Genomic DNA, 136,079 nt, shown 5'->3' on the forward strand with positions numbered 1-136,079 from the left:
AGATTATAATTGAAGATGTTAGATATATTTGCATGGCTTTTGATTATGTAGTAAAAGATATATTCTCTTATTACTTTGTCATCGAGTTATTGAAATTGAACTAAATCAATTTTACCTACCTCTGTTCAATAACAAAACGTCAGAACAAACCTCACTGTACAGGCATTCAGCATGTCTTTCACTTTCCATGTTTACACTATAATTATGGATGCCTTAATCATCACTTGACTTTATGATTTCTCCATTATACTTAAGCAGCGCTCGGAAGTTTATTCAAAGCAATGTATCAAACTTTCAGAAAAATAAGAAAGTGAACATATTTTTCGTTCATATCTTTCACAGAAGAATTTGATAAGAAGAATGAATGAATTATATACTATGTAAGAGGGAATTATTTAGCAAGCTATCAACGAGGAAGGTCAATACCAGCGGCCAATTTAAGCATGAGGGAGCACATTCGTTTTTGTCAGCCAAGTCACAAAAGTAAAAATTGACATATTGTCATTCATTTGCAAATGGCCTTCAAGAAAACAGTGATAACAAACGACGAATTTAATGAATGAAATAACAAAAATGTGATATGTTTTCATTCTCTTATTTCTCTTGAAAGCCTCAAACAAAAACAAAGGGGGAAACTAAAGTGGGAAATACAAATTTTTCTCTCAACTGCAACTTGAAATGACATAGGGAGTAAAGCCCAAGAGGTGATTAAATAGACAAAATGTCTTTATTTCATTCTGTTAATTCAAAAATTTCAGAATTTATGAAAAAAAAAATCAAGAGCAAAATACTGATTCCAATTTTCATAAACAGTTCAAGGTCCTACCATTTTAGTTAGTAGTGCTCCTTCCGTAACATTATTTTGAATTTGGATTCTTCATTCTCCTCCATTATATTAAGTCTTTATAAATCAATGGGGCTATATAAAGACATTATAGAGATCATAGGTTCATTTTTTGCAAGTTAATTCATGTTTCTTATTGGGTTAAATTTGTCTTTTGTTCTCATTGCTATAATGGAAGAGCACTTACGTATGAAGGACAACTTGTTCATTTTTGCAATTTTTATTTTTGCGCCTTGGAAGAGAAAAACGAAGTTGTTCACTATGCTTAAAACGACTTTTTTTTTTTCTTTTTGAACTAGAAGGTAACCAATGATGTTACCTTTGAAATGGTATATAATACATTAAATTCTAGCTAAATATTCTATGAGAAATATGAACCTCAAGCAAAAAATGTACACTTTCTTTTTTAACAGCCATAGGATATTATGCTAATATATATAGTATATTATCAATCATAATAAATATTTGCAAATCTCTTCAGATGAATAAAATGAGATTAGACACATGTATATTGTGTGTCTTTGTCTGTAGATATATGCGTTAAAAATGACGTGCGCGTCATGTTATACTTACTTCACAGAGTTAACGCGAACTCCTTTTGAAGCCATTTCTGTAAAGTAGAAGACCCCCAAAACAAAAACAAAATTCACAAAGAAAAAAATAATAATTCGGAATATCAAAGACAACGAGAATGATGCTTATTAACATGATGAATGGAGAAGTTATTGGGCCGGATGCATAAACGCTAGCAATTGCTTGTGCTAGCCTTTTACTCGAATCCGTATGCATAAAAACAAGTAATTGCTTGCGAGCAGAAGCTCTTGCTAGCAAGTACAAGCAATTGCTTGCAATTGCTTGCTGTCCGCAAGCAATTGCTTAGAGACCAAGCATTTGCTTAAAAACGTATGCATGAAACATACCTTCTGCTAGTTCTTGCTAGCAATCGCTTACGATTTTCCAAGCTCTGTAAATGAGCTTGAGCTTTTGCTTATCTGGGACGTTCCCTTTTAAGTATCATTTTCATATTCATGGAAGAAAGACAATTGTGAAGGAGTGGTATAAATCTACAAGAAATTACTCTTAAGTAGAGTAAGAAATTTTTCATTTCAACAACGGGAATGTCCAGTGGTTAGCACGCAAAATTTGATGAAAAACAGGTAGGATGTCTCACTTCGGTGGAGAGCAAGGAGACGTCTCTCCACGTGCGATCTGGCAGATGCGGGCTATTGTAAGCAGTGATGGGAATCAGCCAGTAATACGAGTGTGTGTATAGTTGTGTGTGTGTGTGTGCGTCTGTGTGTGCATTTATAAGTGTCATTTCATAGCTCTTCTGCTATGTCAGGAAATGTTTCTGCACACACATGCCCTTTCAAATGCATGCTGCCACACTCGCCTTTGTTCTTGTGTTCGCACAGGCGTGACGTCGCTTTTGTTGAAAACGCAAGCAATTGCTTGTGCGGGACAAGCAAAAGGTATAAGCACTAGCAAAAGACTTTTGCTAGACAAGCTTGTGCTTTTGCTTGAAGCAATTGCTTACAAGCAATTGCTTGCTTTATGTATTCGGCCCATTGTTAGTATCATTGCTATTTTTCTCAACCTATGTTATCATCTGCTCAAGGTTAATGCACATGGTAAGTTTAAAAAAATACAAACAAACAACCAAATCAAGCAACCAACCAACAAACCAGCAAATAATTATCGTGAACCAGACTGATGTTTCGTTGTATTTCCAAGTGCACAGGACAATACAAGGTTTTGTTTGTTTGTTGGTTGGTTGCTTGGTTTGGTTGTTTGTTTGTATTTTTTTTATATTTTTAAATCTGTGCATGCAGGAATGACTGTAAATTACGCATATTGGTAGTGCATCTATTGGTAGGGCATTATCATCATGATGTATACGATTTTCCTCTTCTACGTCTATTTTTTAACGTTATAATTACTGTATAGGCCTACACACCATATGATTATTTAAACACAAGAAGATAATTATTTTTATATGTCAGCTGTATTTGCCAGTTGACTTACCAACGGCAGTCACTCTGGTAAAGTGGTCAAGAGCGCTCTTGCTTAGGTTGTACGCCAGCAGATATGGTACCTGTTTTATCAGACAGATTTATGATAAAAACCTAAAATAGCATAAAAACGCTTCATCCTGGCGGGGAATGGTATATTGTAGAATCAAGACACCAAACAGGTTAGTCATCGCATTCTTCATCAGCAACCAGGATGCGATGTGATGTCAGATTAAAATCCGTTTCTAAAGCAGACATAAACACAAGGTTATACGTCTGCTCCTGGTCATATATACATGTAGAGCTTGCTTTCAAAAGGCGCTGTGAAATCCGTTGAAAAAAAAAAAGATGGATTTAGAGCTTTTTGGAAGCAAACTCTTCATATTATTAAAGATATCTTAGATTATTATGATAATGGATTCCTACCATTAGATTTATGCAATAAATTCTTATACAGCTGTAATTTTCTGAAATATAAGAAACACACACAGGCACACACAAACCAACTTTACGAAACGCTATATATTTGCCTTGGTGATGATACAATGTCCTTCACAATGTCAGTGGAGCGTCACTCAGGTAGGAACGCGGTTTATTTCCACTTGGTCTAATATCAGATTGTCTACTTCCCAGTTCGTCTAACATCACTACGGCTAAACTCTTGGTCTACTATAAATTTCATCTTATGCGGCATAAGTTAAGCCCGTTTGGTCTAAATAAAAAGTGCTTCTTTTTTTAAGTATATAGCAAAAGGTTAAAAACTGAATTCTTGCCTCAACCAATTCTATATCATCCCGTTAAAAGCGGGAAGCATTTAAAACAAGTACGAGATTGTAGTTGCTCACCGATCGTTTGCCACATACGCTCGAGTTATTTACAATGGAGCCTGCAAGGTTATGAAGAGAAATCAAGTCAGAGATGGGTTAAACATGGCGGATTTTCTATATCGGTCAGGATCATGCAGAATTCGATTGAATTCTCCGGATTGAATCGTTCACCACGGGACAAATGGGTCGCATTATGGATATGCATCTTTTAAATAATTTAGACAGTCAAACCGATGTGATGTGTCAAACGAACTACAAGAACGTCAAGCGAAAGAATTACTTACGCAAACACAGATACACACACACACACACACACGCACACACACACACACACCAAACCGCATGGTTCTTGTCTCAAACTGAAAGGAGGACATGAAGATGGTGCGCCGTATTCAATAAGCCGTGATGTTTGCCTTTGTCAGGCCTAAAAATTCAATCAAAAAACTGATGCTAGCCTTGTAGAGACTAAATAAATCGAGAATAAAACGTTGCAATTGCAACAATCGGAAATACAAAGAAACAAATATTAAAGACACACCTGACAATACAATCATTTTCTCCCATCGTTTAATCAATCCCACGGGTTTTCCCCAACTGAGACATTCTATTGACTGATAGATGGAACATGTGTGTGTGTATGTGTGTTCGGGCGTGTGTGTGGGTATGTGTGTGTCTGTGTGCGTGAGGTAGCAATTTTTGTTTTTGTGTGGGGTTATAAAGTATTTCATTCTCGAATATTTTTTTTTAATTGACAGTTATTCTGCATCACATTTTATACTTGAATTTTGCACATCTGTTCATCTGAACATAGAAAAGTGTACTCCTTGGCAGGGGATGCGTTTCGTTTATCTATTTGTTGTTGTTGTTGATTTTTGGTACATTTGAACATTCAAGTGGAATGCATAGAAACGAGTGAAATCAAAATGAAATTAAAAGATATCCAGAAAAAAAGGGTATGTGTGAATTATGTACAACGTACCTCTGGTAGCTATGAGGTGTGGCACCGCCAACTTTGAGAGATGAAGAACCGATCGCACGTTGACGTTCATCGTCCAGTCATATCTTTCCATCAAATTTTCACCGAGAATCGGGGTGACATAGGCGACGCCAGCATTATTCACCTGGACGCAAGCAGTCGGGTCACGTGATTGAAGTGAATTTCCACGTGAGTTTGCAAATTGGTTTATACATGAAATCAGTACAGTGGGTCTCACTGTTGAACAGAATGGAAGCAGCTTCGTCACAATCGGACGTGAATTACAGTCAATCTGTCGAATTTGATGGGGGCGCTGTGGCATTGTGGATATCAAAGACTCTCGACTTCCAATCGGAGGACCCGAGTTCGATTCCCTTCCAGTGCTTGCGTCCTTGGACAAGAAGTTTTTACCCATGATGTCCCTCTCGACTTAGGTGTATAAATTGGTACCTGGCAACGTTTTATAGGGTAATAATGCAGGGCCCTCTGGTAGTGCAGTGGCAACACTGAAGAGGCTACCCTGGCTAAAAAAGGCCTTTATCATCATCATCATTATTATTGTTGTTATTATTATTCTTACTACGTCAAAATATTGGCCAAGTCGAACACAAATTCTACCCGGGATGAATACAAACATGTTCTGATTCCATTGTGTATTAAAGTGGAAAGTTATGCAAAGTGGAGGAATTTTCTTCAGTCCCTTTGGATTGATTCGATTCTTTTGTTCCGTCTTACAATCATTCGGTGATTTCAAAGGTGTTCGTTTGGTTTGGTTGTATAGTTTCTTTAGATTACGCGTTACAATGGGGTCGCAATGTAGCTACTTCCGACCGTACTGATACTCACCAGAACATCCAGTCTCCCAAAGTGTTCGATGGTGGTATCCATGATACGCTGAACGTCTTCTTCCTTGGCCATGTCGGCCTTGATCGTCAGAACCTACAGGGTACAGTTTACCAGGTGAAAGTTTTTTATGGAATGGCACTCCAGAGCTTCATGAACATGAACATTTCTGAACGAGAAGGAGATGCACATGTGGGACCAAGGGCATGATTCATTTGTCATGTAGCTCCGTTAACATTTCTCATGATTACAGCAGGACTCCATTTATACCCCCTCTATATCGCTCTCAGAAAGTATTGTTGCTGTTTCATTCTAAAAATAATTTTACGGCATTTTTATCACATGTGACTGCTACCAAGGAGCTTCAAGCTCCTTGCTGCTCCTGTAAGCAAGCCTGGATGTCTTGTGTGAGGCTAATTAATTCACTGCTGTGTTGTGAGAGGCCATAATTCAGACCTTGTTTTATCAGACCTTACCCCGACAACATCGGGACAACGTCCGGAGGACAGAATTCCTCTCCTCGGGCAATACAAGCGCAGGAGAGAGCGAGGTGTACCGTTTTAACATACAGGAAAAATCTTCTCCGGGTGGGTTTCCATATAGCAACCTGTTCACGCACGACGAAGGGAGTGTGGTTTATAATTCATAAACGTGATCAGCAAGCGGTGTGTCATTCTGTTTGGACTATTGCGCATGCTTGTTGAGTGTATCAAAGGAATGTCATCCTGATAGACTTTTAACAAAAGTATTGCCCCAATATAACGCCCAATAATTATTAAGCAACACTTTGCTGAGACCGTACGTTTGAACAGACATGCAGGGTCCTTAAAACATTGACAAGACAGACATCAAAATTTTTTCCGTCTATACTGAACTTTGTCCTTCGACAGGCCTTTGCTCAAGCACTCCTGGGCAGTCTTGCCCAGCCGCTCTTCGTTCCTCCCGACGAGGACCAGGCTCGCCCCATCCTCGGCAAACTGGACGGCGGTCACAGCCCCGATTCCCGAACTGGCACCTGCAAATGAAATTGATTACTTACAGTATTCGATTATTAAAAGCAAGTGTTGAAAGTGTTGAATGTACTTTGATTGAATCTGTAGCCCGCACTGTCGAGACTTCACTTTGAGTGTGTGCGATGGCACTCAATATCCATGTTCAATGAAACAAAACGCAGAATCAAACCAAGAATATGACGGAAGTTTAATTTAAACTGAACATTCATAAAGCGATGGAACGAGTGATTGCGGCAATAATTATATTAAAATACATCAGTGAAGTGTGACGAAAACTTACAAGTTATTCATTTTGAAGTTCTGCTTCCGACATTGCTGAATTAGAAGAATACAACAGTTATTGACGTCACGTGTGGGCAATGATATAAAGAAAATAGCAAGAGAATTTCACAAAATTTCATTTAAACAAAAACACACATTTTCTCCTGTTGAAACAGACATCTAGTCCCGAATTCACGAAGGTGGTACAATGTTTGTCCATGGTTTAAACCATGGACAAAGACCGTAGTTTTGTATGGGACACCAAAAGTCGCATGGCCTATACGAAATCAGTCATTTCGTGGACGAAAATGATTGGACAAAGATTGTACCACCTTCGTGAATTCGGGCCCTAGGGCCTATAGCTGAAATATGATTTCCCTGTTTTCTGAAAGAGGCATGTAAAGCGCCTTTTCATAATGCTAAAAAGTGAATATAATAATGTTGAGTTATCTTTATACTTTCTTTATATCGTTGTCCATGCGCGCATGGCGTTATATGTTGTAGTCATGGCGGCACTCTAAAATGCATACCTTTCATGACTCTTGAACGGACTGTCTGAGTTTCCTAAAACTTCATCAAAGTATTCTACCTTGCCGTTATCGCTGCATGTACTCAAACTACGTTATAATGTTATATTGGGGCTACATTCTATTAAATTGAAAGGCAAGAAAGTTATGCGATTATTAAATTTTCGAATATTTTCATTGTTGAAGCAGGTCGCAGCCATGCCATTTATGTGAATAGTATACGAAGAGACAATGCCGCTACCTCCCACTATTCCTCCTAATTTGTTCTGGGTCCTGTTTCATAAAGCTGTTCGTAAAGTTACGCATGACTCTACGAACGACTGGAATATGAAGTGTCAATATACGTGCCCATTTTTGCTTTTCCTTTCGCTTTAACAAAGTGCGATTGTATGTCAATATTTTATCTTCATTGGGACAAAATACACTTTAAACTTAAAGCATGTGTTAACATGTAAGAATAATCATTATCATCTGCAAATTTCAACTTTAGCTATTGAAATTAACAATGATTAGGAAACCCACTTGGTTTGTCATATCTAAGTCGTTCGTAAAGTCGTGTGTAACTTTACGAACAGCTTTATGAAACAGGGCCCAGGTTTGATTGAGATGGGGATGCAGGTGTCATATTTGGGAAATAAGCCGTAATTAGAAACCACTCACAATTAAGAGCTGCTAAGAGAAATTCAAAGTCAATATTTAATGAAAGTCGATTTTGAAATGGCCGAGATATCCCAGTACGAAGGGAAACACAGTGGTCCTAATGAAAGGTTGGATCCACCTTTGGGTTAACCAAAACTATATCATCTGTTTTAAAAAGGGATGTATATTGGTTGAAATGAAAATTGAGCTTTTAACTTTTTGCGAGGTACCAAGAAACCACTCATGAAATGCTGCAGTGGCATACAATTCTTAGATGAATTCAAAGTTCATTTGATGAAAATTGATTTTGAAATGGCCGAGATGTCCAAAAAAAAAAAAAAGAGGAAAACAAAGACATCCTGATAAAAGGCAGGTGCCACCTTTTATTAAGATCCCTTTGTTTTGGATATCTCAGCCATTTCAAAACCAATTTTCATCAGATAGAATTTGAATCCTTCGATTTACATGCTCTTTCATATTTCATGAGCGGTTTCTCATTATCTCACAAGAAAAAAAAAAGAGTTGGAAACCTGTAGCCCCATCTTAACCAAAAATATACCATCCCTCTAAGGTTCAAGGTTTGAGTTCACCGAGAGTTTGGATTCCAATGTTTCATGATCATAACAGTGCTTGCACGTATTGCTCCATTCTCGTGGGTTTACCAAGGGATTCCACCTCCCTCGGCGTACAGACGGTGCTGAAGCAAAAACAGGCTAATGGCGTCGTCAGTCTACATTCTCGGTGGCCACAGATAAAACATTAGCAAAAAAAGATCGCGCAGACGGCCTGCACATGATGTGAACAGATCTGAATTTCGTCACATTGATTACAATAATTTATTCGGAAATGCCCACAGGCAAGACATACGCCAATGCAGAAAACCACTGATTTTCACACGGTTTGATATCTCCTAATAATCCTTAAGCCGAAGTCTATTTATGATGCGACTTTTAAACAGAGCAATCGGCTCCCTTACGTCCATCTGTTGCATTCAAACAAACTTTCTGCGGGTTATAGTTGCCTCGGGTAGACCCTAATAGAGGGAGATATGGGACATCATGTTGCACTAAGTTGCCTATTTGCAGTGTGTTTGATACCTCGGCTCCTTACTTATACCTGTTTCGTGTGAGGATGGACATTCTTTCTCGAAGACCAAGCACGCAAGACAAGGAAGTGTAGGAAGAATTGTGAAGGTATCACAATGGACATCAATTCAATCTTACAAATTTCTACAACATTCGCAACACAAGGGCAGAAGTGATACACCGGAATTTACCTGTAATCAGCACGACCTTGCCATCGAAAGACCCCATATCACTTCCCTATCTGGTCTCCTGTACGCTCGAATGAGACTACATGTGTATCTGTAGCCACTGCGAACGCTAGTTAACAAACCTTTGAACACAGTACAGCAAATGTACGGACGGTCCGTGCAATGTTAGCAGGAGTCACTGACAGGGACCCTGTTGACATTACGTTGCATTATGAATATGCATGAATGACGCCACCGAACGCACGTTGACCGAGTTCTGACCTCGCATCATTCATTCAAAAACGTAGTTCCCTTGCCTTCGATCATATCTCTAGCTCTATATCGATACCTTTTTCTCTATTTCTCCTCCTATACCCTTGTGACCACCTCTCTCCTCTCTCCCTCGTTTTTTTTTTCTCTCTCTCTGTTGGGAGATAGGTATAGGTAGATAGACAGATAGGAAGATAGATAGGTAGGTAGGTAGGTAGGTGTATATATAGATACACATACATACCTATCTATCTCCCTATCTGTCTATCTATATGTTTGTTTTTCCTATCTATCTCTCTATCTATCTATCTATCTATCTATCTATCTATCTATCTATCTATCTATCTATCTATCTATCTATCTATCTATCTATCTACCTATCCAACTATGTATCATATTATGTTATCTACCTACCTGTCTATACAATAGTACTATCAATCGTTCTTTTTAATACAACTTCATGAAGGTTATTACTCTTGGAAGCCTTCAGTCGCTTTTCTCGTGAATTCTCTGTTCTGCATCTTTAAATTCATGTCCTTTCTTTGTCATGTCGATATTCTCTGATTTCGCTTTTCCCATCATCTTGCTCTAAGATTCTTGTCATTTTTCGGCTTCTTTTTGTTTTACTTCTTCCCCTGTCTGTCTTCGAGGATGTGTTTCATTTTTTTTTTTTTTTTTTTTTTTTTAGATCGGGGAGAGAAACTTTATGACATGTCATCTTTTTACCTTACTTTTGTTTCAATTTCAATTTTAATTTCATTTTCGTATTTCTCAATGGAAAATGAATAAAGTATAGCAAAGTATGATAATACATGATATCCAGCTTGGATATACAAGAAAAAAACCCACTAACATAAAACATAGCGGTCGATGTGTCAGTTTCAATCAAAGTAAAAGAATGCTAAAAAGAAATACGATGGAACCTACTTGAAAGCAAGCTTGTTGGGTGTAGGTCCCAACATAAGCCCAGTGTGAGGAAAATCAATCTATAGACCAAACTAAATAACTGACTAACTAAATAAATACATAAAGAGGCCATTAATATCGGGGAACAGAAAATTCTTCTCAAATACAACAAAAAGGAGAACAAATAATTATTCATGATAGTGATGACACTTTGAAAAGAAAGAACAAAATCCTGACAACTCGAATTAATCGCAACGTGAGATGCACGAACGAGGTTCGTGGTCCGGTACCTTGCATTTTGTAGTCTAAACGGAAATTCGTGGTTGAAATTCGTGTTTTCGATGCTTCTTTCTTTTTTTTTCCCGGTGATGTTATTGCTCAGCTCAGCTATGATTTTGCAACACTAGTCAAGCGTTCGGATAAAATAACTATAATGTTTTTGTTGATATCGTATTCCAATTATGATCCGCTTTCTTCGTAATCTGGACTACAAAATGTAAAGTTTCTGAAGCATCATATCTAGCTTGCATCTAAGCAGTACTCAGTTAACACATTATTCTTCCACATGAATGTGCTCTCAGACCACTGGGTTAACCATACTATTATTTGCTTTACAGCGCACTGCAGTCGGTATCAAAAAAATAACACCCTGCTGGAGACATTCTCTAAAGAACTTTACAGTGATTGCGGCTTTATGGTTCATGTGTAATTTATTATGTTATCTGTGAATTGTTTTAACACTTTTTTTTAAATATAAATATTCTGCCGATATCTATTTCTAAAATGTACACATGACATTTTGATTTGAATTGATAATACATGTGTTCCCCAACTATAATTTTATGTCATGTTGTAATATTAATGTCGATTTCTGCCATAGAAAGGAAAGGGAACGATCATTTATTTACTTTATTTCTTAGTTTAAAGCAAGTGAAAAAAAAGTATAAGTCGTGCACTGTGCCTTTTAAAGGCATAATGAACCATTTGCAGATGAAACAAAAACCCAGCATTAGTGCTTCAGAATAGTTCTAAAATGTGAGAAAAGGATAGAAACAACCAATGTAAAAATTTGAATCAGTATAATCGACATTTAAGTATTGTTAAGTGTACAAAATGTGAACAGTAGTTTATAATAGAAATGTTTCTAGACTAAACCGTCTACAGTTGTGGTTATTGAGAAAAATGGTGATATCTCCTTGTATTTTAGGCATTATTGCGAAAATGTTATGTGGTAGGATGTTTTGTGATACAACTGACCTACACATATGCATAAAATGTGACATCTTGAATATTTTTAACATCACTGCCCCCAGAGGTAAACAGGATCTTTAATGCCTCCGAATGAAGTGAGGCAGTGAGGATTGTCTGTCTGTCCCTCGTTCAGTCCCTATTTGTTCTGTGGACAGAGTAATTCAGGAACTGTTTGAGGTACAGTATGTAATAGAACTTGGCATACGTATGTTTTAAAAGTGGACGAAGTTATGCCTGTTAACTTTGGGTGCACATGCTGAAGGCCATATTCAAGGTCAAATCCTTTAAGTTTCACTATTTTCCACATTTTCCCCTATCTTTACAATGCCTGAAGGAATATTCATGAAACCCAGTGCATACAATTTACCAGGTGAAAATTTTCGAGGGAAGGTTTTGAGTCATGGGGTCAAAGTTTAAAGGTGAAGGGTCAAGTGAAAATGCTGAAATTCCACTGTTTTCCACATATCTTGGAAATGGCTCATGTTATCTTCATAAAACTTACTAAAATGCATGTATCACCTGCAAAGATTTTCTTGAAAATTTTTGGGTCATGGGGTTAAAGGTCAAGGATCAACGATCAGCTAAAAATCCAAGTCTGCTTTTTAACGCTAAAATTGCATGATTTTCTCCATACCATGAAACTTATTCAGTGCACACATTTAATCAAACTAGGTATATATTTATTGCTGCAATATGGAAAGATTTGGGCTATGGCGTCAAAGGTGAAATGATGATGTTGAAATGTCGCTATTTCCCCCATATTTTGAAAAATTAAAACGCTCAGTGTTGTCATAAAAAGTGAATACAATGCATTACAATGTAGTATTTGAAGAAAGATGTGGGCCATGGGCTGAAAGGTCAAGTGAATATGCTCAAATTCCTGAATATTTGCTCTCTGAAACAATGTAGACATTCCAATGAAATCAATGATTCAAGGAATGTAGGCCTACACACCAAACACATTTGGGGATGTGTCATCAAACTGTCAAAAATGGCATTTTTTAAAATTTATTTATCTTTTTTATAGCAAACATGTGAAACTGTGGTCTCACACTGTCACCATATACATCGGGGGGGGGGGGGGGCAATTCATCAAGCATTTTCTCGGATACATTTTTCTGACAAATTTGCTCTCAGCCAATCAGATGCAAGGATTTCAGTAGCTTATCACAGTTTGTTCTATAAAATATCTGACAAAGGGCTTGATGAAATGCCCCCCCCCCCCCCCCCCCCCCGACCTATGGGAGAAAAAAGTGATACGGCGGAGGCATACCAGTCACCATAGCGCTATTTCTAGTTTCTGGCTGAATTGCGTCTTGCCATTTTATTTTATTTTTGTCGAAAACACAGAAAGAAACTCCATACACTTGTACTCAAGTGTGCAAAAGACAGCTCGGAAATTCTGTCATAATAGGCCTAGATATAATGACCGGCTTGGCTATGCTTCTTGACAGAAAAGTGGATATTTCGTTTGCGGTGACAGACTACACAATCATGCAGCACACGCACGCACACACACACACACAGGCATAAAAACAAACATACTTGCATACACACAAACATTAACCAGGAGGGACTACAAGCCACAAAATAACACTCCAGAAATTATTCTTTTGATTTTGTTGCTTTCTTTTTTTTAATTTCATGTGTGTAATTTTCAAGCACATTCATTTATTTCAGGAATGTCTCATTTTTACATGTCCACATCAGGTGTTCTGGTGTTGTTGTTTTTTGTGTAGCCACCCCACTGAATTCTTAATGTAAACATATGTATCTTGAAGGCACCATATATAAAGACATTAACATGACTGTAACTATCTAATAACAGAATACTCCATTGTGTTATGACGGGGTATGCATTAGGTGATGACATTCATATATAACACTAGAAATGAAGGGAAAATATGGATCCAATCAAAATCTCTCGCATGAGAAAGGAAAATGAAACTCCAATCTAAAAGCCAGACAGGATGAAACAATCCAACAATTGTTAAAAAAAAAACAACTCTTATGAGTGATAGAATTACAGTGTTAGCAATAATGACTTACATACTCCCTTTGCACATTAGTGTGATTTTTTTTTTCAATTCTAAATCATGTCATTTCTAATGAAATATTTCAACAATTAATAAAGATGTCATAATTCAGTTATTTCATCTGGTTTTTTTTTTTTTTGTGGTAGGGAAGGGGAAGGGGGAATATAAATAAAATCCCTGTTATTATTTGATGTTTAACTGCAAATATCTAACATTCTGATGTTGCTTTATAATCAGCTGCTTGTAAAACAAATCAAACTTTGATTTAATCCTGCCCCCCTGATCTGATTCATCCAAAATAGCGCTAACATTATTTCACATTTATGAGGAATGGTGATTATGTCAGATTGTGAGATCTACACACGTGCAAAATTCTGTATACAAAAATCCACCAATTTCTTTGTGTGTCTATCATATAATTTCTTGATCAAATCAAGAAGCATCCAGGACTTCCTTTTGGTGTAATCTTTTTGGATATTTTCAAAATGCGTACGTGAGGAGAGTAAGTTTGTCGTGATTGCTGTGATGTGAAGTGGACTTGAAGATTTCTGAACATGTTAAATAACACTACAATCATTGTTAACTGAATACTTATGGAAGAAAAAAATATCCCATTTGCTCTTGAATATGCATCATGTCAAAACAAAACTTCAATAAATACAACATCTAATTAGTACATATGCACTATACTGTAAAATAAAAATCAAGCAAAACAAGTTTTTGGTCTACTTGATAGAGCAGCACCTGCATAAGTGACAACAAAAATCACCATGAAACAATCACTTTTCTGGTCAGCAAATTAAACAACAAAATATGCATGGTAAATGGAAAAAAAAAAAAGTTTTGCCAGTTTTCAAAAATTGCACACATTTTTCTTCTTCACCCTTTCCTTTTTTAAAACATGAAAACATCTGATATACAACTTTGTAAACATTTCCCCTTTACCGCTTGTCTACTCTTGATTAGAAAAAAAAAAAGAAGAAGAAGAGTAGTAGATTCAGCAACATCTGTGATCTTATAAGAGCATGCTGTGGTGGAGAGTACATAAAAAGTAACACGATATACACGTTATCAATCGAGGCTATGTACAGATAAAGATGCAGTATATGCATTTACATGGAAAGAGTATCATATTTACAAAATCTCCCTCTTTCATTTCCTCTCTCATCTTGTTCTTTATTTAGAGTAATGTACAATACATAGATATAGTGCGCTTTATTTTGAGACAAAGAGAGTACAGCTTAACACTAACAATGAAAGAAATAACAAAAACATGAATACTCGTGCGTTTGAAACTCTTGGTGCTTTCTTGTTCGTCTGCCGCCTCCCACACCATATGAAGATGACTGGTGTGAGGTTAGGTTTGACATTGTATACCTTGGCCAATATGTTCTCACTTTAGAATCTCGCCACTGGCAAAGCATGCATTGACAAGCATCCGACAGAGAATACAGAACTGATTCGGCAATGTGTGGAAGGTACAGCTTCTCCGTATATGTACTTGCAATGAACATGCAATGCCAAGAATGATAAAAAAAAGACAAAATGCTTGGTGTGACATGGTTTTTGCATCTCTGGCACACAATATCAGGGGTGCCTTGACATTGGCAGACTTAGAGACTGGTATCCAATACCAGTTACACTTATCACTTGTGATACCAATGGTATAGTGAAGGCATTTTTTTAAAAAGCTGCCTTTTCCTACTACCCTGGAAAATGCACCATAAACAGAGTAAATTCAGTGCTCTATCTGACACGACAATATGAACACCTTATTCATGTATCAAAGCAACATATTAGAATAAACAAACACTCACAGAACAAAAAAAAAGAAGAAGTAAAAAACAAAAAATTCAGAACCCTGAAGACAATTCTTAACACAATATTAAGGCCCACATGGAAAAGATATAACAACCTTAACTGGTTCTTGTATGTATTTCTTTTTTGTCTTTTGGCATGATGACTTTTTTTTTTATACAAGATCACATTTGTACATCAATGTCTATCAAAATTCCAACATGCAAATACATTTTTTGTCAAATTTCTGTGCAGGCACAAACGATTTCTGTCACCTCACAAGCGCTCACGACACATAAACATAAAAGCAGTGTGTGCTCATGTCCAGACGTAGAACACCACTGGTGTATGCAATGCTCTCACAAACACAGTTCATGTAATTGACTCACGATTATGATTTTTTTTCCCAACATTTTCTCCCTCTTCCCAAATAGGATAAAAAATATACAGGTGGACCCCACATCAGGATGAGGCAAGGTTGTAGAAAGCATATCATTTTATAACATATCCAGTGAGAATGCACAAGACAAACAGACAGACAGACAGACAGACAATTGGTGTCATACTGTAACAATTCAGCGAGCAAGAAATGCTGCACTCTTCTCTCTATCTCTGCACTTGTTGGGGATTAAAAAAAAAAGGAGGGGTTAGAAGGTTTGCAGAGTAATGTGATGGACAAGAAGTACATTCATTCTGCAGCTCCAAATAAAAGAATAAGAACGACAAAACTTGTCCCTAATTTGAGGAGCCTATGAGCAAAATAAATCAAATGAACAAATTGGAACAAACAAAAATCTACTATCATTTATACTTTTGAAGTGTACGATTAAAGGATGCATGAGCAATGTACCTTGTATCATTACAAGAAAAACTTTTATACTGCCACAAACACAGAAATCATTGAGTCTTCTTTGGAACCTGTCAAAATGAAAGGAGGAAAAAAAAAGAGGTAGACTTTTTATGCTTGGCAAAAGTAGATAAAGAAATGGAGTTGTCATTTTGAGCCATAGTTACCAATAGCTACATTAATGCAGCAGGAAAACATATGAAAAAAGAATATGTCATCTTTCTCTATGTAATAAAAAAAAAGAAACTTCCTCATAAATCAAAGGTTATCTCAAAGCACCATGTGAGGAGCAATGATGTGTTTGATAAGTCTCTATGAAATGTTAGCAAAAAAAAAATCAAAGAAATCAAGCAGCATGTTTGTTTATTTGTCGTTGGTTTCCCCAAAGAAATAGATCATACCGTTACCATAGGAACAGCATGTAATAACGGTTGGGATGAGTAAAGAAAACAGTGTATCCTGTCTTTGTATCACTGCTAACAAGTTGATGTGCTATAACACACATATACACACACATCTTGAGCTTTCCTGGTCAACTCTTTTCAAGTATCGTGTATGGCTTCCTAATAGACTGGTTCTGTAATGTATTCAGATTTTATGCAAGCCATTGCTTTATTCACAAAAGTTACCCTTAACAACCACAAAGCTTGTCAGAGGTTTGCCCAACTTAGCAACAAGTAAGTGAATTCCTGCCTGTGGAACTTAATGGGAGTGAGCATGTGAATAAAATGCTTCATTACTAGGCTGCAGGAAAAGAAACATCCACAAAAAGCAATATGAGTTGGTACATTACAGAAACGGTCTATTATGTCTCAATGAAGACCTAGCATGAGTTGCACTGTGCGATTGTATGAGATAAACATTAGCTGGAAGAGCTTTATGTTTTGTTGTTGTGGTTTTTTTCCCTGTTTTCAATTCTTATCGAGCCAGCCTCCCTTCAAAATTAGCACCACTGTAACGGATAGGTAACTCAGACCAGCATCAACATTCACAACTGGTAGGTGTTTGTGGAGATGATGATATTACAACATGTACATTTGTGACAGCTTGGCTCAAAACCCGCAAAAAAAAAAAAAGGTAAGCTGAAATGACCAAAGAGTGCAGGGGACAAACCTCAGTATCATTTGTGGATAAGAACTGAGACAGCAGAGGAGAAAAGGGCTTATACGTTGAGGTGGTATGTGGCAATGTGGCAAAGGAGAGACGAAAGCCGCTGGCTACAGAAGGCTCACAGCTGTCTCAGTGTTTAGTTTGAGATCAAGAGCCAGACCCTGCAAGTCCTGGGGAAGAGGTACCTTGTGCAGGATGTAACAAATATCTACTCTCACCCAGATGGATTTTACATAAATATCGGGGAGCCTGGAGAAGGGCTGTAAAGGGTAATGAAATGTCCCACCTCATGGAGGAGTGCAAAATAGACATCAAGAGGTGATGATGACACTAATGGTGGTGATGATAGTGATAATGATGATGATGGTGGTGGTGGTGGTGGTGGTGGTGGTGGTGGTGGTGATGGTGGTGATGGTGGTGGTGGTGATGGTGGTGATGATGATGGTGATGGTGGTGATGATGGTGATGATGATGGTGATGATGATTGTGATGAGGATGGTGATAGTCATGATGATGATTATTTTGATAATTATGATGATGATTGTGATGATGATCATCATCATCATAATGATGAAATGATGATGGTGATGATGATGGTGATAAGGAGGGTGCTGGTAATGATAATGATGATGATGACGATCATGGTACATGAAGCTGATGCCAGTACATGAGATGGTACTTACAGTCATTACATTATCCTCTACAGACATAAATGACCAACATACTGACCATGCCATGCAATGTCCAGGACAATCACTCCCCCACCAAAAAAAAAAAAAAAAAAAAAAATCGCCAGCAAAGGATATTTATAAAGACCATGGGTGCAGGGGAAAACCTCATTATCATTTGTGAATAAGAACTCACATTTCTCAAGTGAATACATATGCTTTAACATTCATACGTAATTGCCAGCAATGTACTTCGAATGAAGACAGTTGAATTTTTATAGATAAAGCTCTACAATGACAGAAATATACACTGATCCCAGCCCAAACTCACTTTGGGAATGGTCCTGATTAGTTAAAAAATGTGAGTTTATATTTTCTGTGCATGATGTATGCTTTTGGACATGTGAAAGTAGGGATGTGACTGTAAATGCAGAAATCACCTTGCCATTAATTTGTCAGCACTCTGCTGAGTAGGATGTCCCCAACCTGCTCTCAATGTCCCCGCAGATGGCGGATGCATCACTAATAACACAACTTTGTGTGGACAAAAATGCTGCAAACAAAAAATCTGCACATTTGTTGTTTTTGTTTCGACTTTCACACTGCCCATCACAATGCACTAGATACATAGAAATTTCCACACACCTCTGAATTTTCCTTGTGCAAGGTAATCATCTTTAATTTTCTTATCACTGCCAGACAGGAGAACAATATCAGATCATCAGGAGTGAAACTGATCTGCGTGTCTGCAAGTTTATAAATATAGTCTTGGGACACTGCATACTTTCTAGGGCCCTGCACAGTGAAGGTTTGTGGAACACCGCTCGAGTGATTTCACTTTCATCAGACACATTGGTTACTTGCAAGGTGCAAGGGTTATGAGACAACACACGAATGCCACAAGTCTTGAAAAATTTGCCTTTGCTTTCGACGTACACATGATCCAAGTGATGTCAGAGAAAATTTTTCCATCAGGAAGCCTAACTTTTCTCGCTTATTTTTTCTTTTTGATTTGCTGTTATCCGAAGCCCTCATCAAGACACAAAGTTGAACTTCCTTTTCATCTTCATCTGTTTTTGTTTCTGGTAGGCAGACAACCAGAGCTGCAAGCAGGGAATCACCAATGCTGTTTAGCGCATCTTCAATCAGCTTCTGTGTTGTCATGGCGATCAGCTCCTGAAAAGGACTAGGAGAGAAAGAGAGAGAGAGCATCTTGTGTTTTGTGACATGATCTGCAGCTTGTGCGTGAACATCCGGTGCCCCTTTCTTATTCTCAGACCGGAGGCATTAATTGCGTCAGTGCTGCCTCCTCCCCCTGGTCGTCATCTCCGCATATCCCACCGCCTTGTCTGATGCGACTTCGCTCGGTCCGTCTCCAAAACGTCCCCGCAATGGACAAGCGCCCTCCATCATACTTTGGCCGACATCTTGAGGTGTTCGAGGGCGGTGCGTAGGCGTCGCGAGTGCTTGGTGTCCATCACTCCGCATCGCCGAAGATCCTCCTCCTCCATGTCCATCAGAATGTCCAGCTCGTCCCACCCACCCCCAATGAAGGCATCCACGTACATAGGCATCCCGAGGAAGGTCAGCCACTCACGGACAGTTGACCCCCGACCTGCGTAGATTACGTGCTGAGCCTGGTGCGCCAGCGTGTCGCTCCGGAACTGGTGAAAGAAAAAGAAAGTGAAATTGTAGTTGTTTTTTTCTCTGTTTCTCTATACACAGCATTCAATATAACCGGAAATATGATATTATGTTGCAACAAAAGCAGCCTGTCCTCATCGGGTTAATACTATTGACTCTTTCAGAGTGTAAGAGAAGAAAGATTTTTAAAAATGAGACAGAGAGAGAGAGAGAGAAAGAGTACGAGGGAGGGAGACAAAGAGAGAGAGAGAGAGAGAGAGAGTTCAGAAAGAGATGAAACAGAGGGCATGTTTATCAACTCACATCACTTCTAGCATAGAATTAAGAAACAACTTTCAGAAAGATTTGATGATAAACGCAAAGCTGTTTCGAATAAGGGGTTAGAAAAACCTTTCTGAAACATGGAAAAAAGTGCAATCGCAAATGCACTTGGGCTAGAAACACTTTTCTGTGATGATCAACGTGAAGTAATTTTGAAACACATTTATAACTCTTACCTACCATGCCAACCACTGCCAACTACACATCTCTGCTCGTTGGGTCAAACTGTGTAATAGGGCTGTGCAGTGACAAGGACTCTCTCTTGACTCACAATAGAGATTATAAATGCAACAACTTGAGAAATGTGAACTGAAAGGTTTTTGCAAACGTGTTTTGATAGTGGGTGTTGAAACACGTTTCAAACATGGAAAAGTTGATAAACAGAGCAGCCAGAGAGAAAGGGAACTTACCCAACACCTTCCCTCGGTGATGAGTGCCTTGACCCTGAGTGCTTCCAGACACACAGCCACATCAGGGATCCTCATCTGTACCTCCTCTGCATACCTCTGGATCAGGGCTGCAGGAATACCACAGAAACCCATCTAGGGAACCAATGAAAGGAGAACATCAGATTAATGAAACCATTTAACCTACATAATGTTACATGATAAGTTCTTCTTTTAGATAATAATACTAATAATAAGGCCCATATAGTCTGTAATATCGTTATTTTTTATGTGCTTTACATACCATATGTAAATGAGTCTACAAAACACAAGTATACTACATGTAGATATTATAAAACAATATTTTTGTGGTATGAAATTTTCCTGAATTTGCCACTGGCATTCAAAGCACAAAGTGTAGACAAACATTATGTATGCACTTTAATTTTGCAATCTTGGCATTTGCAAAATTGCAAAATTCAAATGCACACTAAAATTTCTGTTTTTACAGCACTTAGTATGCATCATATATGCATACTACAACAACATTAGGTACTATTACAATGAACAATATCACTACATGTAATCTTACATAACATAAGTATTAAACAAATGAGTTGACGTGGTTTCTAGAAATATTCAGTGAGGAGGCTTGAATTGCTAAATGTGGAGAGGGAAATAGTTCCAGAGTTCTGGTGCCAGGGCACTGAAGGCATGTTCCCTGTGGTACTTTCATGTTAGCCCTAGGTTTGGCAAGGAGGAAATCATTTTGGGATCGTAGATTTCTTGAAGGAACATACCGTATGTCCCCCAAAAAATTACAACGGGAGCTCTGCAATGATATCTTTAAAAATAGTGAATCAATCTAAATACAAATTCAGGGAATGAAACTATAACTTATTGACCACATCTTACAGAAAACCCAATTTGATTTGCTTCAGTGGTCAAAGAGAAATGAGGAATTTCGTAGAGAATGTCAGGAATCTCTTCCCTCCAAGTTTTGTCTATTGTATTCACACACAAGAGCATCGAAGTGCTAAACTTGGAAGAATCATACTCATGACATGCTTTACAACAATCCACATTTCTCTGTGACCTTTTAACCAAATTGAATGGGGTTTTCTGCAAAAATAGAGCTAAAATGTTATATCTTAAGACCTTGAAGTAGCATTTACACAGATTAATCACATTGGGTGTTATCAGTGCGAAAATCTGATTGTAATTTTTTTGGGGGACATACTGTACAGGGCCACAAACGAACTTTGCTACTGCAAGGAAAATGTATGTATCATTTTCTTGATAAAAGGCATATTTCCAGTCTGAGCTTGTAAGTGATATCAGTGTGTGCACTTTACCAAGTGATTTGTAGGCCATTACATTTAAACTTTGCATAGCATGTGGATGACCTATAACTTTTGACCTCTTTCATTTCATACAGTACTTGACCACGTCAAAGATCTTACCCAAGAGTCATCCCAATTAAGTGGTGATGACATACTTGAAATCTATACCCCTTCATACCTTGTCTGAATACGGTTCTTCTTTGATGTCAATGCCATCCTGGATAAGCTTGGCTTCTAAGAGTTTTTCCAATGAGACACTGTGCATTCCCAGTGCAGCTTGAAATTTCCTAAGAGGCAGTGTAGGCGAGGCGTGCACGGGATCCCGCGAGACGGTGTCCTTGCGCAGATTGTGCCTCTTGTGGGGGGACACGCTGCGCGACTTACGGCGGCGACTGTTCAGGAGGAGCCCCGGGCACGAGTCTGTCTGGCCCACGGCACGGACCAGCTGGGGTGAAGGCACTACCCCGTTGACTGTGTTCGACCAGCCGTTAGAGCACGTCACACTGCTGTCCACTGAGGCACTCCGCTTCCACTGCACCCCAGACTCCATGGTGCTTGGGCAGGTGCCAAGCTGGTTCTGTTCGCCCCGCTGGGCATAGTTCACAAGGACCGGGCTGCTGGATCTCTGGGTGAGCTTGTGGATCTGGTGCTTGGGCGAGCACCGGTGCTGGCGCGTCATGTGCAGGCTGCGGTCCTCCATCCACGGGAACTCGTAGCAGTTTTCGAGAATCTGCGGCGGCATGGTGTGTGCCACCGTCACTGGCGTGGCGCCATTGTTGAACTGACTGTGCCGCGCCAGGAGGTCTACGGCTTTGACGTCTGTCCTGACCGGCTTCAAGGGCTTGTCTTTGGGAACTTCGCCGCCCCATGAACTCCACGGCTCCAACCCTGAATACTGGTCGCACATTCTAAGGTAGTGTCCATCAACTCCTGGTATAAGGATCCCAGAGATGTTGTTTGAGTTATTGCAGTTGGATCCAGGTGCTAGAACACCACTGACATCAGTGGAGGTGCTCTCTTCTTCCTCTGCGCAAAGACTTCCCAATCCCGACTCCCGCAGCATCTCCAGGCTGCTGATGCTGTTCTTGGCCTGCTTGCGGGCCGGAGACTGCGAGTTGTCTCCACAGAGTCCCGCCTCCGTGCTTGCATAGAATCCTGAATCTCTGGCTGCGATTCTCAGCTTTTGTATGCTGGTTGTAAGGTCACTTTCATCTACCCTGGGGCTCGGTGTTGGCAAGGGGGATTCCCCTGATGTGCTGGTGGGGGTTTCCCCTTCTTCGAGACCTGGAACTGAACAAGTCAAAACAGCAAGAGACAAGAGATTAACAAATGTGACAAAAAAGAGAATGCTGTGCAAGAAAAAGTCAATAACTTCTTGCATGACACATATTTGTACACAAGGGGAATTGGTATAAACCTATCGGCAGCATCCTGTAAAAAGTTAAGTTAAATTTACAAGCTGGGGTACTTTAACTTTCATGTGCAAACCCAAAACTTCAGGAAAGTTGAGAAATATTTCTAAAGTGAAGGCTATTCATGATGCTTCTAAAAAAAGAAAAAAGAAAAAAAAATCTAGGCTCTTCTACTGTAACAGTGCCTGTCAATATGCAAATAAATGCAAATGAGCTAGGGAATGACTGAGCCAAAAAAGTTCATCGGCAGACATTGGAATAAGTGGAGGAGAGAGGTTGGACAGATCACAAAGTTGGTCGACATCCAGTTCAAACCCTACCCTTGATTGGCTCCAGGAGAAGCTTAGCCACAGTCAGCAGCTTGACCCTGTGCTCCAAGTTGGTGATCTCCAGGTTGTCCAGGTCCTGTTCCCGCAGATTCTTGAACTTCTCCAGTGACGCCAAGTCGTGGGCGACGAAATCAGACAAGTATTTCTGGGGGAAAGATTTGCATGATTCAGTTAAAAAAGAAAAAAAAACACCTCTCAATTCTGCAATTCATACATGTCTATTACTGAAAGTAATTAACAGTCCTTTGAAACTGCATATGCCAGTTTTGTACAGTAAAAGAATGCAATGTTGTACATCACCTGTGCTGAAGCAAAACTACAGCTATCAAAGACACGTTGAGCTTCTTTTCACTGTAACTCTTGGGATGGCTTCTTCCTTTGACCATCAACATCCGCATTTCATGAAATCAGAAATGCGCACAAGTGCTGCATGGGCACTCTAACTGACAGAAGTACTACGATGTATATTCCTTTGATGAAGGTTATATGATGTACATACTATAATGTCCCAGAGTGCAGCATCACACAGCTTGAGATTTTTCTAAAAAATAGAGCATCTCTAGTGATATAACATATGAAATAATACTCTCCCTTTTTTCGATCATACCTCTGCAAATTTGCCTGTATAAACTATAACAGACGTGTACTGTCCTACTGCTTAAGGTAATACAACGTCCCCACCTCCAATCATTACTGTCTGTCGGCTGTTAAATTCCTCCAAACTTTACATGGTGGAGAATTCGTTCTGAATTCACGGCTTAATCATTGGGAGACTTGTTAGCTTCTGAATGTTGGATTCAACCTTCTGTATTTTTTTCATCATTAATGTGAACACATTCGTCTGCATCACAGCATTCAACCTTTGCATTGAGAGTGTGAACACGATGGGACGTGGTACTGTATAAGCTGCTATTTTCATGAGGGTTTAATTTTTGCAAATTTCACGAATCACAGTTGCAACACGCATTCAACAACACATGAAAATGTTACCGAGTGCTAGGATAATGGCGCATTAACAATAAGCCTCAGTGTCAATTCACAAAAGCAACATCTTGCGAAAATGTCTCTCACTTCCTAATTCGCTAAAATATCTGTTAAAGTGAAAATAACAGCTTATACAGTACACTGTGCCAATAAATATTTGTACATCTGCAATCAAAGTAATCTGATGATATGACTAGTTTGATCACAATTAATCAAGTCAAACGTCATAATAAACATTTTAAACTCAGCCCATCATCAGATAGAGCAAAATACCTTTCCAGTGATATCTCATTTGTTAAATAACAAAGAATATTCCGGAAGTTATGATTACAAATGTCTCATATTTTCTTTATGATTTCCTTGTTGTTATTGGTTTTTTTTTTTCAAGAGCAGGTTTAAACACAAATATCTGAAATTAGCACATATGCAGTTAATCCATTTTGTGATCAACCTCTTCATATATCATCTTCCCCTCCAGCACATACCTCGCACTCTATCCTCCGAAGGAGCTCCTCCACGCTCTGCAAGTGGAGGACGTAGGAGGCGCTGGTCTGGTGGGCCCCCAGGGGGAAGGTGTGGGCCCCTTCAAGGCCCGGCATCTCCTCCCGACTCAGCTCCTCCACGAAGGTGAACTTGAACTTGCCGCTCTTGTTCTGGCACACCCCTTCCCAGTAGCCCCCCGAGGGCTTGCGGGTGATGTAGATCAGGTCTCCCTTCTGTGGTAAAGATGGGTGGGCAAGAACGGAGTGGGAGTGGTTCAGCTTGTTTCAATAACATTTGACATATGAAATGAAAAATGATGTCCTTAATTGGATAAAACTGCAAATTGAGGGAATGAAATCATTCTGCACAACATCTCTCTGAACAGTTAATGAAATGTCAATGTTTTCAAGATGAGGGTTGGGTAGAGATTATGTATCATATATCTAATAGTCCTAATAGATATGATTCCGTATCATATTATAATGTGAATATAAAAAAAACCCAGCAAAATAAAAAGTAATTCTCTGAAAACATAGACAGGTTTATTTAATTGCTACCAGAAGCTGCCAACACCTTTGTAAAAGGGTATTAACACTCACAGGAAAAAAAAAACAGAAGGAAACAATGATAGTCATGTTTCATGATAAGTGATTATAACTAAGTAAAATCTTGAAAAGACAGAAAATGCAACTTAATAACAAACAGCAATCTCCTAAATCTTTGATCAGTGATATATCACACCAGCTTCACTTGTAATCAAAAGTATCTGAGTGTTTCTAATTTTCCTTGCAATTAAGAATGAAAATCTTCAAATGCGCAATGGCTCAGCACTCCACCATTTTTATAGGACTTGCTCACTGCCAGTCAAACTGCTGTATAGCTCCCTCTTTTGATTCTTCTGTTTCAGTGCCGGCAGAAGACAACACAGAATGACTTTCTAACTGATATACCTGACCAAACATATTACACATGTTAAAAGCAGAGAAATAAGCAAAATATTAGGAAATTGATTGCACCTGTGCATCAAAGTCTGTACTCTCTAGATATGTGTTTATCAAGCGATGTCTTTTACACTCTTTGTAGTTGCACATCTTTGAAAGATTAGTGTCGGTAAAATCATGAATCATGGCAAAACTGCTTGGGGGTCTGAAGAATACAGGTATATACCAAAATTAGAAACCGATGGTTGAGCAACTTTGTCAGTCTTTCCTGCTGACTGGCGACGCGAGTCGTATTTGTAATTCCTTACTGATAAAATGCAGCCAGTCTCTTTTCAATGATTTGAAACATGAAATTCTTCTCAGGTTAGATTCCATTTTATATAGCATGTAGTTGCTGCGCAATAATTGCCAGCATTGTCTCCCATATTTCACCTGGGACTGTGCAATCATTGGCAAGACCGGGAAAAACTTTGGCAAAAGAAACTCCTGCCATCTGGTCTCGCGTCTGATGATTACAAAGAAGAGTCAACATGACTCACAATTGACAAGAGAGGTTTCATCGGAGTGTGAGGGAAACGCCATTGTCTATACACAGTCTTTACACCCCACTCCCAACCCCCATTCTGCCCCTCCCCTACCCCCCCCCCCTTCCTTACTTCCTCCTGCTCAAATCACTGTTACCAGCCTGCAAGTACCGTCTGTTAACCCGTTGAAGACGAGTCCTGAATATACTCGGGCAGGGGTCTATGGGAAATGGGCGTTATAATAAAAATCACCTCATCCTCAACGGGTTAAAAATCAGCTTCAATGCAACATTTGCATAGACTGCACTCTGTTTAGCACGAAAGGGGGGGGGGGGGGAGTAACCATCTCTTTTTTCCCATATTTTCTCTGCCCACCCCCCCCCCCCCTTGACCCATTGAGGACGGACTGATTTTTGCCTTAACACATATTTTCCATGGGTTAAACTTCCTCACTCTGTATCCCCCCATCTCTATTTTTCTTTCTCTCTCATTCCTTTTATCTCTGAAGGTCTTTTTTTTTCGTACGGGGAGCCTTCTTGTTTCTGAGGAAGAAGACAATTCTTGTCATGATGAATAATATAACAGGCCAGCAAACATTCACACAGCAAACTAAGGGAGATTCTCAAGATCAATACAGGGAGATATAATTGTGTGCTATGTGTATTCAAAAGGGTAATGGCTAATCCCCGGATCAGGGAGACATAAAGGCATACTGTACAACCAGAAATTTTTACGTGCATTCTAATTTCACGAATTTCACGAGAGCCAAGATTCGCGGAATTAAAATGCACACAAAAGTCCTTGTCTATACTATATGCATTGAATGTCAATGGCAATTCACAAAAAAAAAATTTCATGACTAAAAAAGGCCATCAGCTCCAATTCATGAAAGTTGAATGCCGTGAATATTCCTTGCTTTACAGTATTGCTACTTTCAGGAGGTCCTCAGGAATGCAGGAAAAATGTGAACAATTTGTGCCCGTTTGAGTCATCGGCACAGAAAGGGATAAAACAAAACAAAACAAAACAAATAACACCAGTTTGTCTGCCTGCTATGTACTCAACTCATACCCCTTTACACCACTATTTATGCAGACAAGGTTACCTGTCTTTATACTTCGACAGGTGCTTCTGACCAGTGGCCCCAATGTCCAGACGTACACTCATCTTCTGCTAATCATGTGTATCCCTTTCAAATATGTCCCCCCACTGTTAAACACAAGGAGTATACTCAAGCAGGTGGTACTGTAAAAGAAATGTTTGCATGTATGAATCTTTCTCAAATTTCGGGAGGAGCCAGGATTCACGAAAGTAAAATGCATATATGAAAGTTTTTGTGTACACAACACGTTGAATGTCAGCTGCGATTAGCAAAAGTTTCGTGCTGCAAATATTTCTGGTTTGACAGAATTACATTAAGTGTAAACAAACACAAGTGATTCCCATTGCATTGTGGAATATCTTGTAAATGTGCAATAATCGAAGCTGCTTAACCCGTTGAGGATGGGCTGATTTTGCTACAACACATATTTCCCATAGACACCTGCCCGAGTTTACTCGGGACTCGTCCTCAACAGGAAAAAAGACTCAAATCAAGAGCCTAAATCAATGCCACATCTACTGAGTAATGGCATTTTATTCACGGTCATGATATTAATTACTCTAAGACATACAAAAAGTCATTTTTGTTATTGGAATAAAACCTACAGTGCAGAAGGACTCAAAGGGAAGACTGCAAAAGAATGAATTGCTTTCTAATGATTTGTTTTAAAGGGACAATCCCATATTGTATTTCAATAACTGTTAAGAAGATAACATGAGATCAGCTTTGTACTATAATACTTTGCACAAACACCAGTTTCCAGCAAATGAAGAATACCAAATAATGGTAAGGGCAAGACGAAGATGATTTTTGAATATCCATGACAAATAGACCAAAACAATCTCAAAAGTGATATGAAAGGGAGAGCTACAGCTTGATTTCCCTCCTAATATTGAACGCTAGCGTGACAAACAAATTTATGTGCACGGTTCCTCCCAATGGCAGAACAGGGTGCGTGTTAATCACTTTGAAATCCTGACCCATTGCTCATTTACTTTCCCTGTAATGACTCCATTGTTTCATGTCGGAAACCTTGACTTTAGATAGTGAGCTCTGTGTCGGAAGTACAGCATTAATTCCCAGTGTTCCCCATTCCCCTCCCCCCCCCCCCTCCTCCTCTCCCTGCAGAAAGAAAATGATTCAGGTTTCTTGGCTGACGATGCCGTAGAAAATCATTGAGAAATGGTGACAGGCTCATGGAAACTTCAACACAGGCTGTCAGATAAAGCCATGATGCATTAGGAGAAAAAAAAAGAGTGTGTTACAAAAATGTATCATTGTAACCTCTGGATATTTTCCAAGACATGTCTGATTCAGCAGTGCATTCCTATTTGCAGCAAAATACTCTCCCCCTCTAAATGGTCACATCATGATCTTTGCTATTCGCCATCAAATCAAAGTTGATATCAGAGTAACCGAGTCATTCAAGTATATCCAAACTGCATTCACCATAAATGATGTAGGGTTTGCAAAAGGAGAAGTTTTAACGTAGGTTATGGTTGAGTATATATTTACCACAGCTTTCTTTGCGATTCCTATAAAGGAAGTTATTTATTACAGATCAGCAATGGCTACATGGTGCATCTACACGAGACACAAGGTAAATCTACAATTCAAGTATTAATCACTGGTATGAAAGAAAATTTGCATTTTGTTGTTTTGCTTATTGTCCTTTTTGGGGCCCTATTCTTGTGTTGTCTTGTTTGTTTATTTGTGATTGTTTGTTTGTGTCTTTTTAAAGAAATGACCATACCTTGAAAGCCAAGGCTCCCGTGTCGTATGGACTGGGGATGTAGTCCGTCTTGGCCCGGGCCACCGAGCAGAAGAGGGTCGGCTTGAGCTGGACGGGGCTGTGTGACTGTTGCCGCCTTGTTGGGGGTCCTGAGCATGACGGCAAGAGGAAAAAGAGGAGGAGGAAGAGAAGGAGGAGGATGAACATAAGGGTGAAGATGAGGGTGAAGATGAGGAGGAAGATGAGGAGGAAGAAGAAAAGGAAGAAGAGGAGGATATGGAGGTGGAGGAGATGGATTAAAAAAAAGAGAGGATGAGGAATTGAAGAAGTGAGAAGGAAGCAGTGAGGATGAGGTTAGGTGAAGAGGAAAAGGCGAAAGATGAGGAGAGGAAGATGAGGAGGATGAGGAGGTGGTGGAGGTGGATAAAAAAGAGAAGATTAAGAAGTGAAGAAGTGAGCAGGAGACAGTGAGGATGAAGTGAGGACAAGGAGTAGGAGGAGAATGAAAAGAAGAAGAAGAAGAACAGGAGGGGGAGATGGAGGAGGAGGAGGAGGTGGAAATAGAAAGAGGCAGAGTAGAGAGAAGGATGGAGAAGATGGGATGGAGAGGAGATAGAACAGGGAGGAAGAGAGGATGAGGAAGACAAGAGGTCAGGAGGCAGTTGAGAGTAAGATGAGGACAGGGAAGAGGAGGAAGAAGATCGGAAGGAGGAAAGGAGGAAGATGAACAGGAGGAAGATGAACAAGAGGAAGAGGATAAAGAAGAAGAGATTGAGGAGGAGGAGAAGGAAAAGAAAAAGAGGCAGAGAGGAGATGAAAAGCAGGAGGAGAAAAAGAAGAAGAAGAAGGGATGGAGGAGGAGGAGGAGGCAAAACGGGAAGAGGAAGGGTGATTAATTTGATACAGTCAAAGATACAGACATAAGCAGCAAACAACTAGCAGGACATCATAACTACAAACACTTGAGGTATTCTAGCAGCCCATTGAGCCACTAATAACCCGTTGAGGACGGACCGATTTTGCTACAACACGCGTTTCCCATAGACACCTGCCCTCAGTATACTCGGGACTCGTCCTCAACGGGTTAAACCAAGCCCACTCTCAGTTTCTGATGACCCTGAGATAATGTGCTAAGTGGAGGAAAAGATTCACACATCTCACACAGTGATGGCATTCACACGTTTCCCACAGTGACATCATCTTCCTTCCACTTTCCTCCCACACCCCAAGCTGCCATCCTGGACAAAAAAAATTGAGAGTGTCCACTGATGACTCTAGGAATGACAACTTCTCCTCTTTCTCTTTCAGAAGTTAGTCACATAGGAACTGCACTTGCATGAGAAATGGGAATTCGAGATAATCCTCAATCCTTACTTTTCAGTATAACAAACCATCTTATGGAACCATAACGGCATTATATATACCAGGGCCCTGTTTAATGAAAAGTTATAATTGATTGTATACTTAATTTATATCATAAGTCTATGGCAGCCAGTGTGGTAAGGGAATTTACAATCAGTTTTATCTTTTGATAAAAGGGGCCTAGGTTTATATACATTATTCTCTGATAGTTTGTTCATCTTTGCTGGGGATGGGGGGGGGGGGGGGGGGGAGGGGGCTTACTTAATACTATGGGAAGTTTTATTACCTCAATGTGTGCTATGTGCTATGCCCTGAGCTGTAAACTGGTTCACTCTACACTTGACATGATCCCCTTTGGTTCACTCTCGCTCAAGGTTGGGCCCACTTTTAATGTGACATAACACAAACCGCACAATTTCGGCCAATCAGAGTCGAGGAATATTAATTCGATCGAGGTCTGTACAACACAAACCATGCCAGATGTCACCCTGTACATGGCCCTGGCACTGAGAGATATCAGGACATGACAATGTGCCTGAAATCAGTCAGCTGAGGTTCTTCTCACAGAGAGGGAGTAGAGGTTTTAATCATCATTTCAGTGTTAACTCTTTGCCTGCTTTGAGTGGTGATCGGCACAGAAAACCCCATAGTGTTGGTACACGATGTCAAAAAGTCCCTGGCATTGAAAGTGTTAGCACACACAATACACAATGAGCATAACACTGTGCAAGATATTCATCACATGAGCCCATGTACAATACATTCATGGTTATTCATGATAAAAACATTTGGTGGACGTGATAAAATTTTTTTTTGTTGAACAATTATTTCATGTTCAGGTGGATTACCGTCACAGAACACCATTTGTTTTACACGTTTGTGTTGATTCCATGGTATTGTTACAGGCTAACACATTGTCCATCAAACACCTTTGTGAAAACAGCAGGTTTTCAGATTAAAGGACAAGTTCACCTTCATAGACATGTGGGTTGAGTGAATGCAGCAATATTAGTAGAACACATCACTGAGAGTTTGAGGAAAATCGGACAATCTGTTCAACCAGTTATGAATTTTTGAAGTTTCTGCTCAGTCACGGCTGGATGAGAAGACTACTATAGCTTGTGATGTCACATGAGTACAATGATATAAAGAAAGTATAAAGAAAATTTGACATATTTTCACTTTGCAACTGATTGACAAATTGCCCTACATCGACATAAATGAGCACTGAATTGATCAGTGTTTTAGTAGTAACCATGATAAAAAAATCATGGGCGTTGAATATTTTCACTTTTCTCGCATAACAAAAGAACACTCGACTTCTCTCTTTCAGAAGGCAAAGGGAATGATATTACCACGTCCCTTAACATACAGTACGTCAGTAACAATTCGAAGAAATGTGCACTTTATTCAAAAAGTAAAGTTTTGTGAAATTCTCTTTTTATTTTCCTTATATCGTTCTACACATGTGACATCATACACTGTAGTAGTCTCCTCATCCAGCAGTGATTGCGCAGATACTTTAAAAATTCACAACTTTTGAACGGATTGTCAGATTTTCCTCAAATTTTCACTGATGTGTTCTACTAGTACTGTTGCATTCACTCAATCCACATGCAAATGATGGTGGACTTGTCCTTTAAGAATATTATGCTACAGACTGATGTACATGCTCCTACACAGGCAAACCACGGGGGGGGGGGGGGGGGGGGGGGGGGTCGTTCTTACCATCACTGCTGCTAAAGTCACTCCTCTCGCTAGTGGTGGAGCTCACTGTACTTCGACCAAGACTGCTGCCTGACTGTCGCTGCCTCGCTGCAGATTAGAATTAAAGGGGCAAAATGGAAATTTCAAAGTTATGAGTATTACATATTTCAATGTCCATTCTATTCAATGTGTACATACAACATGTACCTTTCTTAAAATGGTGGTACTGAAGAACGAAATGTTGTTTATTCTGCATAATCTACATTTTTACAACAACAAATAACTACAATACGTAAATTCCAAATGTTGGACATGCAAGTAAAGGCGACCACAGGACTCGAGAATGACAAAGCACTCCATTTCCATACATATTATACAATCACTATCAAACTTTACCATACATGTATCTCTTGCAAGTGACTATTCATAAGTCGCATGCATTGAAAACAATGACAGAAATGGACCATTTCCCAGAATCAGTGTATAGCATTTTTGAAGTTAGTCTGCAAGCACACAAAAATTGAGCATGGCACGGAATCTCTCTGCAACATTTCACGAACAGAACGCACAAGAAAACAAAAGTATGCTTTTTTTCAACAGAAAGTGGCAATGAAATATGAAAAAACATCAAAGAAATCATAAAACAATATTAGAAAGACAATGGTGTGGTTGCAACATACATATCATGTGAAAAACTAAGGACACAAAATCACATGAGAGAGCATTTCAGTGAGCGGCACCAAATATCATGCTAACCACAGATACGGCATACAGTCACGTTACACTGCCTACGAGGTAATGATCTTTACACCCACAGTGTCTTCCGAAAATAATCTAATCCAGATGACAGATGAGTTTCGTGGGACTTCTGTCCGTAATCCCGATTACTGCCTGATGATTCAAAGGCATGCCAGATTTCAAGGCACCACAGATGAGATATACAAAACTCATGGAAAGATTGACACTGCATTTCTACGTCTTTCTAGCTTGTGTTTGTGTACAATCAACAAAGCAAACCTTTTTTGTCTGGTGTCAAACAGGAATTGGAAAAACTGAAGTATGTGCGTTATTAAGAACACATTTCTCATAAGCATTTATAAAAAGGGTGACAACCTCAACTGCAGAGTTCTGAAATCACACCAAAGACATCCAGTATATCTGTCTCTGATGATTAATTATCATGGAATAAAAATGATTCGCAAAATGCATAACTAATCTGAAATGAAAAGCTAATTGACAGTGTCAACTGAGAGGATTGTATACTACAGGCAGGCAAAGATATTGTTATATACAAACAGAAAAAACTTCTTGATACTTTCTAACCAGCTATTCATGGGTGTAAGGAAAGGAATTGAATGCCTTGCCTACTTTTACATTGATATTCATGTTTTGCACGCATTCTTGGCAATCAGTAAAGTGCTATTAGTATATTCATCTTGTCACTACATGACACACACGTATACTATCATCACCAAATCAAAGCAATTGAGCAAAACAAAACTGCACTGACTATTAAGCATTCTGTAGCATTCACAACCATCACCAAACTACGGCAATTGAACAAAGCAAAGCTGTCTCTTCCAGCATTTACTTTGCATTCACTGGCAAAGATAAGAAAAAAAAATAATGGTATGCATATTTTTATTTGCAGATGAAATCATCACATATTGACATCAACATTTCCTAACAAAGAATATCTGTTTCTATATAAACTAGGAATGTGATAAGCAAGAACTGATTCCAGCGCATATCTAATCCCACGCTGAAGCCGAAGTACGGATGTACTTCCATGAAACACAAAGCAAGCAAAATCAACCAAGGCACAATGGCATGCAAGAACAAAGCGTTAGCGTTAGTCGAATCCGTGATCGTTCGCATGCCGATGTTTTTTATCCCCATGAGACGCGGAGATTTTTCGCTCGAAACATGCAACGGCGTGACCTGTTATTTCTTTTCCTTCGGGCCGCTCACCTCGTTGCTAGAGGAAGATCCATCGAAAGAAGATGAAGGGGAGGAGGCGGACCAGGACGCTCCCCCTCGGGAGGAGTACACCACCACGGGTGAGCGCGTGAACTTTCGCAGGAGGCGCGGGCTGCGGCTACTGATCATGACTTTCAGCGACTTCTTCGGGGTCTGTCTCCGTTTGAGGTAGGAGAACCCAAAAAAGGACATGATGGACGGCGTTAACTAAACAGTATGTCGTTGAAAGTTGAAGTTAGTCGTGCAGGTAAAGCAGACACCAAACTGTTCCTCTCAGTCTCAAAAGTTTTCTTTTTTATCCTTCCCTTCTCTTACTAATACCTTTTTGTTTGTCACCAACAATTTTCTGGAACTGAAGTTACGAGCCACCAAAAAAAAAAAAAAAATAATAATCAGTGCACAAAAGTGTCTTGTTGCAAACTAGATCTTGGAACTGTGGAGAGAAGTTTGTAATATGTTTTTGGATTAGTTGTACCATGTTAGATGACAGTTCCCATTAGTGCCACAGCTTTGAACATGGTTGGGGAAGCTGGTGGGGGGGGGGGGGGAGAGAATGTATGGGGAGGGTGGTAGGTGAGGTCACAGAGCTACACAATACTGGCACGGGAAGTCACCGGGCTAATGATGCCAATGGATCCAATTATGTAGGTGAAGCTCTGGTCCAGCCGCACAGACGATTCCTGCTCAGCAAAGTGGAGAATAATCCCGGCCAATGAGACTTGTCCATCAGTCCCAATCAGCATTCCAAAAAATTCACCGTAATCATTCCTGGCATGGTGCTTGAAAACATTCGACACGCACGAAACATGCAGTCGACAGGATGACGTATCCACAAATGCAGTTCTGTCTATGTGCCTCTTTTTATTGTTTTATCTCTTCTTGTTGTTTCCCCATGAGAAGACAACAAGCACAGTATATGAAGAGGTAGTAGATGCATGTGATCACCTCTGCTGGAATCTAATACAATATGGCGTCCCCATCCTGCTCACCTTATGCTTTCACCGGTAAAAAAAAATAAAAGAGGAAAAAGAGAGTTGACATTGATGACAAAACAGCAGAGCAGCATTCAGTCTGAGGCTTTCAGCGACAGATGAAGACACAATGCGAGGCCAGATAAAAATATATCTAAATACTCTGCGACTGCGCTTCGCTGCGATGATACAGTGACGCAATGCTAATGCACACAAGACAGGATGTGGTATTTTTGGTTGCACGGGAGACGAGGGGGGGGGGGGTTTGAGAGAGAGATTAATAGAGCACGAAGTTTGGGAGTGCTCAAGTCATCATAACAATGTCAAGCATAGACATTGTAGACATGTGTGCAGGTGAAGTGAAGTGATGCTGTCACTTGTCGCAGTCACGTTGGCAAGAAATCTCAACGTCATCGCTCACTTCAAAGTGCGAAAAAGTTTGCCATCAACAGAGCACAGAGAGCCACGTACAGGTGCACAGCACGATCATGGTAGTGACAGAAAGAAAAAACCTTGTTCTTGACGTAGATATCTGCTGCAAAAACTAAAGAAAAGCTGAAGAAAACTTCAAAATGACAAATTATCAGGAAAGATAGCGCAAATAATGCATTTCCCCCCAAGCTCAACAGCCGCATATGTACCCCACAAGCGATTTGTCGTTGGCAAAATAGAATCCAGTTGGATGAGAAGGCTCACAGCTGGACGTCTGCTGAGGTAGGGCACTCATAAAAAAGTCACTGTCATAAGTACATGTATCACCCCTGCACTCAAGATATATGCAGTTCAGGTCACCGAGTGCGTGATGACCAGTGATTACATAACAACGCTGGGGCTGCCAGGATCCTGTTCACAACTTACAGGAAAAACATGAGTCAAACAAAATGTCACTTCCTCCAAAGACGCCATTTGATAGACGTTCACATCATGGATGACCAGTACAGAAACATTTTGACACTAACATTGGGACAACATCGGTTGCTGTCAGAGAAAATGAACGAGGCATCACTCTGTTCGAATGGTATACATAACAATGGGGAGACAAATCTGCGAATGGAGTATGACTTTCCCAATAGAAACGCAGATAAGAGGAGTGACACGTCATCAGGGTTGAGCTCCCAAACTCTTCTCCTCTTGTCAGAAAAACTAAATGACAGCTGCTGACGTAGCTTGAAAATGATGGCTCTGATTTTTTCCCCCGCACTCTTTCTTTTCTTTCTTTCTTTCTGGCCAAGACTCACAAAACTCACATCAAAAGAGTATCTGAGAAGAAGTCTCCATTTGAGTCAATTTCCCCTCAACCGAACTGGAGACAGCAAAATATCTCTCCCTTTAATACCCTCTCTCTATCTATCTCTGTAGAAAAAGGATGATAATAAGGAACGCTACCGTTTATGTTACAGGCTATTGTTTGGCGCAAACTTGGCATTTTTCCCTAAAATTTGAAGAAGGCTGTGACTGCAGGCTCAGTGATCCCACGTTTGAGAGGGTACTCTTGCCGAAAACCCATGCTAATCAGTAAAAAATGTATTTCTCCTGCAGGATAGTCGCAAAGGCAATCTTTGAAATAAAAAATACCCCCCTCCCACAAAAAAAAAAAAAAGACTAGACTTGGAATTTGTCAACACTGACAAATTAGGTGATCCGATCTGTTCGTAAATCAACGATTTGAGTCTCCTGATCCCAATAGGCATGACCATACCGGTTTCATCTGTGTTTAGTGGACATTGGCCGTGTGATGTTTGGATTCTCATTTAGAAAAGGGAGTCAGACCTGCCATCTATGGTACACAATTCCGTATACACTAACGAAGATACAGAATGAAGTATGTTTGACCTTTGACCCCACTTTGCACAGGAAGAAAGAAGCAATGAAATTAACTTTCATGAATGGTCCAACTCTCCCTGTGTCATCATCACTCTGAAAGAGTAGACATTGTGCATCCATTAGCTTTAAATGCCATCAAATTTCCATTTCTATCTCTGTCTTTTTGGGGGGAGGGGGTAGGACGGGTCATGTTGTTTGACCTTGGAAAGTAACACCACTGAATGAATAAATAAATGAATGAAATAGATAAATGCATTAAACTTCATTTTAATTTGAATTGAATTTGAAATTATAGCATGTGGTCTAATAACAATGAAATAATTTTACATCCTCAGTTCACATCTGGGCCCCATTTCATAAAGAGTTGATATGATAGCAACTCTTGCAGGAATGGCAATTTGTCATGGCAATGACAAGAATCCAGCTTCCTGATTGGCTGTTGCTATGGGAAGTTGCCATTCCAGCAAGAGTTGCATATCTTACCAACTCTCTAACGAAATTGGGCCCAGATCTTTCATATCTTTCTCACTTCTAGCAAGGAGCTTGAGAAGCTCCTTGCTTCTACAGTGAAAGAAGACAATGCAGGAAGTCATGGCACAAGGTTTCCATGGGCCCTTGTAATTGGCAGATAACCACCAAAATCTTGCACAAAAAAGAGGGCACCCCCCCCCCCCTTCAAAGACCCCATTGCCGGAATAACAAACAATTGGATTAAAGTGGTGCAGGGATTGAAGAAATGAACATCTCTCTCTACTTGAACATGTGATTCTCTCTCTCTTTAGTTTGAAATAGGTGATTCTTCTTCTTCTCTTTTTTTTTTTTGCCAGTTTGAGATAAGTGTTCCCAAAAGAGGCTTCCCTGAGTCAGTCTTTGTTTTGCGTTTTCTTCCGCTACTCTCAATGAAATCTTGGCAGAAAATCTTTCCCTGCATCATGGGAAGTTGGCATTAGATGCAATTAATCACTTTCCAGCTCTGGCCGTGGGGAAACATATATGAATATGATCTACATATTCATATATATATATTTTTTCCTCTCTCTCTCTCTTTAGTCAGATCCTGTGCATTTTGATAATTCAATGTTTAGGCACAACCAGCATTATGCAACTTGAAACGACTGAACCTCACAACAAGCACAACTGCCATGGCAACAATGAGGCAAAATGTATATACAGCTGTACCTGATTGGTCATTGTTTGCGCACCCATTGTCATGGTAACTATGAAGAATGTGAATGTTTTATTGCTGCTGGAGTATGTAAAACAGAGCTAAAGTTGACATTCCCTATTAACGATTTTTTTTCCTTTGGTGATGAATAGCAATTATGTTTACTGTTTTCATATTGACTTCAATTTTTCCGTGGCATGTCATGCATCATTTATACTTAAAGGGATAGTATTGCATTGGTTTAAGTGAGGAGTCAGCCTTTGACTTTATTAAGATAATGAGAAACCACTTCATGAAATGTTCAAGAGCATGCAATTCTAAGAGGAATTCAAAGTTTATTTGATGAAAATCGTTTTTGAAATGCCTGAGATATCCAAAAACAAAGTAAAACAAAGCAATCCTAATAAAAGGTGGGTCCTTTTATTTGGATTGCTTTGCTTTGGATTTCTAAGCCATTTCAAAAACTGATTGTCATCAAATAAACTTGGAACTCCCCAAATATATAAAATATAGAAATATATGCTCTTTCATATGTCAGAGGAGTTTTCTCATTATCTAAAAAAAACAAACATAATAATCATCAAAAAAAGGTTGAAAACCTGAAGCCCCATCACAACGGAAACTGTACCAACCCACTTGTGTAACCATCCTACCCCACTTGTACCATCCCACTTGTGTAATTAGTGCATATAAACCGATTGGTAATAAACGATAAAGGCTACAGTCACATGATTATTAGCATTACCCGATGGTTTGATCCTCATCCATGTACAACTTGTGGTGCCCCCATCCCCTTATGCACTGAAGGTGCCTCAGTGTATTTGGCAAAATCTGACACCATCAATGATATCATGAATCGCCTGCATTACAAACTCTGAAATAATGAGGCCCAAGCATGGATTTCTCCAGGGCTCTCTTCAAGACCGGAAAATCTGGCCAAAACCAAGTCGTCTCCACAGAGTTCCCCCCTTGGGAGTTTCCATGAGTCTGGATAGGAAGGGGGCTGCACATGCCAAGGGGATCACAGGCATATCGGCTCTATCTTCTACTGGACCCCTGTAAGACCAGGAACTGCTATCTTCCTAGTCCAGGCAGACCAGGGCCCCCCTGGGGACAGAAAGCATTTGTCACATCCTGCACAGGGGAGGGTTAGGGCATGGACCTACATGGTCTTGGGGAGGGGGTGGTGGGGAGAATTTAGTCTCTTGCCTCTCTACCACAACTTTATTAATCCCACATGTATTTCCAAATCACAATGTTGTTGTTAATTTTTTTTTTCTGCAATCATATGACGCATCATTAGTAAAGCCTAACAAAAAGTCAGTGACCACTGATACTCGCTGAGCTATGATCTTTTAATCCCCCGAACTCTACGCTTTCCAATTGTCTCTATGGGTTTGAAGATTCTCTTTGTGACAAATGGGGAGGTAGAAGCTGACACAAGATTGAATGAAGACTTAATAAAGATAAGAATAAAAATAAAAATTGCAACTGATTGACAAACTGCCCTACATCGACGTAAATAAGCACTGAATTGATCAGTGTTTTAGTAGTAGCCATGATAAAAAATCATGAAAATTATGAAATTTCAAAGTTCCACATGCTTTCATGAAACAGTGAAAATTTAGGAACTATCACAAACAAAAACTGGAAGGGGTGATAAAGCCACTTTTCATCTGTACACAAATTTACCTTAAAAATTTCTTTTTAATTTCTTTTTCTCTTTTACTTCAAAGCAGGATGAGTGAAGGTACCCTTTGTATCAAGTTGCCAAAGTCTTGTTACAATGATATCGATTTTAGGGGGAATTGGGTCATACTTTTCCAAATCACTGACCACAAATATGATTTTCATCTTAGCCATGGACTTGGCATGAGACTCAAAAGCATGATTTTGCCTCACTCACAGCCTCTATCACCTGTTTCCTCACACGTAGAGAAGATCTCTAAAGATATATGTGGCATTGCCACATCCCCGGCAAAACCATGTATCATGTTCTCTTTCGAGGAAAAACATGATATTTTCATCAAATTGCCATGCGGGCACGACAGTTTTGACTGTGGTCGACTACAGCGGGATAAAGCTGGAATAATTTTTTTGAAGTTGTCCCCTTGCCAGCGGATAATTGCTGAATGCAAGGCAGAAAGTTTCCAAGGGGATCTCTTTCCAAATACCACGAGCAGATAAGCCAAAAACTAAAAAGTGCTTTCTGTTTCTCTTAAAGATGAAAATGCTGAAGACCTTGACCTTCGTAGATTTGCTCCTCTGAAAAAAAAGATGGTATCGTGAGAGACACACCTTTTAAGCTTGTCTCAAGAGAGATGAGAAATAGATCTACTCTATAATCCACAGAAGCCACTTGAGTGTCTGCACATACACAGCAAAGCCCACTTCACACTCGAAATCTAAGAAGAGCCTAAAATGCTCCTTAATTGTAAAAGGGCATCTACAAGAGACATTGCTTGAACAAGGAAACAAATATGCGTGAATGAAGTCATGGATAATTTCTCATTCTATTTCTATTCAACAGGAAAAATGAAATTAATACATCCATTTTGAATGTCAGATTCACAGTTCTGAAGGCACAAGCATGATCAACAGGCCATATTTGTCAGAATTCAATAGGATAAAATGATGTATAGACTTTAATGGTTGCAATATGGTAAAACTCTGAACACAAATGACATACAACTGATAATATCTGTGTGCACAATCATGTACAAGTCATCAGTTGGTCAACTTTTTATATGATTAACCCGTTGAGGACTGTTTGATTTTGCTACAACACGCATTTCCCATAGACCCCTGCCTGAGTATACTCGGGACTCGTCCTCAACGGGTTAATGTTAAATGTAATTCACAAAGAAAATTTGAGCAGCCACCTGGAATTTGCACACAGTACAAAATTATTCACAGTGAAAATGCATGCAACTATGTGCTTACCAAGGATCACAAACCATGTGTGCACATTTAGACAAATTTTACACACTGTTAGATACGTAGACATACACACTGTTAGACACGTAGATATACACAATATTAGCTTCAGTATTATGGCACATGCATATATAAGAATACAGGTGACTCCTGTTATAATGAAGTCTTTGGGACACACAGATTTCTTTTACTGTATTGAAATTTTGCTATAGGCCTAGCCGAACAGTAGAATATATAAAGATATATCGATGATAATTTTGGGACATGAATTTTTTCTTCGTTGGAGCAAGAATTTTGTTAAAACTGTGTTCGTTATAACAGGAGTACACTGTATTTACAATCAAAAACCTACACTGCATTACACAAGTATCACAACATAACACAAAGAAAATATAGTTTTTGTTGCAACAAGCGTACACTTGTAAATCCGCATAACATTATTTTTCACACAATTTGCACAGCTTTAAGTGATTGGCTCCAAAAGCACGCTTTTATTTTCTTTTTAATACAAAAGTGTTTCCATGTGATTTTGTCACCAGCTAGTAAAGAAGCTTATATGTCAGTGTATTAACTTTGTCATTTAGGCAGCACTACCATACGCAGCATGTACTGTATATGCCATATAATTTTTGGGAACTGGGACTACCGGGCAATTTTGCTGGTGGTAAAATTTGTGATCACAAAGTATAGTCATGAACAGAGTTATGTTTTCGTGCATGTCGCATTGATGTTGAGATCAGAGTTAATACTTTCGCATAATTTTGAATTTGTGAATAGCAACCGACTTGTGAAATTTGCAAAAAAATAAAAACCTTGCAAAATATACGGCACATACATGTACAGTATCTAAAGCAAGTGACAAATAGATCCAAAGTAGATGAAATTCAAGAGAGATCGTTACCTGCTGGAGATAAGGTGGTAGTTGTCCCTCTTCGGGGACTCTCGTCAGCGTCGTTTGAGTCTGAATGGAAGATGAAGAGAAGAGTAGGTGGTCTTACAGTGATACCAATTTCTGCCATTCTCATTATCATCATCATCATTATCATCATCATCGTCGTCATCATCATTTACCATCATCATCTTTAATTACGTACCATCATCTTCATCATCACGATCATTATCATCATTATCATCGTCATCTTTACCACCATCATCTTCATCATCACCATCATTCTCGTCATTATCATCAGGGGTCGCACTTAACTTTTTTAAAACTAGCCAGGCGGACTACTTAGAATCAATTTTGACACTGAAGCAATATTTTGGCTAGCCAGACGGACTAGTAACTTCAGAATTTTTCAATTTTTAGCTAGTCCGACGTGATTTTGGGTGGCCAATGGCCAGCGGACAATCGCCAATTTCGAACCCTGATCATCATCATGTTTATCATCGTCATCATTATCACCATCACTATCACCATCATCACCATTTCAATCCTCACTACCGTCACCTTCATCATTGTCGTCATCATAAAGCACAACAAAAGCTAGTCTAAACAGTCCCATGCAATCAGACATGCAGTCAAGCTGTACAGAGAGCTTTGAAGTCGTTGAACTCTCCAACCTCTATTCGAACCCCAAACACACTTTAACCCATTGCTTTCACAAACCAGGCTTAGGCCTATTTGTGTAATTATTAGGGGATATAGCTACATTTCTTTTGCAAATGGTTGACTTGTTTAAATGGCAGTGCAGCTGAAAAAACCCCCCACAAGGATATTCTCAAAAGACTCCAATTTCCTGGGGGGAGAAATCCTCACATGCACATGCTTGTTTTTGTTTTTGTTTTAAACATACAGCTGAAGTGTAAGAATGACGAAGCCAAGTAGCTGCCTCACACCTACAATGTATTGTACCAGTCAATCTCTTTAGTTTCAACAGTCTTCATTTCTCTCTCTCTCTCTTTCTCTTAGATTATATCTAATATTACTTGAATTATCTCTTCGAAAAAATGGCTTGATATTGAGGTGTAATGGAACATCTTGGTCTGCAAACCATTGCCAAAACAAATCAACACTTGACTCACAAGCAAATTAGAAAAACAAATTAGAAAAAAAAACACCAACAACAACTCTCAATATATTTTCACCTGTATAGGCAGTATATTCAACCAGCAGAAGAAATTATGCTGAAGTTCCCTTTAATAAAGCTTTTGAACCATTTCTATGTTTGCCATTGTGAAGTGGAAATGGGAAAAAAAAATCTGAGTCCAAATTTGCTTTATTCCTTGTACATGTTTTCCATGTAGTCTCCTACTTTTATCCCCCTCCCCCTTAAAAAAAAGAAATAGAAAAAGAAAAAAAGAAATTCCAAATATCACAAGTTCTGGGTATATCATGTACACGGCATCTGAACTTATCTCAGTGAGAGAGGCGCTATTTCTTCTTGGCCTCAACCTCCCTCTGACCCCATCTTCCCCACCCCCTCCCCTCTCCCCTCCCCCCCCCCCCCACTAAACACCATCACTCTGCCAATGTGAGCCATTACTTGCAGTAATGCTATGCTCCCAGTCTTCGTGGAAGCTTTCGTTTCGTTTCGTTGTCGCTTTTGTTTCCGCGCATCTGCTGGGACACCGAATTTCCATGTTTTGGCACGCAAAGCAACCGTGGCTGGCGTGACTAAGATGAGCCACGCACGCACATCCTTGCCAAAATATCTTGCAGATTTCTCTGCACCTCGCCAGTTCTTTCTCATTCTACATCAATCAAAGCATAGAGAGCAGCAACACCCCTCCCCCCCCCCCTCCCAAAATAAAAAAAGGAACAACAATAGACAATGGACTCCCACAACAATCCATGAGACGGAAGGAAACTTTCGGACGTAACGACACCCTAAGGACGGCTGAATCATAGGGAGAGAGCAGGAATTCAGTGGGAGCATGTCCCCCATAAATTGATGAATGCAGTCATGTAGAGATTTTGGGTTTGTGGACCCCTGGGAGTTTAAAGAGGGAGACTAATCAGCCTGTGAGCTGGAAATGGTCTTCTCATTTCTCGCAGGAAGCGAGTTCGGCTGGTTGACTAACTGAACACATCCTCGTGGAGTACCAGTTCAAAATTAAGTGACTCTTTCACGCTACCTGTGACAGTATAGATGCATGACATGTGTCGTCCTATTGCTGCGCCGACAATGGTTAGGCGTATATGGGCTGTTGCACGTGATGCGTGCGACACGTGTGAGTGATCTGTTCATTAGCCTTCAAATACCTTCCCCTACCCCTCTAATGAGCTGACTGGTCTGAACTGTCTGACCCCCTAAATATGTCTATTTACCGGACTAACTACTGACCTGGTGCCATGTGTCCTGATTTAAAGACTGTTTTGGGTGCAGATAGAAGTTGATACTTTTCTATTACCATAAGAGAATTTCAAGTCTTTATCTATGGCTCCTAGAATAGACATTAAGTGCTGGGCTGAAAAGAATGGGATACTTTTTTTTTCTCATACAAATAATGAATGGTCTAAACTATATGGTGTACAACAAAATAGACATTTGAGAGAATCAAAATCTTAATGTGAACGACATTGTGAATGAAAAATGTCCAGCAATCTTCCAGCATTTTAGTTTGTTTGTTTTGTTTTTGGGTGGAGGTACTATAACAAAACAAAATGACACAGAAGCAAATACTGCCTCTAGCACCCTTTTGGTTGCAAGTACAAAAAAAAAGAATAAGAAAAAAAAGGTTGGAGCACCAAGAAAAGTAAATCACCCAATGAAGGTACTATAAATGAACACTTGAGTTGGGATTGAGGTCTCTTTTGCTCTATATGACAAGTTGTTACGGGATGGGTAGGAGTGATCACGGTGTGGAAGGGGGGGGGGGGTGATATTCAGGGTTACATGGATTGGTGGATATGTCGATCATGTTGTCTCGCTTGCTATCAGTTCCTCACTCGTCCTTTGAGAATAGCATCCCAGCACATTCCCAGTGATAGATAAGGATCTTGTCATGCAGTATTACTCAATCTAGCCCCTACAGAACTTTCAGAAATAAGATCAGATTTTTGTTGTTTCTTCTTGAGGGGGGTGGGGCAAGTCTGTGTCTGTGCCTCCAAACAGATTTGGAGCTTGTTAATAAGGTTATCTTTCTCTTTTTATACTGTGATTACATCTACATACATGCCCTTCACCCCTATCAAATATCAAGATCTCGGATAATGTGCATATTTCATTTCTCTTTCTGACAATCTACCCTTCCTTGACATAAGCCTGACTTTCACACTGGGTCTCGCATCATGGGGAAAACCCAGTGCCGCAGGACTTTCCCCAAAAAAACCATAGTGTGGACGCTCACCAGGACTTCTCCAATCTCCTGGTGTTCCTGCCGAGCTTGATAGTGCTCAGCTGTATTCATTAAATGTGTGCCTGCGCTAACCCTGGTGTCAAATGGTAAGGCTGTCCCCAAACCCAATTGTCCAGCAGCTTGGGAAATTTTGGACAATTAAATGGCATGGACAGTCACTTGTATGATAAAACAAGATAACATCTCTCACGACTGTCCCCACAATGCTGGACCCAGCATGAAAGTGGGGACAGTGTATCATCACAACTACATATCATAACCCCCGCATTCACATTGGTTCCCGCATTACCGGGACAGTCACAAGAGATCTTATCTTTTTTTATGACTGACCGTCCACACTACTATCCAGACTGTCCCCAAGTCTGCGGGGCAATCGGGGCTTGGGGCGAGCCCTGCCACATCAAACCAGACTTCGCACATGCGCAAATTTGATAAATACTGAGCTGGGCACTACTGCCCAAGATCACTCTCCCCTGTGCCAAGCATTTACATTATGGTTTGGAGGGGAAAACCCTGTGGTGCTGGATGTGGGGACTTCGGGGAATGATGGTACACTGTACATGCAAGTGTGAGTGAGAGGCTGCAATTTGGATATAACCCTCCCCCCCCCCCTCCCCCCACCACCACCATAGCCATATTACCTCAGGGAGACATGGTACATTTATGATTTTCAATGAGTTCAGACTGGTTCTACGTACATGCAAGATATTAAACGAAACAGAAAAACAACGGCACAGCACATACATGTATTACCAGAAGTACTGATTGATTAAATGCCTGTACAGAGGTGCCAAAAAACCCTCCTAGGCTTCAATCCAGTCTCCAGAAGTTGTTTTTTTTTTCACAAAATGGAGAGATATTGCATGCTATGTTTTCTTCCATGCAGCTGATTTGCAAAACAATTCCAGCCAGCTTTATGCGCTAAAAGCAGGAAACAAGCATTATATGACAATAACCTTGCAAAAACCAACAGTTTACAATGTATCAAAATAAAAGGGGATACAAGGCAAAATGGGGTACTTGCAAACAGGCTCAATAGGGGAATGGAAAATAGGCAAGGAAACAGAAATAAACGAAAACACAAGGACGGAAGAAGTCTACAACTATTCAAGGAGAGAAAGGCTCCTACATATTAGATAAATGAATCATCAACAACCGATCATGTAGATTATGCAATGAACATGAATAATAATGCAACCTTTTGTATTTCTAATAATTTTCAAACATGCATGATTTTCTTTTTCTCCTCTCTCTGTTTGTTTGGCTTTTTTTGGGTGGGGGGAGGTTAAGTGAAAATCATCCCAGATCATTGAAAATCATCCCCAATCATTGAAAATCATCCCCGATCATTGAAAATCATCCCCGATCATTAACTTCTATTCCTCCAGTTCTCTCTCTTGGTCAATGGATTTAAAAGAAAGAAAAAGTTTGACAATTTTGTGTGTGAATTTTAAGTTATTGGCAATTGTTTACATCTACATACTGCCTTATTGCTATTGTTGTTTATTTCTGCCATGCTGTGTTCAAGCCCCTGCCAATATCTTCGGCAACGACATTGACTCTGTCATATGAGCCATCAGTTGGGACGTACATGTATTTCTGTTTGAAAGAGCTGGAAGGTGCATGAAAATTGATGGATCAGCTGTGACAGAAAATGGCAAAGAAAGTGGAAAGGGTGCACTTTAAACAGGCAGACATTCTGGAATGCAACATATCCTTCCCCTCCCCCTTCAAAAAAATAAAAAATAAATAAATAAATAAAAATGGAGCATTTCAGCCGAACGGCAAACTTTTCAACTAAAGACAGAAAGAGAAACTATAAAGGGAAAAGGAGAAGCAGTTGACTATAATACTATGCGAAAAGGGGGAGGGCAAATCTCCAGCAAAGTCACTTTCCACGGCAAAAGGTGTTATGAATCACTAATTATCTGAAAGGTCATGGTTTTGGAAAGGGGATATCTCCCTCTCTCTTTCATTTAATCTCTCCCAGCTCTCTTCACATAACACTCCCTCTCTAAATTTGCTTGCTTTTTTTTTTCCTTTTTGGGTGATAGCCAAGGAAGGAAATGAGCCAGTAAACACAGAGTGAGGGTCAATAAAAAGAGAGCACAAAGTTTTTTGAAGGACTTTTCCCCTTGTATGACCCCCTCCACTTTCCTCCCCAAACATTTGTCCCACAAGTAGATGCATCTAAACAATTGTGCAGTATTCTTTGATCACCGTGAAATTCAATGGAATTATTAATGCCATGACCCATGATATCTGTGCATTATGCCTGTAGCTGACATGTGTTTGGTCTCAAGTTGTAATCCATTGTCAAGGAAGACTTGGCAGATTCCAGACAAGGTCTCAAAATCCTGTAGATAAGGGGTTAAGGGACATACATTGTAGCAGTCGGGGAGCTCTTCTAGATTTAAGGGACCAGTTTGCACTGAAAACAAAGAAATGCCACGGCCTTTTCCCAATAGTATACCCAGAAACTAGACGAAATATTGGCACTACTTATTTTTCACAGTGTACTATTATACTACACTTTCCAACTTCCATGAGACCAACTTCTACTTGGATGTATTGATTCAAACCCCAAATCTAAATGCGATCACTTCAAAAGCTGCCTCAGAAATATCAGATGTTTCATAAGTTAAAACGACAGACAAGCACCAGTGCATTAGCTACATATAATGCAGATACTTTTGTAAAAAAATTAGTCTGGTTTGAGGGAATTTTAGGGGTAAAAGATATGAAAAACTTAAACTGCACTTGATGACCCTGAAGCCATAATGGTTGAGGTTCAAACGGCTCTGATGGAATCAGACTCCCCCTGGCCCAAATGACTTGTTCCCATAAGTATGACTGGTAATCCAAAAGTATGCATGTACACTTTGGACATCTCTATGGAATCTTGGCAGCTATTTCATGCATGGAGACCATAAGACCCTGACATATGGAGCGCTGCAGTGCAACAGTCTACTGCCATCTACGGATTGCTGATGCATTTCGCTCAGTCACCAAGGCTGCCACAGACTTCATGCTGGCACGGTAATCGCAATCTTAATCGCAAAGAGTTGGTGGAGGACAAGAGTTAGGAAGGGGGTGGTTACCTGGCAGAGTAAGGATGTAGGGGGGTGAGTGTCCCGTGAGTGGGCGTTCCAGAAATCGATGGGCCCGACCCCACTTACCGACACCGAACCGGACGGGGTGGTCGCATCTGTGGTCGTCGAGTCTTCGTCGCCATCGTTTTCCTCGTTGGACTCGTCGCTGGACCGGGCCTCGATGTTCCGCATCACCGTGCTCTGCGAGACCCTGGCGCCAGGATCCAGCGCCAGCTTGCCGTCCGCTGCCCGCGAGTCGACAAGCCCCACTAGCTTTCCGCCGCCGTCATCGGCAGACATGTTCTTCACGACACTGGCGTCCATAATGATGTCATCGCGGGAGTCGCGCGGACGCTCCCTGACGTTGATGATCTTCTCCAGGGGCAGGGAGAGGTCTGGCTGGCTGCTGCCGTCCCCATCTTCGTCCCTCTCCTGAGGACTCTCCAGTCGCTGCGACGACCTCGAGGGCGATGGCGACGGGGAACGTATCAAGGACGAGGACGACGATGACGACACTCCGAGCCGATTTTCCTCCATCTCGACCTCGATGACCTGGGAGGACCGGTCCTCTTCCGTTCTCCGTTTCGTCGGCGCGTAGATTTTGTGGGAGTAATACGGAGGCGGGCTGACTTCGTCGGTGGGGGTGTCATAGTCATGGACATTAGGGAAGGCAGGCACTGAGTTTCCTGTAGAGGGAAAAGTAAGGGCACCAATGAACATCTGACCCAGGCCTGGTGCAGTCATTCAAAACAAATATCAAACCCATATAAAAATGAAAAATTTGTTCGCAAAAACCGATAAGTCCATTTTTGAAGATTTTGAAGTACTGTCTCTTTCATAAAGTACAAAATAATACCTCTTAAATGATATATTGGTCACTACATATAAAGGTACATTTTTGAAGTTATGGTCAAAAGAAGCAAATATTTTCTTATTATTCTCTTTATTTTTCTTGACCTTTAATCGCAAATATCTCCATTTGGCAAATATGGACTTATCGGTTTTTGCGAACAAACTCTTCAAATATTCTCACATTTCACATTCTATGTTGACATACCATGGCGTTATCTATCTACTGAAATGACAAATCATTCTGCCATACTACTCCCAAACCTTGTGGTATTGACTTTGATTCAGTCTTTCTTCAGCAATCATTGCATTATTTCATCTTTGCTCCATGAGCAAGTTTGATATTTTTTAATGATTCTTTACAGCTGTTGGAAGTAACAAAAAGTCTAGATCGATATAGCAGATAATTTTAGCAAATATATTTTTTAGTAAAATTGTTGTATAAAGTGCATTGGCAAGTGACTCAAATATATAAAACAGTATTCTGAGCATATAGATATGATCTGAATAGATAGCTGAGTCTTTTGTTGACCTGTTGAAAACATACTGATTTTTCCTATAACATGCATTTACCATTCACCCCAGCCCTAGAGTACACCAGACTAGTCTTCAACAGGTTTAGGTACAGTGTACTGTCATGTTTAATTTCATTTCATATTCTTCTTTCTTGCAGATATAATATAATTCCATAAACAGTTTTTATCATACAAATATGGAAAATGACATCCTTTACTTTGAGATCTGTTACTGTCATGTGCTCACATGCTGTACTTTAACTCTCTTTACTAGACTAGCAGTTGTGCACTACATATTTTACAACCACATGCCACTTCCTGACACATTGACACTGAAATTATTCATTTGGTGAGAATTCAAAGCACACTTGATTGCATATTTTAAAGTTTAGGAATTACTCACCATCTCTCCCTCCCCCACCCCCTCTCTCTCACTTTCTGCCCTCCCCCCCCTTTCTCTTCTTTTTTTCTCTTAAATCATTTATCACTGTCAGACTAAATAATATTCTGTATGGTCAAAAAAGAGATATCTGTCTGTCTGTCTGTCTTTCTCTTAAATCATATATCACTGTCAAATGGATCAATATGTTGTGAGATATTAAAAAAAGGAGAGAACTCTCACATACCTGCAGGCAGCTGATACCCCAACAATAAACTGAAAATGTCGTCAACAAGAGTATTTTCTGATTGGTTTCCACTGTTGTCTAACCACAAAGTTACTAAATGCATATGCTTTCCAACATATACCTAACATACCCTGTTTGTTTATATTACTATCACTCTTAGTTGTGCTGGGAGAGCTGGCTATCAATCCACACATATATAACATACTTTATTTCTTCATAAACCAAATCATAAAATAAGACAATCTCTGTTAGAACTATACAACTTAGCTGATCACCACATCCCCACCCCCAGCGACCTAGCCTAAGGTTATCTAAAACAAATACCTTATACCTCAAGGCATAGACTGATGACAATATTATAAAAGAAGATGTTTCAATACTCCAACCCCCCCCCCCACCAAAAAACAACAAAAAAAAAAAATGCAGCTGGTTTGAGTTTTTTTTCTATGATTATCCTCACGAGTTACTTCGAGGTATACGTGACATATTCACTGTAAACCACATCAAATAGTTGAACACAAACAACGAACATTTTCCAAGAAAGTTCTTTTCAGCATAGTCATATAATTTTGATGCAAATAAAGCATAAAATAGATGGGAAGTAAAACTATGACATTACACAGCACTTCCTGTGGTATATGAAAGGAAATAATTAATACAGCAGATGCACCTCTTTCATGAAAGTGGCAAAATACTGGAGTTATATAAAAAAAAAAAAAAAAAAAGGGGGGGGGGGGTGAACAGACAAAAATCTGGTTGAATCATTGAGTGTACCTTGCAGAATGAAGGAAATAGGATGCAATTCAGACCATGGTCTAAACCTCAAATTTGAAAGTGAGGGCTGCCTCTTGTAGAGTCAAGGTGAGCCAGTGTGGCTTATAACACACATTGAACCAAAACCATGACGGTATGAGTATATACATGAGTCAGTAGGTAAACAACAAACAAACAAGTGATCGTAATGATTAAGTGAGGGTGGTGATGTGGCTTAGTCACAAGTATGTCTGCTTTGCAGTCAACTCACTTGGGTTCAATTCCCAATGAGTCTAAAGGCCGCCGCACACTATACAACTTTCAGACACACAACTGACAGACTTTGGATTCGAAATAAATCACATTAGCCTCAGAATAAACATGCTTGTTTATTTCACATCCAAAGTTGCTTAGTCGTGCGACTAAAAGTTGTATAGTGTGTGGTTGCCTTAACTGAGCAATGTATTGACTGTGTAATCATACTGTCCCCTTCAGTAAGAGGTAAAACACTCGGTCCCTCAGATAGGACATTAACCCTCTGGGTGTCACAATAAATCAATTGGTACAATCCAATGGTGGAATCTTTGGAAATTGAAATTCATGGGTACTGTGACTACGCCCCTTCCCCCAGCCCCCTAAGAACATATTCTTTTATACTGCATGCACCCATGTGACATAAGAAATATGTGAACATACACACATACCTTTATATTGCCTCTCTCTGTCACTTCTTCTCCTTTCCTCTGCATATCTCTGTGTGGGTAAAATATAAAAAAGGTAAAGTAACTGACATGAAGAGAGAGAGCACAGGTTTATTTGAAATGACAAAAATGACAAGAATATGAAAATTGTGCTATGACAGATTTTTTATTTTTTTTTTAAATTATAGAAATTGTTACCCATTGTACAAATGCATATTGCTGCACATTTATGAGATCGATGCAAGTGCTGGCAAGGCCCATATAAAGTATAGCATGCACCTCGCATGTATTGGTGTCTTTCTCACGAGCACACCTTCCTTGAATCGAATGTGTTTGGGTTATTCTCCCATGCATATGACGATTTGGAAGATCGCAACTGATGATCTACATTTTTAACAAATATGGCAGAAAAAGGGAATTACCTGGAAAGTTCATGGAAACAGAAATAAAAAAGAATAGTCAAAGAGAATACGGAAATGAGTTTTATATCTTTGATTGACACATTTGTTGAACTGATATGCAAATAATATTCTGCACTTTAATGTGTGCTTAAAGGGTGTGTACAGTTCTGGTCGAGGTGAGGATTTAGCTTTTAACGTTTTGCGAGATATTCAGAAACTACTCTATGAGATGTCAAAGAGCATGCAGTTCTAAGGGGTATCAAAAGTTTATTCGATGAAAATCGGTGTTGAAATGGCTGAGATATCCAAAAACAAGGTGAAACAAAGAGATCCTAATAAAGTTGTGGCATGTCGCCTTTTATTATTAGCATTTTTTTTTTGATATCTCAGCCATTAGAAAACCAATTTTCATCAAATAAATGTTGAATCCTTCTCAAAATTACATGCTCTTTCATATTTCATAAGAGGCTTTTCATTACCTTACTTAGGAATGTTCAAAACATGAATCCCCACCTCAACCAGTACTGTACAGTCCCTTTAACATCTAAATTTCACAGAATTGGAGACAAACTGGGCTATATCTCCTTGAAATGTTTGTTTGTCTGTGTTTAAAAGTAAAGTGAAGGTGTTGCTTCCTCATCATCCAAGGCAATGACCCATTTTTTAAGGCAATGCTGTGAGGTTTCATGCTGATGCTATCTCATTACAGCTGACTGGATATACAATGTGTAGCCCACATTCAGCATAGTCAAATACATTCTCTCTCTCTTTTTTTTTTTCAAACAATTTCCTAGTAACAGCTGATTTCAAGTTACCTTGGCATAGTTTTTAAGATATGTTCTGAAAGTCCAGTATTAAGTTGCAATATCAGAAGGCATGCATCTCTTGCAAGGACATATCAAGTATCAGAAATGTAATCTTCTAACTTCCGCAAGCTAAACATTTCAGTCTACATGTAATGCATAAGCTTTATTGCCAATGAAAAAACAGTCATAACCAAACAAATGCTCTTAATACAGATACATGTATATGGACATTTGTCTATGGACGTCAACAAAATTTGCTCACATCTAATGACATATATAGGCCTAATGACATTAAGTGTATGTCTTATATATTTCGTAGGTATTGTCCAACATGTCATGTATAGGTCCTTTGATCAATGACCTGCCATAGACTGTCTGTGGTGAGTGAGATATTATGTCCCTTTTTCCCCAAAAAGCAGCACTTTTTCACCTAACCTTGATTGCATACTGTAATAGTCTAACAGTTAAAGGGTGTGTACAGTTCTGGTCGAGGTGGGGATTTAGCTTTTAACGTTTTGCGAGATATTCAAAAACCACTCTATGAGATGTCAAAGAGCATGCAATTCTAAAGGGTATCAAAAGTTTATTCGATGAAAATTGGTTTTGAAATGGCTGAGATATCCAAAAACAAGGTGAAACAAAGAGATCCTAATAAAGTTGTGGCATGTCGCCTTTTATTATTAGCATTTTTTTTTGATATCTCAGCCATTTGAAAACCAATTTTCATCAAATAAATGTTGAATCCTTCTTAAAATTACATGCACTTTCATATTTCATAAGAGGCTTTTCATTATCTCACTTAGGAATGTTCAAAACATGAATCCCCACCTCAACCAGTACTGTACATTCCCTTTAACATCTAAATTTCACAGAATTGGAGACAAACTGGGCTATATCTCCTTGAAATGTTTGTTTGTCTGTGTTTAAAAGTAAAGTGAAGGTGTTGCTTCCTCATCATCCAAGGCAATGACCCATTTTTTAAGGCAATGCTGTGAGGTTTCATGCTGATGCTATCTCATTACAGCTGACTGGATATACAATGTGTAGCCCACATTCAGTATAGTCAAATACATTCTCTCTCTCTCTTTTTTTTTCAAACAATTTCCTAGTAACAGCTGATTTCAAGTTACCTTGGCATAGTTTTTAAGATATGTTCTGAAAGTCCAGTATTAAGTTGCAATATCAAAAGGCATGCATCTCTTGCAAGGACGTATCAAGTATCAGAAATGTAATCTTCTAACTTCCGCAAACTAAACATTTCAGTCTAATGCATAAGCTTTATTGCCAATGGAAAAAAAGTCATATCCAAACAAATGCTCTTAAAACAGATACATGTATATGGACATTTGTCTATGGACGTCAGCAATATTTGCTCACATCTAATGACATATGTGACCCGCTACAACAAAAGGATCCGAAAGTCGCGGGAGGACAATTTTCTGAAAATGGCATGATATTATTCCCTTACTCTTCTACTTAAATTTAATATATAGCACAACTCATAAAAGTACTCGGTTGCGGAGATATCGATGATTTTATTAGCGCATGTCAAGTGGTTGAGGATATCAGAGTTTCGAGAAAAACGTCTTCAAAGTTATCTTTCCGACACTATCATGATCAAGGGGAGGCGAGACAGTTTTCACCGCTTGACAACCCTCGTATAGAAGGTACGCTCCTAGCAACCTCCTTGCTGTTCATTCAAGCTTAGCGCCAGTGGTCTACGCACAACCAATCAGTAATCAGGATGTCACGCATTGACCAATTAGATCACTCCCTCGTTGCTAGGGGCGGAGTCTAGCTGCGGCGCTAAATCCAAACCTTCAGACACGTTTCTGTTACACTGAAAGTCAGAAAATCATGGCCGAGAAAAACGCTGATTTCTTGCCTTTCCTTTGATCATTTAGCTTCGAAATTTCGGCAGATGATAGACAAAACATTAGAGCACAGAATTACACCAAAAACAGAAATCCAATTGTTTTGACCAATTTTGATGATGTGACTTCAAACTCGATTTTCTCGGCTCAGCCGTCAGCGACGTTAGGATCCTTTTGTTGTAGCGGGTCACATATATAGGCCTAATGACATTATCTGCATGTTTTATATATTTCGTAGGTATTGTCCAACATGTCATGTATAGGTCCTTTGATCAATGACCTGCAACAGACTGTCTGTGGCGAGTGAGATAATAGGGAGTTTTCGATTGGGTGAACGAGAGGGTTGTGACGCCAAGCGCAACCGTACGTCAAGGCGTCACGTCTGTACGTTGACCCGCTGCTAAAACACATTTCGATTTCGGGCACCGACGTCACGTCTCGTGGCGTGTGCAGGAGGCAACCTGTGCCTTGCGTGCATATATGCGGAATTTGTGACTTGTTTCTGTACTTGTATTTATTTTGTGTTAGACTAGATGCGTATCCTGGGAGGAATTATGTGGATTTTAAAACATGATGCATGGTAAGAATACAAGGTAAATGCACTGCTGCAGTAGGACAAAAGCACCGACCGAGATCTGTTTGCGTACAGCATTACGTGTAAATGCATGTGTGGGACTACGGTATGCAGTTGCAAAGTGCGAAACAGTGAAAGCGGGCAAATAAAGTAGGTACCAGAGGCTGTAGTTTGTATATCAGCGCTGCTGCTGTGACGTATCAAGATCATAAGCTTTCATGTAATTAGGATATCAATATTCTCTCGAAAGAAAAAGGAAAATAGGTGAACTGAGCACGGATTTCCCGAGAGTCATCGTGCCCTTTCGCACGACTTTCGTCTATCGCAAGAGGAGTGTGACGTCACAGATACGGTGGGTTGAGCGCGGCGCAACCGATTTGGGTGGACGGTGATAACCGGGGTTAACGCGTTCGAAATTTGTGCGATGAGCCGAGGGTCGACACTCGCGCATGCACAGTACGTAAAAACTACGTCAGAACAGGGTGATGCCTGGCTCAACGTGCAAATCGAAAAGTCCCTATTATCGTCTGTTGAGAATGAGAAGGGCGTTAAGTTGTCTCGAACACTATGGGTTTTGTGACAACTTATCGCCCTTATCATTCTCAACCGACGTTATGTCCCTTTTTCCCCAAAAAGTAGCACTTTTTCACCAAACCTTGATTGCATACTGTAATAGTCCAACAGTTAAACTCTTGCTATTTATTTCCTTTGCCTTATCATTTGTTTATAAATTCCCCCCTCCCCCCCCCCCCCCCCCCCATTTGGCAGGTTACACACAGGAATCACAGCTGCAGCGCATCAATCGGCAAGAGATTTTTGCAAGTCACATCAGAGCAATTATTCCATGGTAAATATAGACACCCTTCAGGCCGAAGGTTTGGCTCTGGAAATCCAAGGAGGAATGAATCTGCTCAGTACGGAAGCTGAGAAACCAAAGAAATTGACTGGACTGCTCACAGCCAAGTCTCCAATTCAAATGTTCATAACAATGCGGATTGTTCCACGGGTAACTCGCCAAGAAAAATCATACCATCATGAAACATACAGTGTGTGGCTTGAAGGGGAAAATTTCACTAAACACACATAGGGATTCAGTGAATGCAAAAAGTAATGTTAATTGTGAAACATTCTGAGAAAGTCTGAGGAAAATAAAATAAAATCCTTCCAAAGTTATGAATCTTTAGGGTAATGATCATTTCCATGTGCTGCCCTCTTTTGATGAAAACTCTGCAACAGGCTGTGATTCACAAAGTGTAGAACATTACAGAGAAAATGAAAATGAAATGTTATAGCTCAATGGGGTAAGAGCACCGGTCTGGCAATCTGGATGTCCTGGGTTTGAATCCCAATGGAATCCCATTTTCTTTGCACATTCTGCATTTATATCAAATATTCACTTTGTTATTAAAACAAAGAAGCACACTTCCCATCAACCTACTTGCATGTGGATCACGCTGATAAAAGTGGATGTGATCATGGCAACAGCGAAGAGAAGGCAATGTATATTATTATAACAAGTCACATGACTTAAAGGTGTCTCTGGATGCATTTTGTTTATGATGACTTCATCTTTATCTATGTATAATTCTTTACTGATGAGAAACATTTTGTGGACACAAACCCCGGACACAAATGGGTAATAGGGTGTTTCAGTCTTTAGCTGCTGATGTTTGATTCATTAATTCTCTCCAATAGTGCTTGTGCATCTAATTCTCTGTTGAGGGGGCAATTGTTTCACCAGGCTTCAGAATTGTTCTGACACCAACCACTACTACACTGCTCATTGGCTATCCTCAAAGTCATTATAAAATGTCACTGGATATATTGCATGCTAGTCTTTGCTCGCAGAGCTGAAAGTAAGGGATGTAGACAGATGTAAACCAGTGTTCATGGAGAGATATTGCTTAACCCTTTGCCAACTGTGACCTTTTGCTTCTGTGAAAATGATGGAGGTTCCGCAATCTGGTAGGGAAGTGGTTAATTCCAGGCTGAGGCAACATCGACTGAAGCCCTGATCGAAAGGATGTGAAACCTACACAATAATGTGTCACATGACAACAACCACATTGACAAAAGGAGGGGGGCGCACTTTTGGATTCATTACTACTCTGAAAAGAAGGATAATGGTCTGAACCTTGTCACAGTTCTCAGTTAGGAAAACTCTGGAGTGGGTGTGAATTGGGAGGAAGTCATTGGCTGTTACACGTGACTTAATTATGTTATGAAAGCGGGGATGCACGACATTAAAGTATCATGTGACTGAGGTTATGAATACTACTGAGCCTGCTTTAATCGTTACTAGTAGCTACATGTAAATGCCACAAAATTGCTAGTGGTAGCACATACGCCCTTCATCAAATGAAAACAAAAGTATTGCAACTGACAGACAAATTGCCCTACATCGACGTAAGAATTTCATGTATTTGAATAAAACAAAAGTATTGAGAACATTTTAATAATAAGAACATAAGCAAAGTATTAATACTAAATGGCCTTGTGGTTGGAGAAAAATGGTGATGTTGCATCAATATCCTAAATCTATATTGCCCTCAGGAGATCAAAGTAGAAGATATTTACATCTGCTATGTTAGTCTTTCTCCTTTTTGTGTGCATCGTGTTTTAGAGTGCGTGTGTCAGTTTAAGATACTCGGTGGTGAACTGTTGAACTTGAATCATATATGACGGATGTGAGGGGCAGCGTCAACAAACAAGATGACAAAAAAAAAAAAGAAAAAAGATGAGGCTGGCCCATCGTCACTATTTAACAGTTGCCTTAAAGGGGCATAATCCCAGATTCAGCAACCTATCACTGCATTACTACACTGACCATCAACTCATGAGTGTTGCATACAAAGACCACTTCCCTTAACCCTAATGGCACAGCAAGACCCCTTGTCTCCCATGGAGAGGGGCAAAACCTTTCCTTACTACTTACTCTCTGACAGCCATGTTCCAGTTCAACTAAGAAACTTTTAAATTCTTTATGAACCCATTTCTGTCCTCATAAAAATTTGCCACAGATGAGGAAAAGAAAGGAAGATGAATGAATATATCATGAGTGAGTAAACACAAAATTTGCTTGATCGACAAAAACCAAAACTAGCACCATCTTTTTTGTTTTTTCATTTGAAAGTGCTTCAGAAACAGCTAAACAATAGAAATGGTTTTGCTTATGAATAGATTAATTGGGGCAAACTTTTGATCAAGTGCGAATGTGGGTAAGAGATTCAAAAGAAATGTGAACGGGGTAAAATTATGTGAGTGGGAGGATTATGAACAACCAAGTGGCTTGGTACAGCTTTTAAGTAAAAACATTGTCTGGTTTATAGTCCTTTCACCTGCACTTAGGAATAAGCCCACACAATTAAAATGCTTCCTCTAAAATGAAAAAAAGGAAAGAAAAAGAACAAAGATTTTGTGGATTTTTGCCAGATCATAGAAAACCACCTTGCACTGCACAGACACAACTTGAAGCTGGATCAGAAATAGGCAGCAATTTCCAAGAACAATTATCTTGAACTTATTTTCAAACTGGACCAATAATTAAGTGTACCAATAAGAATGTAAGAGAGGAGAAAATGTATTCAGTAGAGAAAGTTCATTTTCTGTTGGGTTTTTTTTTCTCAAATGAACAGCTGAGTATCTGAAGTATTGATAGCACTGGAATTCACATTTTTCATTACCAATTTATTTGCTATTTGACTGTTCTTATTTGTTGTTGTTGTTGTTGTGTTGCTATAAAAAGCCTTTGTAAACAAACTAAACCTATGGCAAAGAAAAAGGATTGTGCATACTGTGTTAAGTTTCCGAGCGACGATATGCCGTGTGTATGAAACTGTAACCTGCTATTATAAAGTACTTCCCCTACTCACCTGATCCCTTGAAGCGCCCCCATTGGTGGCAAGCGGCCCAAGCGTCATACTGCCCTGTTTCCTTCGCTTCTCTCTCTCCTGTTCGTGTACCTATTGAGAACAGAAATAGGGTTGAAAAACAAAAATGGATTGGGAGCAGATACAAAAGATGAAAGAAAAGTGAAACTAATGACTCAATGAATAATTTTCAAAGTTTTACACAGGTTTATAAACAGAAAGGTGATACTACAGATAATTGTTCTTTTACAAATACTGAAGGTGGAACTGTAATTATTGTTACAGTTTACTTTTGCATTTTAATTTTTCCTTACAAAGAATAAAGAGGAGAATATGCTTTTGAATAAAATCGATACTTTTACTTTCCCAAAATAATTCTTTGAAAGTAGAAACCTTGAAGCCATCCCTGCAATGACATCATTTCAGTGTGAGTTCATGAACCCACTCAACACCATTGCTTTCAAAACACTGTTAACATTTATCCATGAAGAATTGCGGGTTGTGATAACAGACTTGATTTACAGTGTAGCACATTTTACATGTTATCAAGTCATGTTGCACTGTTGACACTTACCTGGAAAACAGTTAATTTCTTGTTTCTCTTCAAGTTATGATGTGCAATGTGCATACTGTTACCCAATATAATTGTATGATCTATCTATCTCATATCAAAGAAGCCAGTAAGATATAGAGAACGATGTCGTGTGCAGCAACATAAAACTTGACAAAGTCTACTGCTAGTAAAAGCAATCAGGCCTAATTCCCCTGTACTCAATATTTGACTGGCCAGTCATTAAAGGGGACCAATCACTCTTCAGTTTTTCAACCAATTGCCAACTTTCTCCTATGTCCTATATCCCTCGAGTGGTGATTTCTCTTAAGCCAGACGTGGGCAGCGATCACTACGCTGCCCACTGGTTTCTGTGCCTCTCTGATAGCCAAATTTGACAGGCCTATAATTAGAACTAATCTGAAGTATGAATCTGAGATGTCAAATAACATTTTATCCAGCTCACCCCCAAAAAAGAGTTTGGAAAAGCTCCTATATTGACACACAGGATCACCAGCAAGTCCCTATGGTTGCAATGCTTGCTGATTTTCAATCCTGTATTTTGTTTTCACCTGAGCAATCATACTTTACAATGGGTGCAGGCTTGAGTATGTATTAAACAACATGCTACAATACTAAATCCTCTCCAAAAAGAGCTAAACCTGCATTAGAAAGCATTCAAATTCAATGAGATATGACATTTGTAAGATGGGCAACAGGAAAATCCTTTTTTTCAATTCAGTGTTATTTATTTGGCAAGATTCTGAACTACACAAATCAGGATAAGTGAACAGATAATGTTGGAAATGGGACCCCTGAGAATGAACTTTGGCTGTCATTGGAAACCTTTAATATTTATTGTGTTTTCATTCATAAAGTATTAAACCCTTGGTGGTCTTATATATTTCACAAAAAAAAAAACCAAAACACAAAGTTCATCATAAAAATCAAATTATATATTTCTAGAACAGGAGAAACAAAATCAGCAATCCATTGAAGCAAATAACCTTTCTTGTTCAGTGAAAGAGCTAAAGTCTCTTATTTTTTTTTGTTTCTTTTTTATTGCATGCCCTAACATACATGAGAGAAGGTTCATTGTCTCCCCGATGCTCAGTGTTTCTGTGTCTTTCAAGCTCGTCTTTAAGAATGATAATCATGAACTTTGCTGAATTTGCCGAAGAATGCCATTTGTTTCTTTGTGCATGTGTGTATGTATCTACTCCATTAATGACAATAGATTATGCATCCTGTGAGTTCCTGACATTAACAGAAAAAACAAGAAACAAAAAGGAAAACAGGTTGCATTAACTTTGGGAGCATTATGTGGCCGCCAGCCATTGAAGAAACCATTGTCTGGAAAGGATGTTACAACTGAGCCAAAGGCATGATGACATGTGGTTGTCACGGTGACAGCACATTGCCACAAGCAAGCATCTTTTAGGGTGACATTCATCTGCTAATACCCCCTCTCCCCTCCCTCCCACTCCCCCCCCCCCCCCCCCCCACCACTCCCCTTTGAGAGTACATTGTGTGCAAGCATTGGATTTGTGCACAGGTGCAGAAGAAATAGAGGAGCCAGCTGGGATGTTTTTGACTTAGTCACCAATGAGCTGTGGGAGAAGAGTCATCCTTTCTTTTCCATTTCTTTCCTATTTTTTTTTGTGGGGGGGGGGGGGTGTCTTTTATTTATACAAGATTGATAAGTATTGCAAAAGGTTGTTCACCTTAGATTAGTGTGGTATCAGGAGACTGTTGAATGATTTCACAATGGACACGAGTCATGCAGGATGCTATGAACTTTTAAGGAAAAAAAAAACCAATGGCTCATCAATATACATTGTGCAGTGCCATCAGAGCACTGATGGAGTATTGATGTAACTTTGTGGAATTTCTAATGCTCTTATATTAATTGACTCTTCATACCATTCTTTTAATAGTGATAAAGGTTATAATCATTACAATGAAGAAAGTTCCAATGTTGAATAATTTGTCCAAAAAATCCCAACTACACTTGATCTCATTTCTTTAAGAACTTAAAATTTGCTATCATCACTACAACCTTTCCATAATGTCCACAAATGCTTCATTTTTTAATGTCAAAATTTTGAATGGACATAAGCCTGGTGGTCTCGTATCCCATCAGCAATTGACTGCATCTAAACATCAGAGTTCATATTTCTCAAAACTGTATTCATCCAATAGCGGGCTTGCACATCATTTCTTTGTGTATAAGGTTTTGGAAATAAGCACCACAGTTAGGCGATGATCAATGTTTGTCAAGTTTATGTGATTTTTGGGGTGGGATGTCAGGCTTGATGAAAGAGTTTATATTTTGAATGAGAATGGCATATGATAGAAGGATCCTTTGGGTTTACATCAGGTTTTAAACAGCTTCTGACCACACAAATGATAGAGAATTATGGGGTTTCAGGGATGGACAACTAAGGTGTTCCATAACTCACTTGGTAAGAGCACAAGTCTAGCATTACGGAGGTATCGGGTTTGAATCATGATGGAATCCCATTTTCTTTGCTTATTTTCATTAAAAACAAGTATATATTTGCGTGTTGTTACAATGTATTTTCATGTTGGTTCAGACGAGCACGAAATTCGCAATGGAAATGCACATGACGAATGTTCCACATTTTTACAGCGCGCTAAGTAGGGCGACCACATTAACCCTTCCCGGAAACGAGAGTTTGACTTGTGCCATTTGATTTCGCCTTCACCTTGGGAGCGAATTAATCCACCCATTTGCGGGCACCCAATTTTAAAACACTCCGCCACACTGATAAGCCACATGCTATTAGTGGAGTCTAACATGACATTGTATGACAGGTGTATGTTGTGCCTCTATGTGGGCAGAGGGGCACATTAACTCCTTGAGTCGGGAGGGGGGATTCTAATTTATCCACAAAGAATTTGAAATAAGTAAGAAAGATTATTTACTCGATGTATAGCATTCATTCCAGTTGATCTGTCCAATTATTGATGATTTGTCGGCGATAAATTGAACCAGTCAAATGTTTTTAAGAATGGAAAATACTCAAATTGAAGGATTTGTTGTGAGCTAGTGGTAGAAGGTGTGGTCTATCTTCTGACAAAATTTCAGACAAAATTTGATATAATTTTAGAAAAGAAGTGGCTTTGCCGGTTTACAATTGACGATTAATTGCATGTATCGTGAAACTGGATGTGTTTTTGTCAGAAATAACTTTTGTGCAGTCTATGGAGGACTTGGCCTGTTCAATTTATTAGTGATGAATTATGACAGTGCTGGGAAAAGTATACCCATGAAACTCATGGATTGATTTTCTTTTGTACAGATAAACTGTTTCTAAATTATCACAGCAAATTTTTCTTGAGGGGGAAACTTTTGCAGAAGGTTTTTATGTGTGATTTCAGCGACAATCATTTTTTTTTTCATGGAAAAGGTCCTGTTAGGAACTCTTAATTCTGATCTTGTACAGTCCAATCAATTTTATCACAATTATCTCATATTCTCTTTTAATTGCTCGGTGACACTACTTTCAGTGAAATGCTGAACATAGCCACCCTTTAAATCTTACTCATCTAAGCCAAATTCCTGGATGTATCTTTCATTAGTTCCGAGGTAACAGGGAGGGTAACATTTCACAGGGCAGGAAGCTCCCTCTTTCTTTCTTGCCTGCTGCCTCAAACCTCCTTTAATTTATCCCACCCCACCCTACCCCTACCCTACCCAAGCCCCATCCTGCCTTAGCCCCCCCCCCCCCCTTCCCACCCTTGTTTCTGCCACTATGAATAGATATGACAGCAACAAGGCATATAAGTTTACTCGCAAAGCAAGAGTACAGTGGGTTCTTTCTGGTAAAGATCTTCGTAGAAGTTCTTAACCTGTTGCTTACGAGAACCTAATGTGCCGTCACCAAATCCGTGGGGAATTTTTTTTTTTTTTTTAATGGGTTTACGAGAAATCTGTCCAATTAGTGACCAAAATGTGTATGGATGGTCAAAAAACATGCTGTGTGTTGGTTTTGTTCTTTGTCTTTCGTTTTCTGTCTTCTTTAACATACAGTCAAGTGTCGACTCCGGTTCCCTGACATTTGCTCCTGTAACAAATGCTCCCACGAAATATCTGCACGCTATCAAAACCAAACATGATTTCTACCTACATACATAACCCTAACCCTAATCCTCACATCAAACTAAACCTTAAACCCTATCACAACCCTAATCTTAAGTCCTTGGAGAAAATAAGACTGGAGCAATTGTTGCAGGAGCAAATGTTGTGTCACCGTAGACTCTGCTTGCTAGTAGTGTGCTGGGATCTCAGACAAGTCAGCACTGTCCGTCTTCTGACACAGAGGGCTCTCCTTTATGTTCTGCTTTTCTCGATGCCTTCTTCATGCAATGTTATCATTCTACTTTTTTAACATCCTTGTGTACTTCAAAGGATTATAAGTTTTCAAGGAGTCTGAGCAGCTCTAAGAGAGGGAGCTATCGTTGGAGAATCGAATATCTCACCCTGTTCCATAGTTCGTCCTGCCCGATGGACCCGGACTTGAACTCCGTCATGATAGTGGCCAGCTCCTCACACGTCAGGTTACAGTTCACAGCTAGCCATTCATCTGGATGTAGGAAAGAAAGTAGCAAACCAAATCAAATATAGAAACAAACACTAAAAAAAAAAAAAAGGATATTTAAGTCAAGCACTCTAGCACAATTTGTGCTGATGGAAAATCCATGCAGGAACACACTCACATATTTTCTTTTCTTCTAAATACCCACTCCAAAACTTGTGGATTTTCCAGTCTTCATTTATTTGTAGCATTTGAAGTAAAAAAAACTGCATCGTCTGCCAAGGGGTACTAGGCAGTTCCTTTGGGAGAAAGAAAACTCCAATCTTTGGGAAGGTCTGTTCATGAGGATAGTCTTTCTTTGCTGGCACTTTCCAACTCTCCATTCTCTTATTTCAAGCTGGTAGAGACTCTTGCTAATGGGATGAGGTACTGTGAAATTCATTCACTATTCATGGATATAATTATCATCTGTCAGGAATCATAACAGATGTCTGAAAATGTTGTTTTCAGATATCCATGCCAATCAGCAAACAGCACAGTTACAGGCAATGTTTTGCAAAGCAAAACTCTGACATTTTAATACAGTATCTATTGAGACTGCCTTTGGTTGAGTTCTCAGTTGTAAATGCTAATGTTATCAACCAAAGTTCAAGTTTGCTGACTCATGGCAGATTTGTTATGTTTTGTCTTTGTTTTAGTTCTCTAAAGCTTTTATGTGCCACCTTTCAACCCAGTTGTGTCTGAGATATAAACAATTTTCCTTGCAATTCACATAACCTGGAACTTTCTAAAAGCAATTTCATTGACTTTATCAAGCTTTTGTCTCTTCTCTCCCCTAACGCCTTTAACTTGTTCAAGACGAGCCCGGAGTATACTCACGCAGGTGTCTATGGAAAATGCATGTTATAGCAAATCAGCCTGTCCTCAACAGGTTAATCTCCTGTTGTCATTCTTGTGACATACAACATTTCTCCTTAATACCAAACACTTTTCCTCTCCTATTCCAAAAAAGGAGAAGAAGAATGTACTTACATTTATAAATCATTTTAATATTTCTCAGAGTTGAACTTTTCCAATGTATCTTTACCACAAAGGATGACTCAATGCTACAGGGCAGCTGGTTGTCAATTTTCAGAATGGTCAAATCCCCCTCCACCCCCTTCACGCCCTCCCCCACCCCCCTTCCACACCACGTCAGCAAAAGGGCTCTGACAGTTCATCTGAGTCAGGGGCAGAAGACAATGACTACCTGTACACAGTCAAATGACAGAACACGAGCATGTCATAATTTAGCAATTATCACATCATCTCCACCTGAATTCCACTTAAGGCAAATGGACTTGAGTGATGGAGAGGTTAATCATAGCATAGAGCCCCTAGACCCCATGCATTATTTCCTCTGATATGATCATGGCTGACTTTTCTTAGACCCCGTTTACAGTGCGAGGCTCGGCCGCGGCTCGGCCCAGCCCCGCTTCAGTGTAAATGCGCAAAAGGCCAAATGCGGGGCCAAAAGTGGCCTCACATTTGGCCTCGTTCTGGAGGTGGTCTTAGCCGCAGCCGAGTCGCTGCCGAGCCCGGCCTTTTCTCAGTGTAAACGCAAACTGGGCCAAATGCGCGGCCAATTTTAGTCTGGCTTCCAAACCCTCTGCCCGTACTATTTCGCTATTCAGGATATTAACCCCCTCAATGTCGAAAGCTAGTATAGTTTAAGGTGGTTTTGTCCTGCAAAGGATTTATCCTTCGGCAAAGGCCTTTGCCCGAATGGCGACTTTGTTGCCACGGAATCCAGTTGGCAAAGGGTCTGAAAACCAGACTATACCAAATTGCGTTTGTTTACAAGCAGAGCGCCACTACGACAAAATATTGAAAGGTTTGAATTTGCCGAGCCCAGCAGTGTAAACGGACAAAATTGCGAGGCTCGGCCGCGGCCGAGCCCGGCCCCGCACTGTAAACAGGGTCATAGTCTTCACACAACCTCTCCTAGGATCAAGTCTCATGCAATATAATATCTTGCTAGTCTTGTGGCTGGTTGTCATGACAACCCAGTTTGAAAGAAAAGGGGTAGGGAAGGACAGAAGGGTGCACACCCCTATTACATAATCACAGATTGAGCACCTCAGTGATGACTGATAGACATATGATAGGGAATATAGTGATGCAAACAGACTTTATGTTTATGTAAGTGATACACATTAAAGGGAAGATAAACCCCAAGAACAATGTGGATTGACTGAAAGCAGCAACATTAGTAGAACACATCAGTGAAAGTTTGAAGAAAATCGGACAATCGATGCAAAAGTTATGACTTTTTAAAGTTTTGGTGTTGGAACCGCTGGATGAGGAAACTACTAGAGGTTATGACGTATGAGTGGACTACAATATCAAGAAAATATAAAGAAAATACTACAAAAATCCATTTTTTGTGAAAATTACAAATTGCATAAACTTGATATTGACAAATGTTAAGGGTAGCAATTATTCCCCCTGCTTTCTGAAAGCGGTTGGTCCATTGCTCTTTCATAATTCTAGAAAAGTGAATTTTTGTTGAATTTCCTTTATATTTTCTTTGTATTGTTGTCCACTCACACGTCATATCCTCTAGTAGTCTCCTCATCCAGCGGTTCCAACACCAAAACTTTAAAAATTCATAACTTTTGCATCGATTGTCCAATTTTTCTCAAACTTTCACTGATGTGTTCTACTAATGTTGCTGCTTTCACTCAATCCACATTGCTCTTTGGGTTTACCTTCCCTTTAACACAGTAAAAGGGCCAAATCGTTTAGGATGGGCTGATTTTGTTTTATCACATATTTCCCATAGACACCTGCCCAAGTATACTCAGGACTAGTCTTCAACAGGTTAATAAGTGATGCATTTCCAAGTTGAAAGGGGGTGGTAAATATGACATAGCTGAACCCCCCCCCCCCAATAATAACATTACAAATTCATTTAAAAAAAATGAAGCATCTATCTTGCACATTGTAGCAAATGATTGACAAAATCTTTGATCCCTCCAAATAAATCCCCTTCTTCTTAAACCTTGCAAAACATAGAGCAAAATGATAGGGGACATGTTGTTGTTGTTTTTTTTCAGAGGGAAAGAAAAGTCAGACAAAAAAAAAAAAGGAGAGAAAATAACAGGCCTTTCAAATTGAAAACAAAATGACAGGTCCTTGGATGAATGTTGATGACTCCTGAAGTTTCCAATTATGCTGGGCAATGCATCTGGAACAGTAGCACCCTCTGGTCTAAATTCTCAAACAGGATAATCGACAAATTTCCTGATGGGGGAAATTAAGAGCAAATCTTTTCTCACTGACCTACGTCATTCCATCTCCTTACCAATTTCTGTGTCTCCTTCCCCCCCCCCCAAAAAAAAAAGAGGAGAGCTCTATCTCTTGTCCTATATCCTTTTCTTCACACACTTCTATACATATATTGATATAGACTCAAGAGTTGGACATTAAAGGGATGGTATAGTTTTGGTTGTGGTCCTATAAACCTGTTGAAGACGAGTCCCAAGAACACTCAGACAGGTGTTGTGTGTTGTAGCAATATCAGCCCATCCTCAATGGGATAAAAGGTGGGTCCCACCTTTTATTCATACCACTTAGCTTTGGTTATCCCAACCATTTCAAAACCAATTTTAATTAAAAAGACTTTGAATTCCTCTCAGAATTGTATGCTCTTTCCTATTCCAGAAGTAGTTTCTTATTATCTCATTAAAAAAAAAAAAAAAAATCTCAAGCCTCATGTCAACCAAAACTATACCATCCCTTTAATGTACCTTGTTTCCTCTCCCTCTCTCTCTCTCCCTTTCCAAATTTCTCATTATCATGGCCTGGATTGTAATACTAGCACATTCAAATTTCATGCACACCTTAATATGACAATGGTTGTTACTAACAAAAATGATAATAACAATTAAAAAAAAAAGTTACAGCAAGCCAGTTTACTGGCATACTGTATACTATGCCAGTTTACTGGCATACTCAAATTTATGGATATTTTTCTTCTCTGGAATTTGGTAAAAAATTGTTCCATGAATGTGTATATATCCAGTACATTTTAATATGCTAATTACACTTTGTATGCACTAATTGTTTCTACTGTATGTAGGGCAAGTCTCAGGCAAGTTTGTGGCAAACTTCGTTTTGTCGGGAAAAGAAAATTGCCTAACAATAGTTGATTTATAATATGAAATTCACTTTTATTAGAGATCTACCAATCAGATTAACCTCTTCCAAGATCTAAGAGTCGATTTATGCCCTGACCTACATGTACAAAGTGTAGCAATGCACCTGACTCATTGCAATAACCCATTCAATCACTGTCTTTTCTTATTTTGGAAGCCCTCATGCTATGGCTGACATAAGCAATGGGTTTATAAGGAGTGTTCCATCCCTTATTCTTCACCCTACAATATTGTCACAGCAGCACTCCTGTAAGCACAAGAACAGCTACATGGAGTGTGCCAACATTTCCTCACGTCTGTCACATCAATCCAAAGGGTGTGAAGAGGGGTTCTCATCACATCTGAGATTCACACCTGTGTCCATTACTTTTAAGGTAGGCTTTGTCAGCTTCCTCGTCTATGGTATCCTCAAAGAGAAACTGATATCCTAATGAGATTATACCCCACTGGCTGTGTACAAATATAGCATGCAAGATGGGTCAGAGTGCAAGTCATTGACCTAAGCACTATTTGGGGTTTTCCTTGTTTCCAAAAACATACCTGATTTTTTAGTTATGTTGATGGTCAATATGGCACACTTGTGCAGATCGCCCTGGTTCTTAGCCTCCCTTTTGTCCTCAAATGATAAAGTGGACAATATTTGTTTTATAACCCCCTGAGATATAAATATCTCACAGAAGAGTGGACATCTATTCTCTACCCATCACTTTACAATGAGTAGGACTTTGAAATCACTGACCATCAAAATGCAAACAAGGGAAGAGACCTCGTACTGCTGCATAAATTATGAACCTCAGCCAGTGACATACTTTTATTGCCATTCAATCATACTAGATTAGACAGATTAACAATCAATAGACAAGTTTATTGCCACGTTCAAAGTTTATATATAACTTTACAACAAAAGCCGTCTTGATATAGATACTTGCACTTAGCCTATTTGGCTTCAGCACTATGCTATTTAGTCCTTGTTTAGTCATGTTAAATTTACGAATAGTTCATGAAATGTGTAATCTTCAGGACATGCCTTTATTGGTCACATTTACGCCATATGCACTTACACATTGATCATGCACTGGTATTCATCGCCACAACATTCTTGCAGCGGTCAGTTTTGTTTTTGTTTGTTTTTTGTCACAAGACACGTTTCAACTGGTTCACAAACTTTGGCACTGCCCCGCTTTTAGCTTGCATTGGAATGGCTCGTGTTTTTCATAGGTTGCGCATAGGTCATGAAGAATTCATGCAAATTACCCAAAGATTTAGTACTGCCCAAATTTTGAACATGTTGAAAATTGCGTGCTTTCATTTTTTTTGCAGTTTCTTGGCGTGAGAAATATGCAAAAAATTCAACACTGCAAAAATTCCCTCTTCTAAAGAAGAAGAATATGAATGGAGGTAAGAGAAGAAAAGGGAATGGAGAGAAATGAACACAGTCACACTCACAAAACTCTGGGATAGATAGATAGATAGATAGATACATAGATAGATAGATAGATAGATAGATAGATAGATAGATAGATAGATAGATAGATAGATAGATAGAGAGATAGATAGATGGATAGATAGAGAGATAGACAGACATAGATAGATAGAGAGAGAGATAGAGAGATAGAGAGATAGATAGATAGAGAGATAGATAGATAGATAGATAGATAGATTGATTGAATGATTGATAGAGAAAAAGTGAGAGAGAGATAATATGGTGAAAGCAACAGTTACACAAGGGTAAGGATTAGTCCTTGTCATCGATCAGACAGATGCAGAGCAAAGCGCCAGGGCTTCGGGAGAAACACTTCCGCCCTCACGTAATTGGGATCTCGTCTCCCGGACGACATCATGGGCTGTGACAACAGGGATGCCGTGGAGCCAGGAAGCCAGGCGAACGTGGATGAACTGAGGCAGTTGAGGAATATATAGTGCCATGAAGGGTGGGGTGGGAAACTTCAGTCATAGGGTGGGTGCGTAGAGCGTACTAAAGCGAACCAAAGCAAACTGAACTGAAGCGTACTGGACTGAACTGTGCCAGATTTGGAGCATCCCTTCAAACACTCTGTTGTGTTGAGAAAGAGTACCTCATGAGTTATTTTTAGATGGGGTCACACATTTTGTAGCAAGAGGGCCATTTACCTGGGATGCTAAACTTCTTACATATGTCCAGAACAAAGAGTATGAACTTTTTGCATTATGATGTACGTGCATGTTACGCACATTTTTGGTACCGTAAGCTTTTGGTACCCTTCTGGGAGCACATCAGAAAGCGGTTCACTTTTGGCTCGGTACAGTATGGTACAGTACAGTTTGGGAGCATTCAAGCTCTCCTCTGGTGCAGGTACGGTGCGGTAAAGTTCGTCTTAAGGAGAGCGCTCGAACGCACCCATACTTTCCGTACACTTTCCCACTGTGAACTGGGAAGTTGAACTTGAGGTCCCCGACTATGACAGGATATAATATTGTGCTTCCAATTTCTCATGATGAGCATTGTATAACAAACAACAGTGAGTAAAGATCTCAATTGAGGAACAGAAACAGGACTGTATAATGGTGCAGTCAATACCAGGGAGGTGGGTCAATACTACTGTATACGCCGAATATTTCGCAAGGTTTTTATTTTCGCGAATTTCGTGAGTTGGGTGTTATTCACAAAATCAAAGACACGCGAAAATATTGACTCTGATCTCAATGTGAATGCGACGTATGCATGTACATTTCTCCGTTCAGTATCAGGACTCCACGATCGCAAATTTAACCACTCGCAAAATCGGCGGATAGTCTCGATTCGCGAAAATTTAGACTCACAAAATATATAGCGTATACAGTATATTACACATGTGGACATACATTCTTAACAAATCAATGATACTGATGAAAAAAAGAAAGAAAAAAAAAAACTAATCAGCTGGAAAATGATATCACACAAAAACATGGCAGACTCTATTAAAAGGACAAGGCCACCTTCTTAGACATGTGGATTGAGTGAATGCAGCAATATGAGTCGAACACATCAGTGAAAGTTTGAGGAAAGTTGGACAATCGGTTCAAATGTTATGAATTTGTAAAGATTTTGCACAGTCACTGCTAGATGAGAAGACTACTACAGTGTATGATGTCACATGCATAGAATGACATAAGGAAAATATAAGAAAATTCTGCAAAGTTTCATATCTTCAAATAAGTATACATTCCCTCTACTGGCTACGATGTATTTTAACCCGTTGAGGACGGTTTGCTTTTGCTACAACACGCATTTCCCATAGACACTTGCCCGAGTATACTCGGGACTCGTCCTCAACGGGTTAAGGGTAATAACTTTTATTCCCCCTGCCTTCTGAAAGAGGCAAGTCAAACACTCTTTTAGTATGGGATAAAAGTGAAAATATGTTGTTTTTTTTTTTTACATTTTCTTTATAAAGTGGATCATTCTACACGTATGCATGTGACATCACAAGCTGTAGTAATCTTCTCATCCAGTGATGGTGGCACTGAAACTTCAAAAATTCATAACTTTAAATGGAATGTCCGATTTCCCCCCAACTTTCACTGATGTGTTTTATTAATATTGCTGCATCCTCTCAATCCTTATGAATATGAAGGTGGACTTGTCCTTTAAAAAAATGTTTATGCAGGATCTTGTGGATCTTGTTGGGGCATGTTTGTAATGTGTTTCTTTTGATTTGTCTTGTGTGATTTGAAATGCATTTACTCAAAATGCTCTTTAAACTACATGTCTTCCACACTCTCACTTATATTGGTGCTGTTTTCTGTTTTTCAGTTTAAATGACTAGTTAGTGGTCAATTTAAATTTGATATTTACTGCATTTTGGTCAGCATGGTCTGGTAGATTAAATCATTGTAATATGCATCACTTTTACCAAAGAAAATAACACAGATCTTAAATTTATAGTAACTGCATGCTTAGAGATGTGGAAAACCCTCATTTCTATTCAAAACTGCCAATGCTGCCAAACATTAGCATAACCACATTCCATTTAAGGACGGTTCTGGGACTAAAGTATAAAACAGAATACCAAAAAAATAAAAAATAAAAAAAAAATCAAACAGTTGCTTGCCACAGACATGAAGTCTGGATGCAACTTCTGTGGTATGAAGTATAACTCACATGGTCCAGTTGGACTGTTTGGAAAGCAGGTGTTAAGATGTAACAAGTCAGCCTGTCTGATTGGTCAAGTCTGTTGCCCATACGCCCCACCCCATCCCCCCCCCCCCAAAAAAAAAAAAAAAGAGGCTGCTACACTATTCAAGACAACAATGAACAAACATCAAACATAAAGCCATATTGGGCACTTTGACAGCACACAATGACAATCATTTCCTGTTCGCTGACATTCATTTCACATGCATTTCCTGACCAGCCTTCTTGACTGCTAAAGTTCTCTGCTTTGCATTGAGGTTCTCACTCTTACTTACAAATGATACCGATAAAAGAATCACATTTTCATGAAAGAATACAAAATAAGTCCTCCTAGCACTAATTTGGAAATGATATTGGTTTTTCATTTGACAGATTTTAACAAGTTTATTCAGGAGAGTGTTTACAACCAAGCATTTTAAACCTCATTTCCAGCTGCGTGAAAGTTCGAAGTCCATAATCATATCATTTTTAGTATGTGTTGTTGTTGTTGTTGTTGTTGTTGTTGTTGTTGTTGCTGTTGACAGTGCAAAGTGCCAAGAAAACAATGTGACATGATTTGATCAGGGAATACACATTCCTAGTAGATGTTGCACAGCAGGAAAATGAACTGCAAAGTAATGTTTAGTGAGTTTTGACTGTGATGGGTATTGCCCGACATCTACAGATCATGCCATAATACCTGGGCCTACTAGCAAAATCCACATACAGATTTTTTTCCCCCTAAAAATCATACAAATTAAATTTTGGGCTGACAGTCTAGTGGACTGTCCGACTAACAAACAGAAATTAAGCTGGCTGGACAGCTGGATGGACAAACAATTGGACAAATGGATGGATATATGTGTGACGCTCCAACAAAATGAGTCATAAGTCGCACGGGGAGTTTTCCCGTAATGAGCCGAAAATGAAGGGGAAGCACTGCGCGGGTCGAAATTTTTTTTATACGGATTTTGATTCCTTGATGTTTTATCTATTTGTACAGAAAATTTCAGCGTGTAAAAATGAGTACAAGTGTCCCAAATCACAGTTTTTCTGAGACCATTTTTTTCGGTTACATTTTTTTCGAACACTCGCCTTTGCGTTGCGTTTCGCACCTATTGTTCTTGCCTGATCGAGACTCCGCCTCCGTTGCTAGGGAGTATGCTAATGAAGCATTGCTCTTGACCCCTCTGAAGACAAAACAAAGCATGGTGCGCGCGGCGGCGTCGACGGCCAAGCGGCGAGGGCTTTAGAATTACGCAATAACAGTGAGCTGACCAAGGCTATCAATTGCATGACCAGCGAGTTGCATTTGGTACATGCACCACATTCATGAAGTGGTGATTGATGTGACGCACAAATGGCACTGAAAAATTTTATTCCAACGACGATCACGCAAAATTTATGATACTTTATCAATGAGCTAAAACGATCACATATCGAACTTGAAACCTCTCTAGTGATGCGTGTGTGTACTTTTACAACGGTTATTGGCCTCATTAATGAATTCATTCAAATGATTATAACTTTCGTTCCCTGGTATGTGACTTGCTGTTTAACGTTCATCTTTGGAGATATAGTAGGGCCTAAGTTGTCAATTATTCTCCTTTTTATAAAGTCGAAAATTCGTGTGATAATTAGCCAAATGTATCTAATGCGTAATATTATTTCCCTGGTTAATAAAAATTATTGCCCTATTTACTTATGATGGTTTGGGCCGCGACGGCAGGGAGAGAAATCGGAAGACAAACATTATTATTATGCCCAAATAGCTCGTGTTCCCTTTGGAGGATATTCTGACTCTTGTCATCTGTGTATTTTTTAGAAGTAAGACCTATTTGAGAAAGTGACAGAAAGCTGTGTCGCTACTCAAAAGTGTGCTTCTTCATTTTGTTTTTTTTTTTATCAGAATGTTTGTAATGATAGCTGTTTGTCGTGTATTACGTGTAGCTGACATGTGAGAGGTCAAGTCTGCAAAGAATTTGGCTAACAGCTTTACGAAGTAGCAGCGCTAATTGCCTATTGAATTGTGTATTGTGAGGAATTCGAATGAAAGAACTCAGGCGACACTGTTCACGCCTTTTATCCGAGTAAACCCCGCATCAACGAAGCCTTGAACAATGAAAGGTAAACTTCCTGCTATCAAGGGGTGGATAATCACGCAACCAGTATTCTTTCTTCGCCATTGATAGCAGAATCAGTGACATACTGTAATGGAGCAACAGTGTTGGAGGATCGGCATTATGTCTGCTAATTTGTAAAAGAATTTTTCAGTCCCCTTTTGTGTTCAGAACCACAGTCAGGGACGTTAACTTACTTTATCTCTTACAAGCTATCGTTACTATCTTAAAACGTGAATTTTATGAAAGGTTAAAAGCGATCGCGGAATCAGTTCTTCTGCGTGACACCAGGCTTTTGTAAAAGCATACCAAGCTTAAATCGTTTACGTGTATAGAAAGGGCGGGAATACACACTTATCGCAATAATCCGGAATTGAGAGTGATACACTCTACTATTTTTCTTCATCTTTACCCCGACAAAGACCATGGTAATTCAAAACAAACAAACAAACAAACAAACAAACAAACAAACAAACAAGCAGTTGCATTATATCAGAACGTACAAAATTTTTGTGTTTCATGTATGTATAGGTCATCTCTTGATGTATAGTAGGCATTTGTTGTCGTTTTTTTATAGCGTTTCCTAATAAATGCCTTTAGCGAAAACCCAACACAACTTTTATCGAGGGAAGGGAACTTAAATTTGAATATAACATAGTTTACAAAAATCAGACATGTAAATAAGGCAATCATATACATCCGCATGGCCGATTGTAATCTCTTACTTTGAATATTAAACATGACCGCCTGCATTTACATGCTTTTTCGAATTTCTTGAACTTTGCCTCATTTTCTCTTTCTTTTTATTTTTTTAACAGTTGCTCGCAATATTTAAAAATCGTAACACAGTCTGCTATCCCACAATATAATGTTCCATTTGAATTGGCACTTATTGTTGGTCAGGTGACGCCAAATGTTGGAAACTCGAGCGATGATACATGGCATTTTGTTTGTTGGTTTTCGTCTCATCGCTCAAAAGAATTTTGACTACGATTACAGAGGTATCATCTGCAAGACTTAACTGATGGTTTACAGAAGTGATCATCAATTCAGTAAGGATAAGTCAACAAGTCATGAATTCACTTTACCCATCATGTCTAATCGCACTACGACATTGTTGAGATAACCGCGCCTTTTTATTCTCATAGTTCAAACTAATTCTTGACATACTCAAAACAAATAGTTCTTTATATAATTTCTCAAAATACTCAAAAGATGGCCTAAGTCAAAACTTTCTACAAAGATTGCATACGGCAATCTTTACTGGTCTAAGCAAGTTTTCTAGAGCTATCGGTTCCCCCTATGACGATGACTTCGATTGCGTTTTGAACTTGTACCGAACTACTTTCAAAACGGCTATTACCTTTATAGTTCGATTAATGAACCAGTCTTTTGAATTCATAACCAACATTCGTAATCGTAACCATCACAGTAACATAATCCTGTCAATAACAGTTGGAAAATGTAAATGCTATTAGCGCAAAATAATTAAGTAACGATTATCTTCATACATTCTAATTCCTAAGTGGTGTCGCTACGAAAATGACACATGGTTTGACTACTGCTTCAAGCAAATAAAAGTAAAAAGGAATGGGATATACTTGTAATGATAATACCACGCCGTACAATGCATTCCACTGTATTTGGTAACGTTTGGTTACGTTTCTGTGCGCTTTACGTACGGAAAATAAAAGGCAGATTGATGCTATTAACATGCTAACGATCAACGCATTAAAATACATCGTGTACAATGAAATGTTTTTGTATACGGTTTGAAACTTTGAATTTGCGAGTCCTTTATAAAGTTATAAGGGTTATTACATTATGAAGCAAAAATTAAAGTATTTAGGGTTTCGGATTTGCTCAGAAGACTAACAATGCTATATACATGTATGACGATCGTTCGCAACAGAGACAATCCGCTTCAATAGATATACAATGTAATTCTGTTTTCATAAATTGAAAGAGAAACGTAAAGAAGTCAACTTTTTAACTTCATTTAGCTTTCTCACCAATTGAACTTGATTTGATCTGCCATGCATGATATCGTTGTGTACAGTGTGTTCTATCAATTCTATTAAATTATTTAATTGGCGTGCTTGTTTTTTACGCAGAATATTACAGGTAAGTATAAATTCACAATGTTTGAACATATGACATGTTCGTTGTTTTGTATTTTCTTTAATATATCACGTGTCCATTATCTGATACTGACCACGAAAATATGGCGACTGTTTAAATGCGGAGTATGTACTGGAAAACTAATGTCTGCTGCCAGTATAGACAAACTAATTTCTAGTCTATCCCCGCTTGAAATGGAAATAGAGAAAAAAAAAAACCGAAGTTCGACTTTCAGCACATTTCAACCGTTTTGTATAGTGCCTGATACATGTAATGGACATAATAATTATATTCTTTAGCGCATAAGCAATCACACAACTTTCGGGAATAAATGTATGTCTTAATGATTGTATCTCATGGAAGAAAACTCGTCTCCTTGCCTCAATTTTAGCTTCTTCCTTTTCAAGCTTGCGAGAAAGAAATAGTTGAACATCAATCGCAGTCATAAAGAGAGGCACATCCTTAAAAATAAACACAGGAGCACTGAGACACACTACGAAATAAAAACGGGCCTATCACTATTGACAACGCATGACATTGAAATGCTTTTTTTTTTGGGGGGGGGGGAGGGTAATACAATTGATTGTTCTGAAGGTTCGTTAATCACACAATGAAATATGGTTCGCTATTAGCTTAGGTTCGTTAACAAGAAAATCAAATGCGGTTCCTTTTCCGGTGGTTCCTTTACCCGAAAGTAATCAAACAATCATTTTTATCTTAGTAAGGTTTGTGAATACAAAACGAAATGAGGAAGGCCTAAGTATAAATTCCGAATATTTGTCAGTATAATTATCTATCTCAAATGCAGAAAGATTGTAACTGTAAATGTGATGTAAAAAACATTAAGCTTAAACCACGAGTTAATGGTTCTTTATATGCTATGGTATTATAAAAGTGACCGAGAATAAGAAATATATTTATGATACAATCATATAAACCCAACGTGAAGCTCTCAGGCCTACATCAACCTTTGCTTCTGATATGTATAGTATGTGCAGCATTGGCAAGTGTGATAAGCGATAATTACTGTGGACGCAACGTCTATAAAGGAATGTGCCTAATATGGCGTGAATTCAGAATGTTAAGACTGTATACAGCTGCAGCAGAACAGACGCGAAAGCAGTCTTTGATGCTCTGCAACATTACGACCATGTGCATAATTTGAGGGTTTTTAGTACATGCAAAGAACACGATCTCAAAAGACGACTATCGTTAATTAACTTCATTGATTTTCTCTACCGATGCTGTCTTTTGAACTCCCACCTACAATGGGTTCACAGGTTCTATTTAGCTATTGGTACTTGCTAAACGTTTCCATTGACAACAACATGGGAGGAGAATGGAAGCGATCAACGCCCTCACTAAAAGACGCTTCTCGTAATACGCATTGCGTGCCTTTTTTTTTTTTTCTTTCTACTGTTTGCTATTGTTTGTGAGTTCAAAAACTTGCGGCAAACTACACCGCAGCCGACACACAACGCGTACCGACTCATCCATGCGGCGGCAGCGGCACGGACACAAACGCACCGAAGTTTACATTCGGGCTGCCGTATTGGTCAGAATCGTTAATGATAGACCTGTCCTGCGATTGGTTAATTATCTTACACACCCAAGCTATCGCCTTATATGGTAGTGCGTGCGATGGAGCGTAAACGCCGTCGCTAAGCAGGACTGCTGTATTGTTTCGTCCCGTGAAAGAAACAGGTCGTGAGCTTGAACATAGCCTGAACTTTGAGAGCGATTTTCTCCGTTATTTAGAAAATGGACTGACATCATAAGCGTAGTTAATATTCGTTTTTATGATCTATAGGGATGTCGAAATGAGTTGTATTATATATCAGTGTAAAGCTTAGAGTCTGTAGAATTCACATATATGCATAACTACGATTTCATTTTTTGCGACTTTTGACTCATTCCGACAGAGCGCATCACATATGTCCAAACTTTAAGCATAACATCTATCAATAGGCACCCTTTAATGTTGAATACATAATAAAGGAAAAGTTAGCTACTTATGAAATTTATGCCTGGACAAGGTTTAAATGAAGAGTGACAAAAACTAACTGCTGAATCAACTCATTCCTGAAGACAGAAGTGAAACTCCGGTTGCCACAAAGAGCTGCAAGAGTTTGGCCAGTATGACCAAAGGCAATTCTCGCTATCATCTCTCCAGATCGGTCCATTGCGTCAAAGTCTGGGTGATCATCCAAACTAGGTTTCGCTTCAATTCAAGAGCACTTCCTGTCTCAGGATATAATCCTAACTTCAAAATGACTGCTTGGAGAATGAAAAATAAAGTGTGATCATGCCCCGCTGCCTGTCCGCCAGACCGATTCCAAGTACATACTTCCGTGATAACTTTCCTGCTTGTCTTTGAAATAAGTATGGTTACATTTTTTTCAATTCTTGCTTATTATTCCTGTGACATTACAATATGTGGAATGACTGACATTCAACATAAAACACTTGATAGTAGCTTTTAGTAGCTTTTGCCTAATTGGTTTGGTGGTCGCAAAGCAACATCACTCTTCTTGAAAACACCTGATACTTATTCAAACTCTGATTTTGATGCGACTCTCACAAAATATGTGTTCCTCTCATTTCCCTGTACTCTTAGAAATTAACTTGATCAAGGTATAGAACTCTACTGCAACTGGAACAACAGCACTAACCTGTTAAAGATTAAAACCCAAGTATACTCAGGCACATGTCTATGGGAAATGCGTATTAGAGCAAAGGCAAGGACATTTTTCTGTTGTTGGTCTTGTTGTTGTTGTTGATGATGATGATGATGATGATGATATCGTTGTAACTACAGCTATGATGCATTGAAGCCGACTTGCACAATATGAGCACACAGTCTGTAACAGCACAGTGATACATTACAAATGGAGGATAGAAGGGGGAGGGTTGAAGGGAAGGAGGGGAAGGGGGGGGGGGAAGGGGAAGGGGAGGAGGAGGAGGAGGGAGCCCGACTATCCAACACCTGTGTCCCCGGAGGTCCCGTGTCTGAGGTCGATAATATTTGGCATCCGGAGATGGGAAACGTGGTTTCGGGAATAAAAAAAAACCCAGACTGCAAGATGTGCAAAAGGAGAAGGCAGGATCAAGCCCACAGGCCCTCTTCTTTCTGTCAGACTTGTCCCTTTAAAGGGCAGTAGCCCTTTGATGCAAGTTCTTCAGACATCAGGGGCAAAGTTTGGTTAGCTATATTGCAGGTGCAGTTGCAATGGCATCTGTCAAAATCTAGGATTTGAAGAAACTTTCCACTTTTTTTCTTCTTCAAGTTTTAGATACATCACAGAATCGAAGTTCAAACCATCTTCACTGTGCTGCATAAGTCATACAAGTGCATACTTATTTCAAGCAAGTAAAGATAAATATACTGCACATCAAATGCACAGTTTATGCTAAAATGTGTATGCATCAAATGACATGCTTCTCCAATAAAGAAAATTTCATGAAGCAGTGAAATGCAATTCTGCCTTCTTATAACTCTATTAGTGATGAGTATCATTATTGTTACTATTAGGACCGTCATTCTAACCGACATCATAAATGCATGCAACAACAAGTAAGTCAAAGCACAGTAGCAGTGTCACTGACTGACCTGAGTGTTCTCCAGTGGCCTCTGCCTTTGGGGAAGAGTTGGAGGCGCTGTTCTGACCCCTAAAGTGGTCTCCGATCCCCCGGAGGATCCCTTTAAGGCTCAAGCTCCTCTTCTTCTTGGCCGTATCTCCTCTTCCAGCTCCTCCTGAAGCTTTGATGAAAACAAGAGCACAAAATAGAACAGAGATGAAGAGTAAGAAGGGTGGGAGAGAGTACTTACAGATTGAAACAAATCTTAAAAAGAAAACCTGAAACATATTAACCCGTTGAGGACAGACTGATTTTGCTACTACACGCATTTCCCATAGACACCTGCCCGAGTATACTCGGGTCTCGTCCCCAACAGGTTGAAAAAAAAGTCTGAAGTGCATTATTTCTTTATGCGCCACGTTCACATGTCCAACTCAGTTGACGGCATGCCAAGTTCGCATATTCTGCTAAAGCTCACAAAACCCACCCAAACTGATCAATACATTGCCAACAGTACATTGAAAGCATTTCTCCCGATTCCAATCCTGTAATATGTACAGTAGCCTGCATTTCATGTGGTGACTGACTGTCAGGTAGTATGCTCTAGTGGATTTGCTAGTAATGTCTAAAATCTATCACTGTTATGTGTACAAAGTCAAGTCTCTACAATAATGTAACTAATGGTCATTTGAAGTAAAAAAACCAATCATAGATTTGTCACGCAACTTACATTTAAGCAAATTTGGCACTTTCTCAGCAACTTTGCTCATTACATGGCCATGTATTGCTGTCTCAGAATGACTTGGTGCACAGATACCTCAGGGGGTTTACACCATGGCACATAAGGAGTTAAACTTACTGTATACGCCGTTATTTTCGCGTACAGATATTTTTGCGAAGACGAGGTCATAGACATTTTCGCGAGATGTTGTTTTCGCGACTCGACGCCGACGCTTACGTTAATGCTCTATTAACAAAGCGCATGGAGACAATTTCGCGTGTTGTTAAATTTGCGATCCAACTGCAATTCGCAAAATTCGCGAAAATAAAACCCTCGCAAAAATAACAGCATATACAGTAGAATATTTCAATACATTTCAATGGCAAAAATAACTTAATATCTTCCATTCTGACATTCTTTCACAAATTCTTGTCCACAAGAGTAATGGCTTGCCCGGCATACAATTCATGAAAAGCATGTAAACATTCAAGTGGCATCCGATATCACTGTACGACTGAAGAGTATTCTTATTTCAACTATTTTTGTGCGTATCCAGAGACTCCAACCCGAAGCACCTTCTGATCGGGAGATTCTCCCGCCCGAAACCCCTAGCAAACGGGAGACTCCAAGTTAATGTGTGCGAAGTTCCTAGGGTTATAGATGCTCTCTGGTGCTATCTAAGGCTTATTTTTGCAACATACGATAGCAATAAGTAAGAAATCCTTTCCAACGGGAGACATTGAGCCAGGGCGGGAGAAATTAAATCTCAAACGGGAGAACGGGAGATTTTGCAAAAATGGGTTTTCGGCGGGAGATCTCCCGTCGAAAACGGGAGAGTTGGAGTCTCTGCGTATCTATGCTACTATGAAACCAATAATTTTTGCATGCATTTTACTTTCGCGTATTTCACAATTAAAAGAGCCATGATTTGCGAAAATAAAATGCATGCTAAAGTTCTCGACTACACTTTATACATTGAATGAGAGTGGCACTTCATTGAAAATTTCATGCGGCGAGAAAGGCAGTCGGCTCTAACTTGCAAAAAAATGTCTTGCTTTGCAGTGACCTACTGCCTCTGATGTTTGATAAGTTCCTGCATATACAACATGTGGCAAATCTTGCTCAAGAATGCAATGCCGCTTAATTTCTAAGCTTCTTTTGTTTGCCAACAGTCACGTATAGGATGAATGGGTACCGAAAATGGTTTTGTTTTTGAGAGAACACTTTGAATAGCATGAGGTGCTTGCACTTTCCAAGTTTTGTGTCTGTGTCTCTCTCTATAGGGTCTCTGTCTTTACAGGGAGAGGTAACAGTATGCAATAAATCAAGCAGAGACCATGTTCGAGTTTCATATGACATTACAAGACTCTATTGTATTACACATACTCTTCTCCACAAATCACTTCCATTGCACAAGAAATAAAGGAGTACGACACAACAAAACCAAATGTCCATTATTTCTCAGAACTGAGCATCACCTTTAGATCTGCAATCTATTTGAAGTTCAGTGGGCTTTTTGTTCTATTCATTTTTGTTTTTGTTTTACATTGTTGAGTCTTATCTCAATCAATCAGCACTGTTTCAACAAAACCTTACCAACTAGAGTTACTGTGATTAGGTCCAGGTAATTTGCGGGTAATCTTTTTCACCCTGCCTGTTAAAACGGTCCCCCAAAATGTTGCTCGGACATTGTCGCAGTAACTTTTGCCAACTTTTACCCTAGCCAGCTAAGGTAGGCCTAATTACTCTGACATTACCCTGACATTACCGTGACATTATCCTGACAACCATTCTATCACAATGCAACCACAGTAACATTCCTTTGATACACTCAACGCACATGTGCAATATACAGTGTAAAATGCAACCATAGTAACAGTCCTTTGATACACTCAACACGCATGGGCAACATTCCAGACAGAGAATGATTAATACGCTGCACACCAATCACCTGCATGGATTGTAACCACTGATCTCTATGTAGTTGAGATCAGTGATTGTCACCACATTTTGTTTACTTAAGGCCCGGTCCCACTGCACTTACGGATGCAAAGAGGATGCAAAGCGTAAAAAAAGATCTTGCCATCCGTTGGAAAACGCTACGCATCCGCTGTGTACTCATCGCATACGTGTTACATACGCTCTATCCATCGAGCATCCGTCCATGGTGATTTCATCCGCTCAAAAAGTTTTAAGCTGCTTAAAACTTTTAGAACGGATGGACTTTCCGCCGTGTACGATGTAAATCCGCGACATATACGAGCAACAAACGTTGTACGTCCGTTATCATCCCTTAAACGTCCGCTGTATCCTCTTTGCATCCTCTGGGCATCCTCGCAACTCACATCCGCTGCAGCTGAAAACGGAAAGAGGGAGGAAAGATATGGTACATGGAACGTCTCTACATCGTTAATAGCACTGAAAAAGAAAGGATGTAAGCGTATGCATCTCGTATATAAAGTATTTAAAACGGACAAAGCGTTTGTATCTGGGATGTATCTCGTATATTTAGGATGTCTGGAGTATGTCTTGAGTATGTAGAAGGACACCTAGCGGACAACCGATATTTTGTATAAAAAGGGGGAGAAAAATCATCTGGATCTCAGTACGAGTCGAGCAGCCGTGGTGTACAGGCCTCATTACCCTTGGTCTTGGTCTTCAACATCAATTGTTTTCCATCATGGATGATCAAAGAGTCCATTTGATAGCTGCACTCATTCAACAGCGGAACCACAACCTGTTCAGACTGTATTAAGTTTTAGACAGAAGGAGAAGAAGGAGAAGAAGGAGACGTCCAAGAGCTGTGTGGGTCCGAGGATGGATCGTGAGAAGAATGGAGTTTGGACTGTATGACCAATTGATGGTGAAGCTGAGGAATGAAGACCCTCGTGCATTCCATCACTTCATGAGGATGCCACCAGCCATGTTTGACGAACTAGTAGAGCGTCTGAGACCGAGGTTGACCAAGCCTAGCACCAACTTTCGTCCCAACCTGGACCCTGGATTGAAGGTGACACTGACTCTGCGGCACCTGGCCTCTGGAACCACATACAGAAACATGCAGTATGCATGGAGGGTGCCACACAACAGCATCAGCAAAGTCGTCAGAGAAGTGGTAGAGGCCATCGTTGAAGAATACGTTGACGAGCTCCTCAGGTGCCCAACCACTGAACAAGGCTAGAAACAACTTGCAGAAGATTGGTATCAGAGGTGGAACTTTCCTCACACCGTAGGAGCCATAGATGGGAAGCACGTAGCCTGCAAAGCTCCAGCCAACTCAGGGTCCACTTATCACAACTACAAGGGCTTCTTCAGTATCATCCTCTTTGCCATGGTTGATGCTGACTACAAGTTCATCTACATCGATGCTTCAGGCAACGGGTCAGCTTCAGATGCCCAGATATACAACGCAAGTGACCTCAAGGATGGGCTGGAACGCAACCTCATCATGGGTCTTCCTGGTCCAGACCCCCTTCCCAATGACACACAAGATGTGCCCTACTTCATCGTTGGTGATGACGCATTCTCCCTCAGAACCTATCTCATGAAGCCGTACAGTTCAAGATACCTCACCCGTGAAGAGAGGATCTTCAACTACAGGCTGTCCAGGGCAAGACGGGTGGTGGAGAACGCCTTCGGCATCCTGGCTAACAGGTTCCAGATACTTCTCACCACCATGCAGCATGACCCAGAGACTGTGAGGAGCATCGTGGAAGCTTGTTGCATCCTGCACAATCTCATGCGCACCCGCTACCCAGTGTTGCAGAACAGACTAGTCGACCGTCAACAAGGGAATGGGGACATGGAGCCTGGTGAATGGAGGCAAGGACTTAATCTGATGGACACTGTGGATGTACAAGGCCACAACAGAGCTTCACGTGAAGGGAAGAAGCAGCGCAACCTCCTGAGACACTGGTGCAACTCCCCAGCTGGATCAGTGGAGTGGCAAGACAGGATGATAGATGATTAGAATGGATGCTTCCTTGAGACTGTTGCGTAAGACTGATGAGATTGTGCCATAAGAACACAGCGTTACAATGTTGTATACTTGTAGCTGTTTATTGTTAAGAACACAGCGTTACAATGGTGTTGTATACTTGTAGCTGTTTATTGTTAAATGTATCTTGTGGGGTCCTACAATGAATGGGGCATTAATAAACAGCTTTGTTTAATTCAAACTGTGTTGATGGCTGAATAAATTGTATTGATAATAAAGGTTCATAATATGTGTGGCAGCTTGGATGGTGGACCATACAGTCCAGTATGTAGTTACAGTGCCAGTGTAATTCCGGAGGTTTCCCTATCCCACAACTTTCAAGAAGTCCAAAAGTCCTTTATTCCCCAGATGATAGTAAAATACAACATCAATTCAATCATAGTTTATTTCCAATCAACGAAAATCAAAACATAGTACAAAGTATACATGTCATGAAATGATATTGTTCAAACATTTGCAAAAGATTCATGTAGTATACGAGATAAATTATATAACAACATTCATTGTTTGAACAATATCATTTTATGACATGTAAACTTTGTACTATTTTTTAATTTTCGTTGATTGGAAATAAACTATGATTGAATGGAATTGAACATCACTTGTGTAAACGGCCCTTTTTGCCCATCAATAAAAAAAATAAAAACCAAACTGTGGCCAACTGATCCCAGGCCAGACTATGTTGGTGGACCATAGCATGCTGTCATGGTTGCATTGAATAGTCAGAACTCCCTGTGTCCAATTCTTCACAGATAGTATATGACTTAACTGTTTTGATAAATAAGGTAACAAAAAAAAAACAACAACAACAACAGCATTATAATCTTTGGCCACATAACTATATCAGGGATTTTTTTTCCAAAATTTGAATTAAATTTAACGTGTATAACGTTAAGTTTAACTCAAATTAGCGTTTCAAGTGTTCAAAACAAGTGTTTCAAAGACTTAACCAACACTTTATTAAGGAACAAATGCACAGTTTTAACCTTTTTTTCAAAGTTTTTACCAACACTTTATTAAGTAAACAAAAAATGCAAAGTTTTGACCATGTTTACCAAGTTGTTATCACCACTTTATCAAGTAAACAAAACATTTTTATAAGTAAAAAGAAAAGTGCTGGTCACGAGTGTTCATAAGAAGTGTTTCAAAGTTTTTAGCAACACTTTATTAAGTAAACAAAAAAGGCAAAGTTTTGACCAAGTTTTCAAAGTGGTTATCACCACTTTATCAAGTAAACAAAACATTTTTATAAGTAAAAAAAAGTGCTGCTCACAAGTGTTTATAAGAAGTGTTTCAAAGTTTTTACCAACACTTTATTAAGTAAACAAAAAAGGCAAAGTTTTGACCATGTTTTCAAAATTGTTATCACCACTTTATCAAGTAAACAAAACATATTTATAAGTAAAAAAAAAGTGCTGCTCACAAGTGTTCATAAGAAGTGTTTCAAAGTTTTTAGCAACACTTTATTAAGTTAACAAAAAAGGCAGAGTTTTGACCATGTTTTCAAAATTGTTATCACCACTTTATCAAGTAAACAAAACATTTTTATAAGTTAAAAAAAAGTGCTGCTCACAAGTGTTCATAAGAAGTGTTTCAAAGTTTTTACCAACACTTTATTAAGTAAACAAAAAGGCAAAGTTTTGACCATGTTTTCAAAATTGTTATCACCACTTTATCGAGTAAACAAAACATTTTTATAAGTAAAAAAAAAAAAGTGCTGCTCACAAATGTTCATAAGAAGTGTTTCAAAGTTTTTACCAACACTTTATTAAGTAAACAAAAAAGGCAAAGTTTTAACCATTTTTTCAAAGTTGTTACCAACACATTATTAAGTAAATAAAACATTTTTAAAGTAAACAATGCCGCTCACAAGTGTTCAAAACAAGTGTTAACAATCACAACTCAGTCTCTCAAACTATTCTGAGTCACTTTGAGTCATGTCCATGGTCTCAGCTGTGAGGCGTAAGGCAATGACTGTGGCTGTGGCTGTGGCTGTGGCTGTGGCTTGAGTGCTGGTCTGGCGAGGCATTGGGGTGCTTGGCCTCGAGGGTACAGCGGGTGGTGGTGGTGTGGTCAGGACACCAAGGTTGGTATCAGAGAGCTGACTCAGTCCCGTGAGGTTGAGAGACCCTTCATCAAGGACTTGAGATGCCAGGCCCAATACTGCTGAGAGGTTGTCCGTTGACGGTCTTGGCTCTCGGGTGGAGGAAGGGTTGGGATGAGTTTGCTGGGGCTGTCTGGTCTGCAGCTGAGTGAGGAGTGGCGTCTGTGGCGTCCGATAAACCTTGGCCTGGACTGGGTAGTTCTGCTTCTGTTGTGGGAAGTCCTGGTAGTCATAGCCTTGGTAGGTGAGGGGCTGTTGAAAACCGTTGAAGGGCTGTGACGTCGCCTGAGATGGAGGAGTAGACCTGGACTGGGTAGGACGAGCTTCAGTTGGGCCTTGAGGGTTGTGGAAAAGTGCTGTGATCTTCTGCTTCATCACCTGGTACTCGGCAGGTCCCTCAGGGTCTGGCTCACGTACGTGATGAAGGGCTTCCGGGCCGAAGATGCTCTGTCCAAGTCGACCAGCTGAGAGAGAAGTTCTATGCTTGTCTTCATTGTGTCCCTGATCTCCAACAGCACACTGTCGTCCTGGCCCTCCAGTCTGCCTCTCTGCCTGCATCCTCTGGAGCTGGTGGTGGAGGTGGGGGTGGGTTGGCCTCTGTTGGCTGCCGCTTGTTCCTCCATTTGTGACAGCAGGGCGTCATCCTCCATGGGATCCTCCAAGTTCGGCACTACGGGGAGTGCAGCTGTCGAGGGGGTCTCTGCTGTGGGACCCTTTGAAGACACCTGTCTGGACGGGGTAAGTGGCTCCTGGCTTGAAGGTGCCTGGCTGTCTGTGGGCTGTCTGAGGGAGATGGGTCTCAGAGGGGCTGCTCCTCGGTGGCGGATCTCACCCTCCAGGAAACTGCACTTGGCCATGACGTACTTCTCTCGGTCAGTGAGCTTGACGGCGGCCTGCCCGGATTTCTTGAGGTGTAGCTTCCCATACCAGGAGTGCATGTGCTTCCACCATCCAAGGAGTACTTCTGCGGTGTACCCCATGCTCTCTGCCTTGTCTCTCCAAGCTGCCTGCTTATTCTTGGTGTCGCGATACAGCCTGTGGCCCTTTCTCCAAAGGTACTCGTTCTCCCTCAGCCATTCCAGCACATCATCCTCATGCTCCTCGGAAACGGTGTACTGTTTTCTCTCTCCCTTCTTCTTCCCTAATTGCCTCTTACTCCCTCTGGCTGAAGCTTGTTCATGGCCTTCAGGGGCTTCAGCAGGGCCTTCATCATGGGCTTGATTATCAAGGCCTTCAGGGGGTTGAACAGCTGGGCTTTGAGGGGCTTGAGGGCCTTGGGGCTGCTCCGCAGCAGCAGCAGCCGCCGCTTCATTATCAGAGTCAGAGTCACGGGATGGGGTGCTCGTTCTGCCCTTCTTAACCTTGCCAGGGCTAGAACGAGCGGACTTCCTCTTCTTCCCCGAGTGGCGCACCATGGTGTTGACTCCACATGTAGAGATGTATCAGTGTATAAGTGTAGCCTTCTTTGTAGTACAGATGTACTGATGTAGCCAATTCATACTCCTCGCATGCGCAGTGAACGGTTTGCATCAGATACATATCCGCGCGGCATCCCCTTTGTTTCCATTACGCATACGTGATGCATCCGCTCTGCATCCGCTCTTTCCGCCATGCGTCCGCTTCGCAATTATCCCCGGTAACCCCTTCGGAGCTGTCATCCACTTCCATCCGCTTTCATCCGCTAGGCTTCCGATGAACATCCGTTTAACATCCCCGCTACATACGACCCAAGTCCGTTCTTTTCCGTTCTGTTTTCGCAAATTTTCGCCAATTTTGTCAATTTTTGGAGCGGATGAAAGCGGATGGAGCCACCCCCGAAATTTTGCTCGTCCGCTGTGTCCTTACTGCATACGCTTTGTGTCCGTCGGCCAGTGGGACCGGGCCTTAACATGATGGCCTACCTAGATGTGTACAATCTGGAGCCTTTGGGAGCTGATACATTGCCAGAGTAAACAAGCTCACAATGTCATTGCAGAACACATGTTTTGCATGGAAAAAAAAAAAAAAGTTTGAGTCTATACAAAAGGAGTGAGTCATCAGCTTCAAGCAAACTTTATAATACTTTACACACACAAACTTAACTCATTGAGGATGAGTCCGAAGTATACCATGGGAGATGCCTATGGGAAATACATGCTGTAGCAAAATCAGTCCATCCTCAACGGGTTAACATGCAGTCACTAAGGCCCGAATTCACGAAGGTGGTACAAATGAAACCATGGTTTAAACTATGGACAAAAACCATGGAGCGCCAAGTGTCACATGGAACATTTCGTTGCAAAATCAGCCATTTCGTCGATGAAATGATTATTTTGTAACGAAATGACAACATTTTGTAACTAAATGAACATTTCGTCCACGAAATGATAATTTCGTTAAAGAAACGGTTATTTTGTCGACGAAATGACCAATTTCGTATAACGAAATATTCCATGTGACAATTGGCACTCCATACAAATTGTCTATGGTTTAAACCATGGTTTCATTTGCACCACCTTCGTGAATTCGGGCCAAAGTGCCAATAAAGTACATGAATTCAGGCTGTCTTGCCTGGAAAAAAAAAACGATGGCATCCCTGGCCTTTGTGGTTGCATACCAACGACCAGTAAGGGACAATGTCAACCTCAGGGTTGCTGATAAACAAAGATGGGTTAAGAGTGACCCCTGTGTCAATGTCACCAGGAAATGGTTCACTAGATAAAACTATCATGACTGACCACATCCAGTTCATTTATCATTCCTCACCCAAACAACTTTGTTTCCCCTCCCTCTTTGAAAGAGGTATACTAAATAACATGAATCATACTGCTGAACTTTATGAATGGAACCTTCAAACACCATGGGAATGGGTTGTGGAAACAATGTGGTCTTGAAGTCTACCTTCAATAGACAGATTTAGGTCTCTTACTCATTTGATAAAAAATGAAGTCATAACTAAGGCAGGTCTGCCAACATCCCCACATCCATATCAGGGAGACTCCACAAATGACAGCAATCAGGGAGATACCTGTGTGTTACATGCCTTTCAACAAGTGAAAATAATTCCCAAATCAGGGAGATTTTAATACTCTCTTATTCAGACATGAACAGATGTTAACATTTTCAGGGAGACTCCTGCAGAATCAGGGAGACTTGGCAGCTCTACTAAGGCTAAATGAAAGTACTTATTTGTCTACTTGATGGTTTGATAAAAACTAAATTGTTATCATACCCGCTGGCAAAAGTAATGGCAATAGTAATGGCATATAACATCACTACAAGTAGCAGTAGTAGTGGTAATACTTGTAGTACTACTACTACTACTACTACTACTACTACTACTACTACTAGTAGTAGTAGTAGTAGTAGTAGTAGTAGTAGTAGTGGTAGCAGTAGCAGTAGTAGTAGTAGTAGCAGTAGTAGTAGTAGTGGTAGTAGTAGTAGTAGTAGTTGTATTAGTAGCAGTAGTAGTAGTAGTGGTAGTAGTAGTAGTAGTAGTAGTAGTAGTAGTAGTAGTAGTAGTAGTAGCAGCAGTAGTAGTAGTAGATCTGGTTGTAGTAAGAGTATCATCCAGTCTCTAAGTGGAGTAAAAATACTCACTATTGTAAAAGTGTAATGTTTGTGTTAATAATGTTTTGTTTTTGTAGAGGGGCGGCTGTGTGTGCAGGACCAATTTGATTAATGTTCACTTGTTTGTAAAGTTTACAGAAGGGGAAAGTCTGCCTCTATGTATATCAAAAGTCCTATATCTTAACAATGCTTGCAATGAATTCATTTTTGCACCAGTTTTACGTATAGATTTATACCTCGACACAAAATTCTACACATATGAAATTTCTGAACAATATTTGCATTCCATATTTTGTGCTTTTCTCAGCAGAATGCAAAAGTGAAGCAAATTTCAATGCCATAAAATTGCCCAATTGTACAGGTGTATGGTAAATGGGGGTGGGAGGGTGAGGGGTGAGGTCACTCATCAAGGGGGGGGGGGGAACCCCTAATCTAATAGTGGTATAGCATTAGCATCTTTAAGAGCAAGTGTTATTAGCATTAGTGTAGCCTTCCTTCTACAAGTGTACAACCTTGTCTTTATTAAAGACCATACAATCCACACTCCAGCTGAATTTCTTCTCGTCTATTTATCTCTCATGGCATTAGTGAGAGTATTTACTTTACCAGATTTCTATCAATATCAAAAGATAAAGCTATTACTTGACTTTTTGGTAAATAGACACTATTTTCCATTCAGGATGTAAGTTGAGCATTCTGCAAAGTTTAAAATTCACAGAGTTTGGTCTACAACGTAAACACAGACTGAATTCTTTTACTGTGTCGGCCCCCAACATAATTTAGTGTCAGAAAAGACAGCATTTAAACACAGTTTTGTTTGATGAAGCTGACATACAAGTAGCTCACTGTTTAAAAAAAAAATGAATAAACTTCGATGCATCAATATCAGCCAACTCTTTGCCGGAAGAACTGTGAAATAAAAGGACACTTGTAGAGTTACTCTTGGCAGTTGAGCACCGTGCAAACAGGCGTGGGGTTTGTCGGCGCTATGAATCCCAATCTTTTCATCACATGCCTTCTCGCAGAGAAAGGAAATGCTGGTAATTGCTAAGACGGTTAATCAATGATCCGATCATGTGACTTATCCACACATCACTCGTGAGAAACTGTGAGAAGTGTGTAGCAACAAGTGGGCAAATGTATTTCAGCTGGTGTAGGAAGGCGTGTACATAGAACAGAATAGTTCACTGTAGCGTCATGCATCAAAAAACTTGGTAATCCATGGCAATACATTCAATTTGAAAAAAAAAAATAATAATAATGCATAAACTATTTGTATTCAAATTTCAAAGGCACTACAATATTTCCACAATAATGACTTGGTCATTTTTCTATGATATTGGATACTCTTCATTAATGTTCTTGACTTGTTAAAGGCATAATTTACCATTTGCAGATGAAAGCATTAGTGCTATAAAATAATTCTAAAATGTGAGTTAGGGATAGAAACAACCACTGTCAAAATTTGAATCCGTATAATCGATGTTAAATGTTGTTAAATACACAAAATGTGAACAATAGTTATAATAAAAATGTTTCCAGAATAAACCGTATACAGTTACGGTTTATTGAGAAAAACCCTGATATCTCCTTATATTTTAGGTTTTATTGCAAATATTTTATATGGTAGGATGTTTTATGATACAACAGACCTACACATATGCATCAAATGTGATATCTTGAACATTTTTGAAATCACTGCTCCCAAAGGTAAACTGGACCTTTAATTGCTTAGAAATTAAATCACGGAGCACCGTTATTTACACACTCCATGATGATTGCAATTTCAAGCAAAATTATTTACATGGCTTCTAAGAGGGATATACTATATCATCTGCAAAACTTCAGCTCAATTCTTCAAGAAAAAAAAAAAAGAAATTCATCATGACAATAAAAATTATCAAATGACAATAATATCAGTAATAATAAGATAACATATTATATAGGCCTACATTGCAATCTCTACTATTAATCAGTTGATACTAAATCTACTCTATTATATTAGTTTAACTAAATGATTCGATTCAATTCAGTTGAAAAAAATACATGGAGCCCATGAAGAAAAAAAACCCCATATATTGAGGCATATCAGTGAATGAGAGTAAAACCACAACATACTGTAAAATGAGGAATGTAAGCGTGCATTTTTGCGAACTTCGAGAGCGCCCGGATTTGCGTAATTAAAATGCAGGCGAAAATTCTTGTCTACACTATATGCATTGAACACCAGTGGCAATTTGTGAAAATTTCATGCCCCCAAAAAAACGCTGTCGGCTCCAATTCGCGAAAATTTCATGCCGCGAATATATCATGCTTTACAGTAGATCTTAATAAGGAACAGGGTGTGCCTATGGAGATGAATGAATAAATAAGTGAATGAAAGCATGAAGCACCCCTTGCATCGAACATAATGCTGTTTGTTGCTGTTGTTGTTTTTTGTTAGAATACTGTCTCATCATAAAAGGGTAATACTCATTTTGCTGAGATCTGTTACACCATTTGCAAACAAGTACGGTTCAGCATCAGGAATTAAACTTGAGTCAAATATCAAATTTTGACGAGCCACAGAAATTTGAGAGGCATTCTGATACGCCTCTGCCTTGCTATTTGATATCAAAGAGATTATAGATATTTAAATCTAACAGGGGACTGTGCCAGTGAATGAAAGTGTGTGTGTGTGTGGGGGGGGGGGGGGGGTAAGACAACATATTAATTCCACTGTCCATAAAGAAATGGTGGCGGTAGCAGGTTAGATGTGCAACCACACTATACTATCAATAGAACAATCCCATTTGTTTTGCAGGATCTACTTGAACCCACCCACATAGTGAAGCATAAATCATATAACTAATAAGAAATCACACAGAGAATATCACATTTGAAAAAAACAACAACAACAACAAACAAAAAAATTTCCAGCATAAAGTCTTATCACCAAAGTAATGACTGCCCAAATCCTGTGAGAAGTGAAACTGCGAACAGTACAGGCTTCATAAATATCACAGCCCATTACACATAATTATTTCTGTTCATGCTTTAACTTGCCAAAGTCAAACAAAGTCCATTTTTAGAATACAGTAATCACAACACAGTTGGTCTAGGTATCAATTACCTGAATGAGTTTTTAATCACCAACAATTTACAACTACTCACCAATAAAAAAAAACATAAAAAGTTTTAGATGTTTTGCATGCATATATTTCCTTTCAAAACTTCTTCTATGAATTATGTTAAGGGTTAAAGGTTAAAGGGTTTTTGCACTTTTGCACTTTCAAAAACCAATAAATCGTTACTCTACACTGCTGCATCTATGTAACTGTAAACACTGTTATTTTCGAGTACACATCTTTTTGCAAATGAGGAGATCACAAACATTTTCTGAGATGCTGTATTCATGATTTGACACCAAGACTATTTTAAGTGCACAAAGATACTACTAGATACTACTAGCATGTGGCGATACTTTCGCACATTGTAAAATTCACAGCCAACAGTGATTTGCATAATTTGCGATACTGTATAAGCTGTTATTTTCGCATACAGATATTTTCACGAATTAGAAGGTGACAGACATTTTCGCGAGATGTTGATTTCGCGAATTGACACCAACGCTATCTTGCATGTATTGTTACTCTAGTGTATGGCGACATTTTCATGTGTTGTTAAATTCGCAATCCAACTGTGATTCGCCAAATTCGCGAAAATTAAACCCTCGCGAAAATAACCACTTATACAGTAATATTAAAACCTCATAAAATAAGAACTTTTACAGGAATTGGCTCTGCCAGTGTTTCTGTTCTTAGAGCAGGCTACAAGAGGTTACATAAAGCTTTCCGTGTCAGTGTAAACAAGATCACACTTGTGACACCTCTGATGCCTCTAAAGCACATCCTGATTTGGTAGTGTGAGACCGTTAATTAACCACAAAGGTGGTTGCTAGGCAACGCATTAGCATCCATCACACTGGTTTCCTCCTATCCTGTATAACATCACTCACTGTGAATGATGACCGATGGTCCCCTATCATGAAAGCTGACTTCAGTATCAATCCTAAAGCACTTCATTTCTGAGGAATCATACCTGTTGTTTTGATGTTTCATCTCCCATCTTTTTTTTTCCTTTTTTTTTTTTTGGTGGGGGGGGGGTATCAATTTCTTGTTCTTTCCATTTCAAACCAAAAATAAGCAAGAACTATTGCCAAAATACAACATCAAACTAGAAACAAATATTCATCAAATATTATAGAGAAAATGAACATTCAGCCAACTTTATGGTAACACTTCAGTAATCATTGAGTTTCTGTTTTAATTGAGAACTGTCATCTTCTTTTTTTTTCTTCCTCTTTTTTTTTCAGCAAAAGGAGAAATCCAATGATGTTCAGAATATATGTCAAAAGGATCTCATAATCTGGTATTAGAATAAAGCCAAAATTTACATAATAGGCCTATTACTGTCATTGTTTTGCCCAAAATGTTCTTACATTTTTCTCATGCAGAGTTAATTAGCAAAGGTTTGGCAACACGACCACAGACTGGTTTGACAACTGCTTTTAAGATTGATTTATTACTCGACTTTCACATCAAGGGTGCACTTTCATAATGCTGACAGGGCACATGCTGTACATGTAGATCACACATTAACCCGTTGAGAACGAGTCCCGGGCATACTCGCGCAAGCATCTATGGGAAATGCGTGTTGTAGCAAAATCAAACCGTCCTCAACGGGATAACAACTTCTTTCTTTCATCACTGCATTCTTTATAGTCCTCACAACTGGCTTTCAAAGGAGATTCCCCAACAATTAACTTTGCCATTGTTCTGGACAACATTGTTGGTAATCATCACTGCCACGTCAATAACCTCACAAGCCACTATCAGAGATGAATGGCTCTAGTTTCAGTTTTGCACAATCTTCCCCATCACCGCAAAATGTTCACATTGAATCGTACAGCACCTGATAGATACAACAAGGGGTGACTATCTCACTTACAGAGCATAATGCTGAGGAAAAGTGATATCTTTCTCACTGTTGTTCTTATTCTTATTATCATTATTGTTGTTATTGTTATAATAATAATGATAATAATAATAATAATAATAATAATAATAATAATAGTAATAATGATAATAATAATAATAATAATAATAATAATAATAATAATTATTATTATTATTATTATTATTATTATTATTATTGTTATTATTATTATTATTATTATTATTACTGATTATTCTTATAATAATAATTAGTATTATTACAATTATTATTATAATTATTATTATTGTTATTACTATTACTATTATTGTAGATACCCATTTGTCAATCTGAGCTTTCACATTGGTCCTGGTTTTTAAGGTTGCCAACATTACTACATCAAAATCAGAAATATTCCAAAAAGTAATCAGGGAGATTCATATTGTGAGGTAAAAATCAATCTATCTTGATTTTTGCTGCTGTTGAAAGCCTCGCAATAAAATACCTTGCATGTTATGTGCGTGAAATGAAAACAAAGTTCAGTCTTTTAGTCCCATGATACAATGTACTATGCTTGGTCCAGGGTGAGGTGTTTCCCGATCATATTCTGGTTATTTGTTTAATAGACATGCTCAGTTTGGAGATTCAAAGTTATTCACTCGCAGCATATTGATTTGTTTTTTGGTAATGTATGAACGGCAGCAAATAGAATCGATCATTGCATTGCAATCCAAAACACGATAGTGGCGTTTACACATACATACACACACAAAATAAAAACAATGGGCTGTCTATTGTGATCCAAATACTGAAATGTCGTTCACCTTTTCAGATGGGCAAAAATATCCCGCAAAGTGCTAATCGCAACAATTCGTCAACCAAACTGTGCATACAGGTACATAAAATCTACCAAAATGATGGACCTCAGCCTTGTGTTTGTGAACTGTTGTTGTAATAAAAAAAAAAGAGAGATTACTTGCTTCAGCATTTAGACACTTGCCATGGTGCAAACTATAATGCTGTTTTTCAAATAATGATGATGATTACAAAATAATCTGGGATTTGGATGGCAATGCCGATTGTGCTATTTAGTAAGATTTTTATCTCCACACTGGCAAAAAGTTTTAAGATGTGGATCATGATGCAAATCTTGAGATTAGGATCCTGCTGATCTGTATCGGTCTGAATGCCACTAATATTTCTTGCAGGGAACAATTTTCCAACTCAAATCTTATTAGCAATTTCAGCTGATGAACAATATATCAAATGGTATCCTGTACACTTCTATGGAAGAAAAACGGCTTCACAAAAGTCGCTTTGTATAGCAGTGGTGTAAAAATGCATAGCAAATTGTGATGCGATACCAGGAAAATTATGCCCTGTCTTTTGTCTAAATTGTCCTATTGTCTTGTACTCAGGCAGACCAATCAGCACAAGGGTAGTTAGAATTCAAAGCACAATGCAAGGGAGAGGGTAGCAGGTCACATTTACTGAGCTTTTCGGCAAAGCAGTCTATGTAGCATTTTGGGCAGATAGGTATCGAAGATAAACAAATGGCATAGTTTTTTACATGCCAGCTGCCATTTTAAAATCACACCATTTCATCAATCACTATTGATTGTTCACAAAATCAACACTGTATGTGTGTAATATTACACAGTGCTTTTATTTTCATGAATTTGCCAGGAAATTGACTTCCATGAAATTAAAACATCTCACAAAATCATGTCTTCTGTAAAAAAAAAAATGTATATCATTTTTAGGTGGGAATTCATTATCTTTTCTCCTGACAAGGACAAAACTTTTTTTTTGCCTTTTTCATCATTGTGTTTCTCAAGCATTTATTTAACCACTCATAAAAACAGTGTTTCCCTGTCCAAACTGTGACATATCATACTCGCGAAATACATAGCATAGATCGAAGTGAATACTTACTGATTAATACATTTCATAACCCGGGGATAAGGAATTACAAGTCTTAAATCTGTCAAGTGGTTTTGACACCATGTGTGATTCTGAATGGATAGGCCTAATGGACAACTACAAACACCAGAACACACACATACACACACAAATAAGAGAATTGTGATGTACTTACCCCCTCCATTCTTTCTATTCATCGTATGTTCCGGTGACGTTTGACTACATCAGGCAAGATGATTGTAAGCCAGGAAATCGTTCGGAGGAGAACAAAGAGAAAACACTCTAAATTAGTGATAATGTTTCTATTGCTTTTTGTTCTATAATAGACAGTTCTTACACAAAAGAAACAAACAATAACAACGGGGCGCCACAGTATGCTGGGTTAAGTCCTCGCGTAATTCCTCTTGGATGTTTGACGAAAAAGATCCAACTTCCGAGCACTTAATCTCATTCTGTGTTACTACGAGAGAGCGCCAAATCCCCACAGCTTGAATTTTATCACACTCTTCCTCGTCCATTCAAAAGCTAAACGAGCAAACGATACTCACTCTCCCCAGTGTGAGGTTGAGAGAGAGAGAGAGAGAGCAAAAAAAAAAAAAAAAGAGTACAAGAGGATTATAAGGAGTCTAATAACAAAAACAAAAACAAAGACAGACCTCTGTTGCTGACAGTGAGTATCTGCACATGTTACATAGCGCTTGTGGTCATGGGGAGGCACACACAGTGCTCTGTGTGTGTGTTTGAGTTGTGTGACTTTCAAATGAGTAGCTTACAAACTAGACCCATATCTGTTGACTTTTGTTGAATTTTTTTTTCATTTTCCTCTCCCACACATTTTGCTTTTTCTTTGTCCCTCTCTCTCTCTCTTTCTCCCTCTCACACACACACACACACACACACACACACACACACACACACACACACACACACACAACATCAACAACATACATGCATGTCCTACTTATTCTGCGCAAATATGCAAAAAAGAAACAATTATGTTTACACATTCAAAACACAAAATGATATGTCATATGTAGCAATACAATGTATGTACACAAAACTTCTCACAATAATGATTCACAGTATGCATATTTCATCAGATTAATATACTCAAAAGTTTAGGTCAGCTATTTTGTTGTATTGGAAGTGCCTTCTGAATATGGCAACTAGCCTGTACTCAGTGCAGAAACAGACTAGCAAAGGGTGCTGTGTAGAAAACCATGCAGAGGTTATGTTTTCATGAGATGAACTTTTACATAGCCTTGGGTCTGAGATACAGACTAGACGCAGTTCAGACAATGCCAAGAAGTCAACCTCATCATCTGTAATCAGGAAGGACAAATTAGGATAAGAAAAATGATGAAGGATTGGGGTGGACGAACAGTAAAGGAACGTCACCCCTTGGATTATGCTCATTTAATGATTTCAAAACACTGCTAGTCAAACATGGAATCGTGTTTTTTTCTCCCCTGCATGAGATATGGCTGCCATAAAATGGGAAGAAAAGAGATCATAATTTGCCACTGCTTTATATAAAGCAATAAAATCTCCTCTCAGATTTAGGGCATACAGTACATGGCAGATATTTGCCATTCTTGGGGTATATGTATGAAATACACTGAAATGAGTGTGCCCTATACTGTTCAGTTTATGGACGGAATATGAATAATAATATGGATATTAAAGGAAGGCATGACCAAAAAAAAAGAAAAGAAAAGAAAAAGAGAACAAATTTGCAATTGGGCAGTATATGACAGTGAAAAATTGTGAAAATATTAGCAAAGCAAAATTGAAGCATCATCCTGAAATCATACAGGCAAAAGATGATAATATACCAGCTTATAGTGGCTTATAGACAAGTTAAAGGAGGACATGGCTAGAAGAAAGCAAACAGAAGGTGGGCTCCAACTTTGATAATGACCACTTTGTTTTTGGACATCTCGGCCATTTCTCATCAAATACTTCTTCTCATCAAATACTGTAATCTCTGATTTCTCTAAAAATCGTATGCTCTTTCATATTCCATAAGTGGTTTCTCATTATCTTTCAAAAAAGTTAAAAACTTGAAGCCCCGTCTCAAACAAAATGATCCCACCCTTTAAATTATTCTCTTTGAAATGACAGTGCAGCTGGTGATGTACTTGAAGAGTCACACTAACAAAATCATATCTCCATAAAGAACAAAGATACTTATGACAATCTCTCCCATCGACCCCTCACAAAGCAAAGCAAAGCAAAGCAAAGCAAAGCAAAGCAAAGCAAAGCAAAGCAAAGCAAAGCAAAGCAAAGCAAAGCAAAGCAAAGCAAAGCAAAGCAAAGCAAAGCAAAGCAAAGCAAAGCAAAGCAAAGCAAAGCAAAGCAAAGCAAAGCAAAGCAAAGCAAAGCAAAGCAAAGCAAAGCAAAGCAAAGCAAAGCAAAGCAAAGCAAAGCAAAGCAAAGCAAAGCAAAGCAAAGCAAAGCAAAGCAAAGCAAAGCAAAGCAAAGCAAAGCAAAGCAAAACAAAACAAAACAAAACAAACCCCAAAATGACACAACTAGAAAATCTACATAACAAACCATCATGGAGTGTTATGCAGTCAAGAGTTACAACCTCATAACAAACCATGCAAAATTTGGAAATTTTGTATTCAATGGATTCCTGGCACTAGCTGTCATGAAAATGGAAAAACCTTTTTTACCACTTTCTGACTTTCTTCAATTTTTTCATCTTTCTCTTGATGATGTTTTAAAAGTTTCTAAAAAAATATATATCTGGTTTGCAATGTATATGCTCTCTCAACCTTTGAAAGTATATAAAATAAAGAGGGGGCACTTGCCCCCCCCCCCCCCAATAATATTTTTTTTTTGCCCCCCAATGTGCACCCTGTAACAAATAATTAATCACTTATTTAAAGACCAAAATGAACAATAAAGCCATTTTCTTGTCTAAAAGTTGTCAATTTCATAACTGAAAATTATAATACACTAATAATATACATTTTTATATCTATACACTAATATTTACTTATGAGTAAATTTAGTGTATAGATGGTAGCCTCGTGTCCTCCAGTGTGCCCCTGAAACATACCCTTAGTATTACCTTTCATGTTTTCCTTTTCTTCTATGATTTCTAGCAGTATAAGAATAATTTTCATTGCTCCAACAATGCGATCACGTTTAAGCTTTTAATAAATACATTTCAGATGAATGGCAAAGTGAAAGTGATTCACTCGCTCTGCCCGTACTTCATTACTTATGATCATAGTCCTTCGCAGTGATTTTTTTTTTTTTTGTTTAATTCAATCGAAATTAAATTAAAATGTTCTATAAACGCAACTTTAATACTCGGTTCTTACCAAAAGTCCTTACTGTGGGACTGTGAGATTTTGCCCCTTCCCCCCCCCCCCAAAAAAAAAAAAAACAAAACAAAACAAAACAAAACAGAAGTGTTCCAGCGCATTTAGTAAAGTGGATATTTTCATGCAGGTAATGTTTTGCACTCAGCTGGAAAGACGAATTTCGCATGTTTTTAAATTCGCGGAATCAAGACATGAACAACTTGAACATATGGCAAGCGAAAATATTTGCATGTTTTTATTTTTGCACTAGTTTCAAAATGTACGAAAATTTCAACACCGCAAAAATTTCCATTTTTACATTACCCCGTGGGCAGCAAATAAAGTTAAATTCAATTGGACCATCCATGTTTCTCCTCGCTACCGGGACTTTGATGTTATTCACATCAGTAAACAAAAATGAAATTGTGACATTAATGGCATTCATAATATTCACAATGACCATTATCAGCAGGATCCAAATCTTGAGATTTGCATCACGATCCATATCTTATAATTTTTGCCACTACGGACACGAGTATCTCGCATGTAAATACATGTAATGTTATCAGCATTGTGGTTTTATATCCCAAGAAATGTTTTATTATTTCAGAATTATGGTGATTATTTTAGAGAAAGCATGACAATTTGCATTTTTTTTTTTTTTTTGCGGGAAGTGTCTGAACACTGGATCCAATAATCTCGTCAAACAGCACAAAAAACGCCAAGGCAAGGGTAATCATTTCGGTAGATTTCAGGCATGCACAGTTTGATCTACAAATTATCACAGTTGGCAATTAGTAGTATATTTCTGTCCATCTGTATGAGGGTGAAAAAGTCTCACCGTTTGGATTATGATCAAATTTCTGTGAATTCGTCTTTGCGAATGACACTATTTTTAGATTTTTGAAACCAAAAGCAGTAAGGAGATATTGCTGCTTGAACAACTCCAGCAGTCATTGGTATGCCAAACTTTATAATGTAAATAGAGTACCGAAGTAATGATGTCACAGTCTTTTGTTATAGCTTACAGCTGGTTTCAAACAAAATATCCTTGCACAAGGCTTCCGGCAGTAGGTTGTAACTGGGTATGAGCATGCATGGTTAGTGACCATTGTGTTCACAATGTTGGGACTACATATGGCTGTTTTGAACTAGTTTCCATGGAGATGAATGCCTATGACATCACACCTCGGTACTCAAGAAAAAAAAAATGCGGCAATGCATTGGTAACATGGCATTGGAGCACTTATTAAATGTTTGCAGTTCTCTGGATGATCACACAAATAGAAGTGAGACCGCACATAGCTCACACTTTTTTGTGATGTGTATGAATATGCCAAACATTGCAGAACTGAAATAAGGGTCAACATTTTAACCCTAAGCCAGTCCATTAGAGTAGGCCTACATGTATATCTGAGGTTTAAAAAAAAAGTTAATGATCAATGAGTCCACAGAAATCAATGATAGTACATACATTACTAATAATCATCTGACCAATGAGGGTGAAGATGATTAGAACAATGACAATAATGAGAGAAATTACAATAATGGTAATATCTAAAATAACAATAATGAAAATAACAATGAACATGATAAGGGGGTTCACGGTTGCGATTTACGCATGTGCAAAATAAAGGTCAAATGAGAATGTTTGTGTATTTGCCATTGACTTTCAAACGAAAAGAATCCTCAGGCAAATGAGGATTTGGAATGTTAAGTTGTGTGTTTCACTTTGCTAGAACGCACACGTGAAAGTGATTCATCAATAATGTTTAACAAAAGCTGCACACGCATTTCATTGACATTGATTACAAAGGTGGCATCCTGCAACAAAAAAATGCTCTGTCACAGGTCCTTTCCATGTTATTTGAAAGTGTGTGGTGTAGACGTCAAATGAGACATGCGCTAACCATGAACTCCCTTATTATATAAATTATCATACTGATAACAAATGATACCAGCAATGAAACAAAATTTCAGTTACCCTGCTACAGATTATGAACACTGAAAAATACACAGATTGGATGTGTTGGAAAATATCTCATTGCTTGAGGAGGGGGGGGGGGGGGGTTGTGTGGGGGGGGGGGGAGGGGGTTGTGTTTCATTTTGTGACTTATTACTCAAATTTTTGCTTCTCATGAAATCAATTTTGCAAAGATCTCGTCTGGTAGACTCTATGACTTCTTTAAGACAGATGTTCAATGCATACAAAATAATTTGCAAAATGTTTGCGATGGCAGTACGTCACAACTTCAAACTAGCATACATACTGTGTGCCAAAGCACTATGTTGTGTTTGGGGTCTGGAACACGCAGACTAGTTGCAATGTCTGAAGAAAGGCTACAAAGTTTGCTTCACTTTCCTGCACTATGATTGGCAGAGAGCAGGATGCTAATCAGAAGGCTGGATCACGCCTGATTGGTTAATCACAGGCAGCTGAGAGGAAGTCACTATCAATAAAAAGGGGGTGGGGGCAAATGTGAGAGAGGGAGGGGAAGGTTCTAGATTTCCACAGTAGTCTCTCTCCAAGTCTTGATTCATTTTTCTTGTACTCCTTTGCATTTTCTGCTTCCCTTAATGGTAATAAGGCCTGCAACATTAAGTACCGGGTAATATGTTCCCTTCTGTGATATAATCATCAAAGTCAGTTGGTTTCAAAGCCCCTACTAGATATAATCACTTGTAAAATTATGTTGCATGCATTGTTGTTTGATCATGAATGTCATCTGATAGTTAGACATACATTGTAATTACTGCAGTTGCCCTCATTCACTGGATTTTGCTTTTAAAGGGAAGATAAACCCTAGAACAATGTGGATTGAGTGAAAGCAGCAACATTAGTAGAACGCATCAGTGAAAGTTTGAAGAAAACCGGATAATCGATGCAAAAGTTATTGATTTTTAAAGTTTTGGTGTTGGAACCGCTGGATGAGGAGACTACTAGACGTTATGACGTATGAGTGGACAACAATACAAAGATAATATAAAGCAAATTCTACAAAAATCCATTTTTCTTGAAAGTTACCAATTCCGTCAACTTGATCCTGACATATGTTAAGGGTAGCAATTATTCCCCCTGCTTTCTGAAAGCGGTTCGTCAAGTGCTCTTTCATAATGGTAAAAAAATGAATTTTTGTTGAATATCTTTTATATTTTCTTTGTATTGTTGTCCTCTCATACGTCATAATCTCTAGTAGTCTCCTCATCAAGCGGTTCCAACACCAAAACTTTAAAAAATCATAACTTTTGCATCGATTGTCCGATTTTCCTAAAACTTTCACTGATGTGTTCTACTAATGTTGCTGCTTTCACTCAATCCACATTGCTCTTTGGGTTTACCATCCCTTTAAATAAGATATTCTAAGCTGTTTGAATGGATACCACAAGGAAATATAAGATTCTTCACAACATTCCTATCTAAAAATCTAAAAAATGATCCATGGAAAAAAAAAAGGCAAAAGTACCTGACTTTAAAGCAACCATTCTAGTGGATTAATTAATTTTTTTTTTTTTTAATAATTTCAGTGATGGAATGTCAAAAAACAACAACAACAAAGATGACTGTACATGATATACAACACGACCTCTAAAATCTGGACAGATTATAACAGTATGTAGTCACTGGCTGACAGACGAAAAAGTTCACCCTAAAGGAGCTGTCAACGCACTGCAGCATTAACTGACGCAGAAATGCGGTCACCAGCAAATACCGCGGGTGGATCACAAAGATTACTGTGCGAGGAGAGAGCCGAGGAATTCTTCAATTAAGACGTAATTAGCGCACTCTAATATTGAAGTTCACTGAAAACTAGACTTCACGCAGGTCTAACCTAAGGCATTACACGGTTTCATGGAAATACGACATATTCCACTTCTTGTCATAATTCTACTCATCATATCACAATCCCTAGCCTGACATTTCCAGGTTTCAAATCGTTGCATACCATACATAACAAAGTGACTGAACCACGACTATCTGTCATCCACAATTCAGTTGTCAGGCAGCTGCAATGTAAAGCAAAACTATCATATTAAATTCCTTAAAAAAAGGAATAAAGAATTTAAAAACATCGGTAAGTCATTGGTGGGAAGATTAAAGGTTGTTTAAAAAAAAACAAAAATTGGTGTATGTACAATGTATGTTACTTGTTATATTTTCTCTAATGCAGTAACAAACTTGAATGAAAGTTGTTGATCATTTCTGGCAGTTTACTGTAACTACACTTCAATCAAAGTCATATTTACTGAGCCTCAAAAACCACTATCAAATTGTCCTATACATCATCACCTTCTGTACTTGAGAAAGTCCTCTCATCCCATTCAAAGAACTGCACATGATATATGATAAATACAAAATGCAACACGATAAAACCTCATCTATCAATACTCTTTGTACTGTACATTGACTGATGAGGACCAGAAGGACATCAATACTGCATAAAGTGTGTGGAGTTGAGTCTTTATTGTTCTGCAACAGACTAGTATGATACTGTACATTAGAATACATAACTATCAATTCTGCTTCATATGAGATATAAACATGCATACATCATGTTATTACTGTAAAAGTGGCCATTTTTTTCGCGAGTAATGTTTTGCACTTGGCTGGGTAAGATGAATTTCGCATGTTTTTAATTCAGCAGAATCACAACAAACTCTGAAACATATGACATGCAAAAATATGTGTGCGCTTTTATATTTTGCCACTAGCTTCTGGTTGTGCGAAATTTGCAAGAATTTCCACACCGTGAAAATTTCTACTTTCACAGCACCTCCCCCCCTCCCCCCCCCCCCCATTGCAGTCTTTTATTCATATCAGTTTCCAAGCAATGTTCATTTTCCCCCTTTCTTTCTCCTAGAAGAGCATAAGACAACAGAGCTTGATATTTTGGAATCCACAAGGTCTTTGACACTATGAAGAAAGAAAAGGGAGTTCCCAGATTCCTGAACTAATCCCTAACTTAATCCAAGCTGATCTCATAGGATATCACTCACCTAGCACAATGGGTAGTGCAACAGATGGTGATCCCGAAAAAAGAATCTGACAGACAAGGATAAAAATTGTCTGACACCTCAAAAGATTCTCCTGAGCCTATATACCACAGACATTTCAACTCACTGCATATGCCATTTATTTAGCAAGTCTAAATTTTTCACGAATACGGACTTTCTGCCAATTTCACAAGTGTTTAAATTCGCAATTGTGTAGTACAGTACCAAACAGGGACATGTATGCTTGTGCGTCACATTCATGTCGGGATCAGAGTTAATATCTGCACATTTTTTAAAATTTGCGAATAGCATCTGACTCATGAAATTCACGAAAATAAGAACCTCACAAAATATTCAGCGTACGCAGGAAACCGTTAGAAAGCTTATTTATATATCAAAGCATTTTCTTGACATGACCAAGGCAAAAAGTACATAAAATATCAAATTTTACATATTCAAACAATGTTTTTCGGGCAAATCATCTTGTTTGGCAGTTCTCTCAACATTGATTTTATGAAGGGCAAAATACTGACCAGATTATCTGCAGCTGAAATCTGAATTTCTCTCGTAAGCAAAATTGGCCCCGAGTGTAACAAAGAAAATAATGATAGATATATACATAAAACCCTCCCCCCCCCCCCAAAAAAAAAAAAAAAAAAAAAATGCAATGATGGAGCAGGGAGCCAATATACTACCTGGTATGCTAACTTGGGAAGTGCTAGGATGACACAATTGACATTCACAGCTGCATTCCTGTTAAATGCTAGAATGAAGAAAACCTTGCAGTCGAAGACTGCTGCCCTCAACCTCTTAATTTGTCAATGCTCAATGAAATTACATTACTTGGAATCCCCTTGGCCTTGTTCAATAAAAAAAAAGGCTTTCATTCTCATCACTATTGTGGTTACAAACCACAAAGGGTAAATTCCACAGTGTCCAATAACAACATGCTTTAATAGCTAACTACTTCTAACAAGGGCAGCCCATTTGCCAATATCAACCTTTCCCCCACAGAATTGAACAATGCCATAATCATTACTATGAAGTTCCTTTAACTCCCAATGTACATTGAGGTTGGTGAATGATCCACAGTGCCAGTATTTGCTCCTCTTTGCACAATGTTTTACATACACTGTAAAAACATCGGTGTTAGATTTAACACCATGGGTGTTAAATCTAACGCTGATCAAGCTTCAATAGACGACCACAGGAAATTTAACACCAGCTCGGTGTTTCACATTTAACACCCGACTTTTTGCAGTGTACAGTCTTCACGGAAAGGCCCTCCATTCACAAGTTAAATACATTATAAATTCTTCATTTTTTCCTGTCCATTTTTTCCCCCTCTTCAGTACACATGCAGTACGTGAGAGGAAGCTGTCCCCGGGCTCTACATGTCGCTCGATCTTCTCGCGAGCCACGCTGGATGGAAACATTCTTAGTAATCGTTCTGGAGGAAACGAGGCGGCTCCGGTAAAGCCTTCTCCATCGCCCACTGCTGTTAAAGGGGAAATGTCCTCAAACACATCTGTGTATACATATTGTGGATTCATCAAATAAGGACAGATCAAGAAAGGATTCAAGAAAAGTTTATGGGAAAATCTTTTGACACCTATGAACTTTTACATGTCTTTTCTTCTAATTCCTTGTGCTGCCCTCTCTTGACAGAAACCGTACAGGACAGTTTTGCCCACTAACATTTTTCATTGGAAATAAAAATGAATAAATGAAAAAAAAATGAATAAATGAAAAGAAATGAATATATGAAACATGTGATGTCTCATAATAAGTAAAACTAAAACAAAATTTAGACAGGTTTCACCAACTCTCCATTTTTGAGTAAAGTTATTAATTTCCTTGGTACATTATTGAGATATATTTAAAAGGGAATGAAATCCAAATATATGGATCAAGTGAATGGGGTTATATTAGTGGAACACATCAATGAAGTTTTGAGGAAAGTCAGATGATCCATTCAAAAATCATGAATCTTAAAACTTGTGCCACCATTGTTAGAAGAGAAGTCTTCAACAGTTTGTATTGTCATGCATAAACAGCAATATAATGGAAATATTAAGCGAACATTCCACAATTCTTTTTTTAATGGAAAGGAGTCATTTCCTAATCTTAATACTGATATAATAATATGATATAATGTAATATAATATGATATAATATAATGAAATGATATAATTAGCTCTGTTTTCTGAAAGGGGTATAGTCAAGTGCTTTTTCACTATGCTAGAAAAATGAAAATATGTTGAATTCTCTTTATATTTTCTCTTCAATTATTGCTGTCTATGCCTGACATCACACATAATACTGTATTCTTCTCGTCCAGCAATGGCAGCATCAAAAAAAATAAAAACTCATAATTTTTTAGCAGACAGTCTGATTTTCCTCAAACTTATTTTAACTGACACAGTATATTACTATTGCTTGATTCAATCAATCCAAATATACATATACTATTATATTTTGGCTTCATTCTGGCTGTTGAAGACAGCGAGTGTTACATTACTGTTGACCAAACATATATGAGTAAAAATTAAAGTTAGCAATCTATTTCTTGCCAATAGTTTCTCATCAAAAACTTCCAAAAAGAAGTAAGTGTGAATAAATACACATGAAATAAAAAATACAAAAAATTGCTTTGCAATAGTGTAATTCATAGTAGGGCACTCATATAGAAAAAGAGAAGGGGGAGAAAATCCATTTACTTTTGATATCAACCCAATAGCATTGTACACATTGTCCAAAGTCTCTGATATTGAAAGGGTTAAATGAAAGCAGCATACATACACAGACTTACTAGGAGAGGAGAGATGGCACACCACTGAGGAATATCAACTTGTTTGTAAACATATCTTTACTCTTATCATCTTTGAAGCTCTGTAAGTGCTAAGCACATGAGCTACATCACTATTCCTTGTAATCATACAAGGCTACTTGTATTCAGCTTTTAAATGAAAAGACAATAAATGCATATGGCTGAGGAAAAAAGTAAAACAAATAAATGAATGCTGCTTATACCACATGGCCACTCTGTATCAAAATTTGACTGATCATCTGATGGAAATGATTTGATCACGGCATCAATGGACAGTAAGATGCAATTAGAGGTGTTAGTAAGTCTGGAATCAATTGAACTTCATGTCAATCAACATTACAACATTGTCAGTCAGAGAATGGGCACATCTGCTCTGCTCCATCAAAGGCAAGGGTACTGGTGGAATCTCACATGATCAGCAGCTCATAGACCATGCTCTTTAATCCAATTACATGAATCATGGCCCGAGTCTGAGGACAGTGTGGGGGTGAACAAAAAAAGAAGATAAAACGAAAAATGTTCTCGGGGTACATGAGCAAAGCCACCCATCTCTATGCCAATGAAAACCTACAAGGGAATAACCTACTTCCCCTTCTGGTTATGTCACCCTCAGAAATGGCCCCTCCCCTCCCCACCCTCCCCTATAACTCTTTCCCCTTCCCAAATCCATCCCTCCCCCATCCATCCCCTCCCCCATCCACCCCCTTTCCCCTTTCATCAAAAATAGCAAGAAGCAATCACGTGGCATGATAGATGTTATAAATATAATTCATAATGTAAACCATACTCTCAGAAATGGAAATGAGGACCATAGAGATTCCAACCAGAAATCACTTAGTGAAATGCTAAAATAATTTAGCATTATTAATAGTAATAATGCAATTCATTCTTCTTCCTTTTTTTTGGGGGGGGGGGGGTCTGTTTATTTTATTTCATTTGTTTTCATTGATTTTGTTTGTAGTCAGTCTTGTAGACTTATGGAATAACCGTTCAGAGAAATGTTGAGTTTGCTCCACTGGTAAATCTTAAGAATAGATTTGACCACCACTGGTCAAGTGATCTCAGTTTCTATCTCTCTTCCCCATCACCCCCCCCCCCCTTCTCTCTCCCTCACCTCTCTCCCCTTTCCTTCTTCTAAACTTTCAACAACAAAAAAGAAAGACTTATCCATCAGACACCTGTTTCTGTTCTTGGCCACGTATCCTGTTGAATACTTTTGAATCGATAGCAATCTTCAACAACCTTTCCCGCTCCCCTTTAAACGCTTCCAGTCAATTATCAAACCACACATAATGCATGCATGCACACATATACACACACATGCATACACATACAGAGGTACACTTGATGATAATCTTAATTATTTCCAGGCAATAGATTCTTTTTTTTTTCTGCTCCCTTTTTGTCAGACATCAATGTCTGAAGAACTAAAGACATACATCTCCGGAAAATAAGGAATTCAAAAGAGAAGTCTGTTTCACTTGACATGCATAGGCACCTACAAAGTATATAAAGCTCAAGGTATTATAACAATAATGAAATATAGCACAAATCTATCTGCTCTTTTCATACTGTCTAGTTCTCTACACCAAAAAAAAAAAAAATCCTTAAGGTATTTACAACTTCTTCATTGCATCTATAAACACTATTCAAACAATTTCAGTTTAGTTTCTACTGTTTATATTAATGCATAGCTATTCCTATTAACAGTTTATAAAAAAAAAAACTAAACAGAGCTGTCAAAACTAATAAAATAAACTGTCTTCATTTTACACATATCATAATGCATAGTTTGAGTGTGTTTTTGTTATTCAAATGTGTGCAACTTACAAAGTTTTGTGTGGGCCCATATATTGAGAATGTATTTTGATAGGGGCAGATGCTGAATTTGTACAAAGGTCTAATACTCCCAAGTCCTTATGACCAGACCATGGCAATTGTAGCTTGAGTGGAACAATGGCATTATTGCTTCTACAATCCAATCAACAAAACCTGGTCAGTTCCTTCGCAAGATTGCGTGAGCCAGCTTTTCCAAAACAATTAACATCAGTGCACACAGAAAATTAATCATTCTGCCCTTGGAAATAAGTGGTGATCATGTACAGTATTCCTTAAGTGTTTGCTGCAATGGTTTCAGGTCAGCTTATCTGAAGCATTACCTGGGTATGAGACCAATATACAATTTGTATTCCTTGGCACAGAGCACATCAAGTGGACACTCAAGTTATGTGATAAAACACTTGTTGGCCATCTTCAACCAAAGTTTAAAATCCTCAGTCAGCTTCATAGTAAAAACTTTAATTTACAAAGAAAAAAAAAATCTAACATCATCACTCCAATTAGTATTCCTGTGAGTTTACAAATCTCCCTCCCCCACCCCCTCCCCCTAAAAAAAAAAAAAAAAAAAAGCTGTAAAAGAACAGAAATATTGAATATATATAACACAAAATGACAAGTTGTTCTCTTCAACTTGTTCAAGAAGAGTTTAATAATGTCTTGGGAAAAACAAGAATAAAAATGAGCAGTGGATGCACCCTTATGTTTGGCCCATGCAGCTGTAACACTCAAGACATTCCTACTCATGCAAGATGCAGATCTCGTTTCCACGGCAACCATGTTACGGATCCCGATGGCATCATGTCATTCCCCCTCCAATCATGTAGGAAATGATAGCTTCTTCCTGATGGCATTTCTTAACCCCTCTTCCTCCCGTCCCGATCAATCTCGGCGATAATAATCACTTCGGAGGAGGGACTGTGATTTCAACATGGAAAAGGAAATCCATAGAGCTCTCAGACATTAACTCAACATGCTGTCGTTCATCAAAAACTCTCCCCTCTATTATAGGGATATGAGCTCTTGCACAGATATCATTTCTACAGGATATAGGGGAAGAGAGATTAACTCATCAATTCACACGCAGATGAGATGCGAAATGATTACTCGGTGAAAAGGATTGCCCAAAATAAAGATTATGTATCGTTGCCTGCCTAGCAGAAGGACTCTATAAGGATCATGAAAAAGAAATAGAAATATAGTTGCATCGTAATTATGAAAGAGCTTTCAAAACTTTGAGTTTGGGGTTAGATTTCACGCTATGGTCCTTCTACTGAGCAGGCGATGATATATAGCAGAGGACCTCTATCACACGTGGTGAAGAGGTACTGAAATAGCAAAATCTATAAATGGAGAGGAAAAGAGGGAAAAGGACCCAAATAGCTTAATTGCAGCTCAATCTGTGAAAATTAGTTGAACTGCAGCAAATAAAATGTAAAATCTGCATAAGGGTGTAGCAAATAAGTGTGGGAGAAAAGCAAAAAAAGAGGAAGGAAAGGATTGTGAGTGGAAGTAAAAAGAAATGGCAGAAAATATGAAGGCAGAATATGTGTAGTGTATCAACAATAAAGGAGAAGTATAACAGATGAACATTTCATTGCCATGCAACTTGTAAAACAGAATCTAAAACCAAAACTAGAAAATTGGAATTGACAGAAACATATGAGAGCCTTTAATGCAGATTTTAAGACACATCAGATATTAAAAGCCCATTAGATTCAGTCCATTAGATTAATCATCGCACATCTACTTTCAGTCATTGTAGTGGATTCTACGATTGACTAATGTACAAGGGCCCCATTTTATCAAAACATGTAATCAATTATAAATTTCCTTACCTCACAGGCTGCCATAGACTTATGATAGAAATCAACTATACAATCAATTATTACTCTACATATAACACGGCCAGGAAGATCTGTCATCTACATGATGTACTGATGTACATCACAGAACCAGGAGCATGGACATTGGACATTCAAAAATAGATGCCCTTTTATAATAAATTCATCTTCTTTGTCAGCATCTATACAATGTACTGTATTCCATGTCTGTAGCATTCACAAGAAACACGCAATTGTTCTTAATCATATTGGTCAAATCTGTATTTGTGCTTCATAACTCATATCTGGATACGATTAAACCTTTAAAAGACTAATCCGCAAGTATACTCAGGCTGGTGTCTATGGGAAATGTGTGTGTTACAGCTCGTCCTCAATGGGTTAACTCTTTATGTGCCATGGTGGAAACCCCCTGAGTGCCACGTTATTCTGAGACACGAAGGTTGTCATTGGTCATGCTTTGAGAAAGAATTCTGTTTTTCCAATCTGTATAACTTCTACAAAGTTCTGTTAGGATGGGCATATTAGTAGGCAAACTTAAAGAGGAATGCCAAGCTTCGTTTCGATATAAATTATATGACGAGTCTATTTTCAATTTTTCTTTTGAATGACCAGTTGCTACATTAGTATAAAGGCATGACTTTTGCACATAAAACCGTGACAGAAACTTAGAATGTACGAGCAAATCCAGTTGGGAACATCGCTTGCTGGTCGATCTCCACATAGAATGCAAGCCGTGTATGAGAGGAACAAAAGCAAGAGAAACGCTTTCATTGTGCCGCGGGATTAGCAGTAATTAGCGGTTTATCGATCGGTCTTGGCGGCTTTGTTTGTTGAGCAGAATATGCGAAGTTGGCAAGCCGTCGACTGAGTCGGACGTGCGAACGTGGCACATAAAGAGTTAAAGGCATAAATTACCATTTGCAGATGAAACAAAAACACAGCTTTAGTGCTTCAAAATAGTTCTAAAATGTTAGTTAGGGATAGAAACAACCAATGTAAAAAAAAAAGTATTGTTAAATATGAGATAGAATTACAATATCTGTATGTGCGGGAGAAAAGCAGAAAAGAAAGAAAAGGATGGTGAGTGGAAGGACAGAGAAATGTAAGAAAACAAGAAATTGAATCAAGGAGAATGGATGAGTATATTAGACGAACAAAATTTCATTGCTAAGCAACCTGGACAATCGAATCTAGAACCAAAACTAAGAAAACTAGAAAACTGGCATTGATGGAAACATTTGAGAGCCTTTTATGCCGATTTAGAGACACATCAGATATTAAAAGCCCATTAGATTCAGCCCATTAGATTAATTATCGCACATTTGTTTTCAGTCAATGCAGTGGATTCTACAAATGATTGACTAATGCACACTATCTGTCATCAAACAGCCACATCACACAACCACGAGCATGGACATTCACAAGTAGATGCCCTTAAAGGACAAGTCCACCTTCATATACATATGGATTGAGTGAATGCAACAATATAAGTAGAACACATCAGTGAAAGTTTGGGGAAAATTCGACAATCCGTTCAGAAGTTATGAATTTTTAAAGCATCTGTGCAATCACTGATGAATGAGGAGACTACTACAGTGTAATAATGTTACATGCATACAACGGTATAAGGAAAATAAAAAGAGAATTTCACAAAACTTTGTTTTTTTAATAAAGTGCACATTTCTTCGACTCGTTACTGACATATGTTAAGGGAAATATTATTTCCCTTGCCTTCTGAAAGAGAGAAGTCGAATTTTCTTTTGTTATGCGAGAAAAGTAAAAATATGTTGAATTTTCTTTATACTTTCTTTATATCGTTGTACTCATGTGACATCATAAGCTATAGTAGTCTTCTCATCCAGCCGTGACTGAGCAGAAACTTCAAAAATTCACAACTTTTGAACGGATTGTCTGATTTTCCTCAAACTCCCAGTGATGTCCTCTACTAATATTGCTGCATTCACTCAACCTACGTGTCTATGAAGGTGAACTTGTCCTTTAATAATAATTGATAAATTCATCTTCTTTGTTGGCACTTGTACAATGTACTGTATTCCATGTCTGTAGCATTTACAAGAAACACACAAATTGTTCTTAATCAAATTTGTCAAATCTGTAGTGTGCTTCATAACTTATATCTGGATACGATTAACCCGTTACAGACTATAGCCTCCAAGTCTCCTGGTTGAGCACGTACAGTATCTATATGAAATGTGTGTTATAGCTTGTCCTGAATGGGTTAATCAGAGCTGATGTGGCACAAAAATACATCACAGTCCCTCAGAACAAGAACAAGCATTTTGAAATCATCTCATGCTATTCTTAGCACAATTTTTTGAAAAAAAAAGAAGAAACTTTGTTCCTCTTAATACTTTCACCAAATTATAAATGTATCAAGTACAATTCCATCCTATATTCCGGCTGGCTTAAATTCATGAATATGATGAAGTCAGGTAAACAAAAGGACAAAACTTCCATTGAAATCAGACATAAAAATAAGAAAGTTATGGCACTTTAAAGTTTCTCATGATTTCACAAATAAATGTATACACGTGAGTCACCACCATGCAATATGGCAGATACGATGATGTCCATCAGTTCACCCAACTCCTGAATGGTACTCAAATCTTTTCTAAATTGTCATCTTTCTTGACACGAAAGCAATTCAACTCTGATGTACCATTCACATCAAATTATTTTGGTCTTAAAATGAACTTTAAAAACAAAGATTATTTGGGGGATTAAAGAGAAAGAGAGAAAGAAGCTGCTAAATAATAGAAAAAAAAATTCAATGACAGTTATGGGGTGATGGCATGTTCACTTCCAACTTGTGTGCATTCAGTGAAAATTTGGGGCACTGTGGCATGGTGGATAAGACTCCCGACTCTCAGTCAGAGGGCCCGAGTTCGATTCCCGCCCAGTGCTTACATCCATGGACAAGATGTTTTCACCCACCATATATTCACAATACCATTCAAGAGTTAACTACATGTAGTCTGTACTGTGCATACAGTCACTGACACACATCAATGAAGTTACAGCGGCCTTTTAACAACCACAGCATCAGTAAGTACAGTAGGACACTACCGCACTGTAATCATGCATTATGGGGACTCACCCAGCACATGTTTGAGATTTAAACCAGATCAAAGTTTGGGGTGCTACGTACCGCAATGCACAATTTTGGGCCTGCTACTGCAGTATTCACAAGCCAAGGTGACCTCTGCCATTTCAACTGTATAATGGCACTCACATTTACTCCAGAAACAGAGAAATATTAATAAAAAGTATATGCAATCAATACATTCATAACATAAATACGTATGAAATAATTATAAACTTTCATTATGAGTGCATGAATGCAATGTTAAGAATAGAAATAAGGGAAGACCAAAAAGCTAAAAGAGCTTGAGAGTGGGCCATCCAGTGTGTCATTATAATGCAAAGAGCAGTGCTGAACATAATTTTCTGGGTGTGGTCCATTCAACTCCTCTATAGGCTCAAAGCTTTCCACTGGTCTGTAAATTTATTCCACTCTATTTAAAAAAAACAACACACACACAAAAACAAACAAAAACAAAAACAAAAATCTAGGACAGATACAGAGTAAGAGCAAGCTATCACAGTATTTAATATCCATAGACAGTTTTTAGGAAACCGATTAGCTTGAAAGTTCACATGTATACGTGGCCAGGCACATGGAAGATTAGATATTTAATGCAGGTAATGATATTTTGTGGTGATTGTATTTCAATTTGAAACACATTAGATCAATTTAAGGCATCTGTAAATTGCATCAAATAAACTGTCATATTTCAAATTTGAAACATTTTTAGACTTTGAACTTTGAACCTGTGGTATATGAAGATTTCATAAGTTCATAATATTCAATCTGACGACAATATATTTTGCAGGGATTTTTTTTTCCTGCTTTAAAATCTTGTGATTCTATCAGGGTAAGATGGTGATGGTATAAGAAGTTTTCCTGATGACCAGCTTGACAAGTGAAATAGATGCATGTTTAACCCTTTGTGTGCTATGGGTGCAAAGAAAACCAAACAGCATTGTACACACTGTCCAGAGTCCCTGGCACAGAAATAGTTAATCTACATATATGAATATGCATGATATGAATATTCATGAGCTAAGCAGCTACCTTGTATGCATGTGCCAACATCACCATGTATGCAATAAAGCATCAGAGTCTCATTAGTTACGGGCTCGGACAGGAAGATATGGCATCCCTCGTGTCCTTATTGTGTCGACCAAGTTTGGTTTTATCGCGTCCAGTGCTTGGACAATACTAATCAAAACATGATCAAGGAACATAATGGTGCTAAGAGTGCCAAACTGTGCTTCTTTACATCATTTACAAGAAAATTCATCAAGTTAATCAAGTGCAAATGGAGCGCATGATTTGATGAATCACCTTGAAATTAAAAAAAAAGAAAATTGACATATACATTTCTGTCCTCTGTTGTTTTTGTTAAAAAATGACTTATCAATTTTACCTAATTCCAACAAAACCACACTCCAATGTTATACAACACATGGTTTCAACTCAAAATTGTACACTGCAATATCATGAACAATACCATTTTTTTCATAATTACTAGCACTGTCCATTTCAAAGTAAAGTTCAACTTAAAGCAAAATAATTACAGTTTGAAACTGTTCCAAAAATATATTCAATATCAACTTTATATCACTGTGTTTTTAATGTCCATTAGCTCTTAGCTCTCTCTCTCACTCTCTCTCACTCTCTCTCTCTCTCTCACTCTCTCACTCTCTCTCACTCTCTCTCTCTCTGTGACTTTTAATATTCTTCCTCTAAAACAGCCTTCATTTCTTCAAAACAAATACAGAGTGCAAAAAAAAAAATCACTTTTTGTTGGTTTGGTTTGCCCTGTTGTTCGCATCTAAATCAATATCAATGACATATATCCGGCTCTGCTAAGTTGATCAGACAATCAGACATTGATGGCAGACCACATAATTCAACCCTCAGACACGGTCAACCAGTTGAGAGAGCACAATGTGCAAAAAAAAAAAAAAAAAAATAAGAAAAAAAAATGACAGATCATGAACTCATTCAAAAGTATGTTTCTTAGAACTAGAGCACAGGAATTTATGCAAATATTCAGCAAAATAACAACTGGGTGCATTTCCTCCCCCGAAACCACACAGGCAGAGGACTGGATTCACAACCACCTTGGGGGGGGGGGGGTACTAAGGGATGGCTTCTTTTGTTATTAGCTCATCCGTGATGGCCACAACCCCTCTAATTGCCTGCCAAAATCTAATTTTGTATTAAGGTCATGAAGCTATTCTAATTACGATGGTAAGAACAACCGGGGGAAGGGGGATGTATCCTGTTGGAATATGAAAAGGGAAAGAGAGGATCATGCTTTCATGGGGCATGAAAACTTGCACCCAGAATGTGAATGTTCCCTCTTTACACAGAGATATTATTAGGCCTATTTATTACATATCTCTAGATTGGTATATGTATTCAATACGCACAAATGAATGCAGTGATGAGTTAGTTAAGTAAAATGTGTGCAGATTATAATTATGTGTTGTTCTTGTCATGTTATAGATGGCATTTTGACCTTGAAGAAGTGAACTATATTATACAGAAGGCTATCTGACACAACTTTTGTAGATACTGTAAAATTATTTTATTTCATATATGAGTGCCAGTCAGTTTCTTGCTAAAACGGTAGCAGCTTTATTGCTCAAAGTATGCCATATTTTAATGAAGCGGTGGTTGACTTAGCAGAAGGGAATTTAAACAGCACAAAATGTTTGGATTGGGGGCCTTTTTGCTCTATATTTATAGAATTTCCTTTCCAGACTGCAAGTGGGGTAGAAAAAAAAAAAGTATACCTAGTTTCAATTGAATTACAGTCTACCTAGGAATGGGAAATCATCAATTAATATCATGATAGTTTTTTTTTTTTTTTTTTTTTTTTTTTTTTTGGGGGGGAGGGGTTCACAGACATTCTCTCTCTCCATTTTCTCCTTCTATTTTCATGAGTATTCCTGGCTTTGGGTTTGTTAATGCAATATTTAATGAGTCAATTCAATTGTTCATCAAAGGTTGTGTTAGGGTGTGAATTTTCTTTAATTTGTCTACCTTTGTAGAAGGAGACAAAATTGAAGAAAATTCACACCTCAACCTTCACCCCTCTTGCAATTAAATGTTGTTCTTGGAAGTGACTATGAACTTGATATTTCCCCTTGCTTCCCATGCTGCATTCTGGTGGTGTTCTTTTCTCGTTTTCTTTTTTCCTTTTTTTTTTCTTTCTTCTTTAAGGAAGGGGCTCGGGATAGGTTAGGATGATTATAATCATGAAGATCCAGGGTGGTAGAAGTCATACCCCACCCAATTTTCATCTGCACACGGCACACTCTCAAAGCAAAAACCTATTTCTAAGTTACTCATTTGTTATGATCTTAGAAACTAAGTTTGCTTTTCTTTCTGTCAAAACTGTGTGGATGCCTGTTCAATCAATCCAAACAAAAGCTGTGCTGCAAGGTGTAAAGTTCATGGAACAAAAAAAATCTACTACTTTCATTGTCATCAGTATGTCATTATCTCATGGCCTTCATAATCTGCATGTCACTGTCACATCCAATACCACTTTATACTGTTATTCCTATTACCATTATTCTATCATAACATCAGAACCTATACAATATCACAAATTACTTGGATTGGGAATAATGATTTTAAAATGTGAAAGAAAAAAAAATTGAATGATACAGTTGATGAGAACAGTAAATATAATGGATGGCAAAGGATGAATACACATTTTGTGAATAATGAAATACTGTAAGGGTAGAAATTTTGGCGTCGTGGAAATTTTTGTGCACATTGCACAATGCAAAACTAGCACAAAAATAAGAGTACATGAATTGTTTGTTGTTTATTTATTTATTTATTTATTTGCTTTTTATATGTAACACTATTGATGTTTTGACTCCATAGAGTAAAACAGAAAACCATGTGAAATTCATCTTTAATACCAGGCCATGCCCAGAAAAAAAAAATTAAAATAAAGACATAGTCATGCAAAAATGTCCACTTTTACAGTGTTTTACGTAATAGGAATGACATTCTAGACGTCGGAGCAAACGCTTCACTCAGGCAACAACAAATGTAATGGTGTGAGAAAATAAAAAGAGAAAAATAAAGGGTGTGGATTTTTAGCTTACCTAGTGGAAGACCCATCAGAACTCGCAAACGAGGACCCGCTCCGTGACAGCTGATTGGTGGAGCCATCCTGCGAGCGAAAACGGCGTTGGAGAAAAGGGGGAACAAAAGTTCGGTTAGGCCTTCTCACTGCTTGCAGATAACGATGCTTAAATGACTCTCCCATTATTACTGGATTATTATTATCGGTTATGCAATCTCCAAGTAATGCATCCAAATCCCTTTTTTGTTACTATCATCTGTTCTTAATATCTTGTGGTACGGTTCATTTCACTCCAAAGGCTCCATTATAAAGCCGCAATGCGGTTCAAGCTGTCAAGTGTCAGTATATCCCGTAGCAGTGTCCCGACTATCGCTGTAGACAGTCCCGTGCCTGCGAGTATCTCTCCTTCCGACAGATTGCAGCGCCAATATGAGAACATCACATAGCTGCATAAATCATCCATATGCAATAACAGACCAATGCACCCATTGGAGTTCCTGTTATTCCTCTATCCTATGTATCTCCAACAAGCGCTCCAAACTATGTGGGAAAAAAAATCAACCACACACCCCAAAAATCGCAATTGGTACAGGAAGTGAGATGCCTCTGACACTATTTTTTTCTTCTTTTTTTTTCGGTACAAAGTTGGGAAAGAGGATTAAAAACAACAACAACTGGCAAACGAGCTGCAGCAAAGAGTTCAAATCATTTCCTGTCGACGAGTCCAATCACAATGCTCATTGTCCGTGATGGATGATGACTCCCACACGCGGCATGTTGTCACAGTCTGTCCATGGTCTCTATGCAAGAGTGTTAGAGCTCTCACTCATTTCCCCTAACGGTTGGAGCTCCGCAATATTATGTGCACGTGGATGACTTGGGTCTTGTTGGTGTTGTTTTGCAGTTGTGTTTAGTTTGTTTCGACACTTGAAAACTTTCTTTTTTTTTCCTCCTTTCACCTAGACATTACCTCAGGAAAAAAAAAAGTGTGGCAGTATCTGTTTTGATGGCTCGTTTATGAATGTGTGTTACAAGCTTTAATGCAGGAGCTTTAGCTGTAATGTGAGAGGGCAGGTGGTGATGAGAATGGGGAGGGGAGGGGAGGGGAGAAAGGGAAGGGGAGCTAAATGCCAGTGGTAGAGAAGAAGGTGCAATGGGGGGGGGGGGTAGGGTCGACACCATGCTACCAGAGGGATGGGGGGGGGGGAAGTAGGAAGAGTGGGGGAGGTACAAAGGGGATTCCACTTGTCTGAGTCAGATGGCTTCCAGAGAGGAAGGCCGCTTGAAACAATAATAAAGAGGAAAACAATGGAGCCCCTCCCCTTCATATTCCCCCTCCCAGGGATCATACTCTCTCTCTTTCCAGAGGAGGTATTAAAGTACACACTGAAGTGAATAATCCGAACTGATGCAGCTCTTCCCAGCGGCAGATTCAGGTGTCTTCATCCAGCAGAGTTAGCAAGGGGGGAGACAGTTGCTTAAAGTATTCAAGAGGGGTACTAACCCCGAGACTTATCACCAAACTCCACAGAGTCTGATCCCTCTGTCAAAGAACGCATGGTGAAAGATATCACACTCCCTTCCCCCCTCTGCAACTTGTCGGAGAAGGACTGTACAGTGTTAAGTCCGTATCTACATTTCCAAATTTAGCCTCACTTTGACTCTTTACCCCCTTCCTCCAAATTATACAAGTGACTAGACAAAATCCAAGACGGCATGAAACTCCCACGATGCAGTGTTGAAATTAAACTAAATGCCCTGTGTCACCCTACTATCACAACGTGTTTGGTTCACTGCAACTGCTGCAAAGGGATTAGTGAAACATTCAACAACAACAAAAAAAATACAAAAAAAAAATCAGGATAATTAAATATCCATTTATAAGTTTGAAAATATTTACAGCTGGTGTTAATTCCATATGCCGACCTATCTACGTAAATGGGAGTTCTACACCAATCTCTAATGTCACAATAGTAGAATACTATGAAGAAAATGCAAAAAGAATTTAACAAATCTTCATTTTAAACAAGTAGGGCCCTAAGCATCAGTTCCCTGAAGCCGTTACTGAGGTATGTTAAGTCAAATACTGTAGGCCTATAAGCCGAATATTTCGCGAGGTTTTTATTTTCACGAATTTTGCGAGTCAGGTGCTATTCACGAAATCAAAGACACATGAAAATATTAACTACGATCCTGATGTGAATGGGACGTACCGGTGTACACTTCTCCATTCTGTACAAGACTCCACAATCACGAATTTAACCACTCGCGAAATCATCGGGTATTCCCGATTCGCGAAAATTTAGACTCGCGAAATATATGCCGTTTACAGTACTTTTCCCATACCTTCTGTAGGAGCTAGGCCAAGTGCTATTTTCATGTCCCAGAAAATGAAGTTCTGTTCAAATTGTCCTTATTTCATACAACATAACAAACATTTAGATAGCCTGATTAAATTCTTCATGCTTTGGTTGAGTTTTTTCTTTAATCTATTTCCTTACGCTGAATCCACTCATCAATATTTCGGGAAACTTTCAATCAAGGTGAAGCCCACTAGGGATGAAACTTATTCTCTCAAGCATACTTCATATGGACATTGTCTAGTTCCACTGATATTTGTTAACTAAAAGTGGTTAGAGGAGGGCAAACTTTCGCTTTCGAGAGTCTTACTTTGGCTCAAGTGGTTAATACTTTCGGTTCTATATAGGAGACAAATCACACTGTCTAACATGTGATGGTCTTAGAGCAGGATTCAAAACCATCTCCAATGCTTTGTCAATGGAAAGCAACCAGCTCTTGGCCATGTCTAGCACTTACTTCAAGAAAAGAACATAAAAGTGTAACGTAAGCAAATGACAGCCTCGTGGTTGATATGTTATACCTCCCTGTTTATAATTTTTGGAGTTACCTGTTTATATTCACCATGTGCACATGATCGTTATAGTAATGAAGTTGAAAGTTATGTTTATATTTACATCTTTATTACTAGAGGTATCATTATCTTTGCTTCCTTTATCTCTACAAATGACAGTCACTGAATTGTTTAAAGGGATGGTATAGTTTTGGTTGAGACAGGTCTTTAGGTTTCAAAGTTGTTGTTGTTGTTGTTTTTTACAGATGAATATCAAGAGCGTGTAATTCTAAGAGGAACTGAAAGTTTTATAATGGCAATTTATTTTGAAATGCCTGAGATATCCAAAAACAAAGAGGTTCTAATAAAAAATAAAAGGTGGGACCCACATTTTATTAGGACCACTTTGTTTTAATTTGTTTTTGCATTTCAAGGCAAAAAAATTTTTTCTCCCACTGTTCAAACAAGATGTGTAAGAAAAATTAATGTGACAGTTACCCAAAAAAAAAAAAAAGAAAAAATGACAGTGACTGGAACATAGCCCTGGGCATCTGATAATACATGAAGTCACCACATGCCATTCATATACACTGCACAGAGGAAATTATTGCAATAGTTCCACAAAATCAAGCGGGACTGGTTTTTGTATTGCGATGCAAATCATAATAGCTAATGAGTTTATGTGTGTCCACACACACGCATACATGAATGGCTTTGGTATCACTCTGCAAATATCTCATTTCAAGTGAGAGTGTGTATACACAGCCAAAGTTATTCAAAGGTATGAAATTAGACTGTCGTCCAAGGTCTTGACATCTTTGCTACTGCCTGTCATGAAAGTCAATAAAAGTTTTGGACTTGTATTGTAAACTTTGCAGATTTTGTTGAGCATCTTACTGTGGTGTTTTGAATTGACCTACATGTACTGTGTTCAAATGCCAAACCTCTTAATACATGCTTTGACTCCACTTTAAAAATCTAATCAAACCTAGAGCCATGCAAATTGAACAGGGCTGATCAAAACAACATTGGAATGCCAGCCACCTTATACATCAATTGATGAAGAGATGTTTTAAAGGAGTAGAAATGAGATGTCAAAAAAGTTGACATGAGACTGCACTTTGCCACTGTATTTAGGCATTGAGCGTGAGACTCACGCATTTTGGTCCTTTCTCACTCTAAGACTTTATTTCATTTGCATGCATTTCTATTGATCTCACTCATTTTGACTCCTAAATTATAGCATTGGCCTATGGAAGTCTCACTCTCAACTAGTTTCCAATGTTGGCAGCCCTGATTTAGGGTTCCATTTTTTATTAACCCGTTGAGGACGAGTCCCGAGTATACTCGGGACCCGTTGAGGACGAGTCCCGAGTATACTCGGGACCCGTTGAGGACGAGTCCCGAGTATACTCGGGACCCGTTGAGGACGAGTCCCAAGTATACTCGGGCAGGTGTCTATGGGAAATGTGTGTTGTGGCAAAATCAAACCGTCCTCAACGGGTTAATGAATTGGTGTGCTCATAGCGAAAAAATCAAACCTTGAAATATATGAAGATATATGTTTCAGATACTGCTGTTGTTGTTTTTTTCTTACTCATATTTAACCCTTTGTGTGGTTTGAAAGCCAATCAGCACAGAAAATCTAAAGCATTGCATATGATGTCTACATTCCCAAGCGCACAGAAGTGATAATATAACTCCCTTGCAAAGCTGAGAAGAGATGATTTTGCTAGAGAGAGGCCTCATCTTTAACCTGTTAAGGACGAGCTGATTTTTATAAAATAAATTTCCCATAGACACCTGCCCGAGTATACTTAGGACTAGTCTTAAAAAAGGATTAATTTGTCCTACCCATGCTAGCAATGCTCTTGGCAGGCAACCCAGTTTAATCTATGGCAAATTCAGGGCTGACATGGCAAAATACTACCATGCAGTAAATAATGATGATAATAGTGCTGCATCAAACGCCTGCAAATTTGAAGCAAGGCACGCAACACCTGCCGATCTGCTTGTAATTCAATTTTCTCAATTTGCGTTGGCATCTGCTCCTACCATTGTCTCTCTGGGCCTACCATTGCACACACACTTGCCAACTGAAATGACTTCTATCAAGGTACAGTTTTGTATCACACCACATCAACCAATTTACATCATGCATCGATTATCTAACAAACACACAAACAAACAAACACACACACACACAAATACAGACACCCAACAAAGAAACAAACAAACAAACACAGGCAAACAAATCTATCTGAATGGGGAAAGATACTTGGGTGGGTCTTCCCCAGGCATGTTTTTGCTCTATGATCTTGAGCTGATTTGTTAAGTAGAGGTAGTTCCTCAGTGAGCTGGCATGGTTTGATTGTAGAGGGAAATGCAAATCAGTCACATTAAATATAGAATTGCTGACAATAATGCTGAAAAAAGTGCATGATATGAAAGAAACAGTTAATATATATGGATATTGCTCAGAAAACCCAAAATTGATATTTTAACAATATCATGCACCAATTTTGAAGTATCCAAAGTTTTGAGTGAGGTTTCTGTTTGGTCTTTTGGTTCATGTAACTAAATTGTTTTGAATTGACCCATTGTTCCTTCATATCCAATTTCCTGCAAAATTGACTGGTTCTGAACTTAAAAATCAATTTTCATAATTGAGCTTTTTGCTTATGTTTCTGTCTATTTTGGAGGTCAACAAAATAGGAAAAAAATTTTATTCCACTTGAAAGTTTAGAAGCTGGGAAAAATACTGGCACTAAATCAGAAAATCCTCATTCAGCTTTATCTTTATCAGGTTTTTGAGCTAAAGGGTCATGCATAAATTCACACTCATCCACTCAAAAATCTTATGGATAATTTTACAGGGCAATTTTACTTTTGAATACCAAAACAAAAAGAAGAGTTAAAAATATTGTTGAACAAGTCATCTAGATGGGAATAGTTTATGATATGGCCTCTCTATACTGTAATGCACACAGAATAGTGCAGCAAGTTTGATAACCAAGAATAAGAAAGAAGAATTGATTCATATTTCTTCTATTCCTCACAATATGAATACAAGGTACTCTAAACTGATATAGATCCCATCTGTATCACAAAAGATTCCTTAAATTCCTGTCTATAAACACTGAATTTTCAAACATTTGTTACTATTCATTGATCTGTAGAAGTACCTGTACATGTGATTTGTTTGGAAAACTTAATAAATGACATGAAAATTAAATGAAATATTCAGTGGTTGCCTGCTGAAAACCACAAGAACCATGACTTTGTACTTGTCTACTAAAATGCTTAATGGGGAATTCCAGAGAAGTCAAAAGTTAGCGTGATAAAAAAAAGAGTATTGTAAAATTTCACAACCACAACTTTGAAAATTTGATAAGAATTTGATAAAAATAAAGTGATGAAATTGTGAAGTTTTGTTATTTTTGACATAACAGTTCTTGAGCAGTCAACATAATCATGTAAATGAGTGAGTTAATGATGTCATCGCCTCACAACTTGCCACATAGTTTGTACACAAAATCTTGGAATTTTTCCTCTCTTTGTTCAGTTGGAATTACTAGCCAGTCTCAAATCCTAATCTATATGCATATGAATAAATAACTTTATATATATTTTGTTTATGGCTTTGAAGTTATCCAGTTACGAAAAGCATTATATCTTATCATATCTTTTTTTACAGTAGAAAATTGAATTTTTGTCTGTTTTTTTTTTTTTTTGCAAGCGATCAAATGGAAAATTGTGAGGTGATGTCACGAGCAGCTCACATATTTGCATTTTCATATAGCTGCTTGAGAACTGTTTTGGAAAAAAAAAAATCACAACATCAGAACATCCTTCATCTTTATCCAATTTGGATCAAATGTTCACTCTTATGCCTATAAAATCTCATTCTGCCTTTTTCAGACTAACTTTTAACTGGTCTACAATTCCCCTTCAAACATCACTACTTCCACCCCTCACCTAACCTTCCTGTATTATGACATTAAGCATGTTTATATACAAAGTAAATTCAACTTCCTGAGAAGCCATGGAAACAGCTATGCATTTTACAAAGCATGATAAGGGACTAGTGATAAATAAGCAATAGCAGATCAATTGTCTGCTCTTAGAGTGCCTTAAAGGCACAACAACGTCCTTCTGCCACAGTACTTCCCTTCTAGAACCTTCAGTTCCTAAAGTCGGCAGAAGTCAGCTAGCTTACTGGTGATGACACTAGTCCAGTAAGCCGTCCTCCGGGGTGACGGCTGTTTCCTGTCTTAAAGCCCTCCCATACCCCTCGTCGGCCACGCTTTACCCGAGTAAGATTCACATGCTGGGCTGATCATATTCTCCCCCATAATCCCCTCATGCAAATATTACGTGATGTATCAACCGCTCATCACAATCATACCCCCCCCCCCCTTTCCTTTCAATCTTCTGGATGTACAGTATCTGTCAGGAAAAGCGGCTTTGAGGCATGACTAAGTGCAAATAAAATACTACATTAAAAACAATAGGTGGCTCCAAAACGAAAAGAAACTTGATCATTCATGACCCCATGCCCCTGCACTATGAAGTATCATAACATATAATATTATGTGACTGCCCAGCTCAAAAAACAAAGGAAAAACACAGAGAAAAAAGTCACAGTTTAAGAAAACGATTCTCTGTAATAGACCAAAATGTCACTTGGGTTTGACTGACTCAAATTTTTTAGTTTGTCTTACCTGAGAGAAGATCTTCTCTACCTACTATAAAAAAAAATAATAATAATGAAAATAAAAATAAAAAAAGATTGGCTGAAATTGAAATATTAAGATTTCTGGACCATTTCTTTTTTCATTGATACTTCTGCACAGCACACCTAAGCAACCCAAATCTTTAAATTCTCATTTCTCCCTTTTCTGTGAAATTACACCTTAGTCTCTCTTGGATTAATCATTTTTGAACGGGTTTAGGATGGTCCAGTTTTAACAAGTTATATATATAACAATAATGATAATAATAATTTTAAAGCATAGAGCTTTAAGCTCTTTAAACTACGCAGAATTTTGCATATATGTCTTCACTGACTCAACTTGGTGCTTTCTAAGCCTACATAACATCATGCCATTGCATGCGTACAACAAATGAGGTATTATTTCTAGACTACATAGCTTAATTAAGCCAATCAATATGATATATACTTTTGACCAACAACAAAGGCTTATCACTTACCACGCACAAACAATATTCTTAAAAGAGGATAATTCTAGGGTTCTGGTATTGAATGAAATTGAAGGGTTTATCACAGGCAAGGGAGGGTTGACTGCACTGTTTCAGACCCTTGACTCCCTTTTTATGTTGTTTATGAATAGCATGGGTCTACATGACAAGACTAGCACAGTTTTCTTGTCACTTCCTGCAGATTACTGTCAGTGGCTGATTTAATTCAACAGAAAGTCTGGTCTTCAAGACTAGTCCAACAGCTGGCTAGTCTCCTTCATCCAGTGGGTCTGACTTAACTCTTACATTGCTGCTGCCATTGATCCTGCATGTAGAGTTGAGGGGATCTTTTTATTTGTGGTACTCAGATAGTTAGGAGTGCTCAACATCATGGATCAACCTCCAGAAGACATGGGTATGGGTTAGGGTTAGAGTTATAAAAATGCATTGCAATGGCTTGTGGGTGCCATTCAGTTAGCTTAATTATTCAACATGGAGCTGTTGCTGGCCTGGGAATCTGTGAAAAGGTTGCAATATGTGACCCGCTACAACAAAAGGATCTGAAAGTCAAGGGAGGTCAATTTTCTGAAAATGACATGACATTATTGCCTTTATACTCTTCCGCTTTAATTTCATATATAACATGACTCACAAAAGTACTCGGTTGTGGAGATATTGATGATCTTATGAAACCATATGTGACCGTGCACCTAAAAACGAACATAAAGTCGCACACACTGATTTTGCGTGAGGACTGAAAATAAGTGAAATGGGTCAACCTAGCCGAACTTGACTTTTCATATTTTCTGAAAGAGCGGGTCTTCTTTTACATTATGCTAAAATTTGGTATCATACAACGGGCAGGAAAGTGTGGGTTTTTTTTAGCAGTTTATCTCGAACATTTCTGGTAGAATAGTGTGATTAGGTGTGTCTTTAGAATCCCCTTTTCATTTCTGAAAAACCTTGTCCACATTCTTCACTTTCAACTCTAATAACTTTTAAAAGGATAGTGCTACTGCTTTGAAAGTTAGCATTAATTATGGACAGAATGTGTTAATGAGGCATGCTTAATTTCAGTTTAATCTGATAATCCCTTCATTGTTGTTACTCTGGTGGTTTACTTCCTGTTTTCTGTCCCATTCATCGCACAGCCAGCACGGTTTGGTAAAGATTAAGCGCTTGAATAGACACTGCACTTCAGAGCCTCTTTTCTCAGTTCACACTTTTCCTGAGGTTGTGCTTTCTTTCCAATATTTAGATAGGTTAGGAGAGTCCATTTGATTTGAGTTATACATCATTTTAAAGCTTAAAGTCTGTTCTTTCAGAATATGGTCTTATCTAAAAATTCATGTCTGGCGACTTTTTGTTTTTCAAATTCATGATTTTCTTCCGTCGAGATGTTTTTATTGCAACTGATTGACAAATTGCCCTACATCGACGTAAATAAGCACTGAATTGATCAGTGTTTAAGTAGTAGCCATGATAAAAAAAATCATGGGCGTACATACTCGAGCAGGATTTGAACCTACGACCTCCTGATCACCGGACAGGCGTCATCTCCACTAGACCACCGAGCTTTCGCCCGAAAGCAAGTGTTGGTTCTAATCCTTATAGCATGCAGCGGGTACTGCTTTGTTATTCAAATTCATGATTTTCTTCCGTCGAGATGTTTTTATTGCAACTGATTGACAAATTGCCCTACATCGACGTAAATAAGCACTGAATTGATCAGTGTTTAAGTAGTTATTCATGAATTTGAATAACAAAGCAGTACCCGCTGCATGCTATAAGGATTAGAACCAACACTTGCTTTCGGGCGAAAGCTCGGTGGTCTAGTGGAGATGACGCCTGTCCGGTGATCAGGAGGTCGTAGGTTCAAATCCTGCTCGAGTATGTACGCCCATGATTTTTTATCATGGCTACTACTTAAACACTGATCAATTCAGTGCTTATTTACGTCGATGTAGGGCAATTTGTCAATCAACTTTTTGTTTGTTTTGAGGTGCAGGGTCACATATTGAGTGGTCTAGGAAATCAGCATTTCGAGAAAACCACCTTCAAAGTTTTCTTTCCGATGCAGATGACAGACGAAACATTTGACTACAACATTTTGCCAACAACAGAAATTCGATGGTTTTGACCGATTTTGATGATTTGACTTCAATCGCAATTCTCTCGGCTCAGCCGTCAGTGACTTTCAGATCCTTTTGTTGGGGTGGGTCACATATGTCCTACCCTACAGATATCTTTGTTACTTGCCTCCCAACTTTTAATACTAGTACTGGACTGGTGAAAAAGACTAGCATGTGTGAGAATTCTTTTACTACTTTTGTTGTTGTTTTTGTACAGCTGGCTGCCAAAGTGTTATTGTTTGTTGGTAAAGTGATGCACAGCAGGAATGGAATCTAGGACAGGGATGTACCAGGGAGGTGGGAACACCTCCCTGGATGTACATACACCATCCGCTGCATTGTTGTCACAGGGGCAATTCTTCTTTGCCAAATGGTGAATATTGCAAATCATGACGCTTGACTTGCTATGTAGTCTTGCTCAAAAAAATCTACCATCAGCACTTGGCAGTTCTGAAACCCTACTGCTCTCTTTCACTGTAATGAAATACCTATCAATGTAAAGATAGTTTTACTACATAAATCTTCTTGCTCAAAAGAAACAGTTTCTGCAAGTTTCTTATTCAATGTATGATATTCATAAAGCAATTATGAAAGCAGATAAAAACAAAAAAAGAGAAATCCTTGGTAAGATCATCTCACACGTAGGTGGGATGTACAAGAGTAGAATTTTCCATCTGATGGTAAACGTAAAGTCTATTCACTCATATTTCATAACACAAGGGGGACATTTATGATATCTTTTTATTATCATGACAAAAAGAAGGGATCTTAATTGTAATCATATCCTATAGCACTGATGGCATTACATAAGCAATTGGCATCTGTCAAAAAAAAAACAACAACAAACAAACAACCAAGCAAATAAAGGAGGGTAAATTGAGAGCAAAAGAGGATTATGCTAGTACTTGAAAACTATCTATGCCAGATCACTAGAGGGCATGATGGCAACCGGACTAGGTATTAAAACCTGTCCCAACATTTAGCACTAGATGGCGCTATCATGCTTCACTCTCTGAGGGGGGATTGACCATGCCCAAGCCTTGTAGGCGATGCTGCAGTCAAGGCACGTTCACTGAACTCTGAGTGAACTCCTCCTTCCAGGCTAGCTACACAATCATCATTCATTTCGGCTTCCTACCATTGCCGGATGCTGGGTGTACACATCGGATAGCGTGGGAGTCACAGAGACTCAGAGGAGGAGAGCTGAGACGAATAGATCAATAGATCGACAGACAGACGATAGACAAGTAGATGGATAGATAGATAGATAGATAGATATAGTGATATGGATAGATATAGATAGATAGATAGATAGATAGATAGATAGACAGATATATATATATATATATATATATATATATATATATATATATATATATATATATATATAGATAGACAGATAGATAGACAGATAGATAGACAGATAGATAGAATGATAGATAGATAGATAGATTGATAGATAGATAAAGTGATATGGATAGATATAGATAGATAGATAGATAGATAGACAGATAGATAGAATGATAGATAGACAGATAGATAGACAGACAGATAGATAGATTGATAGATAGATAGATAGATAGAGTGATATGGATAGATATAGATAGATAGATAGATAGATAGATAGATAGATAAATGAATAGATAGAAGATAGACTGATATAATGATAGACTGACAGACAGCTTGAAAGATACCTTGGTAGATAAAATAAATACATAGTGAGATAGATGGCACGCATGACAGAAAGATAGATAAATATACATATAAATAGGTAGTATAGGAAGGTAATGTATATAATGATATAGAAAGAAAGATGATTGTATGTGGATAGATGAAGAAAGACGAATAGATGATAAAGAGATAGACAGAAAGATAATAAATAGATAGATTATAGATAGATGATAAAAAGGTAGAAAATAACAGCAAAACCAGAAATTTCCATGTGAATGAAACTTTCATGAATTTTGCAGGGAGCAAAGATTCACAAAACTAAAATGCATGTAAAAGTTTTTGTCTACACAATAGACAGGTATATAGATTAGATAGATAATTAGGTAGATAGATTAATAAATACATAGGAAGACAAACAGGTAGATAGTTCAATAAATGAATAAAAAGGCAAATAGATAGATATATTAAGAAGAGAGATACAGGTAGAGAGGAAGAATAAGAGAAGACAAAATAAATAAATATAGAGAAAGACAAAGCAAAAGAGAGGAAAGCTAACAGAGAATTTTTTTCGGATTGGCACTCATTTGGACATCATTTCACTTAATATACCAAATAAATAAAATGAAATAACAAAAAAAAATCATAAAGAAGTATAAGGAAAGAATCTGGATATAAAATAAGATGCATACATTGTAAAATTCTCCTGAACTTAACCAATATTTGGCTGAGTGAAATCAATACTACTTTAACAGGAGTATAAACACACGAATTACAAATGATCCAGCAGGCAGGACATATCTGATTTAGCATACTGTATACGGCATATATTTTGTGAGTCTAAATTTTCGCGAATCGGGAATTCCTGACAATTTCACAAGTGGTTAAATTCGCTATCGTGGAGTCCTGTACTGAACGGAGAAGTGTACACATGTACGTCACATTCACATCGGGACAAGAGTCAATATTTTCATGTGTCTTTAATTTCGCGAATAGCACCTGACTTGCGAAATTCATGAAAATAAAAACCTCGCGAAATATTTGGCGTAATACAGTAAACTTGCTATGCTTTCTATATCTGTGTATTTGTGTGTGTGCTTCTAGTAACCATCTAAACTCCAAGGTCTTATTGCATAAACACACAGTGCCTAACTTCAGCACAGTGTAATCACTCAGTACACATGGATTGCCAACACAAATATCCACTGTACAACCTTGTCATGCATTTTGAAACATGAACCTTTCGGCCCCTGAAAGTGTCCTATAATGACAATTCCACTTGCTAATAAAGGAAGATGTATCTAAGATGGAATACAATCTACTATCATGGAGATCAAATGGTAAGATATATACAGGAACATCATGAAACACGTCGATGAGCACATTATCACATGTTTACACATACACTCAAACACACACACACAAATATATGTGTGCTAGCAAGCAAGGGTAGTCTTCAGCAGCTCAAGGGCTGAAGGGTTAACATTTGTGCACTGAACTGGTATCATGCATCCCACTCATAAATTACTCTCCAAGACAGGTGGTATTATCTCTTCACTGTTTAACCCATCCACTGTCCCAATGCGCAGAAACAGGGCCACATGCCGTACAGCACTCGACACTAACTTGACTGCACTTCCCAAGGCTGAAGAAGAACACGTCTTGATTAGGTTGACACTCAGGTGACCCTTTATGCATCTGTATGCATCTGCTGCTGTTTTGCTTCTGTGCACTGCATTTCGATACCGTCGTGTCATTTACCAAGATTCTTCCCCACGGAAATGGGTACTTTTTAAGTGACTCATATGGCAGTTCTATAGCTGAATTACTATGATTCACATGATGATGACACTTATTGTAATGATTTCTTATATCATTGCTATCAATTATATGTTTATACTAATGAAAATGATGGTTATAAAAAGTTAACTGATTAATTAATTATTATTATTATTATTATTATCATTATTGTTATTATTATTATTATTATCATTATCCTAATAATCATCATTACCATTAACAGTAGTAGTAGTATAGCAGTAGTGGTATACGTGATATCACCATCATCACCATAATTATTCTCATTACATAACCAGAATTACTACACAGGGCTAGAATTAATAAAAGCAGTATTTGAGTGTAAATCAAATTGATTTTGTTTCATATCACCCAAACACCATTCCTAAGCATATATGTATATTACAGTCCAAGACCATCGACATTTGGTGAAGTGCCATACGATTTTTGAAGATTTTTATTAATTCTTGATGGACTCTACTGGTGGCAACTCCACAAACTTCCAAATGGCGATTGCTTGGTGTAACAATTCGGCTTAACCTCTTCCAGGCATTACGTTGTCGTATTCAATGCCACGGCTTCATAAACAGTTTTGATCAATTTTTTGCAAGTACAATACTGTTGTCTCAGGGGGGATGAGCATTGAGGGCATCTAAAGTACATGCCACCTCCAAGTCCCGTGGGGACCTGGAAAAGCAATCTCGTGCTGCATTCATCCGATTCCCGTGTGTCCCTCATGAACGGTGCTAGTGTCGGTGCAATAAACCTGTCTAATTAAAGAAGGAAGTTGCTCCATATCTATGGGTTCTGTCTTTAACCCTTTGTGTCCCTAGAGCACTGATTGGCACAGAAAACCCCACCACAGCGTACATACTGTCAAAAAGTCCCCACACAGAAGAGTTAAATACCAACCAGCAAACACTTAGAAAACACAAGAGAAAGGGTCGCAGTGTTTGTATTCATATCCATTTCTTTCTCCACCAATTTGTTTCAACATGTCCGTTTTCAATTTCGTCTAAAATAAAAACAAACTGGGGCATATATTAATGGAGCAGATGCATCAGTCACTTGCACCAAGCCATTGTTGATATCTAACTCTCTCAGGGCTAGCAACCTACGATCCTACTGACTTTGCGTATAAAGATATCAACAATGGTAGTGAGAGACTTACACAGCTTGCACAAACTTTAGGCCACTAGGCCTACTCATAGCATTTTACATCAACTGCAAACTGCATCCTCATTTAGAAGATCCCTATCATGCCTTTGGGAATTTGAGTGTTTTCTGCTCTGTTGTTGTTTTTATTATGAAAAATAACAGTTAAGTAGCTTTAAAATGATGAAAGATGGTCATTAAATTTGGGCAACTGAATTGGGTAATTGAATTAAACTCAAGATGTCAAGAAAGAATGGCAGAGAATCATTGACTGCTGTTCTTCTTTTCTATGCACTTGCTACAGACAATGACAATGGCATTAATCTACAGTAGATATAAAGTAAGTGTACTATATAGTATGATGATTAATCAGATGATCAAGAATAAATCATTGCAAAGGAATAGAATATTCTTTATACATGCCAAATTAATTTCCATTTGAATGGCTGCAAAGCTTTTATTTTTTCTCTTTTCCTTTTCTTTCTTCAGATAAACACATTCCATAAATATCTAAAACTGCATTATTATACAATATGTTATTGTGACCTGCTGAAATCATAAAAAAAAAAATAATAATAATCGGGAGAAAGCCAATATGCGTTAATCAAAAAGGTTTCTGCCACGGGGCTGGGGTGGGAAGTGTTCATATATGCACATGCCCAGTAATACATATATGATATATCTTATCTGCCTCTATATTTCCCAAGGAAGCAGGCAACATTAGCATGTAATCACTGTAATTGATATGCCAATACATATGAAGGGGAACAACAAAATTGGTATCCTTCCCCTCTCCCCCCCCCCCCCCCCAAAAAAAAAAAAATCCAATCTAATCTTGTTTGGAGTGTGTGTAAGTTTATATGTCAATCTATTCCAATGTTTATGCTCTCTTTCTGGTTGGCTGAGCAAAACTAATGAATTGCTTTCCCCTTATTGCTGTGCTGACTCCCTGCTCAGATGGTCTATGTTCTGTGGATCAGTGCTAACACATCAAGCCAGATTGGCAGCTAATCTTACCACGTGTGCTCTATTTTTTTTCTCTCTCTCATACACACACACACACACACACACACAAATTCTCTCTTTTTTCCTCGCCAACTCATACACATACAAATGCACACACACACACATGCC

General features: G+C 38.7%; 3 protein-coding genes across 3 annotated transcripts in view; 1 reads left to right on the forward strand and 2 right to left on the reverse strand.

The window, feature by feature from the left end:
- LOC140242708 (3-oxoacyl-[acyl-carrier-protein] reductase FabG-like) overlaps positions 1-9,359 on the reverse strand; it is a 12,748-nt gene extending 3,389 nt beyond the window's left edge. Inside the window, exons 1-7 of the mRNA XM_072322468.1 lie at positions 9,219-9,359; positions 6,378-6,517; positions 5,506-5,598; positions 4,663-4,804; positions 3,702-3,742; positions 2,870-2,939; positions 1,418-1,454 (exon numbers count right to left, since the gene is read on the reverse strand). Of these exons, the coding sequence (XP_072178569.1) occupies positions 1,418-1,454; positions 2,870-2,939; positions 3,702-3,742; positions 4,663-4,804; positions 5,506-5,598; positions 6,378-6,517; positions 9,219-9,255 (560 nt within the window). The 5' untranslated portion in view covers positions 9,256-9,359. The remainder of the gene's footprint in view (positions 1-1,417; positions 1,455-2,869; positions 2,940-3,701; positions 3,743-4,662; positions 4,805-5,505; positions 5,599-6,377; positions 6,518-9,218) is intronic.
- A 9,715-nt stretch (positions 9,360-19,074) lies between these two features.
- LOC140242918 (SAM and SH3 domain-containing protein 1-like) lies at positions 19,075-120,323 on the reverse strand. Its single transcript, XM_072322665.1, is given in 17 exon segments — positions 19,075-19,743; positions 20,455-20,586; positions 21,952-23,057; positions 23,506-23,659; positions 24,984-25,214; positions 29,302-29,429; positions 32,371-32,442; positions 32,445-32,457; positions 34,321-34,482; positions 42,128-42,187; positions 48,630-49,306; positions 52,068-52,116; positions 59,592-59,681; positions 64,645-64,748; positions 80,883-81,032; positions 98,295-98,338; positions 120,160-120,323. Coding segments are annotated over 17 exon segments (3,591 nt in total). The 3' UTR covers positions 19,075-19,488.
- On the forward strand, positions 84,406-85,596 carry LOC140242842 (putative nuclease HARBI1). Its single transcript, XM_072322594.1, has 2 exons — positions 84,406-84,748; positions 84,806-85,596. Exons 1-2 carry the CDS (start codon positions 84,406-84,408, stop codon positions 85,540-85,542), a joined length of 1,080 nt encoding a protein of 359 aa, XP_072178695.1. The 3' UTR covers positions 85,543-85,596.
- Positions 120,324-136,079: the final 15,756 nt, after the last annotated feature.

Source organism: Diadema setosum, chromosome 19 (assembly GCF_964275005.1).
Source record: "Diadema setosum chromosome 19, eeDiaSeto1, whole genome shotgun sequence".
Taxonomy (NCBI): domain Eukaryota; kingdom Metazoa; phylum Echinodermata; class Echinoidea; order Diadematoida; family Diadematidae; genus Diadema; species Diadema setosum.

Coding starts and splice junctions, on each gene's coding strand:
- LOC140242842 (XM_072322594.1), top strand. CDS start 84,406: ATGGAGTTTGGACTGTATGACCAATTGATGGTGAAGCTGAGGAATGAA. Junction 84,749..84,805: donor GTGCCCAACCACTGAACAAG/GCTAGAAACAAC, acceptor CTCACACCGTAG/GAGCCATAGATGGGAAGCAC.